At 42.3% G+C, this 115,789-nt stretch overlaps 3 protein-coding genes and 1 long non-coding RNA gene across 7 annotated transcripts; 1 reads left to right on the forward strand and 3 right to left on the reverse strand.

Annotated features, from left to right (window-relative positions):
• Positions 1-46,033: 46,033 nt before the first annotated feature.
• SUCLA2 (succinate-CoA ligase ADP-forming subunit beta) lies at positions 46,034-69,687 on the reverse strand. Its single transcript, XM_049816056.1, has 11 exons — positions 69,465-69,687; positions 67,282-67,465; positions 56,594-56,693; positions 56,237-56,399; positions 53,328-53,456; positions 52,741-52,879; positions 51,218-51,379; positions 50,994-51,136; positions 48,974-49,094; positions 48,576-48,664; positions 46,034-46,848 (listed from the first exon to the last, which is right to left on the reverse strand). Exons 1-11 carry the CDS (start codon positions 69,549-69,551, stop codon positions 46,774-46,776), a joined length of 1,392 nt encoding a protein of 463 aa, XP_049672013.1. The 5' UTR covers positions 69,552-69,687; the 3' UTR covers positions 46,034-46,773.
• Positions 69,688-70,707: 1,020 nt separating this feature from the next.
• Positions 70,708-80,283, reverse strand: LOC126045169 (uncharacterized). 2 transcript variants are annotated; one of them, XR_007507943.1, is made up of 3 exons: positions 80,061-80,283; positions 76,097-76,240; positions 70,708-71,471 (listed from the first exon to the last, which is right to left on the reverse strand). It is a non-coding gene; the product is annotated as an uncharacterized LOC126045169 (long non-coding RNA). The 2 variants fall into 2 exon arrangements; XR_007507944.1 differs by lacking the exon at positions 80,061-80,283 and adding an exon at positions 76,988-77,125.
• On the forward strand, positions 79,687-83,067 carry NUDT15 (nudix hydrolase 15). The gene is made up of 3 exons (XM_049815879.1): positions 79,687-80,089; positions 80,184-80,374; positions 80,882-83,067. Exons 1-3 carry the CDS (start codon positions 79,938-79,940, stop codon positions 81,025-81,027), a joined length of 489 nt encoding a protein of 162 aa, XP_049671836.1. The 5' UTR covers positions 79,687-79,937; the 3' UTR covers positions 81,028-83,067.
• A 1,873-nt stretch (positions 83,068-84,940) lies between these two features.
• Positions 84,941-93,859, reverse strand: MED4 (mediator complex subunit 4). 3 transcript variants are annotated; one of them, XM_049815877.1, is made up of 8 exons: positions 93,725-93,859; positions 91,353-91,419; positions 90,833-91,003; positions 90,388-90,445; positions 89,339-89,425; positions 88,454-88,585; positions 85,485-85,702; positions 84,941-85,340 (listed from the first exon to the last, which is right to left on the reverse strand). In XM_049815877.1, exons 1-7 carry the CDS (start codon positions 93,832-93,834, stop codon positions 85,530-85,532), a joined length of 798 nt encoding a protein of 265 aa, XP_049671834.1. In that variant the 5' UTR covers positions 93,835-93,859; the 3' UTR covers positions 84,941-85,340; positions 85,485-85,529. The 3 variants fall into 3 exon arrangements, with proteins under 3 accessions (XP_049671834.1, XP_049671833.1, XP_049671835.1); XM_049815876.1 differs by having other exon boundaries at positions 84,941-85,702; XM_049815878.1 differs by lacking the exon at positions 93,725-93,859 and adding an exon at positions 93,431-93,668 and having other exon boundaries at positions 84,941-85,702.
• Between the last annotated feature and the right edge of the window lie 21,930 nt (positions 93,860-115,789).

The following is a 115,789-nucleotide window of genomic DNA, read 5'->3' on the forward strand; positions in this document are numbered from 1 at the left end:
TATTTGGGTATTTCAGCTTTAAGTGCACGTTTACACCTGCTGACTTCAATGTACCTTTCTAAAGGACAGTGGATTTCAACACGTGAGAACCACTTTATCAGAAAGCATCAACAGTAAGTTTGTTGAACTGTTTCATCAAAAACTGGCCATTAAAAATCCCCCACACAAGTCAGGAGCCCAGCAATAAGCTCACAACTCACTTCTGCATGTCCAGAGCCACAGGTAGGGGAAAATCTGCAGCTCACAAAAATCACTCCCAGGCTAGACCTAAATAACCAGCAGCAGCCCCCTGCCAGCCCACACAAGCTACGCAGCGCTTGCCCAGGGTCGCAGGTAGACCTGGCAGCTACAGTGCTGAGACTGCTTGAGTGACCTGCTGCAAGGCGAGACTGGGTCTTGCTCCAGGCTCTGCCATCTTATCCTGGGGTAACACAGAGCATTTACCCTCATTGGATTTGTCCATGTGACGCAAGGCCCTGAAAAATGCCAGCATTAGGTACATTTTCTTCTCAAAAAAAAGGTCTGTTCTGTTCCGTTTATGCTCTTGCTATTCCTTTGGAGGTCATTTCCACTTACTAAATACAATAAGGCTATTTTGCAATGCTGAGTGTTTTAAACCTTTGGCTTTGAGCTTACGTGCTAATTTAGCATATCAGAGCACATGGTTTCAGCAACTGCAAAGCTGTAGAATTATCTTTACAAACGTTGCTCAGCTGTCTGAGTGCTGGCCCTGTCCCTTATTGCTGTGTTTTATTGCCATATTGCTGACAGCAACACCCCATCCTATATTGGCCATCCCATCATCAGTCAATTCAGCTGCACAGCAAAAATTAATTCTGTTCTGGGAAGTCATCATTCAGCCAGTCAGTACTGTCTGGGATTTTTTTTTTTTTTTTTCCATATAGCTAATCAAGAACCTGACAAGTGATGTGCTATGTTTATCTCACCTCCCAATAATTTGAAAATAGGGATGTCTTCTTGTTCTGTGATTTTTGTGTAGTACGTCTATGCTACAAATGCACTTCAGAGACACAACAATTTATAAACCGAGGGCTTTAAACTACAGTAGCTTTTTTTAAGGGAAGCACTGCTGGGAGCAGGGTTTGTTTCACCCATCTGGAGTTTCACAGACATGCAGAGAAAGGAGAAACCCACAGACTTCCAGAAGAACGTGGTGGCTACCAGCATGCTCCATACCAGCTTGTTGAAACCAAATATTAGGCAACATTTCAGGGTACATAAGGAGAGCTTGAAAGCCCTGCTCATGGGCCAAGGGTTTATGAGAACAGCTCCTGGGGAATGCTTGAGTGGTCTGGCGGAGGAGTATTGGTCTAAGGGCTGAATATCAAACCCACTGGGGCACATACGGAGAGAAGCCAAGCGAAGGGATGTATCTCGAGGTACTGTCAGGTGGGAGGAGATATCAGACTGTTATTTGAACAGAGACCAGGTTAAATGGTGTAGACACAGAAAAAGTGGGGCACCCTCAGACGTGAAGAACAAAGCTCATATTGCTCACCAAAGCCATCGTGCACACTGCATATTCTTTTTCCAGTCAGAATGTGAACTGGTCTAAACTAACACCTTGGGGCTAGAAAGGCCCTGTTGAGACAGCCAACAAAAAGACATATGGGGAAAAAAAATCTTACATTTGCCCTGTTGAGTCCTTCTCCTTTTAAAATCCACCCTCATCATTAAAAGTCATAACCTACAATTTAGAGTGTATAACCTACAAATCAGGGCCTCTGAGTCTGGCCCTGTGTGAGCTGCACAGCCAGCACAGCTTGATCAGATAGTCTGCAACTTAAACCAAGAGAGACTTGCAAACACCTTCCCACACCAGCAACTTCACTTTGCACAGGGCTGGCTGAATAGTACGATATCTGTCCCTGTGCATGCAGAGGAACATCAATTTTCAAGGCCCGAGAAGAAAAACCAAGAGTTTAGATGACCTCCTACCCTTTACAGTGTGTTAAAAAACAAGCTGTTTCTCCAGTACAGGGGTCGGCATACCTGCAGGCATTACTTACAACACCATGATGCGTTGTTAACTCATTCTGACAAATACAAAATAAATAACGTATTTCTCCAAAAGAGATTTTTACTAGTTTTGGAAGTGAAAATGGGGGGAAGGTTCAGAAATTGAAAAGTACAGTGTGCCTTTAAGGATAAAAATGAACTAGCTAGAATAGAAGTGCAAAATCACAGCTCTAAAATAGATGGATGGGAAAAAAATATCTTGCAGGAAAAGACGCATGAAACTCTTTAGAGAATGTTAAATTAAATTCCTTACGATCTAATGTATAAATTCTGAAGGTTTAGCTATACTAACAGAGCTGATCTCTTCCTTTTGTTAGTTTTGTTACACTGTGACACTTGCAAAATTCTCAAGCACTGTTAAAGCTGATTTGAGATAATCATTTCATTAATTAATGATAGAAATGCTCCCTGGTGAGATAATGAAAGGATCTTGAAATACGTAATTTTGACTTCACTGTTAATAAAATCCTTTCACCTAGATCTTGGCCAATATGAGGAATCACGGACTCCAGTTAAGCAAGATATTTGAATGTTTAAGCCTAATCTGGAGATATGAATAGCGCTATTAGCTTCAAAGAAGGAACCTGATTGAAGAAAGTTATTCATTGGCCTAAAGTTAGGCATATGATTACATACCTTACTGGATGAAGGCCATGGCAGATCAGGTGTCTCTAGCGTAATTCCACCTACGGTAGTAGTCTTAAGCATGGGTTAGCTCCAGACTAACCTACTCCAGCATATTTTTGAAGCTCCCAGATCTGAAACCACCACTTCTATTTCAGCACATGAAAACAAGCTGCTCCTCCAAGATCCAGGGAGCCCCAAGAAATGGATTCAGATTAAGAAATGGATTCAGATTCTGCATTTCTTGTGCCATCTTAAACATTATTTGAACTTTTAAAACTCTTATGCCACAAAGCATGTGACAGTTGTGGCCAATGCTCGTAGGTACAGTTGACAGGCAATTGCAGCCCTCTGTGGTGGAGTGAGTGGCCCGAGGAGGAGAAGCAAGGGGAAGGAGGCTTGTATAAATACACACCTTCTCTCCAAGCCTAGTTAGGTTTAGAGGCAGCATCCACTCTAAGGTTTGAAATGCCTCTTATCTGGCTGGGGGCAAAAATTATCAAATTCTGCATCTGAAAAATCTTCTGTAGTGAAAAAGATCTAGACCTGTGGCTAGTGTAGAAAAAACAAAACCACAGACCCATTGGCATCAGTGGAAACAAGCCAATTTGTTGTCCTTCATGGTCTGACCTCTACTCCCTAAGAATACTACAAAGCAGGGCTAGCCAAGCAAATGACACACATGTTTTGCCACAAGAAATCTCTCTGCTTGGTCTCCCATCTGAGAATGTTGCCGCCTTCTTATTTACCGAATTGCTTTATTTTTATGTAAATGCATTTGCTTGTATGACAGAAATACATGTAAATGTTGTAACTGCATCTAACTGTCTCCAAAAAAAGGTCGTTTAGGTCCATTTTATCTTCTAGTTAATGACATAAGACTTTTTAGATGTCACTTTCCTAACAGAAAACACCAGAAGCTGTTTTGCAGTGCTAATCAGACCCAGAAGGCCTTACCCTTGATCCAGCACAATGACATACCATACAGAGCAACACTTTGGTCAGTGTAGAAATTCAAATTGGGTCTTGAAACGTTACACCATCCACAGAATGTAGCAAAGTCGTTTGCATGGCTCACTGAGGTTTCGGGAAATGAGACCAAGCTATTTGTTGTCATGTAGCTAAGAACAGGAGCAGGTCTGACTTCAGCTCAGACTCCACGTTCTTCTAGCTTGGGCTTAAGTGGAGAAAGACCGTGTGTTTCTACCTCGACTAAATCTCACACAACTGCTTTTGTGCATTCTTCCCCATGATGTAAGGTCTCTGGCTGTTTTGGTCCACAAAGCAAACCATTCATTTCTATTTCTTCTTCATACTCTGCCTCTCTGATGCCCAAAGAGAGGGTAATGTCTATCAGGAGAAAAGCTGGCAGTGGTGGGAGAAGAGCAATAATACACAACAGTCAGAAATTAAAACCAACCTCTGACATTTAACCCCAGCAGCCCAAAGGGAAGGAAACATCTTCAGTGTCCAAAAATAACAGCCCTCCCATCCCCCATGGTTTTAAAGGGAAGGAAGAAGTAGTCATCCATTGCTAATGCTAAAGATAATCTTAGCTATGCCATGTTTCAGCAAGAAAATAAACCCAACTGTCATTACTTTGTCATACCTGAGTGGTAAAAAACCCTTTCAACAAAAGTATGTTAAATAGACTTCCATCAAAATAAAAATAGATATTTAGTAGCACGAGCAAAGCACAGATAATAACAGGACATCGCTTTCCTGCAACGATTTTCAGTAAATCTACAGCATGACAAGAAACAGGGTCCCCAGACCTGCCTCCCCAGCCTGCCTTTTAATCCGAATTGAAATGATTGCACACGGAGGAATTTTCTGGGACATGGGATCTCCAGTTTCTAAACAGTCATGTATCCTTCTTCTTCATTTTATTTTTGATTCTTTCAAGAGATGGGATGCAGATGTGAGGCAAAACAAGCACAATTATGATTTGGTACAAGGAGGGATACCCAGAAAGCAGGGAGAAAGAAGGAGGCAATAGAAGGTTACCATGGGGAAAAGAGTAGTGAAAATTGTGGGAGGGAAAAGAGCATCCCTACGCTCTGGGTGGACCCAGCAGCAGCCCATTGCTCCAAGTGGGTTTGGTCACGCTGTGGATGGCTGTGCTAATGGAAGGTTTGGCCGAGAGTAGGAAGAGGAGTGATGCTCTAAGGCTCCAGCGCAGAGGAAGGTGGCAGTTACCAGAGCTAATGAGTCCTGGCTCTGATTTCAATGGCATGTCATTATGTTGGCATATACCCCAAAAATGAGACACAAACAGGGGAGAAAAACATGAAGCAGGAAGAACAGATGTAGCATAATGGCCGTCGCATATGAAAACTAAGAAATGTAATACTACATTACCATTAACGTAATTAAGAGCAGCACATAAACTAAGATAAATCCACTAATCTAAGCCCACAGGTTTACAAGTGTGCCATGTAAGCAGGAGCAGTTAAGAGAAGTGAACAGAAGAAAGACGGTTTTCTAATGGAACTGACTGTGCAATTCACTTGAAGAGTTAATCACTTGACATGAGATTATCTTCTCTGCTGGATTTAAAGCATCAATTTACCCATCATTAACTCATCTTTGAAGGGAAATACAGTTTATTCCTGCGAACTGAGAGGGAGAAGTGGTGATTCAGTTAATCAGCTAATCAACCAAGCATGAAAGGTCTTTAGACAGGTATGAAAACCCAAGCAAGCAGTGGTCCAGGACGGACCAGGTCCGTGCAAGATTTGCTCACCTACTCTCTGTCCAGGGTTGGCAGCAGCATGCTCTCCGCCACTACTTGCTCACATGAAGATTTCCCCAACAGTTTGTGATAAAATCTGGCTCTAAGTCAGAATTTACTCTTTGCGTGCATCTCGGATTTGATTCAAGCTGATGTCTGACTTTAAAAGTCGCTGCAGTATATACTTGCAGAAGTATTTGGGTTGCAGATCTTAAGAAAAGGAAATATGGAAAATATCACTATCAGTAATCATACAGGAATCTTTCTTAAAATGATTTGGAAGAGAGGAATACTTTGGAGTTACTAGTGCTCCACCAAAATGACATTCCCTTCACAACGGATACGTCTAGAAAGGCTCCAGGTGATGCTGGGTTCAGTCAGCCAATTCTGCCAATCTTGTACAATGAGCCCTTGTGCTTAATGAAATTTTGACTTCAATACATAATTCTGAATTGATGCAGAATGGGCCTTCACAATATCTCATGTTAGCAGGATTTTTTTCGTTGATTTTTTTTTTCATTTTAGTTTGAAATCTACACCAGCTTTATTTACTTAAGTTTATATTTGAAATTTTTTAAGTTTTGTTTGGGTTTTTTTTACATTTTCAAACAAATCTGAGTGCTTGTTCTTTCATTTATGCCAACTGCAGGAAAAAAAATACATTAAGGAAGACAATCTTTTTTCTTTTTTTTTTTCCAGCTGTACTATAAATAATTTACTGGTAGCCTGTTGTGAAGAAACAACCTCAGTCCTGTACTGATCATTGTTACTTCATTCAGCAGCCAGAAGATGGTGGAAATCCACAGGGCTAAAGCTCATGAAAACCAAACAGGCATGTTCAGTCCAGTGCTTTACACTCCAACCTTTTATTTAGCTATTTATCAGCTACCTAGGAAGACTCCTTAGTGGACAGAGTCTTGCTCTATGACAGTGACTTTCAAAGGCAGCTCTGCGGGGCTGGTACAAAGGATCCAGTGAGGATGGGTCTCCGTCTTATACTTTTTTTAAATACAGGGAAGGCCGTTCAAATGGTGCTTACCGACACCCTTAGGACGTTTGGCCAAATGTGGCGTGTTTTATAGGCGCAGAGGGGAGCCGCGCTCAGAGCACTGGTCCTCAGTAAAAACATGAAGCCTCCTTGCAGCCATCAGTGAGACATTTTGCCCCAGGATTTGGGTGCTTCTGCAGAATGAAATAAAGTCAATCACTGGGATGTGAGCTGGCTAGTTTAAGGCTGCAAAAAGTTATCTAAAGCAGACACAGCCACAGATTTTGCTCCTGAAGCCTCAGAGAGAACAGGGCAATTCAGAAGTAAAACTTTGCACGCTTTTCCCCAACATAGCCAGGTTTATTCTTACTCTGGAGTACGCACTCAGACGTGGAGCTGCTCCTGAAACTCCCTTCCAAAAGACATGTGCAGGCAAGTGTGCAAATTAATTTCCTTTTTATCAATCCATCAGGTGATTTTTAGGAGTAAGAAATTACCCACAGGGATGTAAGTCTGAGACAGAGGTAGACAGACAACAGAAATAGAGAGGCTTTTATGATACGTAGCACACTTTTGCCCACTGCCTTGGGTAGAATACATACTTCAGTTTGTAACTTCCCTTCTCAGGTTGTTCATGGTTTGCTTCTGTTTTAGTGTTGCTCTGTGTAGGGATGTTTAAAAGTCTCTGCCAAGAGGAGAGACCCCTGTGAAACACACTGAAATACGAACATTAGGGAAAGTTCAGACAGAGAGGTGAAGCAGACAGAGCAATGGTGAAAGGACATCTCATGTATGAATAGAGGACAGGGACCTAAAAATTTCTGATGTTCTTGGTGTTATAAATAAAGCCTCCAGCAGAACTGAAATAGAGTCCAAGGTCTTAAGCCATAGCTTACCAGCTTAATCACAGCAGTGTCTTCTCTTTCACTCACAAATCCATCTTTTGCAGCAGAGAAAAACTGGTGTTGTTACGGCGGCAGATCCTGGGGCTTTTTCCTCGGATCCCTTTCCAAAATGACTGCTGAAGCTGAAATATCATGTCTAAAGGGTAATGAAGTAACCTAGGCGGTTAATCAAATATGCAAATCATCTACTGAAAACCAAAGTTACATGTTTTTCTCTGTTTAAATCCCCCACTTCAAGAGATTTTGAGGTGTAGCTTAAGTATTTCTAACCTACACATACGAGCTGTGCTCTTACATTATCTATCATCTGATACATTTTTTAAAACATATTCTTCATTGTAGAAATGAAGACAGAAAAGGGATTAAAAGAGGTCGTTCCTGTTTCTGCTGTGGTTTCCCTAAGTGTATTGTCTGATTATATACCAAAAGCACCAAATCTTCTCTTCAGACAGCAGAGCCAGTTGTCTTGGTGCACCTGTATTTTGGGCACACAGGGAAGAAGCTTCATTGATTATTAAGTGTCATGTGTATCTCAGTCAGATGCATGGAAATAAATGTTAGCCTTTGTGGTGGGTTGACCCTGGTTGGACGGCAGGTGTCCACCAAAGCCGCTCAATCACTCCCCTCCTCAGCAGGACAGGGGAGAGAAAATAGAATAAAAGGCTCATGGGTCGAGATAAGGACAGGGAGAGATCGCTCACCAATTACCATCATGGGCAAAACAGACTTGACTTGGCGAAATTAATTTAATTTATTGCCAATCAAATCAGAGTAGGGTAATGAGAAATAAACCCAAATCTTAAATACACCTTCCCCCCAACCCTCCCTTCTTCCCAGGTTTAACTTTACTCCCAAATTCTCCACCTCCTCCCCGCCAGCAGTGCGGGGAGACAGGGAATGGGGTTGGGGTCAGTCCATCACACTTTGTCTCTGCCGCTCCTTCCTTCTCAGGGGGAGAACTCCTCACTCGTGCCCTGCTCCACCGTGGGGTCCCTCCAACGGGAGACAGTCCTCCACGAATTTCTCCAACGTGAGTCCTTCCCTGGGGACTGCAGTCCTTGAGGCAGGTCCATCTTGGAGCCGGCTGGCATTGGCTCTATGGGATGTGGGGGAAGCTTCTGGCATCTTCTTGCAGAAGCCACCCCTGTAGCCCCTTCTGCCACCAAAACCTTGCCACGCAAACCCAACATAGCCTCAGTCCAGCAAGGATTTTGGGGAGCTGACAAAGGAAACACAGATAATTTCCTTGTGATCTGACAAACCAAAGGTATTGGCTCTTAGGACTCTTAGAAGGTCATTTGGAAGGGGCTTGATAGAAGGAGTCAGACGGCAAGTATTTTAGGAGCACTCAGGTGTGCCCTAAAACAGTGCTAAGAGACCAGGTGCAAAACATCAGCTGAGGTTACGTGCTCAGAGCAGGGTGCCTTCATTCCCCTTAGCACTAAAAAAATGAAGATGCACCTAACCCCAGGTAGATACCTGGATAGAGGGTTGTGGTTCAAGCCACGTCTCTGCTGAGTCCCTTGTCCACCTTACCATTGGCATTCTCATCTCACTAGCTTAAGCTGCCCCAGCTACTGTAGAAGAATAAATAACAGTTTTGGAAATGTGCACATGAGGCTGGTAGCTCTGCTTCCCTGTTTGGGAGAAGGTAGAAGAAAGTTCAAGTCTTTCTCTAGTAGGCAACCAGCTTCTCACAGCTATCAGCAACACTTAGCGTAAGTGATCCAGTACTGAACATCCACTAGAAATTAGCAACAGGAGAAGGAACTCCCCCTGCGTAATTTAGGGCAGAGAAGGGGACAAAAAATGTTGAGGGAGGAAGAAATGTGATGGGTTGGGAAGGAAACGCAACCCCAACAAACCTCAAGGAACTGGAAAGACTGAAAATGATGGACAAAAATCTGTGAACCTTCATCACGAAGAGCAGCTGAATGTGTACGTGACTCTTGAGTAGAGGGATCCCAGGTACCTGAGGAGCCAGGACACTCGCAAGCCAGCTGGTGAGATCTTGTGCCTGGGGACTGAGCCTAGGACAGCTGTGGATGTGTCTGTATTCTCCTGTATATCAGATTAAAGACACATTAAATAGAGAGGATTCTCTGCCCTTCATAATGAAATTACTTGTCGTTGCTGCTATCTTCAGTTGTCGTTATTAGTGACTAAGGCACATGAAAGTGTCTGGGATGCCTTCCTTGAGGATTTAAGCCTGCTAATGAGACCTCTCAACAATTAAAAAAAGTTGCATTCAAATGACCGTGCCTGGCGAATCCTTAAGTACTAGGTTAATTAGTTTAATATTCTCAAACATGCGCTGTCAGCCAACACCAAACGTGCTGCAAGTGGATTTCGTGGCTTGAAATCTGCTCAGTTAGGACCATTTACAACATGGTCAACAGCAGTCCTTCTGCTCCTGTTTCAGAAGGGTCACATTAGGCTACGCCAAGCTCAGCTCATCCTGCACTCAAACTGGTAACACCGCCCCAAAAACCATGTGGGGCTACAGCCACCAAAGCAACGTTTCCAGCACTGAAGAACTGTTTAAATTATGTACTCAGCTACCGTAGCTCTGTGCAAGGTCTGCTGAATTTTGGGGGAGTGTTTTTTTGTACTTATAGCTCCGGGACGGAGGCTGGAGCTGTGCAGCAGGGCGGGAGAATTCTCTGGATTTTCCACAGCGGGTGAGCAGCTCCATGCCAGGTCGTGGCTGGTGTGGGCACCAGCCAGTACCACTCCTGGCCCCATCCCACGGGCTGGGGGGACACTGGGGAGCCTCAGCAGCACCCACAGACACCATCAGCAAAGGGCTGCTGCTGCCTGGGCACCAGGGACACGTGGGGTTGGATTCAGGCACAAAAATGTTGCCCAAGTCCCACTTGGGGTGGCTAAGATCTTCAGTGGCTTTTGCGCTCGGGAGGTTCGGTGGTGGGGTGAAGAGGCACGGTCCTTCACCTGCTGCTTGACCAGCTTGTCCCAGGGCTGGGAAGGGCGTCCATTCGCTAACCAGGTGTCCTGGTTTTGGCTGGGATAGGGTTAATTGTCTCCCTAGTAGCTGGTACAGCGCTGTGTTTTGGGTTCAGTATGAGAAGAATGTTGATAACACACGGATGTTTTCAGTTGTTGCTAAGTAGAGTTTAGCCTAAGTCAAGGATTTTTCAGCTTCTCATGCCCAGCCAGCGAGAAGGCTGGAGGGGCACAAGGAGTTGGGAGGGGACACAGCCAGGGGAGCTGACCCAAACTGGCCAAAGGGGTATTCCAGACCATGTGATGTCATGCCCAGTATAGAAACTGGGGGGAGTTGGCGTGGGAGGGATGGCTGCTTGGGAGCTAACTGGGCATCGGTCAGCGGGTGGTGAGTAATTGTGTTGTACATCGCTTGTTTTGTATATTCTAATCCTATCATTATTATTATTATTATTATTGTCATCATTTTTTATTGTTATCATTATCATTATTAGTTTCTTCCTTTCTGTTCTATTAAACTGTTCTTATCTCAACCCAAGGGTTTTACTTGTTTTTTCCAGATTTTCTCCCCCATCCCACTGGGGGAGGGGCGAGCGAGCGAGCGGCTGCGTGGTGCTTAGTTGCCGGCTGAGGTTAAACCGCGACACCATGCAAGATTATTGTAGTCTAAGCAGTTTGTCTTTGGGGGCATAGGACAGGGCAACGCACAGAGCCTACCTCTTTGATAACAGCAGTACCTAATTTTGTTTTTTATTGTTCTTATCCTTCCATCCATTTTATGTCGTGTCACGTGCCGGGTGTTACGTCCCCCCAGCCACGTACACGAAGGAGGTAGCCACAACACGAAGGATGTGGCCACGCGTGCCGGTGGCCGAGGCACGGCCGATGCTCGCAGCTGAATGATGCTGCTCACATCTGCCAACCAGCACAGCAGCAGCCTGGCAACACTGCCTGCACCGAGGGGTGGGCACACGAAGTCCTGGGGTTTTTTTACAAAGAGAAAGGGCGGATAGACATAATCGTGGTGTAATTAAAATATACCTGTCACTCTCCACCGCGTGGGGTTTTTAATATCAGCCCTTTCAAACAAGAAATGATGGGAAGCAATGAAAACTGATATTTACGATTAAATAGGAAAAGCAACCATGGCTTAGCTGGGTCAAAATAAATCCATAAGGCATGCAGGCGCTGCTGACAATGGTGCAATTTTGTTTAATCAATAACAAGAAGATGTAGGCAAGGAGGTCCTTTATAGTAACCGTGGCACTTCATAGAATGTCTTGCATTCCCAGCTCAAAAACCCTCTGCAGTACCTCGCAGTATTTTACTATGAAAAGTTGTTTATCTTGCAAGGCACCTGAAACAACATATATTGCCAAAAAGCAGGCTGAGGAAATTACAGAGATAGAAAATTGCTTTACTGCATTAGCACCCCTCTGAATATTTACCACATTGAAGTAATTAAACATTTAAGACAAACAAACGTAAAAACCCTTGAGGTGTGCAAATTTCAAATGCGGTTGACGTCGTTTTGGTACGCAATAGGATTTGATTAGTAGTTGCAACACACAGACCCACTACAGAGCATGAACAACATTCACAATTACAAAACCTATGAAAGGGAAACTCTCTACTTTAGTGGTGTTTAAAAATTCATAGGGAAAAAAAGTGGGCTGGGAAATATTCTTCAGCAAGCTGACCAGGTCCTGGGAGTTTAAACTGGAGTCATAACATATAATATTAATGTTGGGTGGTGCTTGGTGTGTTATAGTTCATTGAATGCTGTCGGTGTAACTATAGCTGGAGAAGTGACCTACTTTGGAAATGTTTTCACTTGAAAATCCTCTGTCTGGAATCGCAACCGAAGGGCACATCAAAAATAGCAGTCAGCACCCTTGTCAGCTTTCTTGTTTGCCTTGGATAAAGTTACAGCTTCTCCTAGGTACTAAGTGTGGGGAATGGACTTGGAATTGACCTAAGTCTTGACAACATCACTTAAAATATTCAAATGTTTACTGTCATTTTCACTTGCTACGCAGCTAGTTATAAAGTGTGTAATTATATCCCTTGTTTCAGTGAAGTGAAAGATAGTAATTCCAAGAAGACATTAAAACAATTCACCCGGACAGCTGCAAGTAAAACTGCTCCCTTACCCAAAGTGGAGCAGCAGCTGGGAATTGCCACAAATTGTTCAGAAAATGACCGGGCTCTTGCTAAAATTTAGCTCCAGCCCCTGTCAGCAAAGTGAAAGGCAAGTGCATGTGCAACTCACACGCTGCTCCAACAGTTTGCCTCTTCAGGCTTTAGTGGTAACTAAAATCTAGGAGAGCAAGGGAAGAGAGAATTTTCTGCTTTATTTGTATTCCTGAAGCATTCAAAAGTACTACATTTCTTCTTTAGAAGGTATAATAAACTCATAGTAATTGCTTACTGCATCATTTAACTTTCCTAATTGTTGCAATAAAAAATAATCCTTTTTTTTACTAGAAAACAATCAGGTAAATTTAAAATGTCAGGAAAGAGTTGATATTTTGATCTACACTGGCGAATCTGTCACAGCTGGAGTTTGGAGATTAAAATATGTTCCCATCGAGAGACTTGGGCACCTCCAAATTCCATTTTGGGAAGACAACCTATAATGATGTATATACAACGACAAATGCAAGCTATGAATACACAGAGTTTTCCAAAAATATGTATATATATTAAAGGGTCTAGAAGGATCTCCGTTAACTTCACAGGGAGGCTGCTGGAGATTCCAGTTCAGGAAAGCACTTGAGCATATGCTGAAGTTTGATTCAGCCGTGTACCTAACCAGGAGTTGAATTCCATACTGATCAGGAAAGTACCTGAAGTTTAACCCGCACCTAAAGTCTTGCCACAGCCATATTTTCCACTGCTGCCATCATAGTGAGAGGTTATCTGGGCTCTGGCGGTGAACTGATGAATTCTGAAGCACAAACGGATCTCCGCAGGCTGGCAACGACGTTACTTGGACAAGGAGTGATGTGCATTTAAGAACCAGAGCTCACCCACTAAAGGTATAGAAAAAGGTGATGGATTTTTTTCTAAGTGTGATTTTAAAATATCTTTTAAAAAGAGGATATATTTTTTTAAAGTTAATTATATATATAAAATATATAGAAATAGAAATTTATCTGTTTCAATGGGAAGAAGAGACATTGCATTTTATTGTAGCTTGAAGTGTTAACCTATAAAAAGGATGACTAATATTTTGTTGAACATTAAGAAGTAATAAAGTAAATACCTGTTTAACATTCAGAGCACTAAAAAGAAAAAAAAAAAAAAATCTATAGAGTTCCAAACCAAAAGCCTGAAAATTTGGCTGCTTTTTGTCCAGATTACATTTTTTCATTCCTTTATTACAAGCTGCAATTTTTCCAGCAACTAGCGAGAACTGTTGTTCCTCTCACATCAGCTGTGATCTGAGCTCAGGCAAAACGTCCAGTACTCATGACTCTCCACATTGTGGTCTATATTGCAGCAACAAAAAACCCAGCTTCCTTCACATACAGATGAGTTTGTCGAAGTCAGCCCTGTTGGCTACCCCACACTGCTTGTAATCACACTCGACTGCTTTCTATATCAAATTATCCCACCTTTATAAAGTTATAATCAATATAGCATTTTATCTGCTAACTTAGGGCTGGGTGAATCACACTTCTCCTTAAAGAGGATGCTTCCCTCAAAACATACATTGAGGAAGGAACCTATCATAGAAGAAAACTACCGAGGACCTTGTAAGACACGCACATCCTACCCACACACAAATTTTAAAAATGGTTGCATTATTACCTTTGCTTTCCCTGTTCTGCAAGGTTGTTTAAGACTTCTGCCGAACCCTTTCATTGGAGAGGGGAGAAGGCAGCTCTACACACACATGACTGAAATTATGCCGTTACATTGAGATGGGTTTTTAATACCCTCCCTCCAGGTCCTTTTCCATTGTTTTCTTTCTATCTACAAAGAAACAAGTCCCCTATCCTGTCTTTCAGGCTGTTTATCTGGTTTATCCTGATCTCATTCTTCAAGCCCAGGCTGCCTCCAGATCCCTAGGTAAGGCAAGGCCAGGTGCTTTTCCAGACTTAGGAAGAAAAATTCAAATGAAGAAAGAGACAAATACAACTGTTGTTTTCTAAAGTGCTTTCTCGTCCTTTTTCCCTTTGAAAATTTATGAACACAGCATCCACTAAGAGTTACACTCATTGCTGCCTAACCGAAACCTGCAATGTATTATTTTTAACGTAACTAGCACTCTGTTTCCGATCTAGCTTTGAAGCTAGCCCTCCTTTGAGCAGGCGATTGGACTCGATCCCTCCCAGGGTCCCTTCCAACCTGAGTTATTCTGCAACCCTATTTGTTTGAACTCTGCCATGAGAAGCATCTCTCTCTGGTCTGCTGTTTTCTGCTCGCTATTTCTCCATCCGCACACAGAGGGAACCCATAGATGTCATTCCCACAGCTGGTACAGAAAGTGCCTTTATGATATCTTGACTCCTTAGAGGAGTAAAATTCAGTCAAAACCAGCTTTTCTTCTTTCGCCTCAACACAGGCCTTGACAATGTCAGCCTGCTTGTGTATCACGCAGACTTCCCAAGTTTTGTCTGACAGGCAGGGTGCTGTGATACTTCAGGTTTTTCTGTGTCCACGAATAGAGGCAGTCCCTTCTTCTCCCCAAAGCCAGAGGTAAGAGGTGTGCCTAAATGCTTTCTATGAGGTTTCAATAGAAGAGAAAGCAAATTGGAACAGGATAGTAAGTGAAGGTTCATTTTGGTTTTGATCATTCTAGTCAAGGCATACATTCTGGAGCACAAGAAAACAGTTCAACTGCGTTGCTGAAAGCCAAACCAGAACAAGTACTTGCTCAGCAATGCAGTAGGGATGGATGAGCGGTGGGACATTGTACGGAGCTGGGAGCAAACATGTGTCCCGCCTATGGACCGGTCGTGTTAGAGCTTCGGGTTAGTGCTGGTCTTGCAGAAGCCACTGACAGGATTGCACCTGTATTTCAAATACGCCTTTCTGGCGGATCAGACAGATGAAAAGAGGTGCTTAGTCTAAGCAGGTCTGCACTATGAAGACCTGGGACAAAGACAACGTTGAACGACTGCAGCAACTTGCAAGTATTTGTGCTAGAGCGGTCTCAAGAAGGCTAACGTGCCATGTCCAAAGTGGGATTGTTATGAAATATTTTCCAACCCAGTTAGTCTCCAGTCTAAATTATTTTTGTTGTAACACAGTTACATTTCATCCATGGTGCTTCCCCGCTGTGCTCTTTTGTCTTCAGGAAAAATTAGAGACCAAGCGCAGACATAAACTTTCTGAAGAAGCAAAGTACTTTCCTCTCAAATTTTGCACAGTAACGTAACAATACAGATGCTGCAGCATTTAATGAGACGGGAGACAACACGATATGCGTCCACCGTGTCTAGTCTGAGTCATTTTTAATAACTCTTGGATGCATGGGTTATGGTAGAAAGCACCATCCTGCCAGCTGGCGATTTCCGCTCCATTCCCAAGCCCAGACTTTTGTTAAACTAATACTATTCCCTTGTCTTCTGTGTCTCTCCACTCTTACCCCTGCTCTAAATCTGCAGACAGCGCAATGCCCAGCACTCTCTGGCACGACTGACATATGGCAAAGAGAGAGGCGTTTAGTTATGTGTGCAGGCAGCACTGTGAGAAATGTGACACAGCTCATCCCCCTCCTTTCAGACATCATCTGTCATTTAGCTAGAAAAAGCACCAGCAGTTAACTGGGAGGCAGAGAGCGAGCTGATGGGCTGCACGTGTTAGCAAGAGCGCGCACCTGATGGGTCCTGCACCGAGGTCTTCCTTGCCTTGGGAAGTTTCCCACTTCTGTGGACCCTTAAAATAGTGGGCTGGCGGCTTTTGAAGTCTTTTGCGCGTGCTGTTTCTTTCCTAATGTGCCTGAGTTCTTTTAATCTCTCACTTAAAACCTTAAACTAAAAACGCTGCGGTGTGGGAAACCCCAGATATGACACTGAGAAAGTTCATCGGCCGCTCTCCCCTCCCTGCCTTCAGCTCTGCCCTTGGCTGCAAATGCTTGCAGAGGCACCCAGGACTCCAAAAGCAAAGTTGCAAATGCAATTCTGGTTCTTTTTTATCCTGTGACTCTGTCAAAATATTGGATGGGAAGCAAGCCAGTAAATTGCTTTCCTGCTGGAGGTACAAGGAAGAAGGGAAAGCAGATTGACAGCAACCACCACCATTTGTGTCCCCCAAAAAAAACCCCTGCACGAGACACGGCCTTCACACCTGCTCCCAACCCTGGTGGTTCAGAACTTCTTCAGCTTATGAGATTCACAATTATTCTGTGATACAAAAGCAGTTCAGTGGACCGATACAGGCCGATGGTAATTAACGACTCCAGGGTAACCAAAACCTTTCCCTCATTCTTCTGGGGGTCACATCCAGCAGCACCCGCACGCTCTGCACTTCCCCAGTGCTAAAAGAGGCTGAGGTTGGCCAAAGCCTGGGAGCTCTCGCTCTGCCCCTGGAGCGGACACCGGGCTGCCAGAGCTCCTAGAGCACCCCGCGTATTATGTTCTGTTTCCTCAAACCTCACTTTTGAAGATAGAAACCTCACTATGAAGATAGAAAGAATAAGGCAAATTATCCTCCCCTATAAGGATGTAGACATTTGAATAAGCCCAAACTTTTGCAGTCTGAAAACTTTTCCCATACACGCATTTATAGACAAATACAAATTCACACCAAAAAAAGTCATTATAAACTTTGGGGGAAACCATCAAATACTGGGTATCCAGTTGTGTTTAAACATTTCCTTCTCTACTCCTCCCTGAGGAAGCTTGTGGACTATTCTACGTGGTTTCAGTATGGCATATACCATGCCATGGTGTTTCTGCTTTTCCCTTTCAAGCCCCCAAGGAATAACCTACCATCTCAGTACCCCTGAAAAGTTTTGGAGACAGCAAAAAAAAATGTGGGATGAGCTTAGGATTGTTTATGAAATGAAGTGCTCAAAGATGAACCCTTGGCAAGACAGAGCAATTTATACGATTTATTGGGTAAGTAAACTTGGAATAAAACGCTATTTACCCTCCAGTCCACAGAATGGTCTTTCACAGAAATGTCAGCAAATATTTTCGTGCCGGGTTTTTAGCAGTTGCTTTGAACTACACCATAGAGCAAGGGGCATTTTAACAGTTATTCTGAGTAAAGTCATGCTTTGTATCTGCATGCTCTTGCCTAAGCCGTTTTACTTGTGAGTTGATGACATGAGATAATAGAGAGCACGTATATAAATCTTGCATGGTGTGCACTCGATGTCTCCCGAATGTGGATGCTACTGAGATTTGGAAAACAGACAACCTCTTTAAATAGAAATGTGAAAGTCAGAAAAGGTCAGAGAAGCAGAGGAACAACTTCAGCTGCTCCCTAATCCCTGAGATAGAAATGTGTAAGGTGGTGAAAACGCATTTTCAGGTACTGCTGAAAATTGTACAGCAGGAGAAACAACCAGGGAAAGTCTCAATTTGTATTCTTCATGGAAGGTCAGATCCTTGTGCTATTTCCAACACCCTGTATTGCTGCGTCACCATCTCCACTGCCCTGTCCTCCTCGTTTGCCCCTTACGAGCTCCTGATCGCTTTGCAGAACCCGTTTCTTTCATCGAGCCACAGGCTCTGCCACGATCACCTTGGCATCAGTATTTGCTTCTCATTTCTGGTGGGTTTAGCAGTCCTGTCACCTGCATTTTTCCTCCTGCTTTCGAAACGCCTCGCTCCAGCCTGTGGTGGCATGGGGCTAGGCTGAACACAAATCAGATGTGCTTTATTAGAGAGCCAGCACTACTGCTTTGCTCCGTGTCTGGCAGCTATCTGTCTGTATTACTTCAGGGCCTACACTCTAGATTTTATTCCCGTCTGTGATGTCTAGATAACAACACTTTAAATTTATTCTCAATGGCGTTTGAGTCAAAACCCCTTCATCTCAAGCACAGCTGACATTAGTTGCCCATGCTATGCAACAGCCTCAAACTATTTCGGTGAACAGGGGGAAATAAATGGAGCTATCTAATCGATATAGCAGGCTGAACTCGAAGTACCCATCCTTTATTTAAGCTTCTTTGCTGAAAGTCAGTGTTTTATTAATCTTAATCCTAAGAACTGTGGTAAGCTGAAAGAAAGTAATTACTGCCATTCACTACACTTAGCCAGGAAAGCACTTCTCTATTAGGAGTTCTGCAGGAATACAGACGCACTTTCAGGACTGAGAGGTTATCAGCAAAAGGTGGTTTTTATCAAAAAAAAAGTAAACTGCCGGCAATGAAAACCAGCATCAGGCTGCAAAGAGCTGCGGAGAGGCACACGGGAGCATCCCCGGCGCTCGGTGACTGCGTAGAGCCAAGCTCTGCTTCCAGCCGTCCGCAGCTCTCCGGCCGGGAACGCCGCTCTCGGGATCAGGCCCTGCTTTGGGTCCAAGCGAAAACAGAGGCAAATGCCGGGTGCTGAGGTGTGTAACTTCCAGCTGGGTGTTATACATCAGCCGTGCTTCACTTGGGTGCAATTTTCTCTGGGAAGGTAAGAAACGACGGTCCCGGAGGTGTAATCGCTCGGTGCCTTCCCTGGGCAAACCTAGGAGTAAGTATTTGCGCAGCAGCAAGTGCAGAGCCTGTGTCTGAAAGGAAGAAGGCTTTGCGTCACTTTCTTCCTCCTTCTCAACAGTAAAAAAACAGAATTAAGCTTCTTCTAGACCTTTTAGCCCCTGGAAGCACAGCCCGCTCTGTTGTGGCTCAGCCTTGAACTCGGTGTCTCTCGTAACGCGAGTGGAGGGGTTGCAGTGTGGGGGTACAGAACAGAATAATTCTGCTAAATATCAGTTTGCAGAGGAGATGTTCCAGACTGTGATGTGATCCTCCAGAATATTAGTCTAGTATGGGGTAGCAAAGATGCTGCCAAAACACCCAGTTACCTACCATCAGTAGTCACTTCCACAGGTAGCTCAGACGCTGAAGCCTGGCTGATGGGTGGTAAGTCTGCCATAAATAAATGAGGTTAGGTTGTCTTTGAAATATGACATCGTAAACAGAGTGCCTCCTCTGTTATAGCCCTCTGCCTCTGGCACTGTCTGTTTGGGATAGTCAGATTTTTTCCTAGTGTTTCAGGGCACTAGTGCCAGATATTTCCTTTCCCATCAGAGCACGGGCTGAGCCAATGCTCAGCACTGATTATTAACGTACGGGGGCAGAATCTAAACCAAATGCCTTAAAAACTGCTTGGAGCGCCTTCAGTTGTGTTTGTCTCATGCCTTCATAAGTGATCTTTTGTCCTTTCATATCACTGATTTTTCCAGAGAAACTGGAAGTCAGGGAGGGCGAGGAAGGGGACATCTTTGCGCAAAAAAGCAATGGTGCCTGTTCCTCTTCATAGCACAGCCTGTGGTACACCTGCTAAACCATGACTGGTGACAATCTGAACAGAAAAGGCACTGGATGATTCATATGCCAAAAGGATCTTGAAAGCTTCCTTTTCGTGCGGATGTGTAGCACCCCCTCTGCTGTTATACAAGCGCTTATTTCTCTAATAGTACTGAAGGGCACAGCTTGATGATCAAAAAAATCCTGTGAGCACTGAGCAAACAGGGATGGAAAAGGTTCTCTCCCGTGTGAAGTCTGTCAGATGATTTCCCCCTGTGCGTGACTGCTGGACTCCTGAACTGCTGGAGCCTTCAGCCACGTAGATCTCAAAGCCCACGTGGCTGGAGCCGGCCGCACTTTGCATTCTTTCTATGCTGTGATCACGGAATACAAAGATTTGGGTTTGACAAGATAGTAGGAAAAAAGTCACATCCCTCTGATAGGAAATATAAAGTCAAAAGGCTTGTTTTCTACAGTACAGAGCAGCTGGGAAAAAAGGAGTCCTTCCCTCTGCAATTGCTATGAGAAATCCTTTCCTGGTTGGAAGTCCTGAGTAAGGATGTGTGCTTCGAGTGCCAGAGCCCCACGGAAAGCCTCTTCTAGAAATCCTTTTTTTTTGATTGCTTGTGGAAATACATTCCCACAGGCCTGGATATCTGGGACTGGGAACCAGATGGTTTCACAGAATTCAGTCCTAGCACCATGGCTGTCCCTGCAGCACAGGCGAGGCTGGGAAGTGGGGAACAAGTGCACCAAAACCTAGCCAAGCTCACCTTTTTTGGGCTTAATTTCACTGGGAAATTCCCGTTTATGCATTCAAGTCTAAGGGATCGCCTGCCCCAGCCCTTTGGGATCAGGCAGCAGTGTTCATTCTCCTCGCTGCAGCATCGGCTGTGCTCATCCAGGTATGAAGAGCTCCCACACCCAGACCCAGTTGCCCTGAGGGATGCACTCACGTACCGGACGGTCCCAGGTCATCCAGCTGTGCAGAGAGTTGCATTTTTATTGACTAAGAAGGTCACACCGTGACTGGCACAAACTTGCTCAGTCATTAAATGTAGTTCATTTCAGCTGATGTATCCGAAGCAGTGCTTGTTATTACGTCTGCTCGACTTGTTTATGTGTTAACTGATTCAGCAAGCCAAGCCATGGTATAAGTATAAAGCCTCAAAAGAGTCCCCCAGAGAAGCAAGATTTTGGTAACAGCTACAGTTTGGAACGTTTTCGGGGAAATTGAAAAAAAAATCTGAGCACTGAACAAGGCATTTATAAAGGTCGGTCCAGCTATGGACAGTCTGCAAACAAAAAAATAAAGTTAGGCGGAGATCATTTCCCCATATCTTTATCCATCTAGAAAGTCGGTGTTCAGTCTACACCAATTATCTACATTTACGCAGACAGCAGTGCCTCGTCTCGTCTCCCAGGGCAGGTGGGATCGCGTCTCTCTGCAACTGCTCATCCCTGCCATGGATTATGGAGGAAACAGAGAGAACCGGTATAATGCAAATGCCCGACTCTTAGGTAAAGCTGGGTGAGCCGATTCCTGGTTTTCCTGGCCATTCGCTCTTTCCTGCATGTCAGAAAGCTTTGCAACTTCCAGAAGTCCTGGTACCATTGACCATAGCCATGGTCATGACCACACACGACGACGCGAAGGTTTATTTGCAGCAGCAAAGCTGAAGAGCACCTAATGTCCCATCCTCGGCAGACTGGAGACGACACAATGTCAAGAGCTTTGGTGACGATAACCTGTGCCTCGACTCGGGTGTGCTGGTCGGTGAGGGACTATGGGACCGTGTGCCAGCTCTGCCTCCATTTTCAATACTACATCTACCTGTAAAAGCAACGCCGGTCCAGCAATAGTATATGCTACAATGCCTAACACGGCATCCCGGCCAGAGTCTGCTGTGAATGGCAGCATCTTGTTTTTAAAGTAGTTGCATGTTTCCCTCCTCCTGGCACGCTAGGTATTTATTGCTAGCTGTACCCTGAGGAAAACAGCTCAAACTGCTGCCAACTGAGAAACGTGTGTTCGTGCTGCGTGGTGGGGCAGGGAGAGGGAAGGTTTGATGCTGTAGTGGAAATACAGTTATGAACATTGATAAGTGCAATTTGAACGTTATCTTTGGGGAAAAAAAAAAGGTCTTTTTCAGCGCCCTGACCTACTGCTCCTGCCAAAGGCTGCTAAATAAACCCGGGGGCTGTGTTGAAGGCAGATCCACAGAGCCATGCCCGCAAGGAGCTGCAGTAGGGTGCAGTAGAGCTCTGTCCGTGGGATGCTGAAGACACCGTTTTCCTCCTCTCCCTGCTCTGGCTCTCGCCCTGGTCCCACTCACATTTCTCACACTGCGCTCAGCACCTCTTCTCCATCTCACTGCCGCTAGCTTTTCTCAGACCGTTTCTAGTTTGCTGCCTGGTCACACCTATGGGTAGAAATAGTTAGGCTCTTCATTAGGACTTTCTGAAGCTAAATCTGTGTACTACCATGGGTGTGAAGAACCTCATGCCACTCTGTGACGGGTTAGGGTAGCACATCTGTGATCCTGGAAGAAGGAGGAGAGCTCCAGCAAAGACAATTGCTATGCCCGCAGCCCCATCCATATGTCTATAGCCTTCTGGATTGCAGAAACCCAGCCCTGCAGTTGATCAGTATTCACTTCACCCATTGCCTAATCCTGCAAGCTTCGAAGAGTAACAAACCTTTCTCTCACTTTCTCTGTGCTAATAATTCTGCTTCTCCATATGCTGAATGTTTCACACCCATTCTGGGATCCAGGAACTAAGAAATGTTACAGATACATAAAATTTTACCCAAAAAATTTTGGCGTGCCACAGAAGCCAGAGCACAAGAGTGCCCTGCTTTGATTGCCGTGGGAGCCAGGAAAGAAATGTGAAACTAATATTAAACCTTCCGAAGTCCCACACTGCATGAGGTACTCCAATTGCCCTACAAGGCTGCAAAGCTAAATTTAATTGCAAATTACACCACTTCCAGGAGGAGAATGTAATGATGGTTTACAGCATCCAGTGAATAAAACTGCCTGAAATACTGAATATGATACTTGCAGAGCAACCCATCAGTGATGCTTCATTCCAGTTATAAAACATCCTAAATCCTAAGTCACAGGATTTACCAGCTTCAACCTTATTTTCATTCTTTAATGAGAAGCATCACTAAGGTGCAAATTCATTCCAGCTAGCTTAAGTCCCCTTAATTAGGAGGCTAATGGAAAGGCATGAGGTTCTTTAGAGGACAATCCACATCTTCACTGAAGTGAATTGCAATCTCTAGAGGGGCAGAAATAGCACAAGCTTTCATAAAAACTCCGGTGACAGATTAGGAGCTATTCTCTGGAAATGATCCAACAAATTCACTACAAAGTATTGTTGTCAGCATGAAATAGAAACGTGATAATAAGAAAAGCTACAATAGCCCTCAGCATATTTATGTTTAATATTTCTTACATCCCTACTTTGTTTCTGATTTTGCTTTTGATCGCAAGTCCTCCTCCCTTCTTTCCCTCCCCCTCTTTCCCTCCCTACCTTTCTGACACTCATTTATTTCTGTCACCAGGTCCCTCTCCAATTTCCAATGTTCTCAGACTTGCTTCTCTTCTCCTCCTCCTCCTCCTCCTCCTCCTCCTCCTCCTCCTCCTCCTCCTCCTCCTCCTCCTCCTCCCTGTTGCTGTGAAAGCTGAGGGTCTCAGCCTGAACACCCCTCTTCATTGTGAAAAAGGGTCTTTGGAGCAATTTGTGGGGATGTGCATTAGGGAAAACACATCCCCCTTTCATAAAGCACACCTGTGGGGAAGGGTCAGGAGCTACAGGTAGGTGCTGAGAGGTGAGCAAAGTTTCTCCACAGCCATTGCCCCAAATGCCCAGAAATCCCAGAACTGGTCTCCACAACAGGGGTTTTTTTCCATATACAAGAAGAATAAGACACCTACGTGAGAAGTGTCAGAAGAAGTTCAGAGAAATTAATCTTTTGCTGTCATCCCGTGAGGTCCAAGGCAGGGGACAAGCCTCTTCTTAGGATTGTCCCCCGCATTCCTGCCACCCCGTTGAAACCAGCCGACGGGGGCTGGTGTCCTCCCCACTCACTGTCGTTCACCCTTGAGCATGACCTCTTCATCCTGCAAGACAAGTCAGCTTCTCCGTTTTTCCCTCATTCATGTCCTGCTTTTCTCATCTTCCTACCCAGTCCCTCTCACCCAAAGACGTTCTGCTGTGGCATTACTGACACGAATTTATGCAGCAGCCTTACAGAGCACCAGCACACAATGAATCTACTTCAACTATCCATCATCAACATCTGGCCACTCTGTGGGGATGGTCTCATCCTGGCAGGTCTTGGACTTGTGTCAATACCATCAGCTCCTGTTTCTCTACAGCCTATAAAAATTAAATTAGATGGAAAAGTTCGTCAGCCTGAGGAGTTTACAGACCAATTCAAGGAGTAGAAGGTAAAACGAAGCGTCTGAGGGACAGAGAAGCAGTGCTGCGGAAGACAACACATGTCAGTTCAATAAATAAGTGGGTTTTGACACACACAGGCATCCTGACAGCAGTAGATCACACCAAAGGAGCTGAGATGAGAAAGCGCTCTCACCGTTGTAAACAGATGAGCTCACTCCACACAGAAACAGGGGGAGAATGGTGAAAAGGCTGGTCACGTCAGCGGTAACAAGGGACAGGAGTCAGGAGGAACAGGAATAGGATGGAGAAGACAGAGACAGGCATGTTGGTGGTGAAGCTCTCAAAACTGCTGCTGTCAAGAAGGCATGCAAGGAAGGGGAAGTCTAGACTAGGTTTATCCCACAGGAGAAAGGGTTCCTCCACAACGTCACGGTGTCCTGTACGGCTATAAGTGCTAATAATTACGGCATTACCTCACACAGAGTGGTGATGATGTGACACCTTCTGTCGTCTTAATTACTGGTTCCAGTGCCACAGAGGGAAAAGACAAGAGCTTGTGGCTGGGGGGGGGGTGAAGATATCCATGTTCATTTGCCTCACCACGAGATAGCCACAGTGTTTGCCAGAAGGACGTGCCCTTCTCCCTGCATCACACCTCTCCCGACGACGTCCACGAGCTCCCCGAGAGATCCCACAGTTCCCAGCAGCTTTATTCCCAGCGTTCCTCAGGGAACTGCCTAACCCAAGGAGCCACGCCAGCAGAAAGCCAATGTATCCCACCTCGGAAGAGGGCAAGAGGCAGCACGTCCCACACGGTGGTCAGCACACCCACGGGTGAGCCTTCCACGAGGAAAACTACTCGTCTGAGGAAGCACTGGATGAACTGGACCTTCACCACCTCCGCTCCAACGCCTTCCCATAGCATTTGCTCAGGCTACGAGTCGTGATGGAAATGACCAAAGTGGAAAAGTTGGCGGAGCAGCGGAGCTAGCAGGGAATTATCCATCAGTACACATTAAAATTGAATGATCAGGAAAAAAGCTTCCGTCTTCCAATGAGAAAATAATGACCACGGCCAGATGAAAAAGGAGTAAGAAGACAGGGAAGACATGTTCAGTCCCTTCTGCAGCCCAGCAGTCGTAAGCCTTCCATTAATTTTAGTTATAGAGCGATGATGTATTAATTAGGTTTTGCCCAAGGCATGTCACTTTAATTAAATATCTATTCAAACTAGGAAAACAGGAAAATGGTTTATTTTCTTTCCTAATTCCTCAGCAAGAGCTGAATATTTTCTTACATCATTTCAAAGAATAACAAACGGTTCTTACTAGGACTGAAGTCTGAAATCCTTAATGAGGCACGGAAATTAAATCAAAGCACAGACTTGTATAATACACAGTTTACAAAACTTAGTCACATATTAGATTGAGAAACTATCTGCTTGTTTAAATAGCTGTATATTTTATATCTGACACAAGACGAAATCCCCCACAGTATTTGAAATACCACAGTGCTTTCTGTGAGCCTTCGCCTGCAGAACTGCAAAACGATTGGGGCCATATAAATGCTTCCAGGAGGATCTGACCTGCTTCAAAATAGCAATGACACAGCCTGCCAGGTAAAAGCAGAGTTCAAATTGCCGGGATGTGACTCAGCTGGCTCCTTCCTACTGCCCTTGGCTATAAATACAAAAGCGGTGGAGGCACCCATTTCACATCCAGATCGTGGGTGCTTGAACTAGCCCCCTAAAATAAGCGCCAGAGCCCCCCGTCCAGAGCACAGAGAATGAGGCAGGTGTCCTCAAAGGTCTTCAGAGGAAGAGGACTCTGCCTGTCCACATCTCTCTTATCCACCACTGACGTCGGGCAGGGGTAATATCCCTCTGGAGATCCTCAAATTAAAATATTGCTTGACCTTTGGGGCTTTTCCAATCCCTTTGCAAGAGTACTTTGGGATAATCTCTGTTTGACACATGGAGAGCAGGGTGTCTCTGCACAAGTGGCCTGCCTGGAAAGGCTATTCCTGCCTCCGCTGCTCTATCTGCCTGGAGATATTCTTAAATATCCAAAAGTTACCTGCGGGAAGGGGAGAGGAAGGCGCCTGGTTAGAGGAATGTAATTACAACTAAGGCAATATGTGCACAAGGTACCCGAAAGCCAGACTGCTTCACGAGCTGCTGATAGGTTTTTATTCTGTCGGCTAGGAAGACTAGTTTGTCCTCCTTCGATTTTACGTAGCACCTCAGGTAATGGAGCCAGGAACCCTGCAGGGACATCCACATGAGGTACGTGATGAAGTCCTGGACCTGAACTTTCACAGAAGTCTTCGGTTCACTTTATACAGATTCTCACTGGCAGGAACATGCAAAAACTTTAAATAGAAAATAAATGTGCTTTCTGGGCACAATAATTGTGCCTTCTGTTCTCAGGGGAAAAGGGGAGGGGGAGGAAAAAATTAGTCTAAATCTAGAAAAATGACAGTGACTGGTTAGAATAAAACTTTTCACAATGAAAGCTGAAGAGATTCTATCCAAGGAGGCTGTTTACAATGTGTGTGATAAATTGCATCTTTTCATACTTTGCTTTTACTCTTGTAGTCTGACATCACTCGTTTGGCTCTAGCCATTCATGCTTTTCAAAAGGCAGTTTGATTATTTGTGTACATTCCTGAGCCTGGGGACTTCAGTAAAGTTCATGAAAAAGAAACTAATATAGTGGCTTGAGCCTTTTGGATCGCTTAATCAAATCTGTTCTTGCAAGCTGTGCGTGAAAAAGACTGGCAGCTCAAGGCTTATTAAGAAGATGAATACGTTTTGCCACAGCACATCAACCACCGACATTTTTCCCATGCATTTATCAGTAGGGAAGTTGCACAAAATCTTGTTGTTTGTCAGTCTTATTAAATCAGCTAACAAAGAAGGTCACTTTGTTAGCAATGCAGATGAGCTCTGAAACACTCCATCTCTTTCTCCAGCCATTGCAATGTTGCGAATCTGTGCAGGAAGTTTCCTCCTGAAGAATTTTCATATATATAAAAATGCTTGTCCTCAGTAGTGCTAACCTTAGGCTATTGTGCAAAAAATGCCTTTTCTCTCATGAATTTATTCTATAAAGACATTATTTGTGTGATTGATGCTATACAGGGTCACACCTCTGCTGTTAATTATGTCCGGCTCCATTGGGGTAGATCTGCCTAGCTACCGAGTTAACCGGGGCTGTCCCTGTTCCTTCTCGCTTTTGGCTTTCTTCACTTTCTCTGGCCTTCTGGATTCCCAGGTTGGTAAGCAAGAAACCATCCTCATCCCTTCAGCACTGCTCTCCCCTCTCTGACTCCAGGACTAAACTGGGCTGATGCCAAGACCCTTCTGCTGTTCTTCACCCTTATTCTCTCAACTATGTACCGCAAAGCACCAGTAGTGAAGAATAATACAGTGAGACCTTAATAGCAGTGCATATATCTTCAGTTAAATGAAGAACAACTGAGAGTAATGTACACGTAGGACATGTTGTTGAGTTCTGACTAGGCAGGGCCATGCTGGAGGCTTTTTTCTCAGGGAAGGTTTGGATCCTGCTGGAGGGATGGGGACCTCCTTGGGGCACCTGAGAGAGGAGAGCTTGTGACCTGTCCTTCAGGAGCACGCCAGGGAGGATGCAGAGGTGGGCAGAGGCACCGGGGATATTCCGAAGCAGGAAAGGTTAGGAACCAAGAAAAGGACCCGCAGAGTTCCTCAGGGAAAGTTGGCGGAGGGGTCTTGTGGGAAGGGGTGAGGTGGTTGAGCAGCAAGCAGAAAACGAGGAGAGTTCTTAGATGGCCAAAGGTGGCAGAACAAGGGATATATGAGCTGCTGTACGGCCCCTGGGACAACTGGCTGGGAGGCAAAACATGGGCACCTACTAGCAGAAAAACAGGTACGAAGCGCAGATGTGAAAGAAGATTAATTAGCATTTCTGTATGCATCCTGAAGAGTTGCTTTCTAAAATCCCTCTGTAGCACGCAAGCATGCCGATGCAATACTTCACTGGAGTTACAAGAGATATTGCACCTACCTGGGATCACAGTGGGAACTCATACCTACGTGGCTTTACCCAAAACACCTCGATTGCCGTTTCCAATGTTTCAAAAAGTGCCACAAGACTACCACGGCTCTGCTGCAAGAGTGCTGTTTTGACGTGACAGCTTTCCAGAAGCAGAAAGGACCTGGCCAGTAAGACAGGACAACAGCTAAATGCAAACCCAGAAGAGCTGTTCTGCACAGCAAGGTAAACTCATAGGGTGATATTCGGTGCCAAGAGCTGCAACCAGCTTCAGAGAGGATTTACCCACCTACTCACAAAACCATTGTATTTGTCCTCTGGTATAATTTGCTACGTGAGCAATGTCAGTGAAAACCCAACACGATACCATGAGAAGGGGCATGTGAGCACTTGAAATGGAGCCAGCTCTGAATCAAAAAAGATAAAGCACCTTCATTTGAATCACTTTAATCATTGACCTTTTGGCAGATGTGGCGAGAAAAGGGTGAACTGCATGTTGGAAGGTTTTCTTATTCAAAGCTGATAGATCAAAAAAGTGTGGAATTGTCTTTCATGGAGTCTGTTGCATTCTTTTTTGTTCTAAAAGCAACATCCTTTGGAAACACCTCTCCTGGCGATGATTCAATGCAAGGAATTGTATAGTTAGGGATGAAATTGTGCTGTCTGAAAAAGTTACAGGGAAGAGGAAGAAAGAGATCTCTTCTCTTTTGCTTAGAATGTCTTTTTTTTTAAATTATCTACTACCTATAATGAAAAATCCCTAATACAGAATAACACAATAGTCTCAGAGATAATAGCGCTTACCTCTTAGGTTAATCAAACCAAGAATGCTCCCTACTGAATGAGATATAGCAGAAGTGTGCATAGGATTTTGTTAGTTATTTGCAGAACCAGCAGGGTCATCTACTTGAACATGACCTCATCACATAGATGTCTTGGATTCCAATAAGAGATAGACTGCCTGCTAGAAACAACATAATGCATCAAAACTGCTTTTTTTACTGGGCACTGTTCATGACTATTTATAATCAAAGCTGCTTCTTCCTACCAGATTTGCAAGAATTCTTCACTTCTGATGTACAATTTGTAAAGCATTCAGGATTCAGAATCAAACCAGCTACCTGTTCTCGAAACGGTTACCATCTACACCTGTATCTGGTAAGACACCGTTGTCTCTCCATTTACCATCCACCTCTGAACATTCTGGGGAGGAGTAAAACAAACAGAAGTCCTGACACAACCTGCAGCATTTTTTCTCTAGTAACTCAGAGGATAGGAGTTTTATTGTAGAGATGTGCAAAGTTTTCAAGAGCCAGTAATTATCACAGCTGTCTCAACTCTTTGTGGCCAACTTGAGACAATTCTTACAGCTCTGATGTGAACATTTTGCTTTAAAAGTCAGCCCCTCCAGCAGGTCACAGGTAGGAAACCTAACCCATGCAATGGAAAATAGCTGCTGAATGGCAATTATTGCTGTCCTGCCTGTCCACACTTATGCAGAGGAGATGACCAGTCTCACCAGTTACAAATCTTTCTGAATTGTAGCATGGTGCAGCTTTATAGGGCAACAATTTTAGCGAGAAGTTTTACGACAAATGAAAACCATGAGCTCTTTCCCCTTTTCATTTCCTTATTTGGAGAGTCTTGCTGTAAAATACAAAGAAAACAATAATTCAGTAGGATTTAGCCTTGTGCCGTCACGGTGACCGGGAAAAGAAAAGAGTAACAAAAGTCACCAAGGTGAAGAAATATACAGAGTTTTTATAAAACAAACAAACAAGAAACCTCTGAGCAGTTTTAAGGGGAAAAAAAACTTTCAGATATGGATGGGTCCAAAAAAACCAAAGACACACATACAGTCACATGCCAGTCTGCTTGTAGCAATAAGAATGCAGACGCAGACAACACGAAGTAAATAAACCCAGAAACTAATTTCAGGCTACACCTCCTTTCCTCCAGCGCCCATTGCTGCCGTAGGGGAGAACAGCCAGGGGACACGTCGCGGCGTCCTGGGGAAGTCGTGGCAAATAACACAGCAAAGGCAGCCCTGTGCAGGCTGCATTTTACCCCTCTTGCTTACCTGTGTTAATGCTAGTATTTAAGCACAAAATTTTATGTTGGGGTTTTTTTTGCCTTAGACACTTGCCTGACCCACTGCACACCCTGGATGGAGTTCTGCTTATGAACAGCAAGTCAACACCTTCTCTTCTTGTTGCTCAGATTTCACCCCTTGACGCGTAGTGCGGTATTTAAGCCCTGCTCCGACCACCAAGATGTTTGTATGGACCCATCATTATCACATCGATCTCCTCCCACAAAGCCCCTTTGTGTCAAGGGAGCGTTTTCCCGTTTCACAGGTGGGAGGAGAAGTGACAAGACAAGACGCTGAGGGACGTTCGCAAATTCCAAGTCCTCAGGTTGGGACACCTAGAACGGGATCTGTGAGTAGTCGGTATTAAATAGTACGTTACACACACAGTCCGAAAAAGAACATCTCCCACTGACCAAAGTTTCAGCTCTTAGCATCCAGGCTCTGAGTCACAGTTCAGCAATCCAGAAAATAAGGAGCACGTGAGCAGGGGAATGCTCGACTGAAAAACATTCATGTGTTGCATCCATGCAGAGGTAGGATCCAGCTCTCGGAGGAAGCACTGGGGCTGTTCCTGCTTTTCCCTGCTTTGTCCATTGCACACCAGCCAACGCCTCCCACAAAATGCAGGTTATAGTCCTGCCTTTATGGGCTTTTCAGAAAGCATTGCAGAGAATTCCTCTTCAAGGTTTTATACGTGAAATCCTGGAAAATACCTATAAACCACCCCCAGCTGACTTTCAATGAATGTGAATATAGAGTTCCCTGGTAGAATAAACATTCATTGCACAGATAAAACAAAAATGGGGAAACGCTTCTCCTAATATTTGGAAAACATGGGAATAATTGGGAATAATTCTACCTGGGTTCCTCATATAGCATTAGCCTCGACCACTGTCACACAAACAGGTGGCTTTGGCGTAACACCTGTATTCCTTTTCTTTGGCAGACAAATATAAGCATCCTCTGTCTTTCAGCGGTGACTGCTCAGTTCCAACAGTGAGACCGTGTCCCCTGGACTCTTTCGAGAGGGAAAGGATCTTCACGTCCATCCTGATGACACTTCAAAGGCCTCTCAGCACACAGACATCTGGTACCTCTGTGTCCAGCAATCTCCCAGTGCTTGAGTTAAAAGGAACGTGGCAGGCGGTTACACTTCTCCAATAACCCCAAATTTTAGTCTTGGCTTGGCAACTGCGGGACAGTGGAGGTTTTGCCTGGAACTCAGTGTAGTTTTAAAGTTGTGCAGATATCCCGGGATTTGCATGCTGTAGTAGATCACTTATTTGTTCATTCATTCGTGTGAGTAATAAATGAGTGAAAGACACTTGGGGCTCCTTGTGCCATAATGAAAATATGTCCATTATAGCCTGCTGATTGATTCTTGAATTTCAGCCTGGCAACCCAAACAAACAGGGTAAATATTGCAAAAACAAAACCAGAGCTTATCAATTGGCACTCCTCCACCGCCCGCCTCGCCGAACAGTGCTGACATTTATCATTATTGCTGCAAGTCTCTCTCAAAGCCCTCATCCCGAGTTACTATGTAGACTTTTGATGTTTTCAGCGATGCCTTATTATTCACAGAATTAATTACTAAATAACATCCTCAAATGCCTTTGTATGAACTTTGCATCTAAAAGCATCTATTTATTCAGTCCAACAGCCCACTTGAGCACATAACATCGCCTCTCTTCCCGTGTTAGCAACAAAAGATGCACGGGAGACTTACTTTGAACTGTCAGCCTTGGATTTCCATGGCTGCTGTAGAGTCCTAATGTGAAAGCGGGGAATTGTATAATTCATGACCACGAGCTGTCTCCATTTGGAATTTTCTCCCGAGGACGCTACTCAGACAACGATGCAAAAAGGGAAGCAGTTGCTGTTGCGAGAGCCTCATCTCCAGGCTGGACGAAGAAGGTGCAGATCTCCCTCACCCCGCAACGAAGCCGTGCTGAGGGATGAACGTGCAGAAGCTGAGAGTGCTTGGGTCCTTCAATGGGCCACCTGCACCACGGGCCTTTTATCCAAAGAAAAAAAAACCCAAAACCCACACTTTCTAGCTGTGCAATGTGGCTTTTCTGACCACTCCACGCTGATTGAGTTCTTTGGCAGGGTTGGCGGCTGGAGCTGCCCGTTGTAAATCAAGCCATGCTACATAGCCAGTAAATGAAAAATATCACTCTGAGTAATGAGTCAGCGAGCCCACACAGCACGCTGTAAACTAAACATGGTTTTATAATCCTTTTGAGTTGTCATTGTGTAATATGCCTCTGTTTTGAAGGCATGGTCATTCAAATGCTTTCAAGCACAAGATGCTGAGAAGCCCTGGGCACTGTATTAGTGTGTCACCAGCTACATTCATCTTACCTTTCAATGGCAAATTTTCTGTCTGTGTAAGTGCTCGAAGCAGGCCAGTGTATGGCCGCATGCTGTACCACCACTTTGATGTATTACCCCCAGCCAAACCCTCACTGCAGCACCGCACCCTGTACCATATTCTGTGGCTTATCCCTTATCCGTTAGGACGGAGAGCCCTCAGGTTTTGGGTTAAACATCCTGATGGCTGTAGATGCTGAGGAAGGTCTGGACTTGGCTGAGAACACAGGACAGAGGAGATCTCCTGAAGGCACCTTCTGTCTCCTGCTATCACAGGTCTCCCTCTCCTGAAATCCCTTCACAGTTGCGACATTATCCGAATGCAGCCTTTGGAGCCAGCTTTTTCCACGGGGTAAATGGCTAGCCTCAAGTGGATATTTTTTTCCTTTTTGTTGTCTGCAAGGGGCAACATAGGTTCGAGCCTTTTCAGGTTAAAGAGGACTTAGAAACCATGTCTCTTATTTCCTGAGCAAGAACCCAAATAAGTTACTAAAATTATTCAACCTTTTCTTCCACCCTCTCTTCTAAAGAGAAGAAGGCAGCCCCGACTTAATACATATCAAAAAGCAGGTATAAATGCCACGGTAGCAGGTAGACAGTTATTTCAGGAATACCTGCAGCTCTTTCTCATTTCCCCGCTCAGACTGATGAAGGATGCTAATCCCGGTTTGAGGCATCCAGCTCTCCCTCCTTCACTGGTTGGGTGTCACTCAGCCTTGTGAATTCCCCTCCTGGAGACAGCAGCTCTGTTCTGGGCACTGCTGCGCTTGAATATCACACTATGAAAGTCCGCTTTTCACACCTTTCTTCAAACAGCCACAGGAACAGTTTTATTTTTTGATGCTGAAGATGCTCCCCAGGCTTCTGGCTTGAAGCATGTTGGCAAGGTCTACCAACCTTCATGCTACAGGGATGCCAGTGCAGAAGATAAAAATTCATGAGGTGGCTGAGAACTAGAAAAGATTCTGCTTTAAAAGGAAATAAAGAAGCTGGTCTAGAAGAATACCCTTAGCTCTCCTGGGTGAGTGGGTTCTTGCTGCTGTTTTGTGTTTTTTTTTAAATGCAGATTCTAGGCATTATTTCCAGCTGTCAGAAAAATAATATTGTAAAAGCAAAGACTTTGCCGAACATAAATGGGGCAGGTGGCAGAAGGAGGTAGAGGAGGGAAGAAAGGGAGAAAATGATGAAGAGTAGAGGTGAAGGTGATGCCTGCTCGTCCTGGACGCAGAAGGCTCCGTGCATAAGCACTCACATGGACACGCATTGCAGCAAAAAGCCTTTCTCCAGCTCTGGCAAACCCAACGTCTGATGCAGCCTCACCCCTAAAACCATCCAACCCCGCTGGACTGTCCACAGCCCCTTTGCGCTTTTCCACGGGCACAAACGTCCCATAATCTGGGAGATCCAACCCCAGAGGAGTGAGTAGATTGCAAGGCAGAAAAACCGTATTGCAAAAGCCCCTCTTCACCTTGCAGCTTGAACAGGGTGTAGGGAAGGGTCTCCGCTGTGCCTGAGGATTTTTGGGGTGCCATCCTAGTTCCTCGGCTGCGCCGATACCAGCCGCAGCTTCCCAAAAGCACCAGCAGCTGGGTGGGGGAAAGCCAACCCCACCAACCACAGTGTTTCTCCTCCTTTTCCAGCTTCACCCACCACAGCTGCTGGGGACCTTTTCCCACAGCCACCACTTCCCCAGCAGGTTCAGCACTCGCCCAGAGACTCAGCATGCTGGGTGCGTGGCTCTCTTTCAAAATACTACTCTTTTATTTTGTGCACTATTAAATGAGTGATTTTTTATTATTATTATTTTTTCCTCCTGCTGTCAGACCCAGATGGTATCTGGAAAAACTCAGACGAATGGGTGAAGGTTCACACACAGGAAATTTTCAAGGCTTGTAGGGACATATCCTGAGGAGTTTGGGTGGGTGATTTTGCACAGAGACTGGGCTACCTCGTCCCTTCTTCCTCTGAGCAAAGTAATTTAGAAAGAAAGTGGCTTTGGCAGTTTGATTGCATCTCTGCACATTGCACCAGGCAAGGCACTAAGTTTGAACAAGAAGGCGAAACTCAACGCTGTCATCCAGCAGCAGCTTTTCCGTGAAGGCCTACCCATTCCTGTATCAAAAATAACCTTTAATAAATGTAACAATTAAGCAAGGAAGCATCTAATATGCTCATTTGATCTCCCTTTCTCCCTTGTGCTGCGTTGCTGCAGCGGCTGCACATTTCCTAATGATTCCTTCCTTATGCCTTCCTTCTTAATAATGCTGCCTCTGTGCCATGGTTTCAGTTTTCATTAATTTCCTTGCTTTCTCCAAGGGAAGTTACATTCCCACTGCCTCTTTCCAAAGCACGCATTGGGTTATTGTGCCCGTAATTTCATTTTGCGCTAGTTCTTTAGGGCTGTAATCCCCGGTCCCCTTGGAATGGAAGAACCGTAGCTCTTTGAACCGCGTTATTTTGCTATCGCTTGGCTGCACTTAAAGAAAAAAACAACCTGAAGGAGGACACAGCCTCGCAGCCCTAACCTCATACCACGTAGTATTTCATTGCATTATTCATAAATAACGACCTCCTGCAGCATGGCCAGGAGCCGAGCTGTGCAGAAAACGCCGAGACGTGCCGCAATGGTGCAGCGAGGCTTCAGCACCGAGACCCTTAGAAAAACCTTTAAGAGGAGAACTGGCACTTTGTCGATGGACAAAACTGAGAACAGTAGGAGTTCTAGGAAATGAGATAACAGGAAAGGCGATGAATAAAAATTAGTTCATTTAACCACATAGGAATTTGATCCCCCATGTTTGACTATTTTTTTCTTTCCCAGAAACTAGAGATTTCTCATTTCTTTTATTAATTGTGAATCTTCTACCACTCGAGTGAAAATTATATTGACTTTACATACAGGACCCCTGAAACCCTGCGTGTCATGAAACTCTAGCAGAGCAGGGTAGAAATCCTCCAGTAACACTAAGCACATTAAAAATGGAGTTTTTAGTGAATAAAACATGAAAATGAATAATGCAGTCTGCACAGTATTCCTTGTGTTATTAATGTGATGGTAAGTTTAATTAACTTAATGCTGCCCTAAATTTTAATTTTCCTTCTGCTGCAGAATCTCAGGCTAGAAAAGCCAAAGAATATTACAGAAGTTTGAGAGAAATCACCGGGTATTTGTGTGGGTGCAGAGGAGACAGCTGGAGTCGTTGGGGATGTAAGGCATGGGCGACTGCGCTGGAGAGCGGAGCATGAACTTTGGTACCTGGATCTTCCAAAATCACCGGTACTTAAACAACACGCAAGGCTAATGCTGGGCAGGGGGTGGAACTCAGAGAATTTATTTCTTCCACCAGCTGGGGTAAGCTGAGGTGGATTGGGAGGATATGGAGAGCCCCGTGAGCCTACGCTTAAGGAGGTTGCCGACAGAGAAGTATGTCACTGGAGTCACATAATGATTATTTTTCCAATGAAAATTTACATTTCTGAGCCCAGTTCGGTGGCTGACTCATCGCAAACCCCATAAAGCTGACAGGTGTCAGCAGGCAGCGCGAAGGGCGGTTTTTATGAGGAGAATCTCCAAAAGAAGGACCATCATTCATAAAATGATTTCTTCCCTGTTGCTTGGATGTGAGTGTCCTGCTGATGTGGCCTCTGAGCTCTCAGCAACGCCGCGATCTGACGGGTTTTATCTCCCGGACGATTTGCCCACAGGGCTGCAATCATCACCCTGTGTTTTTGCGTACTTACATCCAGCCACTAAAGATCGGCTGTAGGGAAGATTTTTCACTCCCTCTCCAGGCAGTGAGATGCGTCCCGGGAGAAGACCTCCAGGAAATTACCTTTTATCTATATATTTAGTTGGCAGGGCTCCGGGTATAGCGGGCTAGAACCAATCTACCCTTACGCAAAGGGCAAGAGCCTGACTGCCTTAAAGCCAAGGAGGTCCAAGGTGGTCCCAGGGCTGTCAGTCATGGGCAAAGGCACTCAGGAGAGGAGGGACCGAGGTAAACGCAGTTATTCTGCGTGCTCTAGTTACTCTAACAGCTAGGTCTTGTATGGCTCGGTAAATCTGGGTACACAATATACATTCCTGCGACCCTTCAAATTTCTCTTGGATTTTTCTGCTGCAGGAAGGGGAAACACGGTCTGCTGTATTGCAGACCCGCTTTCTAGCAAACTTTCCCCATTTCTTCAAAGTTTTCATTGGTAAATTAAGTAGCTGGGCTGCTGGCCGGCTGCCAAGCAGCTCTTTTCATTTGCAGCTGCAGAACCGGGATCCTCCTAAATAGGAGCTGTCACTGGCAGCCAAGAAATTACTTTTGTCTAGAAAACAGCACATTCGGCTCTGAGGAACCGGTCGTCTTGCTCTGGTTTTCCAGGCCAGCGGAGCACAATTCCAGCATCCTCACGTGCATCGGCTTTGGTGGGTTTTGGTTCCCAGCCTTCATCCTTCCAGCGTCACAACAAAGATGCTTGGTCCCCATCTGCGCTCAGATGGTGGGTCCTTGTCTCCCAGGTCCTGCCAAGACTAGGACTGCACTTTGAAGGAGAAAAGCCACCACAATCCTCTCCCTGTTGCCCTCATTCATGGTCTATATCCCTCTGAGACCGAGACGGCCTGGCAAGAAGTCACTTACCGCCCGCTGGTTGCTACTTCCATGAAGGAAGAGGGTACCAACTTGCCTGGTCTCAGCCAGAAACTAGTAATAAACCCCTCACAGTAATTTCTTTTATCGGGTATGACTGACGGCTTGTACAGTAATAGGAAACATAAGGTTGAGAGCTTAGAGATGTTTCATTTTGCTATTTCCACCTTGCTTTCTCAGGGTCAGAAGAGCTTTTCAGTTCTTGGTGGATTACTGATTTGTTCGTGACCTCATCAAGAATCTAAGAGGACACCTGATGTACCACAGGAGTATGAGCGCTTCCCAGATGGAGAAGGCAAGCCCTTCACCGTGGGTTAAAGATCCATCAGAAGTGGGGGTGAAAGAGGGACCTGGGGATGATTTAATCCAAAGGGGATCCCAGGAGGACCTCACAGAAGGGTTTAAATACTAGTATATTTAATCGGTGTTGGAATGTGAAGCGTGAGCTGGGCGAGCAAGCATGGCCAAGCGCAGAGTAAAAAGGACTTAGAATATGATCTTAGAATAAATCAGCAAAATGTTGTTTTCTTTTGTTTTCCTAACATATCTTTATAAACCTGTATCACAGACTTCTCTAGTTTAGGTCCATTAACGAGCTACTTTTATTTGCTTTAACTAGAACCTGGCTTGACTTTTAGGTGATTTCATTCTGTTTCCACCAGCTGAGGGACCGGCTTTTTGAGGGTGTTCACGCAAAGCCCCTGAGGTCTCTCCCAGGCATCCAAGGGCACCACGTCACACCTTCACCCGGCTAGAAGATCTGCAGGGCTTACCTCTGCTCCTGGCATTGGGTGTTGCCCACTCCCAGTAAGTACCAGACGTTTCTTCGGTAACTGGGTGGCATCCACAGCGAAACCAAGAAAGAGCAAAGGGGCTGCCTGTTAAAGAGACGTAGCTACCCAAATAAGCTGCCAGGCACTGGTAGCTTCTGAAGGCAAAGAGAGGCACTGAGCCTGATGCTGACAGTCTCTCATGTCATCGGCAGAGACGGGCTCCTCTTAAGTGCGGACTTAGGACTTGGGAGACCTCAGGCACCTTTGGAAAACCTGGAGTGAGGCTGCTGCTCCCCTTGATCAAGCTCAGTTTTCCCCTCTCATTATCAAGAGAACCAGACACTGGCCTCCTGCCACTGAAATTCGCTTTTTATCCCTTCCTCCTCCCAGTACGGCGCCTACTTACAGGCAGCTACGTGCACTGCAGTTCCGTGCAAAAAGCCCTCACATCTTGAAAGCAGACTTTCAAAATCTATAATGAATAAATTTTAACTCAGAAACATTTAGGTTCACTCCAGTGTTAATTCCAGGATAAGCAAGAGAAGATCTACCCATAGCACAGCTTTGCTTTATGTATTTCAAACGACTCTATTTGCAGAGTGATAATTAGCACTGGTTTTCCCCAAAACAAATGATTGACACTTCTTTTAAAATTTATTCTTTTCGTTTAGTTCCTTTTTCTAGAGGCTGGTGGGTATTCCTTCTCCTCACCGCTTCCATGGGAAGGTGAATAGCTCCCTCAAGTGCCCCATTCAGTCCCTCATCGGATGGAAAAGTAGAGCTGACACCTCCCTTGGGAACCCCTCTGTTCCGCAATTCTCACTGCTCCTTACAACCCAGCAGCCGTAATAGGAATCAAAAACATAGCCCAGGAGAGCAGTTACCATCCAAGCTGCAGCCTTTCCCTCCCTCCTGTTTAAGTTGTCCTGGGAAGAACTGGGCAGGAACTGTGTATTCTCACCTGTGTGTTATGGTTAAGTAATAGAGAGGCCTGACTGCAACTAAGACAGTGGAGCAAGTTCATCACAAAGATATCAAAGAAATTAGTATGTGACGGTGAGGTCAAGGAGAAAAAGGAGAGAGAAAACAATCCTTGGCACCACACCATCTAGGTCTGCAAAACTCGGGCACACGCTGAGATGAGCAGGTCATGTTCAAGCGTGGGTCAGTTGCTATAAAAATAAGTAATTCAGATTTCAATGGCCCTGTCTGTGCCAAGTCCTAGGTCAGGAGAGTTAGGTGATCGTTTCCCCTTGAAACATTCAGCCTATGACTTCGATGCAAACAGGCAGCACTCACGTCTGGCAGCATCGCCGTTTACAAAAAGCTAGGTAGGAAACAGGCATCTTCCTCTTGACCCGAGGATCACTCCAGCAACCACTGCGATAGCCTGACACTTTTTTTAAAAAAAAAACAAAAAACAACAAAAACACAAAAAAAACACAAAAAAAACCCAAACCAAACTAGGAACCTTCACTTTAAGGCATGGCTGTGCAGATCCAGGAGAAAGCATCTTTTAACTTAAGACCCGAATGGCTCTTCACAATATACCTCTTCCAAGTGAGCTTTGAAACCAGTCTTTCTGATCCACAAAGCAACACATTTCAAGCAGGACCTTTCCACAACTACGCAAGCATCCACACAGCCGCTCGCTCGCTGTCGTCCCCCGCAGCGGGACGGAGGAAAGAACAGGAAGATTAAAAGCCAGAAGACTCGTGGGTCGACATAGAGACGGTTTAATCAGCGATGCAAAGGCAGGCAGTCACCACCTCCCGCAAGCAGACTGATGCCCAGTCAGTCTTGGAGCAACAGGCAGCTTGGAAAACAAAATCCCCAGTGTTATTCCGAAGCACAATGTCATCTGGTCCGGAATATCCCTTGGGGGTCAGTTGTCCCGTCCCGTGTCCCCTCCCAACGTCGTGCTCATCCCCAGCCCGCTCGCTGGGGGATGCAGGGTGAGAAACGGAGCGAGCCTCGGCGCCGTGCGAGCCCTGCCCAGCCACTGTCAAACATCGGTGTGTTATCACGCTCTTTTAATCACAAATCCAAAGCACTGCACTAAATGGGCTGCTCTGAAGAATGTGAGCTCCAGCCCAGCCCACCTTGATAACAGGAATTTTAGATTAAAAAACCCTTTGCAGAAGACAACAATAAATTAGGTACTACCTAAGGATACGTATACAAGGATTCCCTGACCAGCAAACGACGCCTTGGTTAGGAAATTGGGGTCACGGCATTACTTGTACTAGACTGGGTTTATGAAAACATTGCTTGACAGACAGCTTTGGGGGGAAAAACAATCAATCAGCAAAGCGACACAGTGGGTGCGTGTAGGCAAGCTGCCAAGCAGCAGTGGAGAAGTCAAAGGAAAAGGACGAGTAAAGGAGATTAGTCAGCTTTAAACACATAGAACGTGCAGCTAAGCTGCTCTAGACGCAAGGAACTAGCACCAGAAAATAGTAATACGTGGTTAAAAAGTCTGGGGAGGGGACAGAGAGGTTTTTCTTGCTTTTCTTTTCTAAGGAAGGATAGTACCAAGCTGTCAGGAGAGTGTCTGACAGAGCTGTGCTGTACCGGCATTAGTTTCCTTCCAAGAACAACAAGGACAGGAGCTGCTTTAAATCCATTTTCTTTGAAATGGATTTGCTCCAAGTGATTTGGTGTTTCAAGGTCTTGTCTGATAAGAGGTGACGGCCACGATTGCTCTTGGAGGAAAGGAAACGGCAGGTGTCGGAGGTAATCACGGCCGATCACTGCAGACCACGGCTCCAAACGGGGCTGCCGCGGCAATGACGGGTCGAGGACGTCCCAGGTGGACCAGGAGGGTGAAGGGGACATTAGCCTTGTGACAGCAACGAGAGCGCCAACCGGTATCCCACAGCTCCAAGTTCCACTAGATATAGCTTTTTCTTTTTTTTTTTTTCTTGTCCCTTCTAGTTGAGGACAACACTTTAAGCTGCTCAGGATCATAAATAGGAACACGGCAGCTTGCTTACCTTTGGGATCACGGTGCTTTAAAAGGGAATACAAGGAAAACATTAGAAGCATACTTGCTATTCTCCTGAACGAGTTAGATGATTAGTTCAGAGAAAAGGGGAAAGCAACTAGTGAAGACTGAAAATTGCTGCTGAGGATTGCCGGGCAGGCAGCGGCTTTGGGCCATCCATCATCAGCCAACCTTGCAAGGACCATGAACGCTCTCCACCTGCTCAGCAACACTGAGTATACTCTTTTTGGCGAAAAGATTTGATGTTGCCTGATGCAGGAAAGGTCAAAAATGTGGAAAAAGAAGAGGAAAGAGCTTTCTCGCTGCTAGCTCATAGACGGAGGACCCCCACGTCCTGCTTTTGTCCCTCAGGTACAGTGATATTTTTCAAGGGACACAACTCCAGCCTCTCTACAGCCTGAAATTCCCAAGTGCTGAGCGCACGGCTTGCTCCCAAAGCTACCGACAGCTCTGCCGACCCAGACCTTCAGCGCTTAAACGGGTAATAAAGTTAGTAGGAGCAGGGAAATGCATAGTGCAACAACAGTACGTCACCTCTGTCTCTCTTAGGTGATGCTCAAAACGAGACAATATTGGCTCTTTCCCCCAACCAATACATCTTTTCTGTTTTAATGGGTCATGAATAGCGAGAACACTTACCATTAATACAGTGTACTTTGTACCGCAGTAAACTGATAAACCCTGTTCCCAAATTCATATATATCAATTTCATTCTCAATAAGTTTATACATACTCACGCACGTAAATACACACGGACATTATCTACAAATAAAACTACTAGCACGCTCGCTGTCTCAGTATCTGGGTGAAGTATAAAAACAATACAAATCGTAGTTTCATCTTATTTGCAGTGAAGTCTTTTATTCAGGCTGTACCCGTTCAGATCCCTTCTCATCTCCCTCCACATGTTGCCCCTTGACATTTGCAGAAAAATCAGCCATCATTGCGAAGGAAAGGACAGACCGGTGAAGATTTCAAGCAGCAGGAGACAGAAACTGTAGGGAACAGGAACACAGATGAGGCCCCTGACAGTGTTTTTGAACTTCAGTGCAGATGGAGACCAAACAAGATCGTTTTAGTCCAGAGCACGATACAAGTTCAGAAGAAAGTGAGAAGGGGAGAAAAAAAAAAAAGAAAAAAAAAACAAACAAAAAACCCCCAAAAACTTACTTAATTTCCCTTAAGGAAACTGAATTACCAGAAATGGTAGACACACTAATACGCAGCACCTCAGGCTCTCTTCTTGCACATTGAATTTCTGCTTTCCTAGAGCCAGGGAGCCAATTCCTGCCTGTAAAACCAAAGACAGCATTCCAGAAATTATCTGCCCCGTGGACACAGAAGACCACAACTCTTGTATTAGGAATAAACTATCCCCATCACTGTGTATCTCTTGTTCACACACCATTCCCTCCGTCTCTGTAGACACCTGTAGAGTTTCTTGTATTTTAACACATGAAATTTGGAGTCAGGTTAAAAAAAAAAAAAAAAAACTTTGTCAAGAAATCAATTCTCAGTATTTTTGTGAGCAAAATATTTACTGGCCTCATATTGTCCATCACACCTGAGTGACTTTCCTCCTCTGTTCCCTGTTCTTCATGGGAAAAAACCACCTGACGGCTTCATCATTCCCTGCTTATGGGAGCATGTTGCCACGGGCTGTAAATGGGAGAGGAAGAAACCCACAAGCCAAGCAGCTGACCAGCTGTGTGTATAGGCCCTTCATTGGGTTTCTTGCAGTTAACACACACTTGAAAATCTTTCATTACATTTTAAGGATTGCCTAATTATGACATACCATCTTACAAAACTAATTATTTCAATTGACTAAAAAAAAAAATTTAAAAAAGTAATTTAGTTTGCAGGGCATTTCAGCTATTCACCTCAAAAGAAAACAGACGTACCTGATGTGCTAAAGCTCACCTGCCGAACGGGAACTCCAGGGCACGGCCACTGCCAGTTTTGAGTAGTTTTCCTCAGTTGTGCCTACCTCTGACTAACAATACTCCAAACCCCAAATCACTGCTGACTGGGAGAGCATATTTGCGAGGCACCATTATTGCTTATCCAAATCCAACACCTTTCCCAGGCAGCCCCTTCGAGGCGAACATTTTACCTGACCCATGCAGTCAGTCCCTGCCATGTAGAATAGCAGTAACTGAATTTCAGTGGTATTTACAGTTCATATTAAAAGTTTTGCAGCAAGTACACACCAAGGCTGCCGATGTCTATCCAGACTGCCAGGAACAGCAAGGCTTCAAATTAAATCTAGTAATAAACTCTTCTCCTCTTTCTTCCTCAGGTGCATGGTACTTCAACTGACCGCCGGGTAACTTGCTGGGAAGAACAGAGTTGATGTCTCTTCATTTTCTACTCTTCTTTCAAACTGTTCTACACTGGAATTCTAGCGTAAGAATTGTTTTAACCAAATCTGAGTATGTCCACCAACAGTATCTGTATTAATACTACTTAGAATCCTATTGTCTGTTTTTCCATGAAGGTCAATTATTTCACTGACAGTGGTTTAACACATTAAATAGAAACTGGTTCAACAGATAACACAATAAAAAAAAAATTTAAAATATGACACAATCTTTTTGAATACTTATGGAATAAGATTCACCCTTAACATCCACCAGAGCTGTCTTCAGGCACGTTGGCCACAATGTGCCACAAGTCTAACACTTGAGGTAGCTGTGGAACACAAGAACAGCTAATTTCTGAATTTCAAGGTTGGTAGTGGTTACGCTATTCTTACAAAAAGGGATTTGCTTTTATGATATCTCAAAACAGTTACAAAACTCTGCACTGATAACAACTGCATCAAAAGGCAGCAAGTCATCTAACACAAACTCCTTTTACTGCCATTAAAATTCCTCCTCCTTTGAAGCTCTTATCTGTAAGAAGTAGTTTACACAATTCTCATGTTTTGTTTACTTTGTTAGAAATTTTGCTTTTGGCTGTATAGACTCGCTTTAGTAAGTTTCCACTCTTACACATCTTTGATTATTAATATTGCCGTACAGTATGGGTAAGGAGGTTGTTTATAAGGCTTTAAGTAGATGCAGATAGTTACTGCATGAGCTTTGGCCCTTTAAATTATCAACTACACACCAAATGGATTAACATTCCTTGGTTGCAACATACTTTGATTTAGGCGAAAACAGTCTGAAGAACGATTAAAACATACACATAATTAAAAGGTCCCATATCACTCTAGTACCTTATTCATTACAGCCATCTCCATATGCCTACTTAGTTTCAAGCCACTTAACACAAATCAGTCGAATCACTAATTCTGTTTCTTCACCGAGAGGAATCACAAGAAATATATGCCATCCGGGTCACAGTCCTTCATATTACTGTTCACGCTCCTCCCATGCCTCCCACCCCACCTGTGACACCATATTCAACCACTTACGCGCTGCTGTTTCCAAAAGGAAATTCAATTTTTTCCAATTAGGATGTATTTGGATTACAGAGCCATAAGCATTGCTGAAGTAACTTAAAGCAACTATCTTCCCCTCTACAGACTGTTATTTTAGCGCTAAGAGTGATTTGGTACATTCTGAACACTCTGGTCAGGAAATTGTACGCAGCCACCTTCCTATCCCACATCTATTCTTCATCCTATGTTAGAGGAATACTCTGGGCTTTAGAATTACCCTAATGGCAAAACACTGCTTTCTGTCAAGTCTGTGACTTGTGAACACGTTACTGAGAATGTCAGTATTTTACATTCCTCTCAAAGATGGAAATGACGTTGCCTTGGCTTCCTCTCCCCTACTCGACTACATTTAACAGTTCAAATAGGTTATAAGGAAACTCTGGACTAACTGCAGGATCTAGTTTTGCCTCCATTCTAGTCCAGTATTTGTACCAAAAGACCATTTCCATTTGTCATTTTTGGCAACATCAAGTCACTTTTGTCTTATTGTTCCTCCCTCTGATTTAGAAAGAATTACACTGGTATGTTCAGGTATGTTTAAAAAAAACAAACAAACCAAAAAGACCTCCTTATGAACCTCAAACATTACCATTCCACACAGACTTTAAAAGTAAAAAAATAAGGCTAGAAGCAAACCCACATGCTAGAAATTAATTATGTTCTCTAAATTATTCAGTGCTTAACAAATCTATTCAAACTAGTTATCTCTGCAACTCCATTCAAGGCCGTTGAATAAAAGCAATTCCAAGCATACCCACAAGCCCAATTTACCATGCTGGATCAACAGCACACAGTAGTCAGTTGTGACAGACCAACTAGGATCAAAAGCAATCCAGTTTAAATTTGGAGTGAGTTTAATTTCTGCTGATTTCCTTTAGCACTGCCAAAAAACCTACTGAAATACACCACACTAGTTTAAAGTTTCTTCATTTATCGCCCTACCTACCTCAAAACCACATATGAATGACTGTAAGTTTCCCCACATTTCATATAATCCTTTAAAGTCCCTAGTTCACGATTATATGATTTCCCATTCCAAATCCCACCGTAGACAAGCCTTCATTATTTCCTGATAAAACTATGCTATCGTTAGCCAAGAAAACAGCATTTTAAACAAAACCCCCTACAATATACAAACAAAAAATGAGTAATAGTAATTTAACATCATTCGGAAACTAAGTGGTAAATGGATCATCATCCAAGTTCCACGTAATGCCAAAATCAACAGCATTGTAAAGTGATGAAAATTAATGGTTAATACTAGATTTGTTAGTAGAAGCAACATTTCCCCAAAAAGCAACATTTTCCTGAGTATTTGTTTGTGCAGAGATCAGTTATGGCCACTTTAGTAAGATGTTACATGCATGGTATCTGTCCAAGCTTTTCAACGCAGTGTGAGTTCACATGTTTTTAATCACGCAATGCAATTCAAGGAAGAAAAAAAATTAACATGTGCTATTGTAAATGTACTGCTAAAAAGCTTTTAGCTTTATCTTACATTACGGTTTAATCCATGAGGAAATGCAATTTATCAAAATGGTGACATATAAAGAAAAAGACAGAAGAAGTTCTGGGAGACATTTTATTAATGTACAATTTTATTAGCGATGTACAATAGACATTTAAATTCTCTATGTATTCTGTCTCCTTGAGGTTTGGTAAATGCTTGTTCATATATAAAACTACACGATGCTTTTTTTTTTTTTTTGTAAGGACTGGAAATTGTGAAAATCTAAGTGCTACGGTATATTTTGTAGTGATTAAACATGTTGTCCAGAAGAGTTACCAGCCACTTCAGTGAAGCACTTCTAAAAATGTTTCTGATCAAGTTCAAATGCACCTGTTCATAAATAATGATTGTTTGCTCATGTCCATTACACTAAGTACAACTGTCTCCAATATAAAATACCGTTTCAATACATTTCTCCACATGGACAACTAGATAATCTAGTCATATTTACTTTTAACCAAGACTAATACAAATTTACAAGTAAAGTAACTTCAGGATTTATTCAGAATAATTATTTTTCAACCAGAAGCTTTACTTTGGACAGCGCAGAAGTATATTGCAAGTGACATTCTGCAGCAGAAGCTGGAGGCTTGAGAACAACAACTAAGGAGGACTAAATATCAGCAATACACGCTTTTACAAGAACTCTGACCATTCTGAATGTTAACGTTAAAGACCAGGTACTTCAGTTTGTGCGCCTGTCAAACAATCAAAACCTCCACACAAGAAAATGAAAAATATCCCACAAAACACAGTATTTCAGAGAACATGTTAGACACTGGCATGACATTTCTCAGATCAAATTGGCAACTGAAATTTAACATCCACCTGAGCTTGTTTTGCTAAGGTTACTATTTCAGAGAGTTTCACCACCTGAAAAACAGAAAAGAAAGACTTCATTTCAAAACAATCCTAACTTGAGTGAGCTGGACCAATCTTTTTAAACAAAGTAATGCCAGAGAATCATCAGCAAGATCTTAAAGGCAGGGGGGGAGGGGGGGATATTATTACTTAGTCCAGTGCTTCTTGATCACTTTTAAATGAAAGATCAGTCAAGTCTTTTAGAAAATATCTCACACAGTTATACAATGTCTGGGGTCTCATTTACAACCAAGTATCTTAATAAAATGCTACAAGTTTTAAACTTTTATGTGTCACCTTATTTACCACTCACAAGAGATTCTGTATATCTAGAAGCTATTTCTCCTCTGAGTTTCTGTTGCAAGCATTTTTGGATCTTATTTTGATACCTTATGGAGCCTCAGGTTCTCTTGCATAACAACTCAAAACCTCTATGAATTACTTCCCGCTTCGAATCAAATGTTATAACTGAGTAAATGGTTCTTTAGGAAAAAAAAAAAAGATTCAGGACTATCAGTTTCCCCATGATACAGAATCCACCAGGTGCCCTCTAATTTTTTGCAGATCAAAAGTTTTCATCTTCCCTGTTGCTGCACATTTGTAGTATGTTTTTCTTGTCCACATTACCTAACTTCAAAAGCACCTAAAATACTAGTTAGCTAGAATAAGCTACAGACATCTGTTGAATATTCAGGTAGAAAAACCCCCATACTTTTATCATCACTGGTTATAATCACTGCTTCAAATGCTCAGCTTATGACTCTGATCTATCCTCATCTATTTGTTTTTCCCACTCATGGCATCATCTTACATAAACCTGCTTAAGGAATTACCTATGGGCTACATACAAAAACAACTATAACCCTTTCAAAAAGTGCTCTAAAGAATCCAAGATTACAAAACTAATTTTAACTCCTTTTGCATGGCTCCATGATTCAGCCGAGAACTTTAGATTCAGCAGAAGCTTTAGAAGATGCATTATGTAGATGCAATATAACTTAAAGACCTGTATGGACTGCTAGGGAAGATTTCCATTGACACAACCAAAGCTTGATCAGCGTAACAGGAGTTAATACTATTCCTTAAAACGGAGAGCCATACTGTCAAGCTAAGCAAGTTCTTCCTCCAAGCAATCCACAGCTGCTTCTAGAGCTTCAACCCCAAGAAATAAAGCAAAACAAAACCACACACACACACAAAAAAAACCAAAATATCACAACCAACCTGCCTGAATGTCTGACTATCTAATCACCTTGTAAGGCAACAGACAATCAACTATGTTTGGTTTTAATCATGCACACTGAAATACAGTGCTCTGTCAAAGGAAGTGTTACATTGCATTCTTCAGCTACCTCAATTTAATTATTTTCTTCTAATTAATAAAGCTAAGCTCTTAGCCATTCCCCTACCAGGGAGAGCGACTGATCTGGTCATTTACCTGTGGGTTTGGTGGGGGTTTTTTAACCTATTTTTTAACCTGCTTTTCAGAGTGGGGAAAAAAAGTTAAAAAGTCCCAAACACACAAATTTCTGGGGTACAATAGATTCTGACTGCGTAGTTTTTCTCCTTACAAAATATGTACTTACTAATTTGTAAAACATTTGCTTCAGGCCCTGATAATAACTGGCACTGTGATTTATCCTAAGCTACCTTTAGTTGACTGAATGGAGTTTCAAGTTTTCAATATTCTGCAACAGATGCTATGTTCTGAAAAGAATATTTGTAACCAGCTATCTTACCATTTTTGCAGCTTCATCCAAGTCATCACACGCGAGGATTTTGAGGCCACTAGCTGTTATTAAAGCTTTGGCATCATCAACTCGTGTACCTTGAGAAACAGGTAAAATGCCACTGTTATTGAACAGGAAACTACTACTACCAGAATTGTCTCATATTTTCTAGGAAGCCTGTTCCAAACCTAAGTTAGTGAATAAATCTAGAAGACAACAACTTCAGTAGTTATAAAAGCAGGAAATCTCTTTTTATTAACTTGCCAATCCTCACCAACTAAATTCAAGGTTTGCCTTATTTTTCCATAGTCCTCAGCTTACAGGCAATTTGCTATGTGGTACCTAAGCTCAAGAACATTTGTCAGTGTGGACAGAAATATATTTAACATTTACTGAAGCACACTCACCTTGCAACCGTACCACAATAGGTATTTTTAGGTCCAAATCCTTTACTGCCATAACGATGCCTTGTGCTATCACATCACATCGCATAATGCCACCAAAAATATTTACCAGAATAGCCAGTACCTACAGAATCAATAACAATATTCACATTAAAAATCGCCAGAGGCACATCAGATAAAAGCACTGCTCAGCCTTTTAGCCTAAGTAAAATTCAAGCTCTGTAAGTGTAACAAGGGACTCTGTGAAAGAAAGGAAATATTTCTGTTCTAGAGAACATCAGCAACAAAAGTACAGTTCTATAAAGTCACAACAGCAGCACAGTTACTTCAAGAAAACCCTACTGCAAAAACACCTGCCCCAAGAAACTTCCACATTGTCCTTCAAACCAGCATGAGTTGCTGCAACAGCCATTTCCCTCACTCCCAGTGTGTATTCTGGACATCTACTCGAAGTGACACACTCATTTTCTGTACAAAGCCAGCACTGTACATTACTTCAGAACATTCTGAGCATCATAAATAAAAAGAGAGCTGTTTGATTTCAAGTAAATCAAACAAATGAAACTTCAGTAAAGTCATTTAACAACTTAATTTGTCAACTGTTTCTCTTTCCATTTCTAACATTACGCCAGCAGAGGTACCTCCCACTCTATTACCTCCATACACTGAAGAAGCCATGCTAAAAGAATACAGAAAATTTACAAAACTCATACACAAGACACTGTTTATACAGTTTACTTAAAAGCTAGCATGCTTAGAGGGAAGCTATCTGAAATATGTTTTATTCAGGAGGACTAAGCCTGAGGTTAAGGGAAAGTCTTTTCCTACTCAAGTGGTGGAAAGGAGGGGTAAAAAAGATCATAGTCAATGGTGCATGATGGAATAAAGTAGGAGCAAAAATGGGTAGACAGCCTTGGAGGACAGAATAAACTTAACAAGACAAAACATGAACGTGCAACTGGTTAATAGCTTGGTTCTCATTAGCTTGCAATTAAGACTAGTTCAGCTGTGTGACATTGTTCTTGCTCCTGCTACTAATGGGTAGAGGCAACTTTGACACCCTAGAAGGCTGTTCCAAACAACCCTGAACTGAACCCGGAGTGCCAGCCAGAGTGCAGTCCGTGACACCAGTGGGCTGTACTGCTGTTTGACTTTCAGCACCAGGAATCCCAGCTACAGTCATCGTTTTTTGATAAAACAGTGAGCAGCTGAAGGAAGACAGAAAGGGAAAGATATATTAAAAAGTCTGTTTGGACACCCTCTGTCCATGCATCAGCAGAGAACGTGCATTACAAGAACTTGTCCCAAATCAGCAACCTCCAGATTCCTCCTAGTTTCTTCTCCTCTTCTCTCTGTAATTCAGGTGCTCTGTGCCTGCGTCCCTCACTTTTCCCTCAGTTTGCTGAAAGAACATGAAGAACAACAAGTCTTGTGAGGAGTGGCTGAGGGAACTGGGGTTGTTTAGCCTGAAGAAAAGGAGGCTGAGGAGAGACCTTATCGCTCTCTACAACTACCTGAAAGGAGTTTGCAGTGAGGTGGGTACTGGTCTCTTCTATCAAGTAAAAGCAATAGGACAAGGGGAAATGTCCTTAAGTTGCGTCAGGGGAAGTTTAGATTGGATATTAGGAAAAATTTCTTCACCAAAAGGGTTGTCAAGCACTGGAACAGGCTGCCCAAGGTATTTAAGACATGTAGATGTGGCGCTTAGGGACGTGGTTTAGAGGTGGACTTGGCAATGTTAGTCTGGGAAGATTCAAATACAGCTGTAACTTCAACTGGAGGACACAAAACTGCCTACTTAGTACACAGCCAAAGAACCTATTTTTTAAAAAAGGAAAAAAAATTCAGCAGGTTTTCAGGCCTTCTTCATTTGCACCAAAACTAAACATCTCCATTTTCTTACCTTTTTAATTCTATGCTTATAAAAACATGTTTTCTGGAGAACACGTACTAAGCATTGTCTTTCAAATCACAGCCTGTTTTACCACTGTGTAGGACCCTGATATGCCAACTCTTCCCTCACCTTTTTATCAGAGGTAATAAGCTTAAAGGCTTCTGTCACTTGCTGCACTGTAGCACCACCACCAACATCAAGGAAGTTTGCTGGAGTTCCGCCATGAAGTTTAATTATATCCATTGTGGCCATAGCTAAACCAGCACCATTGACTACATGAGAATAAAGATAACATTTAGAAATTCAGTTTATAAATCCATTAAGTCATTTAAAATTTTTTAAATAGAACATACCTAAGCAGCCTATGTTTCCATCCAATCCTATATAGTTGAGATCTGCTTTTGCGGCCTCCCTGTCTCTTTGATCTTCCTGCGTCCAATCCTGCATATCAAAGATCTTCTTCTGACGATAGGCTGAATTACTGTCAAAGTTTATCTTTGCATCCATACACATAACTGAAAGGAAAAAAAAATAAAACAAACCATCATTCAATACTAGAATAATAGCTCAACTGCTACATGAATATGTTAAAAGTATGTTAAGTCAAACTTGCCAGCTAGCTCGTGCAGTCCAAACAAAGTTTTGCTGAAAAGACACACTAAGCACTGCATGTAAATACAAGATTCTTTCCAGTTTACCCACACAATCAGTTAAGTCCCTTTAACTGCACAAAAAGGGAAGATAACTGTATTTGTTGAGACACTCTAAAGATAGCAGCTTACAACAAGCTGTTTGATAAATCTGGACAAATTATGCTTCAGTAATTAGCATAAAATTAATCCCTGCAGAAGGTCTCCACTTTGGGTTTTTTTAATGCCTCTTAAGTTTTCTGCTCTTAGATTAAATATATAGTATGTGTGCATGCATGTAAACACCCAAACACAATGAAAAAACATCTGAATTGGAAGAACAGGTGTCAGAAGAATACATACAAAAGTAAATTTCACTTAGATACAGCAGGTCACATGGAAAACCTCTAGTATTCTTTACATGAGAACTAAATTTCTGTCTGTACAGATGTAAAACATCATTTCTACCCCTCACTAGAGATGATATACAAATGACAACACACAAGAAACAGATGGGAGAGACTGCTCCATACTGTTCATTTAAGCAGTATTATTTAAAAAAAAAAATAACGGAAGAGTAATTGTAAGCTTCGATGAAGGAACTACATTCATGTTTAAATTTAAACTGTTGTACCTGAGTTCAAGTACAAATATTCTCCACAGACTTATTTTTTGGTGAGAGGGGAATTGGCTGTGATTGAATATTAACTAACTATTCTGCAACTGGATTTGCTAAAAACCTGATAAACATCAAGATATCACTTAAACACCTATAGTCTTTCAATACATCAAATATCAAACTCAATCGGTCATTCTGATGCCTGAGTAGTAAAGGCACCAGATTTCTAGAATGTGCTACTATTCTGGTTACCTCTTCAGTACCAACTTCAAATACACAAGACAGCTCAAGTGTCAATTAATGAATTTTGAAAAGACCAAATTTCCAGGAATGCTTTATGCTGGGTAGCCAAACACTCAAGAGCAAAAGATATGTTCTTTTTAAAGATATAAAAAAAATTTTAAGAGGAAGATATTTAAAATTAAGAACCTACTTAGCAATTAAGAGCAGATATCTACTATGCTTAGTTTCGCAAATTTATGCTTTATTAAATTCATTTTTCAACATAACATGTTAATGCTAAGTCCTCTTGCTGTATACAGCTGAAGTTTTAGCAGTGCAAAGCAACTACCTAAGATTTACAAAAACGTCAAGCTGTTACATGAAGAATATGAAGAAGAAACATTACCAACTCCTGATGCATCTTCCACCATAGGATTTATTTCTATCATGGTAGCATCATATTTCAGAAAGAGATTATATAATTTGATCATATTTTCAGCTGCTTCGTCGACCAGATTAGGAGGAAATCCCATTTTTTGGGCAAGCTGAAAGTAAAAGATTGGTTATCAGTTAACTGATGTTCGGGGTTTGATTTAGTTACAAATTAGGAATGTCCCAGTTTAGCTATTATTTCAGCGTCAACTGAATTTGTAGATGCAGAACCTCCCCTCCCTTCCAGGAAAAAGGGTAACTCTTGGGTTTGAAAAGATTGTTTTCAATAGAAGACACTGCACTTATCCTAAAAAAGAGCTAGTAAAAAGTCATCACCATATACCTTTACAAAGCTATACAAAAGCTAGATAAAGCACTGTCATGCAGAGTTGGATTTACGTCGACTATCACCTGAAAATACTTAAGTATCTAGTTCAAATCTGTTTCAAAATGTCAAAAGGGTTTAAAGACAACTCAGCAGGTTGAATGCACGCACACTACAAAATTTAAAAGCAATCCTCCCATCCTCGCTAATGTGTACTTTTCCACATTAACAATTACCCTAACAGCTTGCTCCTTTTTTATGCCTTCTACTATATCAATGGGTTCCTTAATTATCGCATCAGGATTCTCTGCAGCGACATCTTCAATATTAACACCACCCTGAGAACTGCCTATCAGCACAGGACCCTAGAAGAAAGAGAGGAAAAAAAAAAAAGCGTAAGTAATTTTACACCACACATTTGAAAGTTAGTTCTTCCCATAAGTTACCTTACAGCAATAAAACCTTGTTGTTAGTTGGAAATTTTTTTATTTGGGCATTTTACTTGTATGCTCTGAGGAGAACATTACTACCTATTCAATGAATCTATATGAAACCTTTTAATAATACCTTCCAAATTCTAAGGTGTATGTTGGGTCCAATTTCTTTTACCAAGGAAAACTTTCCTTTGTCTACACTGAAGCAACAGAGCAATTAACACAGACATACTAGTTTTAAATTTTGATAGAAAGATTTGACATATTAATTATATGCATTTTATCTCGTAGGTTGTCACCTGAAAAAGAACAGCCTCTCATGTCCCCCTTCTCCACGCGCTCCTACACAAACACACATCAAGTGCCAGGCACTCGTTTATTCACACCACCATGCTCCAACTCCAAGGGCAAATCTAGGTCTGCAGAACCAAGGGACAGATTACTGCAAACTATTCCTGTTCAGTAGGATCACAAAGCTCAATAACTGTAGCCATCACAGAAAATAAGTCACGGAGCTCTGAGAAAACAGCACTCAATTATTCAATAATAAAAGAAATTAAGAAACCAGAATTCATAACATTTGCAGCATAGATTTTTTTAAAAAGCTATCTAAATCTCAACAAAAGCATCAACGACTCACTACCATGGAACCAAAAAATCTCTCCCTATGGGAACAGTCCTCCAGTTTACAGTAAAGACATACTCACTCGTATCATCTCAAACTACCTTCCCTTATCACCACCCGTGCATGGATTATGCTGGTGTACTAAGGCAGCATTTCATATCAGCACAGGTCTTAAACATTGAACAGCCTTATAATTATTGACAATTAATTACAGAAAGTGTGACACTGGTTCAGAGAACATGACTAATAACCACACCGCTTCCCTCCCATCACCATCCTTCCAAATGGAAACATACAGATGGTGAATTATCCTGCCTCTAACAGCAAGGTTCAACACAATGAACATTTCTGGATATTCATATCCTGAACACGCAGCAAGCTACAAACACATTATAAAAATAACTCATCATTCCACAAAATTGACCAAACTGCACAGTTTTGCTTAAAACATAAGTATTGCCTCTATTGGCGAGTAACACCCGAGATATCAAGTTCCACTTTCAACTGACTGTTTTACAGGCTTTCTTCCCCCCTTAAAGGAAGAGGTTTGCAACATCAGGAATACACATTGTGTTATTCAATCTTCACACTTCCTTCTTTTGAAAGGCATTTCCCCATCATAAGCATCCTAGACAAGTTACAACAATTACAAGCACATCTAAAAACATGACTTACAAAGTCAGCAGTAAAAACAATGCACATCCCTATCAAAAGACAATAATCCACAGTTATTCTCAATATACACTAATAAGATCTATTTTTTTTATACGAGAGCAAGAACAAGTCAGGAAAATATGATTCCCTTCTTTACCTAATTTGCTTAAATCAGTTACAGTAAATTTTATTTCCATAAGGATGCTTGCTTAATGCTTACACAATTTTAAGATTATAAAATCCAGCCATTTACAGTATTTTAATGCCACCTTGTGGTAAATCTGGGGTGCATACTGTAGCATTTGGATCTTCCCTGCTCTATATTATAGAGTACGACAGAACGTAGGTGCCCAAGTCACCCAGTTGTACCAAAATCCAACACAACTGATACTTTCCTATCAGAAAGAACACTACAAAGGAAGAGGAAGGAACAAATACAATATTTAACTCCTAATTTTGAAAAAAAAAAAAAAAAAGAAAAAAAAAGGTAAGACTAGTTTCCTCATTCCTCCACAGAAAATTATTTCATACTCATGAAATAATATCATGAAAGAGATACTCCTCTAATTACCAAGAGCAGCGCCTCTGCAAACTCTTGAGCATCTGGATAGACCAAAATCAGGTTTTGCTGAGCTTCAGAAAATAAAGTTCCAAAATCTGCTATACCCTGGCTTTGTTGAAGTTATTTTTGCAATTCAGGCTCTATGCTCCATAATGGAACACCAGTTTGTCAAAAAATACACTGACACATTTCAGTACCTGCGTTTAAATTGTAGCCTAAAAAACTACATACCCACACATACAGAACGTACAAGCAGGAGAGACTATGGCTTTCGTCTTCCTGAAAGCTCTGAAGACAGACCTCTGGGCCCAAATCTTCTTACCAGTTCCTGCAGAGTACTGACATAAGAAACCTACCAGCACTCTCAAAATTGTGCACCCCTAGGAACCTCCACACACTGGAGAAAAAGGAGGTTTGATTTATCCAGGACCATTGGCTCTTCCAAAAGCCTTTTACTTATCTTGCTCCTGACATGCTTAAGTAGTGTGTACATGTACATGCATACACATAACTGTATTTTTAAACTAAACTCTAGTATGAGCATCTGGTAAGTGTGAACTAAAACCAAGATGAAAATAACCCCCTATTTCCACCCACCACCCTTTCAGCCATGTGACTCTGAACTTCAGTTGAGGCTTCCAATACTCATTTATTATTCCGTAAATTTAAACTGTAGCATTACATTTTTAAAGCATTTAAAAACTAAGGCAATCATATAATCAGAGATACTAGGAAACAGAAATATACATGAACTAATTCTTGATTTTGAAAAGCAAGTGACCAGTACAGTAAACAGTTTTGCTGTTTGGTTTTTTTAAAATTCAGCTATAACAAGTTAATTAGTTTACTTCTATTTCTCATATTACTCACTTGAAAAGACCTTTCCATTGTTATTGCAAAATAGTATTCTCTCCTGGGATATCTGCGCTCACAGATAAAAACTTGATTGCATATCCTGCCCTTTTCTCCTGTCTGCTTGGTAAACAACTTCTTTCCAATCATTTTGGAGGAGATATCTTTTGCTTCTTCTGGACTAGAATAAAAGAAGCTCAGAATGTGACAAAGAAACTGCTGGAAAAATAGAAGTAACAAAAAAAATCTTATCTAATTTTTGTTATTTTAAAGTTAATTATTAAAACACTGATTTTAAACTAAGCAATAGATTCAACTCATAATGTGAAACTTTGAAGTTTTTCCACTTGGTCAGATAATTTAGAAACAACTTACGAAAAAACTATTTTCACTCCTCCTTTGAGGCCACCTTCAAATGTTCCTTTTCCTCTACCACCAGCTAAAACCTGTGCTTTTACCACAAGATCCTTTGAACCTAGAATGAAAGAAAACCCAAAATTTGACATCTGTGACTACCAAAACAAATTGCCCCAGGCAGAATAATAAAGGCTGTTTTCATTTTATCCCCCCTTCTCCACCCCCACCCCTCTGATTCAAAAGACAAATATGTGAATCAAAGACTGTATTGTAATTCACATAGGTTATTCCAAAAGTCTCAAACCATCCACAAACTGCAGCTTTAGGCTGTTCTGTGAACAAACCTTGGTGAGTTAGTATCCAGAAGTGTTGATATTTTGAGTGTTCTGATATATCTTTAACATGTGTTTGAATCACAAATGATTAACCACCCAGTAAGAAATGGTTAGTATCTCACAGACTATTAACAAGATGAAAATGAGTATCTGACACACCATAATCCAAGATTTTCCTCAGTCAAGTACAAATACCCTATACCTGTAACCACTATCTTCTCAGCAATAATATGTACCTACGGCACTTACCCAATTCAACTTGCAGGTCCACTGATGCATAAGCTTAAGTACTTAGCAGAAGTTCGGAGGCCTAAGCAAATCCACTATTTTTCCCAGAGCAGGCAGAGTAAGCCTTTTAGTTGGCTTTAACCATTTAAAAATCCTTTACAGAATATTCTTCTAGGTAGGGAAGACTGTGCATTTGGGTTTAAAAAAATGAAGTATGAGAATATACTCAAAATCAGCTGGGATATTCTGAAGTGTCATTGAAAGACAAAAAGCAAAGAAAAAAGCTCATCGAGTCATTTAAGGTGATAAAGGAAGAAAAACAAAGCCCTGAGTTATTATTCAAGTTCACATTTGTGCACCACATTCCACCTTCTTCCATGCCACCAATAGCTGAGCCACTCCAGTCTTTCCAAGCAAAGAGAGAACTTTCTATTCTCTTGGATGTGAAAAGGCAACCATGGAAAAGACAAAGAAAAATCACAGTACTTAAGCAAAACTAGCTGCTATGTATACTGAAAAAGATTATGGCAATCACAAAAAAGTTGTGTTGATTCCTATTTTGACCTGTATCCTGCCTGGCCAGATAAATTTAAACTTGCATAATATCAGAAGTGAGTGTGGCTATAAGCAAAGGGAATGCTCAACTTACTGCTCCCAACTAGCTACTTGTAGATTTTATTTCTTGACTGTCTACCTAACAACAGATCTCTGAATTCACAACTGATATCAAGTTCTTCGGCACAAGGAGCATGACGGTTATAAACATGCAAGTATATGTTGATTTACTATTGTCTATTATTTAATATTTAATTCAGTTTGTGAAGATAACTATTTTTTATAACTACTAAGTACTAGCAATCAAGTAAGTTAACATGCTTAATAGAAGCCATGCAAAACAAGACTTAACTTTTATGCAACTACTTTAAGTACAAAGCTTACTTTAGGAAACACTAAGCCTCATGTATGAGTACGATTATAAACAGTAGCTTCATGAATAAATGAAGCCACATACTCCAATATGCAAGCTTAAAAATAAAGTTCCATCCATTTGAAAACAATTTACCTTGTAAATATATACAAACACAAAATTTGGAGGAGCAGGACTTCTTAGTGTTAGTATAAAAGAGAAAGGAAATACTTTATTTTCTGAAGAGATTTAAATTAAAAAAAAACCCCACACAACAAAACCAAACCCCACAAACCCCACACTTGCTCCCTTGCTCACAGAGGATCCACCTAGGCTCCTTCACAAGGTTCTGAAGTGACTCAAATATTTTAAGATTTAAAATATTCACAGCATTATTTTACTATTATGAGCTTTCTACAGAAGTTTTATATCTGACAAAGAATCAGAACTGATATACTCAGTAATTAAGACTAAGAGTTTTAACTTACAGTCCACTAGGAAGTTCAGAAGAGAGGGTCCTATTTCTCCAGCCTACTTTTCATCTCCTACACTAAGTCCAGAAGATAAAAGCTGCTTCTACAGAGAAGTTTTCAGGAAAGCCATGAAGTTCACCCACAGGCACCTTCTTTGTAGCAATTACTTCTCCTAGCAATAAAGGCCAGAATCTGAACAAGTCAGAACCAGATGCCAACTAAAGCTCTGGTAAGATCTCAGCTGGAACATTACATTTAACTCTGGGCTTGATCATAAAAGTCATTTTCAATGAGGAAGACATGTTACTAGGATGATCACTGACATGAAGAACTTGCCTTACATGAAGGGACTAAAAGAGCTCAGCACTTTAAATCTATCAAGGGAGAAACAACAAAGCAAGGGGAGACCTTATAGCAGTCTTCCAGTACCTACCGGGAGCCTACAATAAATCCAGAGACAGGCTTTTTAACAAGGGCATGTAGTGACAGGACCAGGGGTAATGGCTTTAAACTGAAGGAGGGTAGATTTACATTAGTTGTAAGGACAAACTTCTTCACAGTGAGGGTGGTGAGGCACTGGCACAGGTTGCCCAGAGAGGTTGTGGTTGCCCCGTCCTTGGAAATGTTCAAGGCCAGGTTGGATGGGGCTTGGAGCAACCTGGTCTAGTGGAAGGTGTCCCTGCCCATGGCAGGGGGGTTGGAACTAGATGATCTTTAAGGTCTCTTCCAACCCAAACCATTCTAGGATTCTGTAATTACAGTCTTTACCCATACTTGGTGACATACAGAGCAAGAACACACAACTACACATACATCATACATTCTATTTCCTGTGCTACACCAGCCAAAAACAAAAGCCACCCATCAAGGGAAGGCAGTTTTATAAAGGTGCAAGAAAAAGAGACAATTCTTTGCACAGAAGATAGCGAAGCCTGCCAGGAGACATGAAGGAAGAATAGGAGATTCAAAAGGAACTGGGCAGAGATGTTCCTTATGATATTCCTAAGACAACAATTATGAATGCTGGGGGAAAATGAGGGGTATGGACTGCAGAAAATAGCCAGGCTAACAATCTCCCTAAATAGTATGCCATCACGAGGGGCAGAGTACTGGGCTAGAGGCACCACTGCCCAGATCCCACAGGAAATTAAGAATTCAATTATTATGCATGATTACACTTCAGCAACATACAAGACATCCGGAAAAAAGTCTGTGAGAAACAACATTAAACTCTTCACAATCAGTTTTGGCCATAACAAAGTTTTCATTAGACTATCCCTTATGCAACAGAATGCAACAATTGCAGCATTATGTGAGCAGGATAGTAATGATTCATAATTTGTTTTCCTACAGCACTGCAAGCAAACTAGCTGCTTGATTGCATAAACACCTAACACTTCAAGGATTATTTGACCAGCTATGTTTACAAGCAATTAAGCTGCATAGATGTTCCTAAAACAAAATTTAAGGTAATTTAAGATAACATGTCCCAAGAAAACCTTAACTTAACCCATGCAGAAAGTTTATTGTTTCATAAACATTTTTTTCCTACTGCTCCTATTTAAAGTGACCCTAAAACCAGAGGACAGAAATATTTGGTCACACAGCTCATCTGCAGCACTATCACACAATCTGACACAGCAGAGAACTGCTGATACAGAGTAACCCAAGAAAAAATTTAGAAACCAGCAGCTAACAGTTTTCTACTCAGTACCAACAGTTGTGCCCTTCTTTTTTGCTTACACTGCTTTAAAATACTGCTAGACTTTTGTTTCAATAAAAAAAGAGCAGTTTCTGCCCTAGAGCAAGTATCCACATACAAAGTCAGGACACTTTATTCCAGCCAACACTAAACCACAGCAGCAGTCCCATCCTGCCTCCCGTCCTCAGCTTTTCACTCCAGACTCCTTTCTTGTGCCAGCACAAGAATTTGCGCAATCGTGCCTTGAAGCATAGCAGAAGAGTGACTCCGCTGAAGGCAACAGCTAATCCAGCCAACAGTACTTTTGCAAGCCTGCGCCCCGTGTGACAGGCACAGGGGCACTGAAGTGAGCAGGACAGAAAGCAGGACATCTGCTTTCAGCAGCAGTAACAAACTGTAAAGCCTTAACACCACGCTCTAGATCAAAATAACAAACCTGTAGTACAGCTCAGGCAAGCAAGCTAGACACCAGTGCACAAACTCAGAACAAGCGTTTGTTAAAAGCTGCATTTCCATATTAATGGTAGTTAACACTAAAAGTATGTGCAAGTAAAACACCTGAAAAGAATCAGGAAGTGTTTAGAAAATTAACAGTAAATACCCATGAGAACAGGTGCCTGAAATCAGCAGAAGACTAAGTTAGCACCTGTCTGTTCAGGACAACAAAAATCTATACAGGACTAACAGTACAGATTTCACCTTCAACAATTGCTTATTAACTAGACAGTGAAAGGATACAGACAGGAAACAGCCCAATCTTCATTTCTAGCGACACTGGTATTTATTTATTGGAAGGAATAATTTCTGATTCCATAACCAAAGCTTTCAAACTGGGAGAAAGGTCTCTCTCTCTTTGCCTGCATGCATTGACCTATGTAAAATACAACCCTTATGATAAGCTTATTAAGAGGCAAGAAGGCTTGTTGTTCCATTGTATCTCTGAAGTTCTCCATGCAAGTAGAAAGTCTGATTAGGGCAGACAAACTTTATGAAAATGGTCTGCTTTACAAGTTCCCATTCTGACTTCTGTCAAATCGCTTTAATTGCTACTTCTCTGTCCCGATATTGACTGTAGCAGCAGTACCGCTTTTCACGTATTATAAACACCTTCATAACTATGCAAGCCTAATGTGTTCTGACAAAACAGACAACAGTAAAAGGCAGTGGTAGGTTAATAGCACAAGTGCCAATCAAATTCTCAACCACCATTCAGCTGCAAACTTACCCTGGGAGAAAGACACATAACTTTTGCCTCAGTTACTCTGTATATAAAAGTTTTTAGTTCCAGGAAGAATATCTCTCCATTTATAACACAAACCAGTTTTTTTTCTTGTTGCACAGATAAAACAGAAAATTTTAAGTTTAAACAACGTAGTTGTATTTACTGGAATTAGGGAGGGGAAAAGATTGGCTTGTAACTAACAATGTATTATTAACAGAAGTCTCGACATAAAGAGTATGCCGATCCTAACTCCAACACAGGCAGAGAATCTCTTCAGAGTATACTGTCTGCGTTTTGTTAATAAGTATAGTTATTTAGAATTTAACTTCAAAATTACATTTTTTCAGCATTTGAAACTTTTGAGTGCTAGAAGAATCACTGCATGCAAATCAAAAGTATAACTACTGAAATATTTATGTGCCAGGAATCTTCATACTTTCACTGAAAGGACCATATAAGTCAGGAGAGCAAACAAGATGTTTTGCTATTACAAAATACTTTCTACACAAACACTTCCCGACATTATTCAGCTGCATCGAGTTTTTCATCAACTCGTAAGACAGGTTTGGTTTTGGCAACAGCTTAAGTTAAGCAATTAAAATACAGCAGTCAAAATTTGAATGTGCTCGTTAGACAAGTTTTTTTGAATTAGAGAATTATTATCAACAGCATGCTTTGATAGAACTTCAAAGGAGTGCAGTGCTATAGAAGAAAGCAAAGGCTGAAGCAAAATGTAAGCTTCAGATGCCAAAAAAGTAGCGTTTGCCAGAATTCAAGTAAATGTTTGGTTTCTATACTGCTGCTGCTGGTTATCTAGAGACTTTGATCAGGTAAGCAACAACATAATTGGAAAAAACTACTTAACACTGACCACTACAGCAGATTTTTTTTAACACCTGGGGAATTTCTGCACAACTTTGCCACCTCAAATCATCATCTGCATCCTACAGCATCTGAATAAACACTCTGGAGCTTCAGACTCTGCAGAGAACCTAAAAGACATCAGTTAACATAGTCAAGCAGATAATTCACAAACAGGGAAAACGGATAATGGCAAAACCACCAACAAGTATTAGGAACAAAGAACTAGATGTGAGCTTTCCATGTGACACAGAACAAAGAGAAAAAAAACTTAATCACAGACCACCAAGGAAGGTGTGGCATACACTAAGGAGAAAAACACCCCAGTTTTTGTGCCACAGTGTCTGGAATACTTATTCTTTTGAAGAGCTAATGAAGAAAATGCTAGTACTTTACCTAAGAAAATCACTGTACACATTGTACTAAACTTTGGTTTCTGACTAAATCAAGTCCGAGATCAATAAATCTATTTACAGATCTACCCAGGTTTATGTACTACTTTTTTTTTTTTAAACAGATACAGGTTGGATATTTAAGCAATAGACAGAAAAATAAAATAAAACAACATTGAAAAGAACTTAAAAGGTCTGAAAAGAAACATCTGTTAATCACAGAACTGTCTGCAGGAATACAGCCAAGCCAATTACTTGAGTCATTCTGTAGCAAGCATAACAAAAAAAGATCATTACCTTATAAATCACACTGATAAAGAGATGGACTATATCTCTTAAACTGCAATGGCAAAAGTAGCAGACTCCATTGCTTTCAGTCTCCTTTCAAGAACTCTGGTGTAGAAAGGTTAGAATCTCAGTGCATAACATTTCAACACCTCCTATTCTGTACAGCTTTTTATTTTACTAAAATTTGATGGTCTGCCATAAGCATAAAGCCATGGGATTCACTATCCTAAAATCCTCCAAAACTACGGGAACACAAAAGCTGCTTCAAGATACTCATCACTTCAGAAGTCTTACCTCTCGAATCATCATGAATAGAAATATATGCCATAAAAGAAAAACAGGCTTTTCTACAGGCATATGGTATGTCACTCCCTTCCACACAACTGTTAACAGAGGAAGATGTTAGGAAGCATCAAAACTTCAGTTATAGCAACACATACACTTACATAGATGCTGTCTTAACAAACAGCACTACTATACGTTTCAAAGAGTGTGTTCTGCTAAGCTATCTGCGATCACACTGATAAAGCATCTGTTCTTCAAGAAATAAGTCTTCAGGGTCATTAGTCACGTTCTTGATAACAAATGCCTATCAGCTTCTAAATCAGCACCGGTCCCAGTGCTAGCTGGAATGCACGCGTAGGCTGAGAGTAAACCCTGAACTGAGAGGCAACCATCAAGGCATACTGCAGCCTCTTATCAACACTCTAGAACAGAATTTACTCAGCTGGCTTTTTCAAAATTTAAGTGAGATACTCATGACCATATGAAGAGCCACATATCGCAAAGCCCACAAATAACTAAAAATACTTCTTTCTTTTTCTTTCTAATCAATGAAGTGTTTAAAGACGTCATCGGATACAAGTCTTCTCAGCTCTGAGTAGAATGAATTCTAACAGTGGCACAAATGAGATTTGGAGGTCTTGAATGGAGACAGTGAACTACTGGAGGAAAAGTGAACCGTGACATTTACAGGAGGTCCAAACCTACTCCCAGGGACTGACTTATTCAGTACTAGTTATTTTAAAAGAATAACAGTTTCATGAACCAGTATGCGATAACAATTTACTTGAAATGAGAGGGAGGGTTCTTTATAGGGAAAAGCTGCTTGTGATAAGTAACAAATTCCCATGATGACTCTCAACAGCCAAACAAATATGCAAAGAAAAAAATATATGCAAACCGATGTAATAATTTCAATGGCCAACCTTCCCATGATGCAACAGGAAAGATTTTAAAAAAAAAATAGAAGCAAAACAATAATCATTTGCAGAACCCAGCCAGAACAGAAATCTGAGATGAAAACAGCACTTTAAGAAGTCTGATAGCTGCAGCAGAAATCAATTTTTTTTTTTTTCAAAATAGCAAAAAAATTTAAGTTTTTTTTCCTTAAGACTCAAACCATAGGTGATCTGTCATCGTTGCTCAAAAGTTGCTCATGGCATCTAATTTCATCTCAGTTTCCTTTAAAAATATTAGAAAAATGTTAAAGGGAAGAAAACAATGCAAGCTCAAATACTGTGTTTTACTTCACATATGTTTCAAAACTACTTCACATATAGGTAAAAAAGTTGCTCTCTTTAGGACACTTTGGTTTTTGGCAGAAAAAAATATTTAGTACAAGAAAGACTGGGGAGGTAGAGAGGAAGCAACCTTTGTGGCTTCCAGACCGTTTCATCTAACTTCAGACCTCAAGATAGGCATAACTTTGAATGAAATTCTAACAAATGTCTTTTATTTTTATTATTTAAAAAATATTTAGTGCACTCTTCTAACTAGCCTTTAAGACAAACTGCAACATTCATATGCTTCAGCTTGACTCTACCACACACTAGTTACCTTGCAGTGTTAGTATATATAAATGTATGGTTAAGCTTTGGCTTTGTTCATACAACAGGGTTACACTGATTTAGCTACAGCCATAGCGAAACCACGATAATCTTCGTTAATGAGAAAGTTGTATTTTTTATACATTGGGATAAAAAGTTACCCATTTCTAACCAAAGTGAGGCATTTGCAAAAGGAAGGAAATCCAGTGCCAAACTCAAGTTTACAGAGAGCAGGTTTCTGACTAAAGGTTATCAGGAGCATGTGGATCAGCACTAGGGAGACAGAGTAAGCAGTATTACCAACTATCTTTGCAACGGTTTAGACAAACATTTGGAAAACCAGTTTGACACATAAAAAGAAGCAAAAGATAATGTCATATCTACCGGCAACAACTCTTACACAACAAAATTAAACAATGAGCAGGTGGACAAAAAAAGTGAGATTTTTTTTCATTCTGCTAGAGATTTGGTTTGTTTGGCTTGATTTTTGTTTTTTAAGTACATACTAAATGAAAACAAGTGGGGAAATAGCTACAATAACAAAGAAATCCAAAACACCGGCGCAAAGGGTAATCTGTCACCATTCAGAATGAGTTCTGGACAATGTTTCAGCAATGCCTCAAAAACTCAAACTCCTTCAGTGTGTTCTCCTTTTGGGAAGTCTTCCCTTCCTCATCTCAAGTGCCAAAGAAAGCCATAGCATCAAATACACACCAACTCAAACAAAGTATATGGCTGACAACCAGAAGCCCTGAATTCCTTTATTCTAGCTTACTAAAGGACGCTAAATCATACACAACTTCATTTTTCTGACACCCAAGAAGTTGCACAGAGTCGCATACTCCAGATGAAAGGCATACCCCTGACGTCACATGGATCAGGCAGAGCTATAAACCAGCAGTCAGACTACCTACTTTGCTACAGGACTCCTCTCGACAAGGAACAAAACAAGGAATCGCAGCCTGCAAGTTTCCCTGCTGTCTATTATAGAACCATAGGCAAACGTTGTCTCATTCGCCACTAGCAGAACATCTGTGCAGATCTTAATGTAAGCAAAGGGCTATGCCCTTAACAGGTGAGGGTCTGAATTTTAAGGCATTCTCAGAACAGAAGCATTTTACACCTTTCTTTCATACTAATGAAGTTATAATTTTGTATCCTTTACTCTCTAGTGGGAACAAGACAAAGAAGGCAGGCAGACAATACCTGAATTTCTGGGGCATCAGATCTGAAGGAAAAGCAGCTTCTCAATTGCCTTCTACATTACAAAGCAGCATAATTTGTTCTAGAAAAAAACTATTCCTCTTTTTCAAATCTACAAATGAAACTGAAACGAATCTAAGAAAATCTATAACGCCAGGAATCACTACAAATGTATCCATTTGGAGGTGAAAACAGATTTAGGCATTTGCATATGAGAGTGGAATATGACAAGCAATGTCCTTCATTAAAACTGTGTGACAAGCCTACTGCATTTTTTCCAGGGGGGGAAAAAGCTTTAAGCTAAAATAAAAAAAAAAAAAAAAAAAGAGGAAAAAAAAGAATATTAATGCCTCAAAAAATAGAGGCTGACTTCTATATTACATCCAAATTAAACAAAAATTTTACTAAGACACATAGGAGGTAAAGTGGCAAATTAATAGGCAGAGTCAAGTCCAAAATTAAAGGTCAACCAGGCAAAGGAGATTGGATGTTTTCATCAACAAGCCAGGAATTTAGTGTGTAACTACAAGCAATCAAAGTTCTCCCCTCCTGCATGTAGTTGCATTCTGCCAGAACAGCACGTTCACAAAGGAGTAGGATTTTACTCCTCTTCTGCAGCCTAAAGGTAAGTATGCTTTGCATCTTCTGTTCTATATGAGATCTCAGACTACAGAAGCCTTACCTGCCACCACCACTGAAGCTCTTCACACAAGATTTCCTCTAACCTTGCTTGAGAGCAAAAAGAAATCCAGGATTTGCACAAAGTAGAGTCTATTACTCATCTCAAAGAAGTTTAGGTAGTTGTATTAGTCTAGGCTAATACAATTTATACCTGCCCCATTCCTTCTAAACAAGACTCACAAGTTACAGGAAAAGTATCTGCAGCATCTGGCTTATGGGAATGATGGTGCTTGAATCATATGTTCACAGTCTTTAGTGGAAGTAGAATCAAGGCCTTCCCCACTGAAATTTCAGGGACACAGTTTAGGTTCATAAACAAGTCTTTACAACTAGGTCACTTAACTGATTTTACTGTGTGCTTGTGCACTGAGCAATCTTAAGCATTAGAAAACTTCAAATTAAGAAAATATCAGCTCCAAAGTAAATACTCAAATCTGCAAGAAAGTTGCTTCACAGGAAAGGCTCTCTTAAAGAGAAGGTATATCCAGAACTCCAAGAAATGTCTTACCAGGAAAGACAGAAAAAGTAGTTACACCTTGTATCAATCCCATGCCTATATTGTATATGTTCTCTTTAATATTATACCTATTTCTTTTGCTATTTTGTAAGCTTCGTCTGGTGTCCTGGCAACTAGTCCATGTGGAACAGAAATGCCAGCCTCCTGCAACAGTCCCATGCTCATGTATTCATGTAGCGACAGACTCCTCTGTTGCTGTTGTTGCACCTGAAATCCATGATTACTGAGTATTCCTGGACTTCCACCAAGCACCTGAAAGAAAAAAAAAAAAAAAAAAAGAAAACAGAAAGAACAAAGAACATGACTGTGCTGTGAAAAACTGCTCTCTTTGTTTAGGTTAAAAAAGTCTACATATTAAACAAGTACAGTTTAGCATACCAATGCAAACACCTGAACACTTAATCCTACATTTCTTGTACATTACCGTTCCACAGCAGTCATTCATGTTCGGTTTGGTACTGGGTTTTGTGAAGTTTTCTTGGGGCAGTGGGAAAGAGCTGGTGAAGCTGCTAGCACTGACAAGGACTGGCAGCATTAAAACACCCTTGAGTACTTAGTATTTAAGTATTTTAAGGAATATATGTGTAGCAAAAAGAACTTTGAGGAATTTTGGAAGCATAAGAGAACAGAGAAAAGCACACAGAATAGGTTCGTTCAGAAGTTTTGGTAATTGCCTGTGTCTGCCAAACTAAGAGCTAAGCAAGCCCTGGGAAGGAGGGGCAGCAGAAACTAAGTTACACCACTTTCAGTGGTCGTACCTGGTGAATTTAATTTGCTACAGACTATTCAGCCTTCATACAATTACCACAAAACAGAAGAAAGCTAGCTATGACCCATTTAAAACATCTACACGGAATCAGAGGGTTGCCAAAAGTGCCAAATAACTTTAAGATTTCAAATGCCAAGTAAAATATAACATGGTCAACATTCAATCCAGGAAGTTCTAATGTGGAACGAGTCTTAATTTCCTCTGCAAAAGTGATGTACAGAACTCCTGAGAATTTCTAATAGGTATTTTGTAGAAAGTAGTTCAGGGAGAAACTGATTTTGATTATAAAACATCAGAAGTAGTACTACACGATCAATGCCTTTTTAAAAAGAACAGCTGCTCATGGACTTTAAGATGACATTGATTTCCAAAGGGTACCTTGTCAAGTAACTGTATTTCATAACAAGAAAATTATCAACAACAAAACTAAAAAAAGTTTGCTGCATTTTTCATATTTCACTGTACAGGAACAAGACCTTGATTTTATACACACGTGAAACAGCAAACCAACCGAATTCAGCTAATCCATGAACACAGGTTAGCACTGAAAGAGTCAAGGTAAAAAGACAACAAAACAAACTTGGATACAAGCAAAATTTTGTGGGGGTTTTTTAGTATGTTCCATTGGCACAAGTATCACAAAAATCAGCCTTTATTAGGAAGTTTCTAACAGACTGGATGTTTAAGGTTTTGCTTCATTTTAAGTAAGGTAAGCGTGCAGACAACGCAAGAGCTTTACAACAGCATTTCAAGCTAGCGGATCGACAGAGCCGATTTAACCTCCACAGGATTCCTTCTGCAAACAGGAGGCCTTTTCCTTGGCACGAAACCCAAGGGAGAGGTGCTGACCGCTGTAGCTGCTGTTCCTGGCGCTGACTGACCAGCCGGGCCCTGGGAAGCTGTGCGAAACACGAGAGGGGAACTCGAAGCGACCTTCCTCCATATGTGGAAGGAGATCAAAGTCGCAGGGAGAGTTACACACTTCGGACCTCCACGGCTCTTTTGTTCGCACGGCTTTCCAGGGGTTCTGCAGCCAAAACCAAGGCCGTACCCCCAAAAAGCAATCACAGGAAAAAAAGAGCGGAGACTGGGGAAATGCCAGCTGCAAAAAGAGTTTTACTGGCACGGCCTGACCCCTCGTATGAGTCACGGTGACGGCGGAGATGGAAACATTGGGATTTCCAAGCAAGTTAGGGAAGGGGGGGGGGGGGGGGGAGTGGAAAGCAAGGAAAAGGGAATCACGCCGGGAAGACCTGCCAAAACCCATAACGGCAGCTGCGGAGGGGAACGTACGCCAAAGGCGAGCACAGGGCTGCCAGCCCCACCGCCGCGACCAGGCAGGGCAGGACGGCGGCGGGAGTTGGGATGAGGCGATCGCTCCTCCCGCCGTCGCTTCGCAGGGAACGACCCCGACCCCGACCCCAGCCCGCCCGGCTCTAACCCGACCCCACTCACTCCATCCCGCTCCCCAGAGGCCTCTACCTTCGCCGTGGAGGTGCCCAGAGCGGCGCGGAGGCCGTTACCCCTCAGCCCGGCCGACACCCGGCTGCAGATCATGGAGGCCGCCATGGCCGAGCCCCTTCGCCCTCAGGTGCCCCCTTCCAGCGCGCATGCGCCACCACCGAGACGGGGGGAGAGGGACAGCGGGACCGGGGTGGAGCAGGAAACGCTTGCGCGACTCTTCTCCCTCAATAACAACCGCCCGCGGCGCCCTGGGCGGGGTGAGAGCGACTCTATGGTCTCATGCCCGGATCGGCCGTGCTGCCCCCTGCTGGGGAGGACTGAGCGGGAGGACTCGGGAGGGGGCCGCTAACGCCCTTCCCAGCCTCTCGTTTTTCAACGGTTTTGCTTTTAAAAAAAAGGTTCTTTTCCCTCAGGGACCCTCAAAAAAGCGTTGTAATCAAGCCACAACCGCTCTCACCCGACGTCGGTGAGCGTCAGGCAGAAGGAGAGGGCCCCGGCTCCTTTCTGCCACCCCCACCCTGGTTCTGCTGCGAAATGGAAAATTTGACAATATTTTTTACTTTGAGGAAATTTATTTTTTTTTTCGTATTTCAGGGTGTCTTCGTGCAACAACTCACACGCACATCCATTACTGAACCGAACTGAAGACCCAGCATTTCTATTTTATTTATTTTGCAGGCCGTCTTCACTCCCCCTCAACCAGGCTCCTCAGCCTGCGACACAAAAACGGTTTCTGCCTCACGCAGCTCGAAGCTGCGCCTCTGCCTTTGCAATTCAGTATGTGTACGTTTACCGTGGTGTACCTTGAGTCACATCACTAACGAACCTAAGCGGGGGACAGAACGTCTCTGCAGAAACCAGTGAACGGACCTTGGGACTCGCAAGGAGGTGAAGCGTTTTCCTTTAGAAGAAAACAGTAATTAGGAAAAAAGTAGAGACCAGAATTCTCATTCTCACCAGAATGAGAAATATCCTCTACCAATAATAAGGAAAAATGCAGTTATTTCCATACATTGTGAATGTCAAGGCTAGATCTGATTTGAAGGGAAGTCATGCCGGAGCAGTGAGTCTCCCGAGTTTTGTAACTGGTATTATCCAACAACCGGACAAGTTGCATTTTTTTGTTCTGAAACTGACAGCGCACTGTCATAGCTTCTCCTTGGGCGAGTATTGCAAAAGGCGGAGGAACCACAGTTCAGTTATTTTGCTTCTGGTCCTCTGCTGTCCTAGTGTTCACCTGTTCGCAGAGCGCTTAGTTCAGACACGCAAGGTAGGAGGACATGTCACTGAACCTGTAAAAGATTTTGATAGACCATCCAAAATTTTCCACCACAGCTGAGAAAACACTTCCTTCTGCCAAGGGGGGGGAAAAAAAAGCACTTAAACTGTGTGCTTTTTCTCTCCCCTGTACACACAGCGGCTCTTTGCTAGCCAGCCCGCCTGCCTGCAGGTTCATCACAGGACAGTACTGCTATGTCATTTCCACATACAAACTTCAGGAAATCTCATAACTCTGGGAGACTCTCCAAAATGACCTCCTCCCTGGAAAGGGGAAGAAAGGGCATGGAACAAAATTTACAAAGATGATGTGATGAAGCTTGGCAAAATGTAAAACCTTAAGCTTAAAAGCCCAGAGACAAGTACTGGCTGCAGGTCAGGGAACCCGACTTATATCCTGACTCAGATGATTCCTACTGTGAAAAAGTTGGATAATATAATATAATATAATTCATTCTTGCCTTTGCAAAGTGCTGCAAGACGTTCAGAGTACAACTACTGTTGTATCTTCTTCTCACTGTGGGTGACTTCTCCTTCCAGTTTTAAGCTGAAGAAGGTTTTTACCTTATACATCAAAAGACGAAATGTTACATGGTCTTGCGATATTGAAGGACTTCTAGAAAAATTATGGCAGATGCTGACATTGTCCATAGTCTGATACACAGCTGTATGGATAACTTTAATTATTTGGATGTTGCATTGTCTGATTTCCCTCTCAGCTGCGAGAACTGGTCTAACTGGGATGCGCTGTAAAAAAAAACCACATGAATTTCTCTTTCTGTCTGATCACCAGTGCCACCCTGTGGCTCAGACTGTCAGTACAACGTGGTCGGGAGTTAAAGCAACTCAAACGTTAAAAACATCAATTCTTGGAAATGGCACATTCACCTTTTCTTTGCTTTCTTAGAGAAACAGGAAGAGATAACAATCTTGGCTACAACCAGGCAAATTCCTAGTGAGTCCAGTTAAACTAACTCAGGTTTGCATGGGCTCAGCCTAATGATTGCCATGAAAAGGCAATCCAGCATCCTTCCCTGAAGGTGCTCCAGCGTCTCTCCTACAAGGATTCTGACATCTTCACCTGTCCTTGCAAGAGGTGCTTAATGGACGCAGTCTCAGGTCTGGATGAGTGCAGTTCTCTACAGGGGATATAAGCACCAGCTCACCGTCTCTCCCAGTACAAGAACTGGGAAACACCAGGGAAGGCTGGTAGGTGAAACGTTCAATGTAAGCAAAAGGATTTTGTTCGCAAAAGTGATTCTTCACATAGCTAAGCTGTGGAGCACCTTGCCATGGATGTGGCAAATGATGGAAGTTCACATGGGCTCAAGAGGAGCCTTGGTAGGTTTGAAGAGAAGAAATGAGAAGAGGGTTGGTAAATACACAGAAATCACCTCTGCCTTGAGGAGTCACTGAGCCACAGATGGCTGTAGAAGGGTAGTCAAAAGCCCTGTCATGATTTCTTGCCTATTATATTCCAGACATTCACTCTGGACCGGCAGGTACTGTCCTAGATGGCTTTCTGTCCTGAGCTAATGGACACTATATCCTTCTGTCTCAGTCTGCCCTGGCATTGAATACACCCAGAAGTTTCTTAGGGGCTGGAGCACAATCCATCTTTGCCAGCCTATGAGTTGCCCAAGGTCACTGAAAATGCTAATGGCAGAGCTACAAATAGAATAGTCTCACCACCTACACTCATTCTGATGACTCAGTCTTGTCTGTACACAGCAGAGCAAAGAAATAATTAACAAGCAATGAAGACAGTAGAACCCTCTCACCACAGTACAGCTCTAATTTGTCCTGTTGTTCTTGCATGTGCACACCATTATTCTCCCTGAATCGTGAAGACAGTGACTACTTTTGGGCTGACAGCTTATCTTGATGACAAACAGTACTCTTAATGGAACCAGATATGAATGGTAATTCCATCACCGATATAAAAAAAGAATATTCCAGTATTAAAAAAGTACAAGAGTTCATGACAGTCAGTGAAGGTTATAGGAATCTTTTTTTTTTTTTGCTCATCTAGGCCGTTTCTGAAGTAGGATATTAAAAGCAAGGATTTTCTGTTCTATGGTAAGGAACTACATAATGTAGAAAATCTCATAGGCCTCATAAATTCTGATATGAAAAGGTAATGAAAAAACATTTTTTGGAGTTTATGTGAAGCCAGGATTGTGGAGAATGGTGCAGACCACAAATTTATAGTAAAGGTAGGGTCAGGGCATAGGCGAAGGTAAAGTAGGCTAACTTCATCAAAATTTCCCTTCTGTTATTTGGAAACTCTTTCTTAAGTAGAAGGATCATTTGTGGAAATTCCAGTATTTCAGCTGCAGGCAAGCAGTCTTTCTTTCTTTTCTTTACTCAGTATTCTCCATAGCTTCATTGCTCGTCACTCCATCAAATCACTAATGACCCTAACAGGCACGCCACTGGCACACTGGGGATACTGTGAACCCTTGCCTACTTTTTATCCACAGATTTCCGAACAAAGCAGCTCTCTAGCAGTACACTGTTTGACAGCCGTGGAAAAGGAAGAGACCAAATTTAGGGACAAAGCCTGGAAAGGAAGTCAGGCCACATGGGAGCTAACCAGTGACCCCGCAACGTCAACCCATCTTTCTTTTTCTCCAGTTCCCACTAAGTTCAGGCAGGCAAATCAAGTTCATTTCTTCTCCTGCAGTGAAATTTGGATAAACATTGCAGCACTGAACCATGAAGCTGGTCTTTAACATCGTAATGCCCTGACTACATCTATAGGTCTGAATCCTATCTCAACTTTGGAAATCAGATCAGAGGTACAGAGCTCAGGGTCAACATTCCACAGCTTATTGTTCATCCTAAAGTAAACTCTCTATCTGCAGGTAAGAATCAGTGCAAGGCATTATCACAGAGGACCTGCACAAGTACTAAAACTGGAAGGTATTACTTGTTAGTGGTTTTTTTAAGGAGTCGGAGCAAAAACTGTTTTCTCACCCATATTCTTTCATTTTTCTTTATTACTATTAAAATACATTTTGTGGACTTCAGGAAATTCTAGATGGAGACATACAAAATTTCAAATCTGTTAAAAACTGAAAGGAAAAGAAAAATGATTTGACAAGCAATTAATATTAATTATCAGTATGAAAGCATATTTGCAATTGCAAAGAACTAATATCAAGGAAATTAAGTGAAAAAATCTCAAATTTTAAGAAGGCAAACTAAAGCAGAATAGATGTATTCTCAAAAAGCTAAAGATCACAAGAGCTGTTTGCCACATGTATAGAAGGGGGGGAAAAAAGGCATGGATTTAAGGATCAAAAGACAACACATTTTTACACGGGGTAGTGCATCTTGGCTTAACAAACTGTGTGACAAGCTACTGAATAGGAAATAACTCCTGTCAGCTACACTGTGATGTCTTATGCAAGTAATGATAGGAATATATAAAATATTCAGGCATATCTTGCAAGGATCTGGGTTCTCTTAAGTTATGAGAGAGCAAAGAGCAAAGTCTGCTTTACTGTTGTAGAACCAGACTCCACTGCAGAATCCTGTTTTATCTAAAATCTCCAAAGCGCTTATTGCACAATATCCTAGTAGAAAATACAGCTACCAACTTCACGCAAGACTCGCCTTTGTAAGCATGCCAGCATTTATTTCTGTTGAATCAGGACAATTTAGTGATTGACTCTAAATGGAAAAGGCAACCCCCCAAAAATTTGATTTGGTTTCTGTCCTTGTTTTGTCTAAAGCAGCTAGTCTTTACATTTGGACTGCCATATTAAAAAAAGCCAACAAATTAGATGTGTAGGTAAAATTTGCATTGGCACTTACAAGTGTAAATCTTTGTACCCTTATTAGTAAAATGTGTATCTTCAGTGCAATTTCATACGTTTTTTAAGACAGTTAAGCTTGAGGAGAAAAAAAGGAAAAATATCAGTCATGGAATTATCCTATCCCACGGGAGGAAGCTGCATACTATCAAAGTCTCCTAATTACCACCTTTCCTAATGTTAAAAGTGGCATAGTGATGCTCTAGCTATATTTACCTGGTCAACGCAGAACTGCAGCTGCAGAAAGCTGGCTGGCCATCCTCGTGGAAAAGACTCTGGCACATGACTAAACTAAAGCTGAATATCAATAAAACAGCCCTGCAGAGAAGGGACAAGAGCTCCTGTCTTACAGAAGAGTGTGTAGCATCTGACTGTGGCAAAAAGACCAGGATTTTCACCCAGAAACATGGAAACTAGATACTCTTTTGCCATCACCACATCTCAGAGGCAGCGGATGGCAGCTCATTAGATCATGTCTCACCTTTATTGACTATGTGAGCAGTTTTTGACTGAACACTCACTTCTGGTGACTTAACTCCCTTGCTGATACTGCACATGACAAGGGCAGAAAGTCCTGATTTCTCAGCTGTGAGGCAAAACTACCTCCCAGTTCTAACTGACAGCATCTCCAGGAAAAGTAAGTGGGTAAATTTAATCTGAAGGGACTGGAATATGCCACGTGAGGTGAAATACTCAGGTAGTAACAGGAAACCTTTAAAAAGCTCTGTGCACAAATGGCATCTGGATTTACTGACACTAATTTGAACCGATTTTCATCCTTTGACCATCAAGCGTTTTTCCTCCTGAAAGGCTTTTTTGTTCCCAAACTCAAACTGTATATCCCCAATATATCTTCTAGAAATAACTGAATTGGCTTTGCTGAAGTTACCCCCAAAAGTTGATCCACAAAGATGACATGCTAGAAATTTACGGGATTAGTATTTATGGTTTAGTTTAGTGAACTTGCAAAAACTAAACCCAAGGAATTAGAAACTGCTAAGCAACTTCAACTATACCTGGTATCTCCAAAAGAAATAAAAATCATCCACACATGTTCATATTTCTGTAGCACTGTATGTCCCAGGAGACCCCAAAGGATTTAACAGATCCAGGCCCCTGTGATCTTACAAGCTTTGTCATCCTTTCTTGGCTTTAAGGAGGTGAATGGTCTTCAAATTAGCATAGCTGCTCCTATCAGTGTTAGAAGCTACTCACTTCAATCAAATTAAAAAGTAAAATCATTATTTAAACCAAAAGGTGCAGACCTTTTAATAAATTCCTGTATTTTTGCAAATACCGAGTACGGGAGCTTGTAAGGAGCAATCTTACCGGCTGCCTGAACAGAACCATGGAACAGTTTAGGTTGGAAGGGGTCTCTGAAGACCATCTGCTCCAGGCCCTCCTCTTCCCCTCAGGCCAGCCCTTGCTCAAAGCAGGGCCAGCTCCCAGCAGGTCACTCTGGGCTGTGTCCAGTCGGGTTTTCAGTCTCTCCAAGGATGGAGATTCCACAGCCTCTCCAAGCAACCTCCTCTAGTGCTCTGCCACTCTCACCTTAACACTCTGCTCCAGGAGACTCGCTTCAGCTCCCAAATCAAAGGAGTTCTGGCACTGCTTTTTTAGGTGAGGTTCAGCTCTCTGCACAGTAGAGATGCACTTTCCATCCAACCGAAATTGCAGCAGATTATCACTGATTTACTTAAAAAAAAAAAAGTATTGCAGGATTTTATTATGTACATGTGACCAGAGTTTATTTACATTGCAACATAAAAACAACATATCATACATTGCCTAATTTCTGGTACTAATTTCTATCAAGTGGTAACATTACAGCCAGGGGTGATTTATGGTAAGAGACTTGGCGATTTAATGGAAGCATGAGGCGTCACAGAAATATTTCTGCTAAAATACAAGTGAGGAAACAGTTAACAATGTTAAATTTTAAATTTTCAGTATTAGGGGTGAGGATAACAACCAGCTGCTTGAATGCCAAGTGAGGGAAAATCCATACATCTTCCAAGCTCACGTTTCAGTCAGCCTGCTGGCAGGATTTTGATGCCATGCACTGCTGTCACATTCCACCCAGCTTCTGAATGCCAGCTTTGCAATGTAAAATATTTAAACATAATCCTTACATCTTCTAGTTTGTACTTCTGCTAAGCGAATGTGAATATGTAGTAAATTCCACAGCCAGGGAACCACGTCCATGAGATTCTCAGGAAGATGGATGTTTTCTGGTTGGGTAGCTGCTTTTCAAGCAGCTTTTGTACACTGTGTGCTTTTCTGACCTGGTTTCTCTATGTGCGTTCTTCTTAAGGAACGGCTGTGTTGTCATTTTAATCTGACATAAATCTGGCCTGTCACTAACATGGTTAGTCCCACCATTCTTGTTCCCAGCTGCTCACACTCACTGCCTCCCTTGTGCCAATTCAATCACTCATGTACCTGAGCTATAAATCATATCAGAGAAGCCATCCTGCTGAAAAAAATCATCTTTTTCCCAGTTTGCCGAGTTAGGTTTGGCTTCGTGCTGTTCAGTCTGATCTAACTCTGTCCCATCCACTCCCTGTGCTGCCCGCAGCATGCTAGAAAACAAATTCACCAAAAAAAAAAAAAAAAAATTATTTTTTTTTGGAGCCAGATCAGTTCATTCGTCCAGTTCACTGCACAGCCACTTCAGTTAACAGTGTTTATTGGGTCTGGCTGTGCTTGGGCCTGAGAAGTAGGTGCCTCTCTTTCAACAGCAGCCTGGACACATGCTAGTTTAAATACATTGGTTTAGCCGTTTATGTCGCAGAAGTACTTTGTCAGATGAAATATTAATGAACAAATTTACAACAGCATATAAATCATAACCTTGCAAGCTTTTCAACATACTAGTAGAAGATGCATTTTTGATTTCTCATTCTTGGCTTATTCTCATCTCTTTTCTTCAGTGGATGTCTGTTCACTATCAAACTCAGAAATAGCGGCCTGTATTTACTTCACAATCTGTGCAAAACCTGAGTGCCTGCCCATGTCCTAAATAAATACTAAAGTGAAACCGATCAGAGCAGATTCAGTCAACAAAATGTGTTTTATTTTCATACAGTATTCTTTGTTAATGACCACAAACGTAAGATGAAGAAGTTGAAACCATTAAATACAAACATCTGTATAAAAGCAGATTTCAAAACCTTGCCAAAAAAAAGCTATTTTAAAGTCCTGTAAAGGAATACTACTTCACATCCTTGTTGCGATCAATAGGATGATGGAGGGAAAATCTAAGCCTACTGACAACTACTGTTTATAAGAAATATGAATAGTTTTTATATTCTACATAATTGCCTTCATATATTTTACCTATCTGTAAGAAAATGTAGCCTTCTACCATTCTAACAAGCACAATGATGGTATATTTTTTTGTTTTTAAAAAGATAGTAGAATGACAGTGGGCCACCCTCAGACTTGTTTATAAGTGCCATTTGGTATAAGGTACAGGAAGATGGCATACACAAAAAGTAGAATGTTTTCATTCGTCAGATAAACAGTCTTGTGGTGTTTTAATATACAGGACCAGAATGGGCTCAGTGGGTGAGGAGTCTTTGATAAGACTTTTGTAAGATCACTGTCATCTTAAAATGTAAATACAGAAGTGACATAACTGACCGATGTTTAATCTGGAGATTAGGATACTCCAGCTGTACTGGAGGACAGATATAAATGAATGAGCTTGATTTACAGAAAGTCAGTTAGCTTGGCAATTCGCCCAAGATTATTATGGTTTTGTTTACCAATGTCAGTAACTCAGGGCGTGGGCTGACATTACAGCTAAACAGCACAGCCAACTACTGTCAAAGGGCAGGCTTGCTTCCAGCACGCCCAGCCATACACTCCTGATATTTTCCTCATGCCAGCACTGGGACTCATCTGATGCTGTACTGAGCCAGTTCAGGCAACTGAACCTAAGAGAACTAATACCACAAAAAGCAGTGATTTATCTTCAGCCAGCGTGGCCCTGGGACCTTCATAAGTACATAAAAACATCTGTACAGAAGTTATTTTAAAACCTTACAAAAAAGAGCTCTTTGAAAGTCCTGCAAAGAAACAGTACTTCATATCTCTGTTGTGATCAATAGACTGGGGAAGGGGAAAATCTGACAAACGTTACAGTTGTTTATAAGGAATATCAAAGTTTGCATCTTATTTTCTACATAATTTTATAATTTAAAAAGTGTGAAAATGAAGGTAAACATTTGCTAGCAGAAATTTTGATTTCTTCTTTATCAGACAGGAACTGTTATTCTGCCTCTGGAGCTCCACTTAGCTGAGTTTGTAGTTTCTTTTTTAATAATCTCAAGGCGAGTCTCCAGAGTCAGACTCCCCACCCAGCTGAAACTATGGGCCAACCTAAGAAGGGCCACTTTTCAAGTTCTGAACAAATCTGCAGAGATCAACTGGTACCGTGACTGCCACGAAGTGGAGTTATACAGCTTGTTTGTTTTTAAATGCCCCTCATTTACACAAATGCTTTTTCAATTCTGTCACCTCACCAGTCCCTTGGCATTCAGAAGCCCCCCTGATAGCATATTTCCATACATTCTGTATGGTATGTCTAAATATTTTGATGGTTTTAATATTTTGTACCAGCTGTGGAAACCGGTTTGCTGCTAGGTGACTGTAAAAGTGAGATTTGGTAAATAATTATTAGAAATCTTACACTAACACTATGACTGAAACAATAGACAAAAGTGTCGCCAAGCAATTAACTAGTAGAGGTAGTTACTCCTAAGTTTTGCAGTTCTTTGGTCTTATGATGTGATGTTCCTGTACGCTAGACGAGAACAACGTTGAAACTGACCACGTGTGATTGAAACTGCGTTATGCTTCAAGATCAAAGAACAAGGATGAGAATAAAGACTTCAAGGACAGCCAACGAGAGCTTCAAACGGGTCGGTGGTCGCAAAAGCAGCCCTTCGACTCATATTGGATCCTTCATTGTGCACGATCGGATCTAGGCAGTACTATGATAATCAGTTATAATCGTTTTTATGTGTACTAATCTGATTAATAGTCTATATAACCTGTTTGTGCTGAAGCTGCACGCTAGGTGGAACTATCCCCCGTGCACCCAGCGCTGCAATAAAGAATGCCTGCTTTCTAAAACTCCAAAACGAGTCTTAGGGAGTTTCTTCGACCGGCTTTTCGGTATCACCCCCTCAAAAACAAAAAAAAAAGGAAAAAAAAAAAAACCAAACCCCAAACGCACTCCGTTCCAAAACGGAAAACCACGGTCCCTCTCACCGCCCGCCCCCGCCAGCCCCAGGCCTCGCCCCGAACCGCCTCCCTAAAACCGGGAGGAGGAGCCGCCCCCGCCCTCCTGGCCCTGAGGGGATCCCGCTGGCCCACGGCTGTCATGGCGGAGAGGCCGCAGCCCCCGCGGCCCGGGATCGGTGTGGGGGTGGTCGTCACCAGCCCCACGCACCCCAACTGCGTCCTCCTGGGCAAGAGGAAAGGCCCGGTGGGGGCCGGCACCTACCAGCTCCCCGGAGGCCACTTGGAGTTCGGGTAGGAGCCCCCAGACCCCACAGACACCCCCCCGCTAACCGGGGAGAGGCGGCCGCCCCCTCCCCTGAGGCGGCCATCGCCTTCCCGCCCGCAGGGAGAGCCTGGCGGAGTGCGCCGCGCGGGAAACGCTGGAGGAGGCGGCGCTGCGGCTGCGTCACGTCCGCTTCGCCTCCACCGTCAACTCGGTCTGCGCCGCCGCCCGCTACCACTACGTCACCGTCCTGATGAAGGGCGAGGCGGAGCCGGGGGCGGAGCCTCGCAACCGCGAGCCCGAGAAGAACGAGGGTGAGGCGGGAGGGGGCGGGGCCGGGCGCGCGGGAGGGGGCGGGGCCGCGCCTCGCCTCAGGTGCCTCAGCACCGAGATGGGGCCGGGGGCGGCTCCTCTCTTCGCTCGGTCCTATCCGAAAATAAGCTTTGGAGCCCGTTTTAGCCCGGTTTTATTTTAGATTTCCCCATATGGCCACACGCTTCTGACGTCGTGAGGCCAGGGAGCGGCTACGAGTACGTTTCTCCTCTAAGTCTGAGGAAACTCAGTCCTCTAAGTCTGAGGAAACTCTCCTCTCCGGTAGGGTCAAGGCTTAACTTGAGGAAAATAATAAATTTAAAATAACCGCGTATGCGACGGAGAACTTGCGTTTGCGTTGGTAATTTCCGCACAAGCCGTCCAGCCCGGCAGAGGCAGAATTGTGATGCGATTCATTCTGCACAAGCTATCCAGCCTGGCAGAGGCAGAATTGTGATGTGATTCAATTTATACTCTGGCTTTTTCTTTTTTTTTTTTTTCTCCTGCAGGTTGGGAATGGGTTAAATGGGATGAATTTCCTCCAGCAGATCAACTGTTCTGGGCCTTACGCTGTTTGAGAGAGCAAGGTTACAATCCCTTCACAGAAGAGCTCGATCATCTAAAGGGGTACACGGGAAGTCACCAACTAGCGTAAAAACTAACCGTACGTGACGTAACAAACTGAAGGACCGACCTGCTTTTTTGATGGGAGTAAAAGGAAAGGATACATCATGCTCGCTCTGCCCACATGAAAATATTACCCTTCCCAAAGCCAGAAAAATGCCAGCTGTTTCTTTACCTTATTTCACATGACGGTTTTCTTGTTCCAGAGCTACTTCTAGCTCTATTGATTAACAGTTAATGTCATCTTTTATAGAAAACTCAAGACTGTTTTACCTGGTTAATCATCATATAGATGAATAGCCCTTTAGAAGTCAGAACTAGTCAGAGAAGCTTGCTCACTTGGAAACGGTTGCAGCATCAGGCCCCAGAGAAACTGATTTGTTCAAACCCCTGTCCTGCTTTCTGTGGAAAACTACTTTGTGTGTCATGCTGCTTTCCTGTAATTATAAATCTTGGACCAATTTTTAAATTTAGCCTTGTCTCATAGCTTCAGTTAAGATACCATCATGAACAAAAGTCACATTTTACAGATGACACCTTGTTCTTCAAATAGCACATACTTGAAAATCAAGGTATTACAGGCATGAAAAAGGTTGCGGTGCCTTGTTGCAGGGAATGACAATTCCCCGACCCTTCTTGCCACCCCATTTCATTATGGCATTCTGTTTGCAGCCTCACTTACCTTAGAATTTATCTGCAGAAGCATTTCAGATCTCTGCAGCTGATCTTAATTCCCAATCATGTTACTAAACTCTTAATAGTTTAATGGAGAGCTGCCTACCATGTTCTACTAGCCTGACACAAATAACGTTGTACAAACTAATTTCATTTCTAGGTGTAGCTCTACAGCACACAGTCACTTTTTGGCTAAAGAGGGTTGTCAGTATGAAACAGCACAGATAACAGCTTTTGGGATTTGACAAATGGTTAATTTTCTGTTTGATGTGACTAAATGATTGAATTGGTATTGAATGAATCACGGTACACAAAGATAAATACAAAACCAATGAGTTTATATTTTTCATTTTTCTAGAATCTGTAACCAAATTCAATTCTTTTGCAGCTGTAGTCATTAGGACATCAGCAATTAATTGCAGGATATGACTTTAAAAAAAAAATCACTGCTTGGCTTTTTTTTTTTTCCCTCTTCAGGGTTCTTTTAGAACACAGTTTTTGTCTGTTCCCTTTAGATATACCCATTGTCCAAGATGTTGTGAGATAAACCTTTAATTTCTTTTTAATAAAACATAAGCACAATATTGAAAGATTAAAATTGTCTGAAATTATGAATTGACTTGTCAGTTCTTAAAAGGAATGTGCTTGAAGGGTTTAAAGCTCTTCCTTACTTTGCATATACATTTTCTTAAATGGAGATGGCTCTCTTTGCTGAGAAGCAGACGGAGTGATATGAGGTATTATAAGGATGCTACTGACGATCGCAAGCCTCCTGCTTAGAATTTGAAGCATGAACTAAGCACAACTTTCCTTAGGACAGATATTCTTTCTCTGAAGTGAAGAAGATAATGTTATAAAGCAGTTTTGAAATGAGAAATATCACTGAAAATTCCTTTACTGCTGTATCTTTGTAGAAAGCTTTTTTTCCCTGTTCAAAAGTGGAGATTTTCTTCCTGAAAGCAACTTCATGTACACTGAAAATTATTCCATTCAACCGTCAACAAAGAGGCTCTAGGAAGAGTTGACAGATGTCCTGCCCATCTGTCCCAAAGAATAATGAAAACAGAAAAAATTACTAAAATGAGTTAGTGGAATTTTAAATTTTAGAAGGCATCTAGCTCCTGATGGGAAAACTGAAGTCACTGTAAAATGGTTTGTCATGCAATAAATACTTTGTTACCATTAATGCTTACATTCAGTCTATCTGTTGTAAATATACAAGTAGTTACTGAAATGAGGACACAAACAATACCTCTGTATGTCAGGGTTTCTGTATCCTTTCTAAGTGGACTGATGAAATGACTGCAGTGCATTACTGCAATCAGCTGTCTGCAATCACTAACTTAAATAACTTGTTTTATATGTATCATGCATTTATACTTCCCCCCCCAGAAAGTTTGATTCTCAGTAGTTTTTAGCTGCTAAGACCCCGTCCTTTCAACTAAACATTATGTTTACTTTGATTTTTGGTGCTGTTGCTAAAAAGAAAAATCTATTATGTACACTTCTAAGCCACTGAATAACAAAACACACAGTTAAAACTTCACGGTTTTCTAAATTGCTTGTAATAGACAAAATTCACCTCAAATGGCATTATAGTTATCCAGCATTGAGAAAAATACTCCTGAACAGTATATAGTTTGGAGGACCGATGTGAAGAAAAAAAAGAAAAAAAGAAAAAAGTTTAGGATGCATCTTATACTCAGAGTCTGATTTTATGCTAAGTGAACAATGCACAGAGCTGTCATCTTACTGGTTTCTTAGGTGTAACACATTGGTCCCATTTAATCCTTTAAAAGACTACCCAACAACCCAGAAAAAGAAGCGGTCATTGCTTCTGTTCACTCTTGTTTATGTCTGGAAACAATCACCCACTTTTACAATATTTCAGTTAGTGAATCACATGATATACCCATATAAGACTTTTGGGTAGACTGTACATTACACTTTCCATGACTATTAATTATCTCTATTTGTATTTCATTCCAAGAAAAGAATGTCCTTATAAATGAGCAGACAAAAGAGACTAGTGAGCTGTGGCCGTGTCATAAAATGTGTTAAGGGAGGGTCATTTAGGGAAGAAAATACTAATCCTGTGGTACAAAGCATTAAGAAACTGCATTTTGCAGTATTGTGGATGATTCCGATCACACATTTAAGAAAAAAACAATGTGAACTAGAATAGGCATAGGCAAGGTTAACTAGGATGATTGAGAGAGGCCAGGTGTACTGGGATTAGCATTAATTAAAAGAGGAAGTAAGAGTTCTCTATAAAGACATTAGGAGTAAACACCAAAGAGGAAAAGCTGAGACTGAATAAAGGTTAAAATATATATGTATGTGAATAAATTTAGACTGCAAAATAGAGGTAATTTTTTAATAACTCTGAAAATACTTCCAAAAGGAACAGCCGAGACAAAGCCAAATTCCCCATTTCTCTTTTAAAACATAAACCACTGCCCTGTATTATATGTCCTTCTCCTTTCTACATCCTTATGGGACTTGTACACATGTTGGTAATATGCGGCAGTGTTACCGACAGGAGTATTTGAAAGATTGTCTGAGCAAATGAGGAAGGACCTGATTTATCAGATACTTCCTGCAAGGAATCTACAAAACAGAGAAGTGGAGAGAATTATGATCTGTGTTTCACGACACCTCGTTGCAGGGCAGAAACCTGAAACTGCCACGAGCAACAGTTCACATAAGTAACCCTCTGATCAAATCAGAAAACTAAAGAGAAAAGTAGCTGTCATAAAATGACTCCTTAAGCAAAACAGAACAAGGAAAGGAAAGTGCCTTTGGGAAGATGAAAGAACATTGTAGCTGAGGCAGGAAATGCAACTGCTGAAGTAAGCAAATTAGCAGGTTCAAAGAACAGAAAAAAAATTATAGGTGGCAAGAATAGAAAAGTCTGTGAGCACTTTGAACTGAAAGGAGCTGAACCTGCAGCGTGCCCCAAAGCGTGTCATCTCCAGGGTCCCGGGATGCTTAACCCAAGTATTGGTGCAACCTTGCGAATGGGCACTCCACATCACTGCCTCAGCGTCTGCCCAGTTAATCGGTGTGCACCTGATAAAGCTCAGCTGGAAAGGACAGACTTTCAGTTCCTGACTCCTCAGCTGCTTCTAATACTGACTTGGCATTCTGCAACAGGGAAAACTTCTGAAAATCAATCAGAATTCAACCACATACTGGGATAAAATGTGCTGAGTATTGAAGTTACACAATAACTCATCTACAATTTAAGGTTGCAAAATGAAACAAAGTTACATCAAAGCTGGGTTTATTTATGACAAATCATTCATTATATATTACAATAATTACAAACTTTTTTTTACACCTTATTGCCATATTTTTATTCTTGGCGCACACAAGATGATCAAGAATGTGGATTTAGGCAGTAACAAAGATATTAAAATTACAAATTTCATGTCTTATTTCTGTGCCATAGAAAAGGCTATCATCAAAAGAGTAAAGTTACTAACAAACATACAAGGGGATTCCCCTTACACCTTTTTTCCCAGGAACTTTTGTCATCTAGTGTATAGTAAATATATATATATACACGCATCTCTTCCAAACATACACATTCACACATTTACATCATCACTGGAAATTTGACATCTCTCCTCCAGCAGAAAGCTCCCAGTCATTTTACTTGAACATCTAATGGGGGAAAAAAAAAAATTTCTAAAGTCCACGGTTTTAAATGCCACCCTATTTCTGAGCCAGCTGTTATCTTCTCCCTACACAGGGCCGCCAGCGTAATAAAAGGGTATTACAGTTTGTGACAAACAGCATCCAACCTACCTTCACCACAGGAAAGGTCTACTAGGGATACTGTTCCTCCTGTACCTAGTCTGAGTCACTGCTGCTGCTTGAGGAGTCTGTTGACATAACTTCTACATCATCTTCATTCTCTTTATTGTGTCCTGGAGGCTCCAACATGAAGTCATTACTATGATTAGGAGGTAGCATGTTCATTGACATATCACTTGACTGCCAAGGATACTGAGGAGCGAGCACATCTGGAAAAAAAGGGGCATAATCAATCAAAACATCAGCTTTGTCTATCAACAAATTCAACAAGACAGCTCAACCAGAACTCCAATTTAAAATTAAAACAAATCTTAAAATCCTTCCTGAATTTTGGACAGATGAAACCCTCCAGTAACAGCTGGAAAAAAATCTCATGATGGAGCCATTGTATCACCATAAAAGCCTACTCTGCCAGAAAGGCCCATTTATGTAGGTGGCTCTTGATCTCTCATCACTCCACTTCAAAACAGTATATATTCATACAGAGCTTTTCACCTTCAAAGCACAGTTTGAACTGACTTTACATTCACAACCACTGGCAGTAATGAAAACAGTCACCTTCTGTCAGCATGCAAAAATAGATGAAAACATTAGATCAAAGAAAATACTTAAGGTAGACCATAGAAATTCAGAGTAAAAGGATTTATCCAAATTTGGTTGCAACACCTTGGTTACAGTTTTTCCAACAGCAAATATGGTGCATCAAGTGCAAAGGAGAAGAGCTTCCTACTACAAAAAACAGGGCCACAGACAGAGATACCTGAGAGGTGGGAATGCCCCACTGTGCCCCAGCCAGGTCACCCTCAGTTGCCTCTGACTCCTCTCAGCTCTCACCATGTCTTCTCTTCTCCTCCTACTTCCAAAGCCACCCCATGCTGTACTCCCTACCAACCTACCCCCCACACACAACATTTCCTAGTGTCTTTCTTCCCTGCCCCAAAATGGGTCCCATTTCAAAGCTGCAGTACACATCTATATGCCATTTCTGCTCACTTTTAATTTATGCTCCTACTGCCGTGGGTTCTTCTCCACTTATTACCAAGCACTGTAGCTAAGTCTATCCCATAGAAGAAACCAGCTATCTCCCGCTTACAGCAAGAATTAAAAATAATTAGGCAGAGTCAGAAGCAAACAAAAGCCCACCACATGGGACTGTGAGTACAGAAAGAGAGGGCACTGTCTAAGCAGGGGGTCACATGGCAGAGTTACTGTCACTCAGGCGCTGCCTAACTCAGAAGCACAGAAACTCCACACACATAGCAGCTTCTGATCTTTCGGTCTACAGTCACCCGAGATTCCACTTACCAACTACAGCCACAGTCCCCTAATACCAGATGCGTTACCCGGCTGTACAAATCTGACCCACCAGCAGATGCAAGGACATAATGCAGCCTTTATGCCAGTTCTGTGCCAGCTTTAGGAAAACCAACCATAGTACCGTGTGGCCTCATCCCAGCTGTGGTAAAGTTAACTAACTTTATTTGAACCAGCTGAGAATGTAAGCCAGTGTTTTACATCCTGTGGCCATGCTTCAATGCTGGAACCAGTCCACTATGAAACCAGGTTGAGCATGTGTGCTAAGCAGCCTCAAAGTTTTGAGGCTACCAAGCGGCCCAGTGGCTGGCTTGCAGACTCAGTAAGGACTCACTAACTGGACATCTCTCCGCAGAAGTCTCTAGAAGGACTAGATACCATAATTAGCATTCTCAAGACATGCCTCACACACCAACAGATTCAGGATCCCTACACAAAATTCTGGGGCGGCTTCTACTTTATTTTAAATGAAGTTTAGGTGAACTTTCCCTCTTACCTGGCAGTCTAGTAATCAGAGGATTTCCCCTGACATAGGAGACCCAGATTCAATTAACAACTTTACTTGAGGAGTTTAAATCCCACATTTTCCAGCTTGTCAAGGAAAAGTCCTAAAGAGTGGGGCCACACTCAGCACTTCCCTACTGGGTTGCTATGGACAGATGCTATGTCAGGGTCCCACTCCTATTCAGCTCACTGACCCATTTTATTCAAGGCCAGAGGTTTAGAAAGCAAGACGATGCAGAACTTCAGGTCACTTCCTAAGAGGGGACAATAGGATTAGACATGATTGGAAACACAAAATCCAAGTTTACTATATCTCCAGTGGAGTTGTGATACAGGTTTTTTTAACATATTCAGTATAATTTTTGACAACAAGCTTTCCATAACACCTGCAAGTGGCTCAACAGACAGGGAAGAACTGTTACAGATCTCCTATGAATCCAAACTAAGAATTTTTCCAGAATTTAGTCTAACCGTGGTAGATTAATGCTGCACAGGCACAGAACCACTGAATTCCTGATTCAGTTACTGTAATTTACTGCTAAATTCTATTTTAGCATGAATGAATGAATCCCACTAAAGTCAATGGAAGTGCCTATTTCTCTTAGTAATTACGGGATTAAAGCTCGATTCCTACACTCAAGGTACTTACTACCTCACCAGCTGTCCTTTGCAATATCTTTTCAACCCAACACTTCCAAGCAAACAGTCTTGCTACATAGAGCGTAGACTTAAAGGAAGATAGGGGATGACAATAAACCTCTTTTCTTCCAAATACATCTTTCACAATTCCATACTTTGTCATCACTGCTAAGAAAAGTTTTCTTTTAAAATGCTTCTTTCTAATATGATTTAACATCACTTAATTTATAGCAATTTAAAATAAGCAAATTGGAAGGTAACTAAGCGAGTTTTGTTTATATTGACTTGGTTGTAGTGTCTGCAGTATGATTTAGCATGAAATGACATAAAATTATGCAATTTCTAGTAGTTAACTTTATTTACTAGACCTTCACTGCTAAGGAATAATGTTAGCAATAATCTTCATTATTTTAACTCTGACTTGCCTTTGCTAAGGGAAATGTGTAATTGCTATGACTGTACAAGGAATAAAGAAAAGCAAAACAAAACTGAATTTCTCTTACCTGGCAGTCTGCCTGCTGCAAGTGCATCCCCTGGTAAGTGTCCATTAACTCCATTGGTGGAAGGGTTGTTCATCTGACCCAAGAGACCACTCCTCATTTCCAGATCTGTAGGATATGGCCTACGTGGGTCCCCTGTAAGAAAAAAGCAAATATTAAATATTTAATAATTGTCTTGCAGACATTAACTACTTCTTCAGTGCCTAGCATCCTGACCAAAAAACCCCATACTCTGATTGCTTGGATCAGCAATGAGCATCATACTTGTTTTGTTAAAATCTAAATCTGTGTCTTTCACTTAGTTTTAATTTGTTCATTCAAACTTGGCAGAAAAAGCACATTAAAACACAAAACAAAATATGTTTAGAAGGTATCTTCGCTCTCCCTGCTACTTCACAGCTAAACAGCAGGGACAGGAATCGGAAAAAACACATTCTCATTTTGGACAAGAAGGATAGTTCCCAAAATTGAAACCTGATATAATGAAAGCTCTGCTTTGGACTCCACTGATTACTAACATCCTCTGAAAAGAATACTGTAAGGGGCAGGAGGGAACACAATCAAGCACATGGCAAAGCCTTGAACATATTTGTTTCCAACTTATAACTGCGGCCAACATTCAGAGGAAAAAAGCAAACAAAGGAGAGCAGAGGAACCCAGTCAGTTAATGGAAGCATGCATTTTCATAGCCTTTTGAAGTAGTACGTAAAGCCTACAGGACTTCAGATATCTATTTTTGTTGAAAATATTACATATAACAGCTGAAAACAATGTTACTCTAATAAACACCAGTGTTTTCTGCTTCATAAAAGCATTAGAAGACCAGATACTGACCATGTTTTATTATTATTAAAAAAAAAAATCTATTGTCATAAACATGATGGTTACCTGGTACCCACGTCAGAGGGGCACAAACAGCATTGCTAGCACTGATCCTGTGGGCATATTTAATTATTTCTTCAGAGGAAATGGCACCTGGAAGAACGGAAGAAAAGTTACTATATTCTCAAGGTTGCATCATTCAATTATTCCAGAGTATCAGACACTAATATCTAAAAGATTGGGAATGTAATTCTGTCAAACTTTAAGAGCATGCTTCAAACACAATGACTGCTTAGAGGATTCTTAGACTATGCAAGGATGAGCTTTGCAGTGAACTGATTTTACAGCCACGAGTTCAGTACACCTTCAATGTCAACAGTTCTTCAACCTTGTAAAAAACACAACCTTACCTCTTAAGCAGTGTACTTGACAAGCACAATTTGTAAGAAAACTTCAGCACCTGCTTTATTATGAAATTTTCCATAGGAAAGAAATTTTTTTGTTTGTTTAGTAATTGTAGAGCATAAGTGTAGCAGCCCTTCTAAATGTGTGCCTGTATTACAGTAATAGAAACTTTATGAAATTCCTTGATTTTTTAGAGGAATGATGAATAACAAAATGATAAAAGACACTGTAAAAATCACCAAGAAAACGCCTCCCACAAAAAAAAACAAAACCAACCCAACAGTCAGTTTAGGTTGATAAGTGCCACAAAGTGGCAGGAATTGCTACAAATACAAACCAGCATCACCAGCTGGTCAGTCTTTCAAACGCAATGCACATGCACACAAACATTCTCTCCCTTTCCTCAGTAGACCTACTGAGGCAATTTGATGAGACACTTAGGTAATCAGATATACTATTATCAGTCCAAGAAGAGCGTTGAGACACTTGAATTTAAGTTTAATAGTAAAGATATGCTTGCCACAAAAAAGAATTCATTCCTGGCTTTAGTCTGAGGAAATGATTATAGGTTCATAATGAAATGGAAATGTTGACATACAAAGCATCCGAAATACGCGATGGTAGAATTAAAATAAAATAACCCTAACTTGGGCTCACTACCGTCTTTCTTTACAACTGCATTTATGTAGTATGTACAATCAGATACTCACCTTTTCTTGCCTTTTCAATTGATTTCAGCTTTTCCTTTGCTTGATAAACAGCTGTTGCCTAGTTGTAAAAAAAAAAAAACCAAACAAACTAAACCAAACCTTCAATGCATCCTTAATTTGTAAGCTTCTGCATAAAGTTGGCTCTGTGAATAAACCCTTGCATATAATTGCATTTTAAGAGAGAAACTATTCAGTGAACATTTTCAAAATGTACAGAGATAAAGTAAGTTTGGAAGAAAATTAGCACTATAAAACAAAACTGAATACCATGATAACTAAACAGTATCGGACTACTGAAATAAAAAATAAAACACCAAAACAAACCACTAAGCTCTTTGACGTTTTAAATATTTAAATCTTCTCAAGCTAACACACCACCACTTTCTCTAGAACAACCTTTTTCACAATTAGATGCTCAAAAGCAAACACATCATTATGAACTTACCAGTATGTGCTCTGCTTCTTTTAGTTGTTTCTGCAGCTGCTGAATATCATTATCCCTCTTTTCTACTACCTTTTCTAAAAGCTGCATTTCATGATGGATTTTCCCCTGATCAACTGCCAACTTCATTAGCTCTTGAAACTCTCCATCTCTCTGAATCAGCAGTTCCAGGATCTATTGAACAAGAGTTTTGTAGAACTTTTAATTTAGCTAGAGTAACAACACACCCTCAATCGTGCTGCAAAGAAGAGCAACTGACATCCATGGGAGTATTTCTGTTGGCATAAAAAATGAAACAAAATTTCTTTTCTTTACAAAAACAGCCTATGAAGCACACAACAAATGAACAAACAAACAAACAACAACATGAGGACCAAGAATGCCTTTGTAGTGGGACCAAAACCTCATCATCACCGTTAGCCTGAGTATAGGCAAGGACAAAGGGAAAAACAAAAAGAAGGAAAAAATTAGAAGTAAAGCATTGTGCTTATGGAAAGAAATACAGTTTAGAAAGTCAGCTTACCTGGCCCTCCTCTCCCGGTTGCGGAAGCTTCTGGTTTCTTGAAATTGCCAAAATTTCAATTAATTCCCTGAAAGGAAAACTCTGTGTTTGTGCAATTTTCTAGGGCATTATTCGTAAATCATATCAAGTCATCCCAAAACTGACAGAGTACTGATATAATTACAAAAGTACTCATGGACTTGAGTATTTTATAGTACAGTGTTGGCAGGGATTTCTCAACTAAGAGTAATTCTGTGAATAGTCTTGTGATTGGAGCATGTTTTCTTCTTTGTTCTTTGAGCTCATGAAGTGCTCATGTGTATTTGTACTCATGAAACGTGCTAAGCTCCTGCCAAACTACATAAGACATAAGCAGAAGCTGAGAGAAGAATCAGCACAATTAAATGCATTTGTAGCCTTCTACTGCCTTTGTTGCAAGAGGGCATGAAAGTTGTCTTCACTATTTTACTTCTCTACTTGTCCTCCATTTTTTCACAACAGAGCATATTTCACACTTGGGTTTAGAGCAATTAAGTCTACGCTTTCAAACACCTGAAGAGTTTGCTGGGAAACTACTTTTACAACAAGTATTTCCACAATGGTATATTAGCTGTATATCAAACACACAAAAATACCAAAAACCTAATAATATTCTGGTGCTAGGTTAGAAGTGCTTCTCAAACAAACCTCTTGATCACATTTTCAGATGCCCATTTACTTTGCCACTATTCTGAAAAGCCATCAAGAACCTCAGAGGGGACTCACTAAACAACAAGACCAAGATGCAAACAGGCATTTTCTGTAAATTCAGCAAACTTATTTGGCTTCTAAGGCTATGGATGTCAGTTCAACACTATGCATGAGTAACTGCCTATCTGAAGACACCGTCCTTGGAACAGTACTGATGCTTTGCTTGGTCCAGTGCAAGCTGCTCAGTAGGATGTAAGACTAATACAGCAGTGGGGCCAGAACCTCGAAATGAAAACAGGTACTTTTCAAAATGTCTGAAAAAGCCCCTCACCAGTAAAGCTCTAAACAGAATCTTGGTCTGTGTCTCTTGGTTACGGCTGAACACTAAACTGATCTAAACCAATTAGAGAATAAAAGAAACTTGTCATTATCACTAAAGCTTTATTCTACCTGACCAACATTGAGCAGTAGCAAATAAAATCTGTTGTAAGTAGGTCACCTACTGCCATCAAGGCTGATGTCATGGAGGGCTGTAATTCTGTCCTGCGTTAGCTGGATAATGCATAGACACAGACTCAAAATTATACAAAGGCTACAGATTAGACATGTTGCTTGATTTTGCCCCTACCACCAAACCAGTATCATGACTGTGAAAGGCCTACCTCCACGGTGCTGCAACACTTTGCTGATCAACAGAAAGATTCACTAAATGCTGCTGAGGGTTGCTCTGGATTCATTATGGTAGAATATTAGTCCCAAAATTATTTTTTTTTCTTAAAGTTTAGCTAAAGAGCAAGTCTTTCCCCCCAAACCACATCTTCTCCAGCAACCTGTATGTCACAATAAAATCTAAAACTGAAAACAAAACCTAACCAGAAACAACAAGAGCAACTGACCAATATATTTTCCTTGTCCTACCAGTGGTAATCATACAAAGTGAGGCAGCCACATCGCCACATAACATATGGGTTATTCCCTCTGAAAAAGTTTTCCTAAGCTTCTGCTCTCCTCGAGAGGAGGAAAATAATTAGGAAGCAGTTTAACTGCATCCCCAGCTGTGCCTCCACAACATGGTGGACAACTTGGACAGGGGTTATCAGTCCAGCCTCAATAGCACCGACTTAAGTATCTGAGCACTTATATCACTCCAAAGACGAGCTCTGCCGCCTACTTTGAGTGAGTTTAACACTAATACAGGCAATGACCAGAACGACTTAAGTCATGCAACACCACCTCCTTCTGACATAAGCATAATTTTTAGCAGCTAAGAAAAAGCCTAAAATCGGTGCGTGCATTCCACAGGAAACGCAGGTGTCAGCCAAAAAAAAAAAGAAAAGCAAATGGAAGAAGAAGGAAGCTCTCCTTCTGCCCTGAAAATAGGAAATAAAGCACCGCCCATGCTTTCCTACCGGGGTGAGAGCTGTGGAGCCCCGGGCCGGACCGAGCCCCGGGCCGGACCGAGCCCCCCCCCGCCCCCGGCGCAGCACCCAACCCCTGTCCCGCAGCAGCCGGCCTGGGGAAGGCACGGCAGGAGAGCAGGAAAAGGGGCCGGGCCTGTCTCTCCTCCCGGGGCGGGCGAGGTGAGGCCGGTCCCCTCACGTACAGCGCCGAGCACCCTCACCTCACCCCCGGTGCCCCGCCGCCGCCCCCTGGGGCAGTCCCATCCGGGCACCGGGCGCCGTGGTAGGGGCAGAGAGCGGTACCTTGCCAAGAGTTCGAGATCCTCCAGCGCCGCCAGGAGCCGGTCCCGGGTGCTGCTCCGTTCCCCACCTCCCCCGGTCGCCGCCGCCGCCGCCGCTGCCGCCGCCGCCATCACGATCCCGGGCGCGGACCCGAGCGAGAACCTCCTCCCGGCGGGCAGTCGGCAGCGCCCCCTAGCGGCGGCGGAGGGGCGAGTTGTAGCGGCGGGCGCATGCGCAAGGCGGCCTCGCTCCTCCTCCCCCCGCCCTTCGCCGTTGGGCGCGCGCGGTGGGCGGGAAGGGTGTGAGGTGCGGGTAATGGCGGCCCTGAGGAGCGGAGGGAGCCGGGGGAGAGGGTGGCGGTGGGAGCGGAGAGCCGTGGGTGTGAGAGGAAAGGAGGTCACATCTGCCTTGGCGAGGCCAGATGAGGGTTGGTAAACGCCGTCTGTCTGGGGCTGGGTCGTTACACAAGGTTCTGCGCTTGTTGTTCTGTTGATAAGCGTTTCCAGTCCCTGGCTTTCCACAGAAGAGCCTCTAAATGAGGTTCAGATGTACGCTAAAGACACAGAAAACAAACTGCAGAGAAAGGACTTGCGACTGAATTACGTCTTAACTTTTTAAAGTCATTGTCCAAAAACCCCTTAGGTGCTGTTTATCAGATGGAGGAGGAAATACTGCTTTACTAATGGCTGAAAAAAGTGAAGTGGCTGAAGACAACCGAGCTTTAAATCAGAGACAAGAGCTTTTCCCCGGGCTGGCTGTCCTGTAAGTGACCGCAGCTAGCAGTGACCTGCCTGACACGCTGACACAGAGCGATCTATCTGGGGAGGCAAAAGGCAGCTTTGCATCCATTACAGAGGTCTGCACGTGGTGATTGGGGCAGGTAACAAGATGCAAATCCTGCCCCCGATCCTGCCAGCCCTTGAGCGATAATTAAAAAATACTGGTCTGGGTTTTTTTTTTTTTTTAGATGTTGCTGTATATGGGCTGGTGCTGTAAACAGGCCTCTAGCTCTGGGTGGGGTCACAGTGAAGCCAGTGGAATTTTTTTTATAGTCATGAAACTTTCAGTAATGTGAAGAGGCTGAGAGAGAAGCCAGGGTGGAGGGCAGATGAGGGAGAACAGAGTGAAAGCTAATCTGAGGCCAGGGTTTATAACCAGGGCAAGCACTTCCACAGAAGAGCAGGGAGTCCCCAGACCCCACGTCCTTCTGCTGTCAGGCAGCTGCAAATCCTGCCTGCCAGCAAAAAGCTATTCTCTCCTGATTAGAGAAAGCAGTAGATGAATGATAACATCCCTGACTCCTCTGGTGTTTACTCTGATTATCTTTTTACTTTCCGCAATAAGTATGTCTGTGAGAAATTTACACTTATTAAAAAGAAAGAAAAAAAAAGTCCAGAAACTCATTAGTCAGTGATCCTTTGAATTGGTGTTTAAATAAGCCATCCAGCTTTGTGAGATTTGTGATAAAGCAATGAGATTTGGCAGCCCTGAGAAGACGGTAACTTTGCCAACAGGAGTTATTTAAAATTCACTTACAATATACAACAGCCCTCAACATTCTGATTGTAGATAGTTTGGGAATTCTTTTTACATAGCAGGTAAAATCTCATCAAATAGTTCTGCCCTTTATATAACTTTTGCTTGCTTCCTCCCCCCCGCCTTCCCATATTTCTCTGATTTTTTTCAAGGAAAGATGTAATCAGCGCTGCTGTCTGGTTGTGCATCCAGTTCACTGATTTGTTAGTGTCTGTATGGGTGCATAAACAGAAAGAAATAGCAACTTTGAAAACAAAGCAATCCTTCTGCTAAATCATTTTCTTCCTCATATTCATTTTGACACCTGAATTATTTAGACCTGAAGTACTTCTGATATATTTCAGGGCCATAATACTAGTTTCACTAGAGCTAAAAGCTTGCGGCGTTATGAGGACACCCAATCTTGACAGGCCAAGGAGTGAATATGGGTTATAGGATGTTCCTGTAGGCTGATTTTTTCCCTCTCCTTGTGCCCAGGAGCCTGTTCTCTCCCTTCCTTTTGAGAGCAGTACTTGCACCCAGCCCAGCCAATGCCACTAGTCTTTCACTGGAGCAGCCACCGTTCTCTCCCCACTTCCCAAACTGCTGCCCCGCTTCCAGGCAACACGGACGTCCACCTGCTTTCTACTGCCCAGTCCTCCCCCTCGCCTTGCCCTGCAGATGCAGCAGTGGCTGGGAAGTGCAGGTCCACAGGCAGAGTCTTAGTTGTGCTCCTGCCTCGACGTGGGAGGACAGGGTGAGACCAGAGGCATCAGGGAATGCCTGCCTGTGCCAAGACACAGCAAGTCATCCAGACTATGTCAGAGGGGTCGTCTCCTGCAGGACAAAGGAAAAGGCTGGGTGAAATGGGCTCACGCCCCAAACTTGCCCCGTGGGCCCATTGCTTTAAGACTGAGTGGATAATTTGCTGAATAGACTTCTGAAACACTCGTCCGTACAAAACAACAGAGCCTCTGTCTCCCCAGTGTTGGTTCCTCTGTTTCCTCAGTTCTTCAGTGCTTTTGGCCTTCTTTCCCCTGAGTAAACTTTTTTCATAGTTGTGTTGGTTTTGAGCCAGATCTGCTTCTTTAAAGCTCATGCCCCTCCTGAATAACTAAGCATTGTTCCCGATTTTTTTCAGTAGTCTGAGAACTTTTTAGGTTGTGCGGCCATGAACATATCTTTCCGTCTACAGTGTGACTATTAGACATTTCAGAGCTCTTTAATTTCAGATTGTCTTTTCAATGGCATACTGAATGTATTATTAAGAACCTGGTAGCACAAGCAAAAATAGCTTATTTTATCCTGTTAAGTTGAGTCTTGTCTTTTCCAGAATGGGCCTTTAAGTGATGGTCTGCAGAGCAAACTGATCCCTGTAGACAGATTCATGAGCAGCCGAGCTGTTCTAATAGTTCACCGACACTGAGAAGCTGAGATGTTCCAGACTCCTCATCTCCCAACCACAGATTTTCACTGTCCCTTAGCTCCTCCTTGGTGTTTGCCATATGCTTCCGTGAGCCACTTCAACTCAGTAACAAGACAGAGGAATATTTAATTTGGGAAGGGGTGTTCATTTCCTTCTGGGTTAGTGTATTGAACCATGCCTTCAGAGTGCAGTTTTATGTTACAGCTAATATAGTAAGACCGTGGGCTAATGCTGAAAAGTGCAATCTTCTCCATCTCTCTCCAGCCATGTATTCCGTCTTGCTCCCCCTTACGTGAGGTCCAGTGACTGTGAGACCGCAGAATGAATCAGGTGAGCAAACCAGTTCAATGGAAGACCATTGCTTTTCTGGTGGATTTGTTTTCTGTCAGATGAGCTTGTTGAAGCAGTTGACTTCAGGGCTGGCCATTGCTAGGTCACTAGACGCAAGGGACTATGTGGCCAGGGGAGGGAACGAGGGATGCTACTCTTGCTCAAGTAAAATTCAGGCCTAGGATTCCTCTGGTGCAAAGCCTTTTCTTCCAACACACTATTGCAATTTCTTAACTCCTGGTGTACTCCCTTACTTTTCATGAACTGGAGGATCGCTTTGGAACTTGGAAGTTGAGCTGTAGAGAACCTCATGTAAGAAGCCCAAGGCAGATACGTGTTTCAGTTTCAATCTGTACCTTTTCCAGGCTACAGTGCTCTTCAGCTGTCTTCTTACTTAGACATCGGAGACACTAAACATCAAGTGTTCAACTGGTCAGTGTTCGGTATACCACACCTTAAAATAATAATGGAAAATATTGACTACAGAAGATACATAACTCCTGAAGGCTCTCAGGTGTCTGACCATGTGTAATAAAACTTTGCAAACAGTACAAATAAAAAGGCAGGAGGATAAGCAAGGAGAGCAAGTGGGAAAAAGAACAGAACAAATAATCATTTCCACTTCCCCTAGATAATGCAAAAATAAAATCCTTTCTGTCAAATATCAACTAAAATAGAATTCAAACATCTTGAGCACTGCTTGGAAGGATGCCACAGCTGTACTTTGGCCAGTGGAGATGAGAATAATTATCCCTTATTTGTCAAGCTGTCTTTACACCATTAATATTTTTAAATGCCTCTGATAAATCATCCATTTCTTATTGCTATTTAAAAAGAAATCTTTATTTCCCTGCTCACTTATGTTGGATAGTGATTTTAGACGGATGAGGTGAGAAAGAAAAAAAAGGTGGTTTTGCTTAGCTGGTGTAATTCTAGAATACATTAAAGATGAGGTAAAAATAGATAATACTATGAGCCAAAGCTTACTTTTTTTGTGGAAGGAGTGTGAAACGCTAGTACATATGGCCAAAACCAGAGTTTGGTACGCCATTCCAGACTGTTCCAGCACAAAATTAGCTCTGCTTTGAACTATATTAAACCTGAGTTACACTGATTTCTCCTGGTGTAAATTTGGGCACAGAGCCCTCAAGACAGGAAGTCACCCAGGCAGAAAGCAGTCGTGGCTTTCAGTCTGCTGGAGGGCTTGTTGGGACCGCTGCTGCCTATGAAGTAGGAGGTGTTGAGTGGGAGAGAGAATCAAAACTGGCCCTGGATAGTGAGGGGAGGAAAAAAAAAAATTAAAAAAAAGAATGTCCTTTGAAAAGGGAAAGCTTGTTTGACAGCTTGGCCACTAGAGATACTCATAATCCTGCCAAGTGTTCCCAGGAATAAAGGAAAATTTGGGGGCGATTAAATATGAGATTTTTTTCCCTCACGAAGCTAAAAGTTAACGCTGACTACTTGATGAAATAAAACATCCAATTAGGGATAATGAGACTCCTGGGGTAACCCCCCAACACATATTAATTTTGAGTCTTCATTAAGTTAAACTTGTTTATTTGGAAAAAAATCTTATTTTACTTGCAGCTCCTGCTGTAACCTGTTTACCAAACACTACTGGGACACCCACACAAGCTTCTATAGAAGCCAGGCTGAAATTTAGAGTTGTTTACTTCCCCTCACAAAAAAAACCCAAGGGCAGCAATGACAGCAGCAGTCCCTGCTCTCCCACATGCTGAATTCAAGCTAGCCTGATAGGAGTTGTAATTTACTTATGATGAGTCTCTTCCCACACCTCCCTCATCCTTTTATTGTGCCCCATTGCCTGCTAAAGATAAAGCTGTCATCTCTTCCCATTTAGACTAGGTCACCTGTGTTTTAACTGGGTGAGTTCATCTTCTGATCTCCAAGATGCTACTGAGATTTGCACCTGCTTCACAGGAATGCAACTCCCAGACAGGTTTTCGAATACCTGCAACTGACATCAGCTTCTGCCCATGAGACTCAGAAAGAGCAGAATACCAGCCAGAAATAGAGGTAGCTGGCTTAAATTAGCTGCAAGGACTGAGTGCTAGGGTGGAGATAAAAAGGAAGATTTATTTAGAACCCTGCAAGAGCAAAAATGAAAAAAAAAAAGTGGTTTCTCTCCTACCAGTTGGAGGTGGGTAAAGGTAAAACTCCTTGTGAAAGATGAGTCTTGGGAGAAGTGAGGCAAGCTTTTATTGGCAGCTGAGAAAACAGTATGATAAACTATTCCAAAAGCAATACAGAATGACTTGTACTCAGCAGCCAAGTAGGATCCCATGGGAGATTCTGAAACCTAACAAACTACTAACAATGCTGGTTCCATGTGAAATGAGGGGAGAGTTCATAGCTGTTAAGCCTGGGAAAGACTATTAACATCAGTAGTAGTCTATCCTGTGTGAAGCAGGCCTTACAATTACACGCATGGATCTCTTCTTCAGGACTATGCCATTTATTTGGACATTAACATATGCAGAAAGGAATCCCGCTCTTAAGTGCTGGCAGATTTATTATGTCTGTAGATGAGTTGTTCAGGCATTAGTGGTAGGGCCAGGTGAGGAAATACTGTAGTTCTGATCATCCACAAACAGATACTGAAAGCACATTGAGCAGTCATTCTTTGTTAGTCACTTATGTGGATGCTTTTAGGTGGCCAAGGGAGTCATCTTATCTGCTTCCAAAATGGATGAAGCCATTCAGCAGCATTGTCAATGCAGAATCAGAGACCGCATCTCAAATTCACACCAAACATCCCTCCAGTAGACAAATCCTAACTACAGTTCATGTTTGCTAGTGTCCTGTCTCCTTTTTAGCTCAAACTGTGACATAGTATTGACATGAGGTCATTAAAAGCTATGCAGTCTTACCATGCCACCTTGTGCTAGATAGGTGGCAGTCAATGAAAATAATCTGCCAAGAGTTCATACATAATTAAAATAAATGTATCGCTCTATCCAGGGCATTTTGAAACGATCCTCGGTGTTTTGCCTGTTTAATCTAAGCTTCTTGTGCCAGGAATTATCTCTTGTGCCTTGTAAGGACACAGAATCTTGCTCAGATCCAAGCTGCTTGTCAGAATTTCATACGTTTTATGGCAACGCTAGCATTGGAAAATGCTTCGTTAAGAGCCGCTTCGTAGGCATGAACTTGGGCTCATAAAGCATATATGCAAAATGTACTCTGGAATACAGAATGTGAAAACCAACCAGCACAATCTGTCACATTTTTACAGACCCTGAAAAGTGTCGTGACAGGAGAATAATTTACATGTTGTTGTTTCTCTCAACCTCACCAAATTCCTTTCTTAATCCCTCACCTGCCCTGCCCCCACCCCAGAGATAATCCTTACAATAGGAGGGAAGGTGGCCAGGCTGGGATCACATGTAATTCTTGTCCCCAGGTGCTTCATAAATCACACTTAGATTATCTGGTAATAAAGTTGGCAATAAAAAGGATGCCGTAGCAGTGAGTTACAGGCATTTGCAGGTGGTATGGCAAGGAGTTTACCCCAGGGAACCCTCTTACTCAGTTGTCTGCTTTTTCCCCCACGGTATGCCTTGTGCTTCTAGTTCTCCCTTGTCTCTGATTTTGTTCTGGTTACTCAGGGCCTGAGTCATACACCTTGAAATAACAGTCACCCTAATTTCCAAATTCAGGCCTCAAAGACACATGAACAATTATGGTGCTTCAAGAAATTAAGGCTCAATTTTGCCAAGGGTTGACGTTGTGAAGTGCTGAGCTTTCTTGCCCTCCGTTGAACAGCATGCCTCTCCCTCTGTTTAGCTTTAAGCTTTGGACTCGTTGCTTGCAATTAAGCACATATTTAAGCTGTTCGGTAGATTGTGGCCTGAGTGTACAGCACCTGGCAGATTCCAGTCCTGCAGGACAGAGTACTCAGGGACACATCTGTGCTAGGGCTGCACGAGTACATTTATTCTAGATGCTGATAACTCTGCCAAGTGCTTCTATATACCTTGCCTTCCAAGCCACAACATTTTGTCCTATAAAATACAGTATAGTTCTAATGTTCCTGGAACATTTCCACAAGCTGGAATTGCATCCAGTATGGATGTAGGCAAGATGCTTATAGAATTGTGGGCAGTCGTATGAACTAACTGGGTTGCTTCTCGTATGACCACTCCACTGTCACAGGAGAGTACCCTTCCACACTCACCCAACAGCTCAAACTCCCTATACAACCAGTATAGATTAGATGTTAGTGCTGGAGATGGCACTACACTGTACTCTTCCTGCCAGCACTGACAATATCTTTCTGTTAGATGCAGATGCAAGCAAAGTCAAAGAATCTCATGGAATTATGTCTAAACTCCAGAACCCAGGAGTACCTCCACAGTAGTCCCAAGTCGAGACACATGTCTCTGGTATGTTGGGGTGAGCCTTGGATGTGTACCAACCTATCCTTTTGCCTCACCCACTTCTTTATACGTTCGTTTCATGGGAAATAAATAAACTCAGGCCAAAAGACAACCATGACACATTCTTCCAGACCCCCAAGCAAGTAACTTACTGTTGGGTATTCTGGACCTGCCTTCTGCATGTAGCCACATGCCCTGTGTTGTTTTAGGGACTTAAGGCCTTCTCTTTCTGTTAACTCATACCACGTGTCTTAGAATACAGTTTTAAAAAATTATTTTTCATGAAACACAGGTAATTTCATCAACAACTTTGTTTTTGTCTCTGTGAAAAGGCTATCCTATCTCTCTGCACATTTACAGTGTGGGATTTCTACTTCTCTCAGACTATCAGATGCCTTGCAAAGGTGTCCCTTGCTCATTAGGGTCCCAAATAAAACTCCTGTCTTACGAATTCACACATGCCTTTGATTCTGTCATCTCCCTAGACAAACAGTTGCCTTTCTTACCAAAACACACAATCCAGGTACCAAGGTACGGCCTCCCAAGAGAGGACCATGCCAGACTCTGCAGAGATAAAATCCTAAACCCATAACCCTCCTTCTCACCCAGATCCTCTTCCTGGCCTGAACACAGATGCCAAGAGAACAAGAAATGCAGAGTGTGAAGGAGAGAATAGTGCTTTTATAAATAGTAGCCTAATGCTACAGAGTTTTGTAAACAAGAGGAGGACTCAATACCAGTTTCTCAGATTATTTATGCAAGGAAATAATACAGAAATTCTGTTCTGACATAAGCAGTTAGAAAAAAGTTTTGGACTTTGATAAATTCTGCCCTTAAAACTTAAAAATCTTTAAATCTTAAAACTTTTGCAGAGAGACTTTAGTTTTGCTATTTTATGTTATCTTAGTGTCTGTTTGTTGCAGTCCTTGTACAAGTATTTATTGTTAATCCCATGTGCCCAATTACCTCAAGGCTTGTTTTTATCAAAACAAAATGCTGTGGTTTGTTTCAACATCTGAACATCAGAGGTAGGTTAGCTGGAGAAGCCATGCAAAGTCCCTAGTTTCAGACTGACCTCTGGCAATCCTACCTCCTGGTGGAACAACATCATGTGCTCTCTTCCAAACACCTGACATGCACTAACTTTCCAGAAGTAATAGTATGTAGGAAGGGAATCTAACCCTCAGTAAAACCCCATTCCCTCTATCTCTTGGAGAGATGACAACCTTCTACTAACAGAAGGAGAATTGAAACAAGTCCTTTCCAATTTGAAGTTTCACACATTTACAGGAATATGCTAACCAAAATTTGCGGAAAATAAAATGGAAAGTGATGCAGAAGCTAAAGTAACTTCACGTGCTATATTCAAAGCCAGACTGTGAATGGATTTCTTGAAATATCAAATTTTAACTGTAAAAAACCTGTCAGAATACATCACATATGAACACTGAAAGACATTACAGACTGCAGAGAGATGAATATCTGTGATGAGAAAAACAACCCAACTGGCATGTAGAGGAATGCTTGAAGCCTCCTTTGTTATGACGACAGTAAAAATACACATCTATTTTCCTAGAATAACAAAGCATTCATTCTCTCTCCTGCTTGGAGCTGTTGGGCATTTACAGCGTGTTATTAGCAACTGTACAAATGTCTTGTGTTTTCAAAAATCAAAGGAATTAGTGAGTAAGGAGAATTAATACCTTCCCTATAGCTCTGCCTCTGGGTTTGCTTATGCATTTTGCCTTAAGGAGTCACTGGATAAAAAAATGTGATCTATGCTGGAATCAAGGACTGGCGCCCAAGACCTCCATCTCTCAGGGGAGCACCTCTATAATTAAGGTACAGTGTTGGGCTTCCTATTATTGCTTGTGCTTTTCCTGGCTTTGTGATTCTTCCGTGCTTTTTTGTCCAGTGGTCTCTGCTCCAGGAGGGAAGGTTCATGCAGCTTAGCCTCCTAGCTCCGGTGTAAAAAGCTCCCCTTTGAGAGGAAGGGAGCTGCAGGTTTGAACACCGTCCCTCTGAGGAGGACCTGGATAGAACGCTGATCTCTTTTATCCTTTGGTGGGTATTCAAACCATTAAGAATTTCTCCTTGGAGGCCATGTTTCAGCAAGACACACATTTGTTCCCCAGGGGAAGAGCTATTTTCCTAAATCTAGAAGTGAATGAAAGGAAGGAGGGCTCAAAATATGTTCCGGTCTCATCATACATAAGTCTAAATCTGAGAAGAGGAAGAATCTCAGCTCTCCTCTTTGCCTTCTCATTTCCCACTGGCTGGTTTCAACAGATGCTGCTCTCCCTTACTCAGAGTTTTTGTTGCTAGGAAAAGGATGCACCGCTGCCTAACTCCCTCTGTTCCTGGAAGGGGAGAGAGATGCCTAAATCAAGCTCATGAATTACAGTCCTTGAGTACCTGCCTAGAGCCTGAGTCCCTTTTGAATCTTCCCCTTTTGTTCCTAGTGCCTAAGCTTGAAAACGTGCCTACGTGCATATTAAAAAAGTAAAAGGTTGCTAAAAAGGCAAAGTATCTTTCTCTCCATTTATGCTATCAGCTAAATGTTTGTACCCCTTCCTTTGCATGAGCTGGCCTTGTGTGCAGTGGTCCAATTCAGAAAACAGATTCCTGAAGAAACAAACCATTTTCTGACAGGTTAGATTCTAGCTCCCTGAGCGTGGTTTGTCTTCTGGTTCCAATGGCATCAGTGCCATGCAAGACATGAGGCCAAAACGTGCAGGAAAGGAAGAAATGTGTGAGTGAGGAGGGAGGGGGAATCAGGCAGCAATAGCCCAAATTTAGAGCAGCTTATGCTGTGTTGGAATCATACTCCAAGGTACGGTTTGGGCTGTTATCTGCCCAGTGGGTTGCCATCATCTGTACCTCCTGTAAAATCTGTTTGAACTGCACACTGAGTCCCAAAATAGATTAGATATCACCCACTGTAGAGTTTTGCAATTCAAAAAAAAAAAAAAAAAAAAAAGACTTGGCAATGAGCAAAGCCCAAGGGTGGGGTTTAATGTGATGCTGCATGTGATTTAACAGCTTGCTGCTGCTGAAAGGGGGCTGCTCATCTTCTTTTTCTCCTGTGTTTCCTCCCCCACAGGCACATGCCATTAATGCTTGCCTTGCACCAACTCCAGCATTCATCTTGCACTTAGTTTAAGAGTGGGTCAGTTTGTCCTGCTAACCACGTCAGAAAACAAAGCCAGCAAAAAAGTGAGTGGTCTACTGGGCTTAGGAGCTGAGTCAGCTTTCTTGGTCACCTGGCTTGGTCGGATGAGCACCTTGTGGAATGATTCCAGGGAAGGGGCAGGAGACCCAGCTGGGAGCAGGAGGGTGCAGGGGGAGCCTGTTGGCAACACCGAGCTGCGAGGTTGGCTCAGTTGCCTGCCAAATTGCAGCCCAGCTCTTCTTGGACTTTGCTATCCAAAGCACTTTATTAGATGCATGCAACTCTTGTGTCAGAGCCCTGCCAGACTTTTACTGCTACGCATTATGGGCCAAATGAATTTGCAGACCCTTGTACATTCAAGATCCAGCTTTGTTCTTGGCTCTAGCTGGCAGCTTGGGTAAGTTGTGGAACAGTGGTGCAATGTGCTTCCCCTCCGGGAAATTCTGCTTACTGAGGGAGCAATCTAATTATGTGCTTGAAGCTTTTGGAGAATCTCTATCGCCAGCCCCCTGGAGGGGAGCTGCAGTAATCCAGATGCTAGGCAACAATAGTAGGAAATGCTGTGATGAAGCCTGCATTCAGTAGGGAAGGATGTCACTTAAATGACAAAATACCTACTTGAGAACTTCCTCTCTTTGAGTAGCAGTCTAGCGATTCCTTTGTTAAGAGGAGTTGACATTTTGTTCACTGTCAGGTCACAGTTTTTACAGGCAGCTGTCATAATGGGCCCAGCCTCTCTCTGCTGGCATTTATAAGCCAAGAGATTCACAGATCTGTTTCATAGGTCACAGCTCTGGCCCTTCCCTGTTCCCCAAACAAAAGTGATTTCAGTTGGCCGATAGTCAAGCAGAAAGGAGAGCTCTTTTGCCCCTGAAGAGCAGCACAATCCAGTCTGAGTGATTACAATCTACCAAGTCATCCACATTCCTCAGACAGAAAAACAATTAACTTTGTCCCTGAACCCCAGACACCTAGGCAACATAATCCACTCAGAGCTGTTGAGACCCACTGTGATTTTGTCGAAGCTGTGGTGGGCACCTTTCTTCCCCTCCCACACATGAGTAACAGGAGCCTTCCAACATCCTCCATACAAAGTCGATTTCCCTCCGTGAAAATTCCTCTGTGTGGTATATACACCAAGTTCCTACCAATGGCATCTGTTGCTGAGCTATTGTTGAGGATATAATGGAGCCATAGGAACCCCAGACTCCAGATTATTCCTCACAGAATCATCCAATTTCTGTGTTTCTGTGTTGCCAAGATCTGGAAGGAGGATGTGTGCACTTTCTGACAGAACTTGGGAAGCGCACGTGTTTCAGTAACATGGCCAGCGATTTCTGAAGAGAAGGCGTCCAGAGTTTCTTGGCAGGGGTGAAAGAAGCAGGTCTGTGTCACCACTGGTGCAGCAGAGCTCCTTATTTTCATTTGGGGTGGTGGTTGCATTTTCTGCTTTTCCACACTTGTGACAGTGTGCATGGTCTTTGCACCCCATTTCAGGATCTAGTCATGCAAAGGAAGATGATTTGTTGTGGCTGCATTCAGTGTCTGGTGGGGAGCCTACTTTCTGAGAACACACTTGCCTTAGGCCTGCAGCATGAGTCTTCAAATATGCTTAGCATTAAAATGTGGTTAACTCGGTTTCTAGCCCAGCTGAACTTTTACAATTAAGGAAGACATTGTGCAGTGAAATCAGACTTTTGTGTTTATTTATTTTTAGCTTCTATGGAAATTACAGTGACGCAGTCATGCTCTGAGCGTATGTGTGCTCTTGTGTGTCTGTCTGTCCTCCCTTTGCAAATAACTCCTGGCCATTTTCAGCCCAGTTTCACTTAAAGCTAGTGGTTTCAGTCATACTGGGTGCCTACATATTTCCTGAAAACAGACAGTTGCATATAGCAGAGGGAAAGCCTACAGCCTTGTACGGAAGAAAATGTGTATCATTGACCCAAGCCATGTTAGGCATAAAAGAACCTACATAGGAGAGCAATGTTCTATGTCCCAACCTCATGAAAAGTTTTAATCAGAGGTGACACCACCAGAGGATCCCATCATGAGATGAAAATGAGTTGGAAACCAGGTTTCATTTGCTGTGTGGCATATGGAAATACTTGATTACTCAGGAGAGTAAAAAATTAATACTAATTTTGTTTCCCACTCTTGCCTGCTCTCTTGCTTTGCTTCTTTTGCTGCAGGCCTGTAATATAGAACCAGATCCTGTGTGACCAGGAAGTGAGGGTTGATAACTATGGATAGAGGGCTTAATTTTAAGGGAATGTTCATGAAAATTCTCCCTTGAATTTGAACAAGGAACATTTTACTTCCCATAGTCTTGTACATCTTTTCCTTAACCCCACATTGGTTAGGTCTTAGCAGGTCACTGCATGTTTGGTGTGTCCGTCACTGAAACTATAAAATATACTATCCCCACAGGTGATTTAAAAGGCTTTATTGGAGAAAAAAACAATAACACTGTGCTACCTTTAAAATTCTGGTGGTCTTCTAGCTACTTTCAACAATCCACACATCTCCTATCTTGTGGTGAGGGCCTTACCTTCCCAAAACTGAATGATTCATATTACCAATTTTCTGACTCAGGACATAGTGAAGTACTAACAGAAATATAATATAAATTTCAGTTGCCAGAAGAAATAAACTAAATGTTTTTATGTGCATTCCTGGTGGCTTTTACTATATGTCTTTTCTCGGCCACAGTATGTCAAACCCTGAAGTATACAAGTAACTCTATGCATATAAATAGCCACCAGATCTTCTCAAGTGTTTGGAGGCCTGTGGCTTCACAGAACAAATACATGTAAGTATGCAGAGACTGAGGCTGAAATAATTACTAATCATATTGTAGTTTTACATACATAGTACAACATACTAGCTCTATACCTTCATGTTTATGAGTTATTCTCTTGACTTCAACACATTTATTCCTGTTAGTAGACAAATGCACTGTCCTCCCTATACTGCTGAAGTAAACAGTGAATGTCCCCTGGAACTAGAGTTTGAGCATCCAGACTATTAAACTGGAAGGAGTATCCCTGGCAAGGGATCCTGTCAGAAGGATCTTCTGATGCTTGACCTAGGGCATGCAACCCTTCCCCACACAGTTCCTACATCCTGCAGGGTAATCAGTCAGGGACCATTCGCAATAAGCGATTCGGAAGCAGCCACCCTGTTTTGGGAGGTAAGAGAGTTTAACAAAATGAGTAGTCTCAGTGGGATCATGAGCACATTTCATTTACTAGCACAGGCATAGGCTTAGTGCCTTGCAATTGCTAACATGGATACAGCTAATGTAGTTTATGTAATGTAGTAACGTGAGGTTTACAGTATAAAAAGAATCTCCTTTAAAGTCTGACTAATTATTTGCTACTCTTGCTTATCCACTTTGTTATTTTCAAGATGGTTTTAACATCAGTTCCTCCTTCACCTTTGAGGCCCAGCTGTCAGCATTTCCCATTTCCACAACTCACCCTCAAACTAAGTTAGACTCCTTCTGCTCCCCCAAGTAGCAGTGATGTCAGCAAGTATTGCAGAAGCAATGCAGAGCCAGAAAGAAAGGCCTGAACTCATCTTTGGCAGATTTAAACGCCTGTCATCTCTCAGTGCAAGAACAAGCCTGTGTAAGAGAGGATTAGCTCAGAATGCATTTTACATTAAAATTCAAACACTGTCAGAGGAGAAAGATGCTTTTCTCCCCCCCCAAGGAAAACGTTCCAGTGCATATTTTGATGATTGTTTATCCTACTTCTGATAAAAGTCTGTGGAGGGGAGTCAAAATAATAAAATACTGTTTAAAAAGGGCAAAACTTGAGTAATTGAGAAGTCAATATATTGTTTTTCTTAGTCATAGATGCATATTAGTCAACAGTTTTAAACATGTGAAAACCTGCTGTTTAGTCCTCAATCACTTTTCATTCCCTTTCTTTACTGATATTTTTTTGTATTGTCAAAGCATCTAGATGCCCAGTCCTGACTGAGGACTGGGGTCCTCGTTTTGCTCACACAAAGAACTTACATTTGATGGGTTTATCTTTCTTGCAAATTGCTTATTCAACTATGGTTATTACTGAAATGATGCAATACTAGGAATATATACTTATAATTACCATGGACAGATGGTCTTGAATCAGTTCACTGTGTTTTGTCTTGTTTTAATAAATTACATGCTTTAATTAACAGAAATCTCAGACATTTACCCATCAATTTTCCATAGGCTTCCTTTGCCCTTTTAATTGTAACAGCAGACATTTAACATTTAGGTGTGCAGAATATCTATATTAACACAACCTTTTTGTTGATAATTTTGAAGCCACCTGCAAACCAAGTGCTTACAGACAAATAATTATTCTCTCCGTGCACTCGTCTGATCATGAAAAGAGCTGACGTTGTCAGCTTTGCTGTAAAGTATTATTCCTGTTTTAGAGAGGAGGGCAGCAAGAAACACAGTTTAATCCCTAATTTTTGAAAGCTGTTATCAGGCAACTTGTACCCTCTGGGTGTGTCCAAAATTGTGGGACCAGACTTTTCAGTTCCCAAAATGTACCCAGGCCACATTGTAACTGCATATGGGGATAAGGTTCTGACGTACAGTTTTTTCCTCTTCCTGCCGCCTAGTTTCCACTGGAAGGAAATTCAGGTGTGTGGGAAAAGAAGGATCGACAGTGTGCTCCAACTGATCTCCATCTGAGCAGACGCAGGATCACAACAGGGGCGAGGACAGGGAAGGGGAAGGACAAAGGAGGGACAGATCGTGAAACCCATAGTACCCCACGCATTGTCCGTTACCAACGAGAGTAGATATGTAGGGTGAAAAACTTCCATTAGCATTGGGGTCCAGATAAAGGAACTGCCTGGCAAACATGGGACTAGGGCACATTTTTTTGATTCAGGGTTTTGATCTTATTCCAGGGTCATTCTTTCCCTCATTTCTGTTTGTTTGCTGCTACAGAACCACTGTGGATACTATGATATTACATATTCATATTACAGTTGCAAAATACTACTCTGTGCAATTTAAACTCTCTTGTTTAGAAAGCAACTTGTGACAGTACATCTGAGAAACCAATAAATTTCCTTCCTATGATCAGTTCATCTATAATCTTTCTCTACAGCCACACTTTTCCTGTCCCTGATGCTCACCTATAGATCACAGTTTGTATTTCTGTTATTATTCTTCGTTGCTCAGAAGTATTTCAGTTTCCCTGCAGCAGACTGGCATTTTTTCTGGGATGTTTCAAGGGAAGCTAATTTACATCAGGAAATTGCTTCAAGGTGATCCATCTGGGACAGTCAAAAATTTTGCATACTCTGTATGAGCTATGTAGATACATTTTGTTATTTCTTTTGTACTTCACACATCACCTCTGGCTCACAATTATCTCCCCACCATGACCAGTCTTTGCCCTTTTCATAGTAAGTGGGCAATAAACATGGGGTTGCCAGTCATGGCATCCCAAGAAAACTGGGAGAGAAGAGTCCATCCAAGCTTAATCAACAGCTAGAGACTAAAAGGGGCTCCCATGGGTCAAGGCTGGCTTTCAGCTCTGAGGGGAGAAGTGTTAAGGGACAAAAACATGTCCCTTCTTTGCCTGGAGATATTGTGAAAGGACTGCTCAGAATGTCCTTCCTTCTTACACAAGGTTAAATTTTCTTCTAAGTAGAAAACCTGTTTATTTTCTGCCATGTCCCAAGCTGGAAATGCAAAATGCTTCATTTACCACAGAGCCACTCAGCATCAAGTCAATGGGCACCATGCAAGAACTCAAAGTGCGTTGAATAAAAGCAGTTCCAGCGGGAAATTTACTGACACATCCTACTGCGTTGACTGACACTACTCAGATTCAGAGCTACATATGTGCCTGGTCACAAGATAGGAAAAACACTGCATTTCTGCAAAGGACCATTTCCCTCTTGCCATCCAGCCTTGATCTCAGACAGAGAGCAAAAAATAGGATTGCTTCAAAGTGGGGAGTAGCATGTACTTGCAATACGCTGCCACATTTCCAACCAGCCCGTGACATGGCTCTCATTACACAGCAGATGTGGCTTTTCTTCTTTCTCTTTCCTCCCTCTTCCCTCCATCCAACCACTTTTTTGATCAGCTGAACTGATTAGGCCAAAAAAAAGCTAGTTCAGGTGCCCTTCAAAGAGGCTACACAGCCATAACAAACGTATGCACTGAATCTGCTACGGCCATGGCTCAGTTAGACAGAGATCTCCATGCTTTCTGCCCCCCTCTCCCCCCCATCTTTCTCCTGGGAAGGATTTCTCCAGAAGCATCAGTAAGCTTGTCACCTTACACCGTCCCTCAAGTACTTCATCATACTCCTCAAAACTATCCTTTTTGAGAAGAGCTGACAACAGTGCGTAGACTGTCATGCAGGTCTTGTCATGATGCCTGAGTTGTTGTCCCGTCTGGTTTGTCTGTTCTGGTCTGTTGTCTCCAGTTTTAAACTTAACTGCTCAGTCCTGAGAGGTAGGGACCTTCTGTCTTGTGTCTGTACAGCACATAGCACTATGGTGTCCTGTGTCCATCGCTTCAGGTTTCTAAAAATGCATGCAATCTGATTGATCCTAATTGCTCTTCTCCATTTCTAATGTTTAATCATATTTTGTGTAATCCTACTCCCCCTGCCTAAATGAGTATGAAATTATACTCAGAGCAGCCAGATCTGCAGGGATGGGGAACAAAAACTATTTCCCTGACTTCTTATTGATTTGGGGGACTATAGTATGTCTCCTCAAGGCCTCCTACACAGGAATTTTGTGCCCTAGGTCTATGAAAGTGCTACAGCCACACTGTAACAGGCCACTCAAACCTACCACCCCTAAAGATTTCTACTGCTTCGCCCCCAAAAAGGGCAGCCTCTCTGCCTGTAGCATATACAGGTAGTAAAAGTGCCCAGCCAGATCTGCTTTTCCTATATCTCTCCCCAAGCAGAAAACAGCCAGCTTGAGATGGTACTGAGAGCATAGTCTTGCTCCTGTGCTGGTGCTTCCCGAGGCAGATATGAACCTGTTAGATGAAGCCAGTGGTTATAACCACAGTGTTAAAAAAAGATCCTGTGTCGCTGAGTATTCAGTGGTTGCTCTGTGGTGGAGAGAAAGCTGTCTGAAGCTGTGCAGTTCAAGATGTGTTTTAGTAACAGTGCAAGTATATACCCCAACTGAATGTGTTAGATTAGAAAAATATACAAACTGTTGTGTGACAATAATGCAAAAGAATCTTGAAAAGACACTAATGCCTCTACTTCGTCAGAGAGAGGAAAATGGGGCATACTGGAGTACGGATGGACAAGCCATATGTGCAGGGTTATTGGTTTGGTGGAGTACAGAGAAATTGCTCCCTGTAAACTGTCTTTTCAGCATCTGTTCATTCTGTCATTGCGTGACTGCACTCCCAAAGTGGCGGGCAGACTGAACACAACTTGCCATCACTCATAAAGATTTGCTGTTCAGGCCATGAGGATGTGCTGCCCTAGCAGAGCGCATCCTTGCTCACCCTTCTCCAAAGTGGCACATGGCTCCCCGGAGGAGATGGACAGCCAGGAGGCAAGTTCATGTTTGTGGTGGCTGTGGAAGTGGCTAGGGTTAACCGTCCTACGTGGGGGTCTGCCTGAAAACTGCTCCCACCCCAGTGACCGAAGAGCCCTTTGGGGACAGCAGGTTCCTGGCCCTGGTCACCTTAAGGCAATGTGGGGGAATTTACAACAAAGCAAAGGGGCCTCAGAGGAGCCGGTTCCTGGAAACACCCGGCTCGACTGGAATCCCCATTTGTCTTGCCTCGCTCTATGAATCTGTAAGATTTGTTCTTTTTAAAGCCACCTTTCATACCCTGCACAAAACATCTCCCTATGTGACACTCCCATTTCAGTTTCAGGGTTACCTCAGGCCCATGTTTCATACCTAAGACATCACAAGGTCATTATTTTACTGCCTTGCTGGTGGCTCAGTGTCCCTCTTCACCTGCTCCCTACTTAAAAAGTACCATAATCACTCCCACCTCCCATCCTCCACAAAGACACGCACACACCAGTGTACCCCAGTTTTTCTGCTAGGATCTCAATTCTTTTCCCACACCGAAGGCTCTCTGTCCATACCATTTTCCCTTGCCATCTACCCTCCTACCCAGTGCAAGGATTTTGACTTCCTCTCATTTTTTCCTACTCGTGGCTCAGTTGACCCTAATTTCCTTCTGCTAAGGACTTTATGCTCTTTCTTTCTGTGCTAAGGACTTTATGCTGTTTTTTTGTTTTCAGTTCAGGCTCCCCCCACCTCTTTCCCTCCCCCCTCCAGGGCTGGGTTCATACCCATTCCCCCACTATTGTTATGGGTTGTTTTTTTTGTCTGGGAGAGGAATTATTCTGAGTGTGGGTGTGTCCCAGCTGTATTGAAAGGACAAACAGAGAGGATGGATAGGCACTGTTATCTTGGAAGGTGTTACTGGATTTTTGGTTCACTATACACTTAGAAAAGTTCATGAGACTGTAGTACCAAAAAACATAGGGAAAAGGCTCTGTAGCCCCTTCGTTTTTTCTTCCTTCTCCATTATTAAATATTTACTAAAATAAAGAGAGTTCTGCCCACTTCTGCCAAGAATACTCCCTGAAACTCGAGAAATAAATGGAAACTGTCTTCAGAAGTAACTGCTTTAGTGAAGACAGAGGTTCCATGAGGCCGAGTGTAGGGCTCACAAACTCAGCCCATAACTTCTACAAAACAAAGGAGAAAACACAGAGTCTAGCAAATATGATAATGTGATTTATTCAAAGATGTTTTTCATACTGAAGAACACCTCTTTAGTTCTCCTAAACCAAAACAAGGCAATAGCCCCCATGCATACTGAGAAATGCATAATATGCCAAAACATGTCTACCCTTTTTTTTTTTTTTTAATAAAATACTTACCACTTTCTTCTTATTTTGGGCTTAAAAGTAGCATGAAAATTGTCTTAATCTCCACAGTCCCAGTCTCATTAAACTGTCTATTTCTCTTGCTCTTTTTCCTCTGGTTTATTTATTTTTGGCTACTTCTCCGTCATTCCTGGTTCGTATTTATTTGTGTTTGTTCTTGTTTTTCAAATATGGGACCTGCTTCTATTGTCTTTACTCAGGCGATTCTTTATTGAAAGCAAATGGCAGTCTTACTGGAGAAAAGGCAACGGAAATGATCCATGGTTTTCATATTAGGATCTTGCTTCTGTAACAAGCTGCATTCTGGTAGAGATACTCACCGATATACAAGTAGCCTCAGATTTTATCGCAGATGATCGGTTAAACACTATGTTTGCATTTACAATCTATGTAAGGGATTTATTGTTCATAAAGTTTTCTATTTTTAACCTATTTTTAAAATGGTTTCCACTCAGAGGGGGCAGTACTATTTAGGAATCTAATTCTTGTGCTATGAATTATTGAACATGGAAGGAAAACTAACTGGTTTGCTGGCAAGGTACCTGCGTAAAAACATTGACCCGTGCCTTTGACTGATGAGGGCTTCTTGTCAGTCATTTGAGTGATGCAATTTGTGCAAAAATCTTTGTATTCTTCTCTGTTGCTTCCAGAAATGGCCAGGTGTTTCTTGGTACTTGTTATTAATCTTGAAAGGGGATTGTAAGCTCCTTTTTTAGCAGAGTGAAGATGGATGATTTATCTCTAAGGCAGTCAAGACTCATAATTGCACATCTTCAGTCAATGGGAATACTGCTCTTGACTTCAGTAACTACAGAACAAAGTCATAGGCAGGAAGACAGATTTTTTTTTTTTTTTTTTTTTTTTTTTATCTAGCCCTTCCCAGAGCAGACAGTTGAGAATTTTTCTTAGATTGAGACTACGGCTTTCTCTCTGAGCCTTGGCATTTCCTTACAAATTACCATTACCTTTATTTTTTGTGCATAATTTATCTCCCTAGTGCAGAGTCTGAGCCATCCTGAACAAGTAGGTAGTCACCTTGCCACAGCTTGTTTTACCCTGTGCTGGTGCAGTCAATGCTGTGTTATGTTGGATACAGAGAAATTTGAAACAACAGACCACAGGGATTTCCTGAGAAACTAGGAAATACTTCTTACTTTTCTTGCAGTTTATGCAGTGTTTCATCCTCATGATCATATCACTACTCCACTAACTAACCTCAAAAATATAAAGAAAACTCGGTGTGTTAGCTCTATAGCTTTAAATAATCCTGAAGAGAAAAATGTTGGGGAGAGATTGCATGTTACTGATCTTTTTGTCTCTATTATCAGGCAAAAGATGAGGCTTTCTGGGGAGTAAACATCTTTCCACAAATCCATTCAGGATTTGAGAAGGTAGTCTTTTAGTAAATTTTCCTGAAGTTTTAAAACAGGTTTAAATTATTGCCAGATACCTAACTCTCTTTGGCCTAGGGACAATACTTAACAAGCAGTATGCTGCAGCCCACTCCAATTTCTGCTGTCATTGTAACTCCTGGTTTTAACTTTTCTCTCTTCTCTTCTTTCTTTTCTTGAAATTATAAGCAGTACTGGAAAGGCTGGGCTGTATGATGTGAACAAGTCATAGGCTGGGGACACATGCTTATTGCTCTGCTTTACTACAATTACCATATCACGAAGGAAGCCTCCCTCATGCTGAGAATTCCTGGGGAAATCTTTCCTTGTTCTTATTAAGCCAGGTGATCTTATTGAACTTACAGATGTTTTTAAAAATATATAAGATGCAGTGGGCTATTTTACAAGTCTGTAAATTGAGCAGAAAGGCAACTAAATGTCCAAGCATCTTAAAAACATATCTTATCTCAAATATAGAAGTAAGGATACCTCTGACTACTGCCATGGGACAACTGGTGGATCCCATCCTCTCTTACCAGTATTCTCCTGCAGCCCCTTTTAATTTATGTTGCTGTTCCTTCTGTCTTTCCAGGACGCCCTGCCTCTCAGGAAAAGAAGGGAGGAAAAGAACTGATGAACACAGAGATCTCAGCACCTGGGCCATTTTATACCTCCCCCCTGCCAAAAACTTCATTACCAGGCTGACAATGTCAGTTGTTCCGACACTAAGAGGTAAGTTTTGTATTACATCTAAAGCAAAGTGACTGCGCGCTGCTGCCTTCAAGGAGCCCTTCCACTGCTCCTTCCTCATCCTCCCCCATCAGCGAGCTCTGGCCCCTTCCCTGAAGGCAATTCTAGGGATTGTGCAGCTGAACAGTGAGCAGCTCGGAGCTGATCCAGTGCAAGCTCATCCACCAAGCAAGTGCAG

Source organism: Accipiter gentilis, chromosome 13 (assembly GCF_929443795.1).
Source record: "Accipiter gentilis chromosome 13, bAccGen1.1, whole genome shotgun sequence".
Classification (NCBI taxonomy): Eukaryota; Metazoa; Chordata; class Aves; order Accipitriformes; family Accipitridae; genus Astur; species Astur gentilis.

What these genes read in the sequence shown, in the direction of transcription:
- NUDT15 (XM_049815879.1), top strand. Translation starts at nt 79,938, where the DNA reads ATGGCGGAGAGGCCGCAGCCCCCGCGGCCCGGGATCGGTGTGGGGGTG. An exon ending in GGAGGCCACTTGGAGTTCGG is followed by an intron (nt 80,090 to 80,183) that starts GTAGGAGCCCCC and finishes TCCCGCCCGCAG; the next exon opens with GGAGAGCCTGGCGGAGTGCG. An exon ending in CGAGCCCGAGAAGAACGAGG is followed by an intron (nt 80,375 to 80,881) that starts GTGAGGCGGGAG and finishes TTTCTCCTGCAG; the next exon opens with GTTGGGAATGGGTTAAATGG.
- SUCLA2 (XM_049816056.1), bottom strand. Translation starts at nt 69,551, where the DNA reads ATGGCGGCCTCCATGATCTGCAGCCGGGTGTCGGCCGGGCTGAGGGGT. An exon ending in CAAAATAGCAAAAGAAATAG is followed by an intron (nt 56,694 to 67,281) that starts GTATAATATTAA and finishes CTTTCATTCTAG; the next exon opens with GTTCAAAGGATCTTGTGGTA. An exon ending in TATTGTGGTACGGTTGCAAG is followed by an intron (nt 48,665 to 48,973) that starts GTGAGTGTGCTT and finishes CTGTTTCTCAAG; the next exon opens with GTACACGAGTTGATGATGCC.
- MED4 (XM_049815877.1), bottom strand. Translation starts at nt 93,834, where the DNA reads ATGGCGGCGGCGGCAGCGGCGGCGGCGGCGGCGACCGGGGGAGGTGGG. An exon ending in GATCTCGAACTCTTGGCAAG is followed by an intron (nt 91,420 to 93,724) that starts GTACCGCTCTCT and finishes TTTTCCTTTCAG; the next exon opens with GGAATTAATTGAAATTTTGG. An exon ending in AACCGGGAGAGGAGGGCCAG is followed by an intron (nt 91,004 to 91,352) that starts GTAAGCTGACTT and finishes CTTGTTCAATAG; the next exon opens with ATCCTGGAACTGCTGATTCA.